Raw genomic sequence first — 144,179 nt, 5'->3', positions numbered from 1 at the left:
AAACAAGACTCTTTTTGTCAACACATTTATGTACTCTTTATCTAAAGAATTTTGAGCATAGTGAGAAGGGGTCATAGGAGATGTATCCCAGGAGGGGTGAACTCCTTTATCAATGGCTGGTGTATTATTGTTTGATGCATGCTTCCATTTAGTGTTTTGGTTTCATGTTTTAAGTTTTTCTTCATGAAACTATTTTTTAGAAAAAACACATAAAATTCATGCTTTTACTTACTATTTTGGAGTACAACCTCAAGCACATTTTTATATTCTAATTAGGGGAATTAGCATAGCATAACTAATCTTCCCCAATTCATATAACTAGAGAGGGCATAAATCCTTCTTGGCGATTTTCAGATGAAGTTCAAAAGTTTATGACCAGATATGCATTCATGGCCTGTAGCTTCCATGTTTACTATATGTTTCATGAAATGTCTATATTTTAGTAGGTATGTATTGGTCAAGATATTGCTCAAGTTTAGATTTTTTATCATTTTTATCATCATTTTCATGATTATGCAAAGTTACAGGTAGTTCTAGGTAATGGTTTGGAGGCTAGCCTGAAAAAGTGGCATAGATCTCGTGACTACATGCACAAAACAAGGATTTTGGGTCATAACCACATGGAAACATGTTTGTGGGTGCAGTTATAGCCTCCCAAGTACATGCATGCAATATTATGGGTGCGATTGTGGAGTAAACCTTGTGAAAATAGTTCTAGCTCAGGGATTGATCACCAGGGGTGGCTGGTAGGATCCTGAGTGATCTGTAGTCTCTGAGGGATGTCAAATTGCTTTTATTTTGTAGGTCTCACTTCCATAAATAGAACTTGGACTTCGAGCCATATCATAGTGACACTCAACTTGTGTTTACTCGAGAGAGCTTGTAAAAGGGGGTAAATGTGGGAGGAGGTGTTACAGGGTGGTATCATAGTAGGTTTTGTTATCTTTGGGTGTTATATGATACCACAGGGTGGTATCAGAGCTTCCAGGTCCATACACTTAGACTAGATGGGCTAGATGTGATTGTTATGCATGCATGTGTTGTGTAGGAATTTCTTTCTAAAGACATAAATTATCCCTCTAGTCCTATGGGATAATTTAGTAATGAACTAAACAAATGTGTGAAAAAAATTCCTAGTTTATATCAAAAAAAAAAAAAAATGTAAGATAGATGACCTACATCACTCTGATGCTAACAACCATTGATATCGTTCTCAATCTTATTGCTTCCAAGTTAAATCTTCTCTACGCCGTCATGGATAAATACCTGCAAGGAAGATCAAACAGAGATGATGAAATCATACATAGCATAATTCATTCTAACATAAACTATATGACAGGTCAAGGAGTATCACACTAAATGAGTAATGATAGACACATTTATGGAAAGTAAGCACATAATGTATTATAAATATAATTGTAAAGGGAGAATTACAACCACTTAAGCCTCGATGTTGGAAGCCTTCATTGGATGATTTTCCAAGTCCTAGCCTAGATGTTCAAGCACTCCTTTCTACTTAGCAAAATGGGAAGCATTTAGGCATAGTTTCAGCATAGGAAGTTAACCAGGCAATAGCCAACTAGTTGTGGATATTAGGGATCTCATTTATAGGGAAGGAGAGGTAATTAAGGATCCATAAAAGGAGGGATAGGTTCCACAACTCAAGGGAAAGATCCATGAAAGTAGGATCAAGGACCAAGAATGGGAGATCTTATTATAATCATTATTCACTTGTAACCAACTCGTTATTCTCAAGGTTTCTAGTAGTAAATGCTTCTCCTCCATTTTTGGAAAGGCTGCATGAAGAGGTTTACCACAAGTTTTCCTTATAAATCCATGTTGCCAACACTAGGTCAGAGTAGCACAACAAGTTACTTGCACAGGTCTCCAGTGGTACAAAACGTGTTGATCTTGAAAACTAGGTTTTTAGGCAAGTTTCTTCAAAACTATTTCAAGGAAAATTAGCTTGTGTTACTCAGGGATGCTTCCGTATATGTTTCATGGTGAATACATTAACAACTTTCGAAATTTTGACACTTCAGGATACAGGACGAGAAGTGTGACAAAATACTATGTAACAGATGCCCCATAAAGCATGAAGGTGAACAAGGAGTGGTGGGTGAAATGCTTTATAATTCAAGGAAAGGACCCAGAGAAACATCGTAAGGAGACCTACAAATCAAGCATGATATAATATTTCTGACATATTTGATGTGAGTATGCCTAATAATACATCTCTAAATAGGCATCTATCAATACATGAATCCACAGCATGGACGCAACCATCCAAATAAAAAGGATCATGTGTATGAATCCATGGCATGGACACAACCATTCAAAGAAAAATGATCATATGTATGGACCCACAGTATGGACGTAGTCATACGTATAGAAGGAATCATGTGTACAATCATGAATAGCTAATAACTCCATCCAGCCCCGATTTATCAGAAAAAACCCAGAGTCTTCATCTCTGTCTCGATCCAACCAAAGTAAAAATTATACCATGTGAATAGATATGTTGGAGTTAAAAATGGTAGAAAACCACCTAATTACTGGTCAATGATGTGAACCGATGACAGGCATGAGAGAAACCACCAATAATGACAATGGCTCTCAAGGTACAACAACACGATCCACAAGTTTGAAAAAGAGTCAACCACTCGAAGAATAATTTGATCGAAGGCAAATGATGTCAGGCTATTGTCAAATGCGAAAAATCTACCATTGAAGCATACAAGCTCCAAGGTACTGAAAGGGAGTTTCTAGATCATATTCTTGGATAATGAGATGGAGCCAACAGGAAGTGATCCATCGAAGGAGAACCATAATGTTTCCCACATAATTGACACAAAACATAGGATTTAGGATGGTTGGTAAGAATGATTCAATATTCTTGCAGAAAATTAAAACAATGTATAAGTGGTTTGAACTACAAATGGGACTTCTCTTGAACATATCGATGACATGAATCTAGATTTTCGCAGCATTTGACTCAACAGAGGATTATAGGTCATGATGAAAAATGGATATAATCATATGAGAGGTAAATGGACTCCCAAAACCCAAGAAGGAAAGAGAGGAAGTGAGGATAACCCAAACCTGACACGAGCAACAGATAAGTGTCATGTTCAAGAGCGACATGTTGCCTTTATACAAAATACATGACATGTTTATTTCCATTTTTCCCCACTATCTCTAGTGAGTACCTCATTGTTTTTTATCTCAAGCTTGAAGAGGATAGCATATGTTTGTTTTATAAGTTCATCCTTCAGATGAATCCATTCTAGTATTTTTAACGAGCCTTAGGAAGGAGTAGCTCGGTCTCGTCATTGTGACAAGTCATTCATCGTTTCAATTTTACAAGTCCAATGAAGGGGTAACTCGACATCTTTTTAATGTTTAGAGGGTTTGAAAAGGAGGCAAAAAGGAAAATCTAGAGGTCCTTTTTTTCAGATAGTCTCTCGAATCCAAAAAGGTAGAAAACAATATTCAAGAGAACCTCTTAGCCACGTGTGACTAAGGTATTCCTTTTTCATTCATTAGTCTATCTCAGTCTAGAAAAGGGTGAAACTTATACTGAGTAGACATCATTTCATTTACTTTAACGAGTTCGAAATGACAAGTAGTTGACAATATTTTCATATATTGTTAGAAAAGAGCTGGAAGATGACTCTAGGGGGTTTCCTTTTTCATTTATTTTTTATGGGTCCGAAAAAGAGATGAAAGAAAACTTGATATTTAAGTCAAAATCGATTACCGTCACCAATAAGCTATGACCTACTGTTGCACATGTGAGCAAATGTTACTTGGTTGGATAAAAATATTAAAATATAGGTAAAATATGCCCTAAATGATAAAAAATACTTTAAAAATCTTATATAAACTCAAAAAGTAAAAACAAATTTACCATTTACCATTTTGTAATTTGGAGAGAAAAGTTTACCCTATTTTCCCCTAATCTTCAGACGAGGAGTGTGATCAATCCAGGGTACCATTTGACAAACCATTCATTGCAGGTAAGAGATCTATCCTTCCTCTACATTTCAACAATATTTTTTTATGTCGAGGGTGATTGGTGTGGGTTTTAACCATCAAACCTACATTTCTCTCCCTGTACTCAATGGTGCCACCATGTTGGAAGCACAAAAAAAATTACAGACAAATGCGCTAGAACTGTGAGACAAAAATTTTCAGGAGATCTTTAAAATTACTGATTGTTTTGAAATTTTTCTTCCTTAGCAGCTAATAAAAACTTTGTTTATTGATGTTTCACAGGTTATTTAGTGGAGAAAATGGCTATTGAGTGGAAGGAAAGAGGTGATGAAGTAGAATACCATCAAGAAACATAAGATATGAATTGCATAAGGGCTCTTCGGGCATGTGGATTGCTCAAATTCTTCCATATCCCTGGGATCATAACCCAGATGGAATTACTACAACACTTGGTAGAATTGTGGAACATATACCACCATATGTTCATCATAGGAGACCAAGAACTCGAAATAGAAATTTCAGACATATATTTCATTACAGGTTTGTCCAGGAGGGGACAATCAGTTAAGTTGTCTGGGTATCGTACTGGAGGAGAGAGTATGGACATGATGATAGATAGACATTTCCCAGGTTCCCGTAAGAAAAAGAGTGGGAAGATTGATATCAAAACCATCACAAACCTCACATTAAGAACAATTCTACTTACTATAGTTTGAGAAGTTGGGGCCTGGGCTATGCACGAAGAAAGCAAGTATAAATTCTAGTATGCAGTAGATTGTCTTAGTAATATAGTGTTCAATTGGTTCGAGGGATTACTGGCCAACATGAAGGACCAGTGCAACAAATGCGGGACATGGAGACTTGATCAGTTTGGCTATGGACCGATCTTGGTGAAATTATTCCTAGAGTGTGTCCCATTGTTCAGGTATCAGTGGATAGAGGTGGAAGATCTTAGACCCAGGGATCCATGACTAATGAGGTGGGGTGATTTGATGCCATGTCATGGAGGTGGTCAACAGATGTCCTTCCCCCCAACGTTCTTTTGATGGTTGTGACAAAAAATCATTATGGTAGAATATTGGGCCTATGCCAATACAGATTTCCAGGGAGATCCCGATCTGCCACTACCACCTAGAGCATAGTGGACTGACTCGGGTAAAGAAATATTTTTGAAGTTTTTCAATTTTTTTGATGTTTTTTTTATTATGTGAACTAAGATTGAAAATTATGATACTTATAGATGTTGGACTAAAGAGACCTCCAGGGGTTTCTCCAGTAGTGAGTAACGTGGCCCGATAGATTGAGGACACACCCTATCCAGAGGGAACCAATACCACGGTAGAGGTGGAACAAGTCTTGAAGGCCTTGACAAGAGCCATTCCAGAGTATGTGACTACTGATGAGGTTCCACTCTAGTATCAACCTGCATAATATGGGAGTGTCAGCAAGACTACAGCGAACGTTAGGTAGAGTTATTAGGGTTGTTTCATGCTATCAAGAGCATAATGTTGGTGGATAGCCATGTCTCCAGTTTTAGTTTTTTCACTTATGTAGGCTCGAGAAGCCATGTGTCTCAGAACACAGGTTTTTATTTTTTATGTAATAAACATTTTGCAACCCCTATATATATATATAGATATATATACATACATACATACACATATACATATACATCTATATATATATATATATATATATATATATATATATATATATATATATATATATATATATATATATATATATATATATATATATATATATATATATATATATATATATATATACATACATGTTTTACCCTATGTACTTGATGTTCCTATTAATGCCATGGTTTTCGTTTTTACATATGTTGCAAATGTTGATCTAAAACATAGTTAGCTAATGCATCTATCAATGTATTTAGATGTCTTGGAATGTGTTGATATGTGATGTAATCAAAATTTCTTTCCAAGAGACGAACACACAAATACATCCTTAAAATGTTAGGGTTTCTGATGGAATAATGCATGTTTAATTGTAGAACAATGAGTTGTGAATCAAGTTTAACAACTAACACCCTAATACCAAGAGCAATAGCTTCTGACAATAGTTTGATAACCGCACTATATTCAACTATGTTATTAGTTGTATGACCTAAACAGATACCCTGTAAACTCACTAACTCATCATTGCAATCAAAGAGTGCCCATGTAGCAGAAGAAAGATTTTGTGTGCTATGGCAAGCACCATCAGTGAAACTGACATAAGGAAGAGGGTTCGTCGACATCTGGAAACCAAGTGGAACACACGGTAAGCAAGGGAAAACATGTTTCCAAAAACGTAAACAATCACACCAAAAGACTACACACTAATGAAACACACACTAATGTACAAAGTATCCACACAAAATCAAGCATAATAATTTTTAAGGTAGAGTCCATTGTGGGGCTCAGACAACTGATTTCCATCATAGTCAACTAAATCATATGTAACCTTTTGTAATACTCATTCAACAATATATGGTCCATGCAAGATAGGTTTGAACTTTCCAACACCTAATTTTCCTTTAGATTTATTTCTGAGTAAGACCAAGTCACCTTCTACATATGTATGAGGGGTCATGGTTTTATCATAATCATGAGATTTGACTCATCTCTTTTCAGTCTCAGTTACCAATTAAGAAATTCGGCGAGTCTCGTCAATAAGTTCTAGGTAAAGAAACCATTCTTCCTTAGGTTAAGTATGAGGAAGTAGCTCAACAACTAGATTTAATTATGGTATTTCACATTGATAGGCAGGGTGGCTTCCAGACCATAGAACAATTGAAAGGTGTAAATCCAGTTGTCATTTTAGTAGCAGTTCGATAAGCCCATAAGGCCAAACAAATCATGAGATGCTAGTTCTTTTTGTGCATCCCAATCGTTCGTTGAAGAATAGTGACCAAAACTTTGTTGATAGCTTCAGCTTGGCCATTGGCCTATGGGTAATACGAGGTTGAGCTATCATGATGTAAGCCCAACTTAGCAGTGCATTATGTTATCATGTGACTTTGGAAATGGGAGCCATGGTCAGTGACTATGGCTTGCGGTACACCGAACTGAGCTATACCATGGTTGAATAGAAACAGAGCCACAGTTTCACCATCTACATTGTAGGTAGGCATTGCCTTGGCCCATTTTGTGAAATAATTAATAGCAGCAATGATGTATCCATGTCCCCTAGCTAAGTGAGGGTTACAAGTCATAAAATCAATGCCCCATTGGAAAAATGGTCCAATGGTGGTAACTGGGTGTAAGGGAGTGGATGGGGTTCATTGCTTCCCATTCTAAATTTGGTAAGCATGACATTTATGGAAAGCAAGAATGCAATATTTGAAAATAGAGGTCCAAAAATAACTGACGTGAAGGATATTTTGAACGGTAGCATATCCTGACATATGATGGCCACAAGCTAAAGAGTGGCAATAATTTAAATCTTTCTAAGCTTCCTCATGCATTAGACACCGTTGAAGGACTTAATCCACACCAAGGCAGTATAAGCTATCCCAAATAATGTGATAGGGTTTGGATTAGTGCTGGATTCAGCATTGTTCAGAGCTAGATAGCTCTAATCTAAAGGTTTGAGTTTGGAGATATATGATGATAATAAGGAAGAGAGATTCATCAAGAATCAGCTCATCAGATGCAATAGTCACTGTTGGTATAGGGAGGGTTGTTAGAAAATTATATATTACAAAGAAATGAAACACATAAAATATTGCAGAAATATAAACACAGAAAACACATAAAACAAGAGAGACACAGATATACATGGTTCACCCAGTTTGGGCTACGTCCACGGAGAAACAACCAGTCCTTCCTTTTATATTATCCAGCAAAATAAAGAGATACAATCTATAGCAGATCCGCTGTAACACCCTCTTTGCTCTCAATCTCCTCTCTCTTTCTCACTCAGAATACAGATCTACATAGACGCAATACAATTCCCTCATGTATAGTGAGGGGTTGCCTTCTAGGGCAAAAAACCATAAATTAAACATAACTTCTACCGTCAGATCTCTGCCTAATGAATGGCCCAGATTGACTAGAAATTACTATAATTTTACAAGGCAATTTTACATCTATTCTTAGCTTCGAGGGCACTACCCCCGAAACCCCCCGCTAGGGGAGGGCTCCCCAAAGGTCGCAGCCACCCCCCCCTAAACCCCCTTTGCAGCAAATATTTTTCAGGCGGCGTTGCCGCCCCAATTCGAACTAATGTCCAATGTGGCGATACCTTTGAATAAAAAACATAATCATGCTCCACACCCTATAATCTCCCACTTGGAGACTGATTATAATAACTCCGCTACTGCTTCATTTGTTGGACAATGACTCTTGTTTGGACCTAGTTGTTTCTCATCTTATTCATCATACTTGAAGACCAATTGAAACCAATCATATTCTCAGTTTCTCCTTGGTTACAACTTTTGTTAGCATATCTGCTAGATTCTGGCTAGTGTGTATCTTTTCCAACTTCAACTCTCCATCTTCCAACACTAATCGTATGAAATGGTACTTGATCTATATGTGTTTAATCCTAGAATGAAATGCTAAGTTCTTTGCAAGATGAATGGAACTTTGGCTATCATCGTATAATGTGCCCATATCATGCTCCTTACCCAATTCACCCATAAACCTTTGTAACCAAATCATTTCTTTACTAGCCTCTATAGCAGCAACATACTCTGCTTCTATTGTCGAAAGTGCAACAACAATTTGGATTTTTGAAACCCAACTGACAGCTGTTCCACCTACAGTAAATACATATCCTATAGTTCTCCTCCTGTTATCTCTGTCACCTGCCATATTTTCATCAACATATCCCTGTAGAGAAATGTTTGAACCACCAAAGCATAATTCTTGATTTGTGGTACCTTTCAAATATCTGACAATCCATTTCGTTGCCATCCAATGTTCCTTTCCTGGATTTCTCATGCACCTTCTTACAACTCCCACTGCATGTGCAATATCAGGCCTTGTGCAAACCATTGCATACATTAAGCTTCCAACTACTGATGCATATGGAACTTTAGACATATAATCCATGTCTTCTTGGGTCTTTGGGCACATTTCCTTACTAAGTTTAAAATGGCTAGCAAGAGGTGTACTAACTGGTTTTGCATTGTGCATATTAAATCTTTTTAACACCTTTTGTATGTACTCATTTTGAGACAATGTTAGTTTGTGATTTTTCCTGTCTCTAGTTATTCTCATACCAAGGATTTGTTTTGCAGCTCCCAAATCCTTCATTGCAAATGAATTTGCCAATTTTCTTCTGAGCACATTTATTTCCTGCATGTTAGACCATGCAATAAGCATGTCATCTACATATAATAACAATATAATACAGCTACCATATTTTTTCTTTTTCAGATAAACACAATGATCAGAGTGACATCTATTATAACCTTGTTCAGTCATGAAATTGTCAAATTTTAGATACCACTGCCTTAGATCCTGTTTTAAACTATACAATCTCTTCTTCAACTTGCACACTAGTTTCTCCTTCCCTTTCACTTCATATCCTTGTGACTGCTACATATATATCTCTTCCTCCAAATTGCCATGGAGAAAGGCTATCTTTACATCTAACTGCTCAAGATGCAAATCTTCAACTGCTACTATACTTAAAATAGTTCTGATTGAAGTCATTTTAACAACAGGAGAAAATATTTCATCAAAATAAATGCCTTTCTTTTGTGCAAACCCCTTCACCACAAGTCTAGCTTTGTACCTCTGTTTTCCTCCATCTTCTTCCTTCAGCCTGTAAACCCATTTATTCTGCAATGTAGTTTTAACTGCAGGAAACCTGACTAAGTCCCAAGTCTAGTTATGCATTAAGGAGTCCATCTCTTCTTCCATGGCTAGCTCCCACTTCTTCCTACTTTCAACCTACATTGCTTCTTCATAACATTCAAGTTCACCAGAATCAGTCAACAATAAATAATATAATGAATGAGAGTATCATTCAGGGGTTCCACTTATCCTACTAGATCTTCTAACACCACTTTTAGGTGTTTGGGGTTCCTGTTGCTATTGTGGTGGTTGATGTTGTTGTGGTTGTTTATTATTATTATTTTCAGGCACCTTTATTTTTTCACGAATCTCATCAAGAACTGTGTATTCTTTGTTTTCTTTTTCCTGTTTCTTTTCCTGCAACTGATTCATATACAAGACCTTTTCATTGAATATTACATCTCTGTTCCTAATGATTTTGTGATTTTCATAATCATATAAGCGATAACAAAAATCATTAACACCATATCCAATAAAGGTACATTTCTTTGATTTTGCCTCAAGCTTTGTTCTATTTTCTTTATTAATATGGACAAAGGCCTCACAACCAAAACGCTTTAAGGAACAGTAGTTTACCTTTTTACTTGTCCATGTTTCCTCTGGAACACCACTATCTAAGGAACTTGAAGGCCCTCTGTTTATTAGATAAACAACAGTATCTAAAGCATCTAACCAAAATTGTAAAGGCAATCTTGCATGCAATCTCATGCACCTTGCACGCTCCATGATTGTTCTGTTCATCCTTTCTAACACACCATTTTCTTGTGGTGTTCTTGGAATTGTCTTCTCTCTGCAAATTCCATGCTCTGAATAGTACCTAGCAAACTCATTGCTGTAATATTCACCTCCATTGTCTGATCTAAGACACTTCAATTTCTTTCCTGTCTCAATCTCAACCAAACCTTTCCATTTCTTAAAAGTATCAAATACATCAGATTTATTCTTAATATAATAAATCCAAGTTTTTCTAGTTGCATCATCAATAAAAGTAACATAATAACGAGAGCCACCGAGAGATCATACCTGAGCAGGTGCCCATACATATGTATGCACAAGCTCTAATTTTTCGCTCTTCTTTTTCTTTCCAAACTCTGAGAAATATGACTCTCTTCTATTTTCGATAAATTCAATTCTCACAGAAGTCCAAATCAACATTCTTCAAACCCGACAACAAATTCCTTGAGTGAAGGATCTTCATCCCCTTCTCACTCATGTGTCCAAGCCTATGATGCCATAATGTTGCATCTGCTCCTTTGGAAGTTAAAGCATTAACAAAGTTAGAAATACCATTGCATAAATACAATGTACCAATATTTTCACCTTTGCTATTACCAGGGCTCCTTTGGTGACCTTCCAATCTTTATCTGTGAAAGTTGTCACACAAAATTCACACCTAGCTGCCGTGTTAAAATCAGATTTTTCTTCAGATCTAGAACATGCCTTACCTCCTTTAGTAGCCATTGGTTTCCATTCTACTGTTTTACAAGAACCTTACCCATTCCAACAATTTTACAGGAATTATCATCACCCAAATGGACATGTCCAAAATATCCTTTAACATAGTCATGAAAGTATTTATTATCAAGTGTGGCATGGAATGAAGCCCCTGAATCTATCACCCAGGAATCGATAATATTTTCGAAAGAAAGAATCAAAGAATCTTGTAACACCTCACCTGTCACATTTGCTTCATGATTGTTTTCTTGCTGTGCATCTCCTTCTTTTCCCTTCAGAGATCTACAGTCTTTCTTTAGGTGTCCTTTCTTTCTGCATTTCTAGTAGACTATCCCTGATCTGGACTTGGATCTGCCTTTCCTTGATTTACTGCAATATCTTGAGCTCTTTCCTCTTTCCATTTTTCCTCCCCTAGACTTTGCACTCAAATCATTACCCGATGTCTCACTAGAGCTTTTCCGTCGCATTTCCTCTCTAAGGATAGCACCGATAACATCATCAAAATTTAAAGTACTAGATCTAGAAACAGAGTTACTAATGGCCATTACTAAACCGTTTCAACTTTCTGGCAATGAGCACAAGAATAACAGAGCTCTAACTTCATCATCAAAGTTTACCCCTACAGAACTTAACTAGCTTGTAATAGTATTAAAATAATTTAAATGGTCTGCAACAGATCCACCTTCCGACATCTTCATATTAAATAAACGCTTCATAAGAAATACCTTATTTAAGGCTGAGGGTTTTTCATATAGTTTCACCAACACCTTAATCAAACCCTCCATCGTTGTTTCCTTCGAAATGTTGAAGGAAATTGATGTTTTGAGGCACAACCGTACTATTTCAAGTGCCTTTCTATCAAGAAGGTTCCATTCTTCATCTATCATACCCGTTGGCATCTTTGTTTTTCTGCCTAATGGTAGGTACATATCTTTCTGATACAGATAATCTTCCATCTGCATCTTCCACAGTGAGAAGTTTTGGTCATTAAATTTCTCAACCCTAAACTTACCATCTTCCGCCATTGCTCCCACTCGAACCAAGAATCCTTCTCTCCTGTGAGTTTGTTAGCCAAAAAAGGCCTTTGGCTCTGACACCAGATGTTAGAAAATTATATATTATGGAGCAACGGAACACATAAAATATTGCATAAATATAAACACAGAAAACGCATAAAACAAGAGACACACAGACATATGTAGTTCACGCAATTTGGGCTACGTCCATGGAGAATCAACCAGTCCTTCCTTTTATATTATCCAGCAAACTGAAGATATACAACCTACAACAAATCCACTGTAACACCCTCTTTGATCTCAATCTCCTCTCTCTTTCTCACTCAGAATACAGATCTACATAGACGCAATACAATTACCTCATATATAGTGAGGGGTTTCCTTCTAGGGAGAAAAACCATAAATTAAACATAACTTTTACCGTCAGATCTCCACCTAATGAATGGCCCAGATTGACTAGAAATTAATATACTTTTACAAGGCAATTTTGCATCTATTCTTAGCTTCGGGGGTGCTGCCCCCGAAACCCCCCGCCAGGGGGGGGCTCCCCAAAGGTCGCAGTCGCCCCCCCTTGGACCCCCCTTGTAGTGAATATTTTTCAGGTGGCATTGCTGACCCATTTCGAACTGGAGTCCAATGTGGCAATACCTTTGAATACATAAGATAATCAGGATCCACACCCAACAAAGGTCACACATCAATTCGACAAAAACTACTGATTTCTTGGACTTAGCTTTGGTAAGTCCTAAAGTCAAACTCCTGTAGGATGACAATCCATTTGGAGTATTTCCCCCCCAAGTAACTGTCAATATAGAATATAATTCATGGGGTTAAAATCTGATATCACTATAATTTTGTGTGGGAGAATGTAGTGGTGAAAATGTTGGAAAACAAGAACTATTGCCAATGCCAACTTTTCTACATGGGCATATCAAGTATTAACATCAAAGAGATTATGACTCAAGTAGTAGATAACATGTTAATTTATGTCGTCATCTTCTTGAACCAGCACTATGCCAAAGGTACTATCATTGATGGCCAAGTATATGACATAATTGCGATGGTAATTAGGAGGATGCAACAAAGCTACGCTAATGAGTGAAATGTTTAAAGCATAAAAGGACTTATGAGCAAGGTCATCCCAAATGAATGGGACCCCTTTCTCAAAAGGTGAGTAGAACCCTTGGCAAGCTCAACGTAGTTTGGGATGAAGTGACGAAGAAATTTCCTTCCCTTGCAAACTCTGAAGTTGGTGTAAAGAAGATGGAGGTGGTAGATTAACAATGGCCTCCACCTTAAGAGGATTGATTCAGATGCCTTCTTTGGACACTACGAATCCTAAGAGATGACTAGATTCGACACAAAATACACACTTATGATAATTTAACCAGATATTGTAGTGTTTGCAGCGAAGAAAAATCACTCGTAGGTGAGCCAAATGTTCTTGACCTTTAGACGAGTTTGCAGGTAAATCATCAAGATACGACTAAATGATATGTTTTATATTGTGGAAAGCATAAGACTTGGCCTATTGGAAGGTGGCACCAAAATTTTTGAGGCCAAAAGGAAGATTTTTATAGGTGAAAGTCCCCATGGACATATAAAGGTAGTCTTATGTTGATTAGCAGGAAGGATATTAATCTCGTTATATCCAAAAAATGCATCCATAAAGGAAAATATTTCACTCCTAGCACATTCGTCGATAAAGGGGGTAGGGTAATTTTCTTGAGGACAAGATTGGTTAATATCATGATAATCAATATAGACACATATGTTTCCATACTTTTTAGTTACTGGAACAATATAAGAAACCCATTCTGTCAATGGTATGGGGTAAATAAAGTTAGCTTTGAGAATCTTTTCAACTTCAGCTTTGATGGAAGTTGCCTTCCTTGGGTGCATCGAATGAAGACATTGTCGAATAGGTTTCACATCCGGGTAGGTTGGGATCTCATGCACCACAATAATTGGATCAATTCCACGCATTTCTTCGTAATTCCAGGAAAATACATCATGAAATTATTTAAATAGGGCTATATAGATCTTAATCTCACCGAGAGAACAAGAGGCCCCTATGTGAATGTTTTTGACTATCCCTAGTTTCACAGAGATGTTGATGGGTATGGTTTATGAGACGTTTCCCAAATTTCCTTGAAACAACACCTCGTGAACTAAGACAGGAGTTTGAAAAGGAGCAGTTGTTGCATGGGAAACTAAAGTCTCTAGAAAAGTTAGAATCACACTAAGGTTGGGAAGAAAAGAGGAATGATGATGAATATCATTCCAAGGGGTTTCTTCAAGAGACATGACTTCATCGGTGCTTTCATGAGTGGGGAAAGTCTCATTCAGAGGGTCTTAAAAATCCAATGAACCAATCCAAGAAGTTTGCAAATATGATTCTAGGACCATATTCATTTTATCGTTGGTTTTAGATTTAGCCGTGGAAGCCACAAGGAGGACTTGGTAAGCTTGTTCGATGGGGCTAATTGGCATAGTGTCACCAAAATTATCAATCTGAGTAGGGCTAGGATGATCCAAGGGTCTTTACTAGATAATATCATGTTAACCGAGGAAACAATGGTGGTAGGAGGAAGGGAAAAAGTTCCCATTAAGGTATAGCCTTTGAAAAGACCCATTCTGACACTTTCATAAGCAATGTTGGTTTTCCCAACATAAGGTACATTATCGGTAGAGAAGTCAGAGGAAAATGAGGCCAATTGGCCCACTATGACAATTTTCCCTTGGTGGGGAAAATGAAGTACGCGGAAAAGAGAAGAGATCACACAAAACATTGCACAAGTCTAGCTTCAGCCAAGTGGAAGGTTATAATTGAGATTCATGTAAACAACCTCTACTTCCAGATTGACATGTTTTCCTTCCAACTGAATGGGTAAGGAATTGAGAATATCATATGGTCAAAAACCTCTACCATCGAAAGCTTCCAAAGTATTTGGGGACTGGTTGAGAGGAGGGGAACCAATAGCTTTCCAACATGATAAGGGCATAATGCATGTAGAGGCCCCTTCATCAACAACAATTTGGTGAATTTTTTTTCTCACAAGAACAACTTGTGTGAGAAAAGCAATTCAAGGTGATAAGCAAGGGACATGGTTTTCAAGATAAAAAGTCATCAAACTTGAATTCGTGGAACCAATTCCTCCAATGCTAATAGCAAAGCCTTCTACTCTGATGGACACATTTGAAGGAATTCCAAATCCGACATCTTCGAGGGTGCTTGAGTCGAATCTTCTACAATATTGTAGTGTTTGGAACCTCGTGCATTGGGATTATAAGATGATTTCCGAAGAACACCTTCAGGGGGTGGTCAGATTATGGAATTAGTGCTAGGCTTCTCAATATGGAGAGGAACAAAATTTAGTGAAGTGGAGGAAGAGGGTATATCAGTGGCATCTTTCTCCACCATGGGTATTTGAGGAGGAGGATAATATTTTGACCTGGTGGCTATAAAAACATGTTTTAAGCCACTCATGAATACTTGAGAGCTTCTAGAGGTTTGAGCATGGGGTTGGTCTACCATTTCATTTTCTAAGACGGGAAAGGTTCCTTCATCACAACTAGCGTCCTTGTGGTTCCTTTCAGAAGACGACTTACTTTGACACGTCAGGGGAAATCCTTAGTATAATGATCTTTGTCACAAATAAGGAAAGGATATTTAGGCTTTCATTTTGATGAATCATCAACTAATCCTGCTTAGCTTTTCCTTTATCCTTATTCTTTCTTTTTGAGGATTTTTCTGATGTAGTAGACTATACAACATTTACCTCTGAGGTTTTACCAGGATTCTTTGAGTTGTCTCCCGTATTGGAGTTAGTAGCGGCCTGAGTAGACTTAGGTTTCATAGAAGAAACCGGGGTACTACTATACCACTATGCTATAGATCCAATGATACGATCAATGGGTGGTGTATCTACAGGTGTGGAAGATGCAAGACCAATCGAAGGTCATTGGGCAATGGGCACCAGGTAGGAGTTCATACAACATTCTAGATTGTGAATAAAAAAGATCCAAACACTAGGCACACATGATGGCTTGTTCCTCAGTTACACAACCACCCATGGCTATGTCTTTATCGATAGGAGGGACGAATAATTTTGTAAACCATTCAGTCAAAAGTTGATCCAAAATGTCAAATTTGATGAGACAGCATATACATCTCCATTCATGGATATGATCGGAGATATGAGTGGAAGTTGTCTATCACAAATATGTTAAGAGATGGGTTCCAGTAATGTACCAGATAGGAAATTGGAAATGGGTGAGGAAGTCCATGGCCAAAGTGTTGAAATGTTGGAAGGCACCTCAAGGGAGATTGAAGTACCATTTAGTGGCAAAACCCGTTAAAGGAACACCAACCCAAGAGTTAGAGGAACACCAGAGGTGGTAATTCATAACGTGTGATTGAGGGTGTTCTCCTGATTTACCTTCAAACTTAGGACAATCACTAGGTATTTTAGTTGGAACGAAAGGACAATACGGTGTGTGCAGTATTGGGTCATTTGTGAGCCGTGACACATTCAACAATTCCAACGTTGCCAAGAATAGAAGTTGTGGATTATATGGGGTGTAAGGTATCTGATATGTACCAAAAAGAATATTCCAACCTTGCTGAGTTTTGGTTTCCCCCCACTATGGTGGATTTTGTCCATAAGGAAGTTGACCATAAGGAGGTTGACCATATGGAGGTTGACCATTGAGGTTTACCATATTGAGGTTTACCATAAGGAGGTTTACTATATGGAGGTTGACCATAAGGAGGTTAACCATACTAGGTTTGGTGACCATATTGGACGTATGGAGTCTGCGAAGAAAACTGACCATACTGTTTTTGGTAAGGTCCCTGTTGCATTTTCTGTGAATGTGGTGGCATTTGTTGGTAAGGTCCTCTTTGTGATTGCGAGGGAACCTTTAGCTGCAACTACTGTGAAGGTCCCTGTTGGGATTGGTAGGAAACCTATTGCTGCGGCTGTAGGGAAGGTCCTTGCTGGGGTTGGATAGGAACTTGTGTTTGTGGTTGTTGGTAAGGCCCTTGTTGTGATTGGTAGGAAACTTGCAATTGCGGCTACAAGTAAGAAATCTGTGAATGTTACTGTGGGTAGGGTCTCTCTTGTGGTTGGATAGGAATCTATGGCCGCAAAGGAGGATTACCAGTCCCAAAAGCATACTGCATTTGAGGACCTCTCTGTTGATAAGGAGTTTGGATCTATTGAGATCTAGTAGGAACATAAGGCTATTGGTAGGAAGGTTGAGTAAAAGGGGCTTTCTAACATTGTAAAGGGGTCCCCGTGACGTTACCCAATACAGGTAGAACTTTTGTTTCACCTGGGTTAGAAATAACACTAATGGGTTGACTTTCCCCCGATATGGGAGGAGGGGGTGCATAGTTTCCACTAGAAGCAGGAGGTACGTAGGGTAGATGTATTTTCCCCCAAGATAGTGGAGCATATGAATTTGTAGGCTGTCCACTCACATTAGGGACTGTAGTTACTATGGCTATAGTAGGAGGAGAAGAAAGATTAAGAGGAACATGTGTTCCACCTACAAAAACTATAGGTTGGGTATGGGTCTGTGTAGTTACCAACACGTTTGGAACAAACGAGATGGTAGTAGGAGTGACACTAGGTGACCAAATAAGATTATGAAACAGTGAAGTTACTCTAGAATTGTCGCAAAAAGTATCGTCAAGAGAGTTATAACCCGGTGGGATCAGGGTGCACTACAAGCAAGAGGTGTACTTGGCCCACTTGTCATGTAGGGTGCAGAAACATAAGGGAAGCCTTCTAGAGGGAGAATTAATAAAGGATCAATTTAAGTACATAGAATATGAGTTCCAAAAGTTTCCACATAAACATCCTGGGGTGCTGACCCCGCGGTGGGTTATCACTTTTAGTTTCCACGATTGGGAATAGTTCTTGGTTAGGAACCCAGGTTGCTCTAGGAGAAGGACCCAAAGGTATGTTGGGAGTATGAAAAGGACTATATAGGTGTAAAGGTGATAAATATACAATATCTGTAGGATCTAATTCAGAGAGTGGATTAGGAGGAAAAGAAAGAGCTCTGAAGTAGGTTGAGGACTAGCCGAAGGAGAGTCCTCAGATGAGCCTACCGACTCTGGAGGTGGCCGGGAAGTAAGGTGTTGGATACTTAGGACAAGATCAAGTTCAAAACCTTGGTTTTCAAGGGATTCAAGCTCAACAGTATCGAAACCTACAACTCTAGGTGAATCAGGTGCATTATTATCTCCATTGATATTTGGGGTCTCATTTTGGACTCTTTGTGATTCTGACATGATGTATTTTTAGGAAATCAATCAGTAATGTGTGTTGGTGAATGATTTAGCTCAAATATGATTTTACAATTAACCATCAATTTTGAGGAAAAAAAGAGTTTTTATTTCACGAGTAATATGTGATTCTATGGTCGATTGATTTTAAAAATTAACAAAAAGAAATAAATAAAAAAGGGGTAAACTAGGCATGAGGGTTTACCAAGCAACCATGAAATTCTATATACACCTTGGCGAACCAAGGACTTAACTTACGGAAGCCAATCTACCTGAATGTTGTGTTCGGTGTATCATGGTATAAAAGACAACAAACTCGGTTACCTATGGATGGATAACCTATTGGGGACTCCAAAAATATATGCGATGGTACGTGGGAATGCAGTCTGTAGCAGCACTATCTAATGTGTAATCATTTGATGAGAGTGTAGATAAAAATAATGAAACTTGAATTAATCAGAAGGAGTTGCAGCTCACAAGTGTGTACATCACCTGGAGACTGCACTCATACAAGGAGGAGACTCTCTCTCACGTTCACTCAATGCATTACAATGAATGATATTACATATTAAATACATGACTGAAAAATAGGTAGTTGAAACCAACCTCCTAAATTCTAGGAACAACTCCTAAAGTAAGAAGGTAACGTTACAACCACATAACCATTTCTCCATTATTTCTAACTCCCCCCCTTAATGGAGAAAGGGTTATTGTGAACACCTAACATCCCTCTAAGTAATTCAAACTTTATTCGCCCTAGAGGCTTAGTAAAGATGTCAGCTAAATTATCACAGGTATTACAATAATCCACACAAATTTCCTTAGACTGTATCTTTTCCCTTACAAAGTGAAATTGAGTATCAATATGTTTAGTATTCTTATGGAAAACTGGATTGTATGCAAGATTTATTGTGCTTTGATTGTCTATTTTGATGCTGGTTGCTGTTTTTTGTCCTTCACCTGCATCACTAAGCAATCTCCTCAACCAAATGGCTTCGCATGTAGCTGCACACAACGCCTGGTACTCTACTTCACATGACGATAACGCTACAGTACTTTGCTTTTTGCTGCACCATGAAATAACCCCGGATCCGATGCTGAATGCATAACCTGTGATGGATCTACGATCGTCCAGGTTACCTGCCCAATCAGAATCAGAATAACCTGCTAAAGTAACATCAGAACTGTCAGTGTATAAAATACCATAATTACAAGTACCACTAAGGTATCTCAACACACATTTCGCTGCATTCCAGTGACTGTCAAGTGGTCTGGACATAAACTGGCTCAACACACTAACAGAGTATGCCAGATCAGGCCTAGTTGTCGTAAGATAGATCAAACTTCCCACTAGCTGTCTATACAAAGTGGCATCCACCTGTTTTGTGCCATCATCACTGCTTAGCTTGAGATTCTGCTGCAATGGTGTTGCTGCTGTTTTACACTGTTCCATTCTGAATCTTTCCAACAGGTTTTTGGCATACTTTCCTTGAGTTAGAAAAGTTTGACCAGAATCTTTCCACACTTCCAGTCCTAGGCAATAATGAAGATCGCCAAGGTCTTTCATTTCAAATTCCTGTGACATTTGCTGCTTGATTTCTTTGATTAAACTATCTGCATTCCCTGTTATTATCATGTCATCCACATACAAAGAAATCAAAATGATCTGCCTCTGTTTATTTATTTTGCTATACAGGTTTGGATCGTTGAGGCTCCTATGAAAACCATGCTCAATAAAGATTGAATCAATTTTGTCATACCATGACCTGGGTGCTTGTTTCAATCCATAGAGTGCCTTATGCAGTTTACACACTAAATGATCTTGCCCCTTTTTCACAAATCCAGGGGGCTGTACTAAATATATTTCTTCTTTTAATTCCCCATTCAAAAATGCAGATTTAACATCTAACTGGTGTAGCTTCCATTTATGTTTTGTTGCTAAACAGATTAGCATTCTAATTGTATTAAGTTTGGCTACAGGGGCAAAGGTGTCATCGAAATCAATTCCTTCCTGTTGTGAATAACCCTTTGCTACCAGTCTTGCTTTGAATTTTTCTACAGTACCATCTGCATTTATCTTAGGTTTATACAGCCACTTACAACCTATAGGGGTTTTTCCTTCTGTCAGCTCAACTAAGTCCCAAGTATGGTTTCTATATATGGATTCCATTTCTTCATGCATTGCAGCCCTCCATTCATCTGATCTACTTGCTTCTTCATAATTTAAGGGTTCTACAATGTTCAAAATCTTGGACATTAAAGCATAGTCTCTAAATTTTGCAGGTAGTTTAGTATTTCTACCTGATCTTCTAGGTAAAGGACTCACCTCAACTCTTTCTGTTTCAATACTGTCCAGGCCTGCATCATCACTTATTATGCCATCTGCTGCTACTTCTTCCTGTTTCTGCTCCTGCTCCTGCACCTGTTCTTCTTCATCTTCACTGTTCAGTTCTATCAAGAATGGAATATGGCCATCATTGTCAGAGTCTTTCTTTCCATCTTCTATCTGTTCATGAAAGATAACATCTCTGCTTGCAAACACTTTATGAGTCACAGGATTATATAATTTGTATGCTTTATACTCTGTGCCATATCCTACAAATATGCATTTCAAGGCTTTGGGATCTAGCTTTTTCCTATCTGGTTTCGGTACACGAGCAAAAGATTTAGATCCAAATATTCTCAGATGATCAACTGCTGGTTTGAGTCCAAACAATGCTTCAAAAGGGGTTTTGAAGCCTAAACATTTGGTAGGACTTCTATTCTTTAAATAAACAGCAGTATTAATGGCTTCTGCCCAAAGACCATTAGAAATGCCCTTACCTTGAAGCATGCTCCTGGCGCACTCCACCAGAGTCCTGTTCTTGCGTTCTGCTACTCCATTCTGCTGTGGAGTGTGTGGCACTGTAAACTGTTGTATAATCCCATGTTGCTTGTAGAAGTTCATGAACTCATTTAACCTGTATTCCCCCCCTTGATCTGAGCGGAGAATTTTTATGTTCTTTGCTGTTTGGTTCTCTATCATCACTTTAAATTCTTTAAAATATCTGAAAGCTTGACTCTTGTTGCTTAAAAAATACACCCAGGAGAACCTAGTGCAATCATCTACAAACAATAGAAAATAATATGCACCTCCTAAAGACCTAGTCTGCATAGGTCCACAGATATCTGTATGCACTAGCTCTAGGATGTGTCTTTGTTTTCTGTTGACATGCACAGGGAATTCATCTCTATGCATCTTCCCTAGTGCACAACCATCACATTCCAATTTGGCATTATGTAAAGCAGGAAGTCCATCGACCATACCTTTATTTTTAAGCAGGATGAGATCTTGGAGATTGATATGTCCAAATCTCTGGTGCCAGAGATTCTCAGCTGTTGATGTTGCTGCAACCATCGCCTGTCGTGGTATGCTCCTTGCATCCAGTCTATACAAATTCCCCACGCGTACTCCTGTTGCAACTGTCTCCAATTTGCTATCCTGAATGACACATCCATTCTTGAAGAATTGTACCTGCATGTCTTGGTCTGTTATCATAGAGACAGAGATCAAATTCTTTTTGATTCCTGGAACATATAAAACATTTTTAAGATGCTTGATATCGCCACTTGGTAATTTCACAGGAATATCTCCACAACCTTTGATCTCATACCCACTGTCATCACCCAAATAAATTTTGGATCCACATGCAGATTCTTCAAGAAACTCAAAATATTCTTTCTTACCAGTCATGTGCGAGGATGCGCCTGAATCGACATACCATGTATTGTCATCATCTCCTCTTGATGCAGAAAGTGCACAGTCGACTGTAAATAGCCTAAGATCATAGTTGTGATCTTCATCTTCTTCTTCAGCAAAACAACCTTGATGTTTCTTCTGTTTGCTTCTCCTTTCATCAGCTTGCTTCTTGTAACATTCTCTGATCTGGTGACCAGCCTTTCCACAATAAAAACATATCTTAACATAAGTATCAGTCATACCTCTAGATGATTTCCCTTGAAAGGAGTTGGCCCCTTTCTGCTGCTGCTGCTGCTGCGGTTGCTGTTGCTGGTGTTGGTACTGACGCTGCTTTCCTCTGTGCTGTCTTCTTTTTGCCATCAGAGCAAGGTCATTTCTCTGGGTCTTCAGATTTTGTCTTCGCTCCTCCTCCTGGAGCAGAATCGCTGTCAGCTCATCAAAGGATGGGGCTTTCTCCCTCGCTGACAACCCTGAGATGAATGTCTGATATTCATCTGTCATTCTGTTCAGTGTAAGTGTAACCAGATCTGAATCTGATACCTTCTCTCCAATGGCTCCCAATTGGTCTTTCAGATCTTTAACTCTGGCCATGAATCCACCAACTGATTCATTTTCGGCCATCTTTAATGCAAACAATTTCCCTTTAAGTGCTAGAACCCGATTTGAGATCTGTGTCTCGTACAAACCCTTGATCGTATTCCAAATGTCTGTGGTCGACTTGCAGTTTCGAATATGAGGGATAATGTTGTCTTTGACAGACATCTTCAGTATTACTTTTGCCTTTGTTTCTCTCTTATCCCAGTCCTGTTCTTGGGTTGCATTTCCGGCTCTCTGTTCATTTCCCAAGACGATCGCCCACGCGTTTGCACTCTCCAGCAAGGTTTGCATTTTGAACTTCCAGTTGGAGAAATTCGTTCCATCGAGCTTGCCAAACTCGTGGAGGTATGATTCCAAACTATTGTTCATTTTTGCCCAACTGAACACTTAAGCTGCCACCACCGGGCAAGTCCGATCTGCTGCCACTGAACAGATCACGGACTTCACTTCGCCACCACCGGGCAGATCCGATCTGCTACCACCGAGCTGATCAAGGATCTCACTTCGCCACCACCGGGAAGATCCGATCTGATACCACCGAGCGATCAAGGATCTCGATTCGCCACCACTGGGCAAATCAAATCTGCTACCACCGAGCAGAATCTCCACGTGCCACCACCGGGCTACTCCGATCTACAAAAAAAACAAAATTGCAGATTTCCAGAGAGAAAGAGGTTGGCTCTATGGCGCTCTGAATAGCCAAAAATCCGCGCCAATTGCGGAAAATAAAAATTCACGAAGTGCACGAAAATTGGCGCGCTTAATAGCCACGGATCCGTGCCAATTTTAGTTATAATTTTTCTGGCACGCTTTTCAGCCCAAAAGTAGCGCCAATTTCTCAACTTTGGCACGCTTTTCAGCCCAAAAGTAGCGCCAATGGCCCTTCTGGCACACTTTTCAACCCAAAAGTAGCGCCAATTGCTCAACCTTTTCTCCAGCTCATAGATGATCAGTCATCTGAGACCCTTCACTCTAGGTGTTACTGCAGTTCCACCTGATCACACAGATACATTTACAAGCTCTCCTACTACTACAGATGTGCAACTAATGATACATCCCAAAAAAAAAATAAAAATAAAGGCTACCTCTACCCTAAGCTCTGATACCAAGATAAAAATAATGAAACTTGAATTAATCAGAAGGAGTTGCAGCTCACAGGTGTGTACATCACCTGGAGACTGCACTCATACAAGAAGGAGACTCTCTCTCACGTTCACTCAATGCATTACAATGAATGATATTACATATTAAATACATGACTGAAAAATAGGTAGTTGAAACCAACCTCCTAAATTCTAGGAACAACTCCTAAAGTAAGAAGGTAACGTTACAACCACATAACCATTTCTCCATTATTTCTAACTAGTGTTCCTATATACGTACCATGTGTGGAGCGACTCTGATATACCTGAAAGTACTGGAGAATGATCCTATACACTTCCGTATGTGGAATGGGATTTCACCCCCAGGATATAATGCTGGAAATCAACGTTAGCTTCCCGTTTAGTGATGTCAAAACACGTCTCTAGCCTAGACCTCTAAATGTTTTTCATTAATGAAAAATGTTCCTTAGGTTAATTGAGGTAAATTTTAAGTTTATCTTCAATTAGGTTTATGTTTTAATGCTCAAGATCTATGTCACCTGAACACCTATGATGCAACTAGTATGAAAAAATGATTCTTTTCAATTCAATGAAAGCTATCTAAAATAGGGAAGAGGTTCAAACATTGATAAAAAAATCAAGTATGCAACAAGAAAATCTTCCTAAATAGATCTTTCAATTTTACTATTCCAATGCACCCAACAAAGGTAAGAAAAACTTCAATTCACTAACATGCAACTACATGAATTGTTCACTTTTTTTTTTCAATGCACTCACCAAAAGTAAAATGAAATTCAATTCAAATGCACCTACATGAATTTTTTCACTTTTATTTTCAATGCACTCGCCAAAAGTAAAATGAAATTCAATTCAAATGCACCTACATGATTTTTTTCACTTTTATTTGCAATGCACTCACCAAAAGTAAAATGAAATTCAATTCAAATGCACCTACACAAATTTTCTTACTTTTCTTTTCAATAAATGGGAATGCACTTCTTTTCATCTTTCAAAACTAAGCAATGTAATCTATTCTCAATTATGATCCCAAATGACTTTTCCATGCAATTTAACCTAACACAACTCGAAAAGTAACTTTGAGATGAAAGCGAAGAAAATGCAATTATGATTTAAAAAGAACAAATAATGCTCAATCAATAACAAATCAATATTCCTTCCACACACGCAAGCAACAAACAATAAATCCAATTGACCTAAAGACCTAAAGGCCTAAAGACTCAACAAGAATTCACTTCCACTACTTCAAGCAATGGGATGGATTTTTGAAAACCAAAAATAAATCTAACAAAATACTGACAAATACAAAGCACAAAGAGCAAGAGGATACTTCAGAGATCAAGACACACTAGACCTTTCTAGGAGAAACCCTAAAACTTCTCAAGTTTTAAGGATCGGTGTGACTGTAATAGTCAAAACTCATGCTAACAGGTCTTTCAACGCTACTGTTAATAAAAAAAATCGCACTGACAATTCAGCTATCCCTGGATAAAACGCGCTGGATGAGAAATACTTGGCAAAATAAAATAAATTTCAAAGAAAGATCTAGAATTGACACTCTAAAGGAGAAATTACTTGGAATGCAAACCTATGATGAACCTACATTATAGATTACTAGGAGTTCGGCCAAACTAATCACAAATACCAAACATAAAAAAGAGTTTTGAAGGGCTATAAGCTCCCCAATGGAGTCACCATTTTGTTGTGCATGCAATCCTTTCTGCAGATAGAAACTATCCCTCTAGTCCTATGGGAGGATCTAGTGATGAACTAGACAAATATGTGCAAACTTTCCTAGTTTATATCAAAAAATACAAAGTAAGATAGATGACCTACCCCACTCTAATGCTAACACCCGTTGATATCATTATCGATCTTCTCGCCTCCAAGTTCAATCCTCTCTACGCCATCGTGGATGAATACCTACAAGGAAGATCAAATAGAGACGATGAAAGCATACATAACATAATTCATTCTAACATAAACTATGTGATAGGTCAAGGAGTATCACACTAAATGAGTAATGATCGACACATTTATTAAAAGTAAACACATAATGTATTATAAATATAATTGTAAAGGGAGCATTACAACCACTTAAGCCTTGATTTTGGAAACCTCCTTTGGATGAGTTTCCATTTCCTAGCCAAGACCTTCAAGCACTCCTTTCTCCTTAGCAAAATGGGAAGCATTTAGGCATAGTAAGGCAACCAAGCAATAGCCAACCAGTTGTGGATAGTAAGGATCTCATTTATAGGGAAGGAGAGGGAGTTAAGGATCCATAAAAGGAGGTATAGGTTCCACAACTCAAGGGAAAGATCCATGAAAGTAGGATCAAGGACCAAGAATGGGAGATCTCACTCTAATCCTTATTCCTTTGTAACCAGCTCATTGTTCTCATTTGGGAATTTTGAGGTCTAAAATGGGCCTCCTAAGGAAATTATAAAATAATAGTGGGAATAATAAAATAAGATTAGATTACATCATCAAATTTTAGAGGGAAACAAGTTTTTTTTTTTTTTTAACTCATATTTTGAACTTACCTCCCTACGAGTTTACTCAAATTTCAAGTGACAACACTAGTTTGATGCATAATTTGATTCCTCATCGAATGAGTACCCATGTTGCATACTTTCAATGGACCTTGCTACATGAAAAATGAGAAATACGTGAAAAAGATGAATGCAATAACGTTTTTCATGTATTTCTCATTTTTCGTGTAGTAGGGTCCATTGAAAGTATTCAACATGCGTAATCCTTGAATTAGGAATTAAATTTTGCATCCAATGAGTACTCCCACTCAAAATTTGAGTAAAACATTAGTGAGATAAGTTGAAAATACAAGTTGAAAAGGTAGTTTTATTATTTATTATTTTTTTAATTTTTACTTTTTTTACTCCAAAAATGGTGATTCATCCCCCATGGTTGACAACATCATCTTGAATCCTATTGGTTCTTATAATTTTATTTTGGTTGTACATTTTTCTTAGGAGGCCCATTTAGACCTCAAAATTCCCCTAATGTGAGGCTTCTAGTAGGAGAAGCTTCTCCTCCACTTTAGGAGAAAATGTCTAAAGAGGGTCAGTGAGGGTTTTCATTATAAAAGCCACACTGGTAGCGTTGCATCAGAATAGTACAATAATTTACCAGCACAGATCTCCAGTGGTGAAAAATGTGCTAATCCTTAAAACTAGGTTTTTAGGCAAGTTTATTTAGAACTCTTAGTAGGGAAACTTTTCTCGTGTTCTTTAGGGATGCTTCAGTATATGTTTCATAGTGAATACACCGAAATTTTTTGACATTTTTACACTTCAGGATACAAGATGGGAAGTGTGACAAAATACTGTATAATAGCATGTGTAATTGTATATGTGTCTACTATGCATGCATTGTGGTGGTTATGGTTATCTCGTATATAGTTAGGGTTATAATTTTGTGTCATTATGCATGATGTTGAGATGTTGATATATATATATATATATATATATATATATATATATATATATATATATATATATATATATATATATATATATATATATATATATATATATATATATATATATATATATATATATATATATATATATATATATTATGCTAATCTGAATTGAGTTGTGTAGATGTGATAGCCTCCCCTGAGATTCACTAAGGTATGATTTCGATTGTGTATATTTATTTATCTAACATGGCATGTTTGCAGGAAAGAGAAGATCAGAGATGAAGAGAAAAGTGGTGGACTACAATTCACATGACTCCCTTTACAAGCCTGATCATAATTTAGTGGAATGGGGCAGGTCAGTTAAGTACCTAGGAGAAGAGTATTATTTTAATATAATAGATATACTAAGAAGTTTGAAGGCATAACTCATAAGTTGTAAGGAAGATAATAATAGGTTGATTGAGACACAGAAAAGGCTTTCCATAGCTCAAGAAAAGCAAGTAGAAGTAATGTAGTTATCCTTCAAAATATTTCAGATTTGCATAAACAGGGACAACTAACGATTAGTCATGGAGATAGGCAAGAGGAGAAGACTAATGGGGATTATGGTAGAAGGTCTTGTTCATGATATAGGTTGGACACAGATGATACAATCAGAGGTGGAATGTCATTGGATACACCTGATAGGAGGGGTAGTTCCTATGGGTTCTATTCTAGTTCTGGTTCCGAGAGACATTATTGCCATCACCACCATCATCCCTACAGGAGGAGTGCGAAGTAGTATTGTCCAAAAAAGTTCAAGAAAACCATATGCATATTCCATGCATGCTAAAACTAGTGAGGAAAACATACATGCAACTCGGTACCCGCAAGAAAAACCCATTGTAGATGCTAATCTCGATGTCCTTTTGTGCTTTCCTATTCTTCCTTTTCCTTATTTCTCCAAAAATTCAAGTATGCCACACTCTCCAAGAGTGCTCCAAGAGAACTCTAAGTGGCCAAGAGTATGAGAGAGAGATAATAGAGAGAGAGCTCCAAAATTGAACTAACAAAAGTCTAAGCAAAAGCTTACACTCACCAAGCCCCAACTGATCCTCAAAATCCTTTTTATCAATGAGGCCTCTATTTTCTTCATTTTCCATTATTTTCCTTCATTTTCCTCCTCACATGCCACCTGTGAATTTTCACCTCCCTTTTCTCCTAACTTCCATTATTTTCATAAATAAATGTGCCAAAATTCCATTTTTCCTTTCCAAATCCTCTGTCATTGTCTTCGCCAATTTCCTTAGCCATAATAAACTGAATGAACACACACACTAGGATGTCTTTCCGACCATTCAACTTGGAATATCTGTGCCATGATCATGGTATTATATTTTATATCTACATGAATTTTTAACCATGGTTGTTATAGAACCCTCCCCCTTGGGGGAACACCGTCCTCGATGTTCAATGACACCTATAGCCAACAAGACTGCTGAAAATAAAACATACTGCCCATGGATGTTTATAACACATCTCATTGTAGTATAAACAATTACCACTAATAAAACATGACAATCATACTATTTACGGGAGCTTTATAACACAACTCATTATGGTATTTACAATAATAATCACATATACACACATACACATTTGCTTCACCCAAAAAATAATCATAATGTCTATGGAGCTTTATAAATCCAACTTGATATAGTATTGACAATAATACACACATATGAACATATGAAAATTTTCTTGACCAACAAATAAAAGGATACAATACCTGCATCCGCAACAAGGGAATCCGGAGGCTCACACCTCCACCCTCAAAGTAATACCAGGATTCACCTCCTTCCAAGGAAGTCCATAATCCACCGCCAAAGTCAAATCTGCATCCAGTGTCCAGCGCTATAATATTATGTCACTTGTCCTCTCATTGAAGAGTTACTAACTCATTGTTCTAGGGTACACTCCTAATGTGCATTTGATTCCATCTGGAAATGCTAATGACCAAAACAAATATATCCTCAACCTTCCCTTCTCTACTACACATCCCCTCAGGCAATCCAATCACCCCCCTTCTATGCAATCACACACCTTACAAGTTTTGCTAGAACTCCCATCCTAGGTAGTCCATCCCTTGGCAAGGCTTCCTCACATCAAAAGATACAAAAACAAAGGAATATCCATGCCTTAAAACCATCATATCGGTTATAGCATGCTCATGGAAATCAATGGACACTATTGGGTACCAATGTCCCACAATGGCCTCGTTCCTAAAGTGCTTTACCAACATACTGCTTCCTGTTCCAATTTATTTCACTAATGCTGCTAATTCTTGTAGTTAGTTTCAACCACCAAACTGGGCATTTCCATTCTTCTTGTACCAAACACAAAACTTCCATTTGATTTAAAATAAATCCACATCATACCTCATTGGTAGCTCATCAATAAGGTACACTTGAAATCCTATTTACTTCCTGTCACAACAAGTCAAACTAGCTGTTTGATCAAGTCATCATGAATAAACATATCACATCTGATTAGCCCAAAATCAATCATCATAAATCACATGTTGATCCAGGTGGATCTTCAGATATAATGGCATGGAAAACTTAGAAATTAATGTGATCATAATGAAGTCAACTCAGGACCAGAGTGAATATCTCATCGTCATGATTCCAATGGCGCAAACAGTACTTCAATCCGAGTTCAGATGATGGAGTTATTTCTAAAAGAAGGATTCTTCGATCCTTAAGAAAATGAGGATTTTCCTTTGAAAATGGGTCTTAAGCCTTTAAGGCCAAATCATAATCGGAGGTCTCCGAGAGGCGGACTTAAGCAAGGAGTAGTGGAACCCCCAATCGCCCATCTCCGATCAGATCGGACTGGTAGATTGGAGGTCTCACATATATGTATATCGGCAGTGGCAGGTTGTGATCGGTGATTAATCGGATCGACGGAACCATTATTAGATACTCGGGGTGATATATGTGTGGGATGCCAACGTGATTAGCCAATGCCAATATCGGTGATCAGCATTCGATCATTCCCAATAACCAGGACTGGACATCCCCCTCTATCCCGATTTGCAACCTCAACACAGACTCGATATGGAAAATACGCCCGATTTTATGTTTTTTGAAGTCTGGGTGAATGGTTTTGGACAAGATTTTCAATGTTTTTTGGGGTTTTGAGGTCTTATTGCCTCAACGATAAAAAGACCATTTTGAGAGGCGGTTACACCCGCCGATCCTTCCCCTCTACCAGCCTCTATAATGAACCAAGACAAGCCCCGATTTTAATTGGTTTCTGTCCAAAGAACCCATTATAAAACACGGTGACTGGAAAGAGTGGGAAGGACGCAATTTTGGGTGGCAGCACGCTGTTTTGCAGGAGGCAGAGAGCACATGTTGGTCTGTTTTGGACAATTTACATACTCCAGCCCCTTTTTTTGCTGCGGGACGCTTTAGCGTTGCTTACCTCTCCATCATCAAGCATTCATTTCATAGCCATCTTGTAGATTGGAGGTATAAGCCTCTTGTGGATAGTTTGATAAATGTAATTCTATTTGCTTTCATGCCATTTAATAAGAAAGGCGTCCCCATTGTTGAGTTGGGCCCAGAGACGTAGTCTGAATTGGACGAACTCCGTTATCAAGCCTTGGTGTCTTATTTTTGTGCCTTTTATGTGTTTATTTCTTCTTTTCTTATGTGCACCTTTTTGTGTTAAGTTGCATTTTTGCATGTAATTATTTTCTATACATATATAAGCGAAAACATCTTGGATTAAGTGGTGTCAGAGGAGGGATTTTTAAATGTGAATTGCATGTTTTCATGCTAACAAGAGGCAGACTTCAAAGAGGTGAAGGGAATCTAGTACCTTTTGATCCACAAGCAGGGTGTGCACCTCAGAGAAGAAACATGGCTTAAGAGGAATCTCATATTGAAGAGGAGTGCAATTTCAGAAAGACTTTCTATTCAATGGTCGAAAATATCAGTCAGTTGATTATAAGACTAGAAAAAGGAGAAGAGAGGAACCCAGAAGGATAAGGTTCAACACATGAGAATGGTGGAGAAGACCCCCCTCCTTCTCCTTCTGGGAGTGAAGGTTCTTCCTCTCACCACCATAATCAGAGAAATCCAAAGGATGCATCTAAGAAACCTTTTTTTAAATTAGATGTTAAATTTGATCTTCCTGTGTTTAATGGTGAAAGTAACGTAAAAGCTTAACAATTGGATCAAGCAAATTGAGGTATACTGCAGGATTCATCAAATTGTAGAGGACGAGGCAAAAATCCAGCTGGCCTCTCTATGGTTGGGTAGAATAGCTCTCTTTTGGTGGGAGAGTAAATTGCAGAGCAGTAAAAATGTGGGTAAGCTCTTTTCCTCATGGTCTGATTTTACTTCTGTGTTATTACACTAGATACACCTGAAGTTGTAAATAAGTATATTAGATCACTACATAGTTATATTTAGCATTCATTATTGTTGTTTGAACCAACCACTATTGACGCAACTAGTGTGAAAGCAATTCATATTGAGAATAGAGGCAAGAACGAAAGAGAGGACCAGTCCAGAAAGCCACCATTCAAACCTCCCAATGGCAAATCCAAAGCAAAATGGAAAGGGAAGGAGAAGAAAACAACAACAGCCAAAGAGGGAGAGCAACCTTATTTCAATAATTGCAAGAAAGAAGGACACGATGATGATCATTGTTAGAAGCAATACCCAGAAAAGAGTCCAAAGATGTATGTAGGAAAAGGGAAGCAAAAAACAATGACAACGGTACAACAAAACCTGGGATCAGATTTGAGAGATGAAGCGTTGTTCACATCAATGGGAACAAAAGATACCCTTACACTTCTTGTTGATTCTAAATCACATGGAAGCACCAGTTTTGTAGATGAGTCCATTTCAAATGATAGAAAAAGAATTGAATTATTTCATATCAGAGTTGTAGTAAATCACACCAAAGTAGAAACTTTGTTTGATACTGGGTCCCAAGCAAATTTAATTGTAGAATCCCTGGTAAAGAAGCTTGGCTTAGAAACGAAACCACACCCAAAGCCTTACCCGTTGGGATGGATACATGATAAAGCTAAATTGAATGTAACCTAGGATCCAAGGAAAATTTTAAGGATGGAAAATTTTCTTGAAGTTTAAAAAAATTGACGAATCTCACTAATCCCTAATATGCAAACTATAAAATGTTTATTGATATATTTGTAAAATTATTCAAATTTATAATGATTTTATATATAGTCTCTAAATAATGTTGGCGATTTTTAAGGTAAAATAATTTTATATTCTAAAATTTGGGCAAATCATCTTTTATAAAATTGGAAATTGGCAAATAATTTTTGTGGAAATATTATGGAAAATTAGCCCACTGGGCAAACATTAGCCCCTAAAATTTTCCATGAGTTACCCAGCAGTGCAAGGTAAAATTTGTGATTGCGTCTAAGCTAGTAGACAAAGTAGAAATGGATGTAATCCCACTTGATATCTGTGGCATGGTATTAGGGATCCCATACATGTACGACAAGAAAGCAGTCTTTCTCCGCAATGAGAATAAATATCACATCACTAAGGATGGGGTAGAATACATAGTGCGGGCTCATCAAAATAAGATTAATGCCAGCCTCGTAAGTGTTGGGTAGATGAAATGACTAGTGAATTCCAGTAAAACATGCATGGTTATGGTCGTAAGGGAGAAGGATGTCGAATTCGTTGATGCCTTCCAGGGATGCGATGGCAAGCATAAATAGGAATTAATGCAACTGATTTCTGATTATAATGAACTATTTCAGGAGCAGTGAGACTACCTTTGAAGAGGGAAATCCAACACAAAATCCACCTATTGCATGATGCCCCTTTGCCAAATATAGACATGTACAGGATGTCAGTAGTTGAAATGGAGGAGATCAAGAGGCAAGTGTAGGAATTGCTGGACCAAGGAGTAATTAGGCCGAGCTCCTCTCCAAGTAGTTTGTCGATTGTTCCAGTGCCTAAGAAGGATGGCAGCTGGAGGATGTGCGTGGACTACCGTGCTCTCAATAAAATATCAGTGAAAAATCGATATCCCCTCCCATGCATAAATGATTTATTGGATCAAATAAAAAGTGTTGTATATTTCACAAAGTTGGATTTGCATAGTGGCTGTCACCAGGTCCGAATTGCAGAGCAAGACATGTGGAAAACCACTTTCAAAACCAAGCAGAGGCTATTTGAATGGATGGTGATGCCATTCGGGCTTTGCAACTCTCCAACCACCTTTATGCGGGTTATGAATAATATATTTCAGCCTTTCATTGATGATTTTGTTCTTGTATATTTATACGAAATACTAGTTTTTAGCAAGAATTGGTTTGAACATGTGAGTCATGTAAAGAAAGTGCTTGATGTGCTGAAAAAGGAAAAACTCTTTGTAAAATTGTCAAAGTGTGAGTTCAGGAAAACCTCTTTGGGTTACCTAGGTCATATTGTTGGTCATGGTCAGTTAAAAATTGATCCCTCTAAAGTTGAAGCAATTGTAAATTGGCCTAAGCCTACTAGTGTAACTGAGGTCCATAGCTTTTTAGGTGCAGTCCAGTATTGGAGGAGATTTATTGCTAATTCCTCTATTATTGTAGCACCTTCGCACACATTGCCAAGTGTGAAACAAGTCTTCCAATGGGGAGGAAGAAAACATAAGTCCTTCGAAACATTGAAGGAAAAAATTAGCACTGTGCACCAGTCTTAGCCTTACCTGATCTCCAACAACCATTTGAGATTGAAACTGATGCTAGTGGTTATGCCATGGGAGTTGTACTAATGCAACAAAAGAAGCCAATATGTTACCATTCTGAGAATTTTTCTCAAGCTGTGATAAACTATCCCACCTATGACAAGGAGATTTATGCCTTGGTGTAGAGACTGAAAACGTGGAAACACTACCTGATCAGCAAGGATACCATCATCCATACAGATCATCAGCCCTTGCAGTACCTTCAATCACAAACCAAGTTGCAAAAAACGTGTCATTTCAAGTGGATGGGCTTTCTTCAAGAGTTTCATCTGGTAATAAAGTATAAGAAGGGCACTAGAAATAAAGTGGTTGATATGCTATCTCGCCCTCCTATTTCTACCTCTGTTATTTTGCATAATGCTTCGTTGTCTTTTGAAAGTTATGCTAAACAATATGCTAACGATGAATTTAAGGAGGTTTATGTAAAACTAACCCATGGTTCACAGGTGGAAAACTATCACTTGCAGGAGAAATTGTTGTATCACCTTGGTAAATTGTGTATTCCCATAGGAGAAAGAGTGCATGTAATTTGAGAGGTCCACACCTCTCTTGTGTCTAGACACTTTGGTGTCGAGAAGCCTTTATGTCATGTACAGAGATTTTTTTTTGGCCTCATATGAAAAACATTGTGACTCGCTATGTAAAGGGTTGTGTGATGTGTTTTATTTCAAAGCCCTCTAATCGAAAACTTGGGCTCTACACACCACTCCCTATTCCGAGTCGTCCATGGGAAAGTGTGTCAATGGACTTTGTAGGAGGTTTACCTTTGTCTAGGAAGGGTCACGACTATTTCTATGTCGTCGTTGACCGTTTCAGCAAAATGTGTATTCTTATGCCTTGTAAAAAGTATATTACTACAGAGCAGACTGCTTCTCTTTTATTTTAGCATGTTTGGGTCCACTTTGGATTACCCACATCAATTGTGTCGGATCGAGACTCTGGCTTCCTTAGGGAGTTCTAGACTAGGTTGTGGAGGATGATGGACATCAAACTAAAAAGAAGCACGACATTTCTTCCACAGACCGATAGACAGATAGAGGTGGTTAACCATACCGTGGTACACTTATTACGAGGCTATTGTGGGAAACATCCCAAGTTATGGGATGAACATTTCCCCTATATACAACATTCCTACAACTGAGCAGTGCATTCATTGATGCAGCGTTCACCATTCGAGACATGTTTTGGTTATCTGGCAAAGGACTGTTACAGGGAAAAGTGTCTATGCAAAACTGCTAATCCCACTAAGGTGTGGTAGCTACCTTAGAAACAAACAAAGTAAAACTACTTTCGTTTTCCTTTATGAAAGATAGATGAGAGAAGACTAGAGGAGACCAACCTCTGTCTTGCGCTTGGTTCCTTGCTCGATTCCTCTCTCTTCTGATAGTCCTTTGCTACTTGCTCCCTTATATACCCAACTTTACAGAGTACCTATAGAATCAAAGCAGCATAACACTATACGAGAACATGGATCTATTATCATAAACAATCTAGGATCAGGTGTAAATTAACCATACAACTGCACAAAACATAGATTACATAGGAGTATGGAGGAAAACTTGAATAGATTTATTGATAATCAAGAAAGAGCCAAGAGAGTTACAACCAGTTGTTTTGACCCAGCATCATCCTCTCAGCAAGTAAGCCCTTCTTCACCTCATGCAAAGCTTAGATCACCCAACATTATGGTGTTGCCTCAAGAAACCAACAACAATTCCTTACAAGATGCAAAATTCCAGCCTCTGGATCTCTGGGATGAGGGATCCATATATAGATATCTGTAAGGGAGATGAGTCAGCTTGTGATTTGATTAGTGTCTTCCCTCTGATAGTTCTTGCTTCCACTTGGAGATTGATGATCTCTTACTCACCCTTGGTCAAATTCAGAAAGGCAAGTGTCAGAGGAGAAGTTTCTGGAAGATTCCATGCTTCTCCACCTCGCGGATTGACACTGCCATTTGTCTCTTCTCGCCCATCGCACCCCATATAAGGGTTTTTTGAAATGCAATGCACCCACTGAGTGTACTTAGGTGAGATGCAACGCACTTTGCCTATGGAGCAGGTGAAATGATCCTGTTTTGACCAGTTCTAAGTAGTTTTTCATGGAGAACTTCTGGGAGAAGCTGTAATCAGTTGACCTTGTTCCTTTAAGGGTTGGAACAACACTTTTAGGGACTTAGGAGCCCTTGGTTTATGGACATTTTATGCTTGGCGTTGCAGTGCCCAAAAATGTCTATAATAGTTGCCCCCTAAAGCATGAGGTCGTTAATCTTTTTGATGTTGAGTGAAATGATTTATCATGAGGATCCGAAGTTCTTTCAAGTTGGAAGGAGACCTGTAATAAGATACAATACAATACATTATCTTCATAATATTTTCATGATCTAGCTGAGGCGGGCACTCGCATGCTCAGCTTTATAAATTCATTTTCATGTACATAGGACAGACAATCGTCTGAGTATAGACTGATGATTCTAGTAGAGCCATCATCCCTTTGATTGGATGATTATCTGTGCAACAATGATGTACATTTGATGTCTTTATTTTCCTGAATATATATCGCAGCCCGGATGGATGAAACTAGATCCGGGGTCTTCAATCTCTTTCGATCTTCACTCAAAGTACAAGTCGATCCATGTGAGAGATGTTTTGGAGTCAAACATGGAAAGACATCACCTGATTACCAGCCAATGATGTAAGTTGTTAAGAGGCGCGAGAGGAATCACCAATAATGATAATGACTCAAGGTACTATAGTACAATTCACGTGGTTTGAATAAAGGACTTGGCATCGAACACCATGCAAAATCTTTCGGTCAAAGGCCATTGATGTAAACCTGTCACCGGAAGTGAGAAACTTGCCATTGAGGCATGCAAGCTTCAAAGTACTGAAAGGGGTGTCCCTAGATCGGCTTCTTGGATAATGAGTTGATGTCAACAAGAAGCGATCCGTCAAACGAGGGACTTAATAAATCCCACATCGATGACACAGAACGGAGCAAATGGTTTTAATGGAGGTGAAAACGGTCTAGTGATATAAGGTTCAGGGTGGCGGTCATGAGAGAATGGAGCGTAAATGTATTACAGCGGGTGAGACACAGGTGAATTCTCTGAGTGACCTCTCTTGAACATATCAGCTACACTGACATGATGGATTGGTAGCATTAACCCCAAATGTGGATGGTGTGATGTGACCATGGTGATGTGACCGGTGGATGAAACAACCCAACCCGACTTGGATGTGGAGTGAAAGTGTCATGTTCAAGAGTGACTTGCTACCAACAAAGTTTCTTCAAGTTTTCTTCCCAATTTTTTCCCAGTCATTGCTGACCAGTACCTCTTTATTTTTGTCTAGCTTGAGGAGGATAACATATGCTTGTTCTATAATTTTCCCTTCAGGCAAACCCATCGCTATGTTTTAAATGTTGGGGGAAACATTTTCTCATTGCTTATGTTTATTTTTTAACGAGCATGAAGTCCGCGTTAAAACTGCTCGATTAATCCAGTCGTATAATAAGAATGTCTCATATATGAAAACGACAATTTTTAAAGTTTTTCCCCACATCCTTTCTTTATGCAAGTTAGGAAATGACCAATCCTACGAGTTTAAAGGGTTAGAGGACCTACAAATTTAAAAAAATAAATGGTCGCTCTTCGCTTTCACGCCAAAAGGTTTGCATGCCCCTAGGTATAAAATAGAGTTTCAAGGTCACCTCTTATTCTACCGACAAAACATTTGTTTTATCAGGAAAGGTCTACCTCTTTCAGGTTACCAAAGATTTTTTATCTGCACCGCAAACAAAACACTTCTTCGGCGATGCCTACTGAAATAGACAAAGGCGAGTGGCGCAGATGCCTCCACCCACATAACTTTGACAAGGGAATCTTATTCTATTCCAACCCCCTTTTCCAATCATGGACGGGAGTGTCAAACTAGTCATATTTCTCTCGTGGAGACCTATTCTGTACCTGAAATTTTCCTGCCAAAGCAGACCAGGGTGCATGTCCCCTGGGTTTCAGTCATGTCCCCCGAATCACTCGCGCTCATCAAGTGGACGGACTAGAGATTGATGAGACATTCCTTACGTGAAAATACCATTCAGGGATGGTATATGACTATTTGCTATGCATGAACAGGGGATTGAAAGCTGGTCTACGAGCTTGACCACTCTTCCTTCGTGCGGAAAACACATTACTCTAACGAGTGATGAGACAATGGCTCCCATGCAATAAATATAGTCTCATCCAAGGAGTAGATTATAATATAGGGGTACTTGGACTACCATTACATTCATTTGAACGGTTTTCCCTCTCAATGTTATGGGAACATTGGGAAGGATCCCTAACGGTCGACTGGTTCCTTTGTCAAAGCCTGTTAGATTTCTCATCTCAGGCAAAAACGATGGCGAACCAAGCGCTTTCCAAGCAGTCGAGGAAAGGATACTCACAGAAGCCCCTTCATCTATGATGGTACCACCCATAACCATTATATATACTTGAGCAATGATTCGGAATGGTACACTAGCCGGTAAACGGGGTCTGCCTAGCTGATTCCAGTCGAAGGAAAAAACTAGGTTGCTTGGAGGTGGGACCGAATAGATGGCCGGGTACGACTCTGAAAAAATTCCTTCCTGTAGTAAAGGAATGGGTGAATTTCCCCCATGTTCATCGGAGTTTGTGCTTACGAAAAGAATTTGGACGGTGTCATCCTTGTTCTCTTCGATGACTGTATCATCTGAAGATGGAACCTCTGAAGGCAAGACCGGGTCAACTGCCGCCTCGACCTTTTGACTTTCGTCTGGTATGGGTTCAGAAGGTTTATCTTCAATGATAGATGCTTTGGCCGACCACCTGGGTGGGTCAGCCGGATTTTCAACTAGCGACGGACTCGGAAAGAGTTTCTTATATCCAGGAGGAAGTCGTAACAGTGAAACCGGACGATCGTCCAAAACTCTTTTAGCCTCATCTAAGAAGGGACAACGATGGATGGCGTGATCGTCTTCACACAGTTTACAAGGAAATTTGCACTTTCCTTTTTGTCCAGGGACTTCACTTTCACTAGTCGACGGTGTGTTTTCAACATGATCATCAGAGGTTGATGACACCGGGTTGTGCAAACGAGGAGACCAGTCCTTTAAGATCCGAGGGATGCAGGGACAATCTCTATGGTAGTGGTCTCCTTTGCAAATGACACATGGCGATTTAGACCTGGTCGGTGCAGTGTGTGGATTTTCGTTAGACGATGCTTGGTTGCCACCTTTCGCCTTTGGCCCCTTCTTCTTTTTCTCTTTCTTCTTCTTTTCCTTCTTCTTCTCAGATACTTGATTTTTGGCTTTACCAGCCACATCAATTGAAGAGGAAGGAGGAGAGGAAGAATTGGACGAGGTAGAGGGTTGGGGGGTAACTCTGGAATTGTCTATTTGTTGACTCGATTGTTCAGGAATCGCGGTGTTCCGAACGACGGAGGTTGAGAAAAGCCATATGGGCAAGCCAATCGTCAATCGTGGAAGTGACAATGTGGCCATGTGGGGTGCACCAACATCTCCCCAAGAGGAGAAGGGACTAGGATTTCCTCCAAGGGGAACTCCTTGGTTGGTAGACTCCATTTTCTCAACCTAAGACCAATGTAGGAAAGGTGACAATTATTCCATTTAAAATAAATTTTAGACGCTTTGACACAACTTGTTTATTCAATTTTAATGAGTCGAGAAAAAACAAAATATGACTCTAGTCGCCTTCGATTTTTAATGAGCCTGAAGTGACAAGTGCTCAGATGGACCTTTTCTGTTAAGGAGTCTGAAAAGGAATGAAAGGGACTGCTCTGGAAATCTAGGCAGAGGGATTACCAAACCAATCACAAAACTGGAGAATACTTTTTACGATACGACAGTCAATCTTCCCAAATGTTGTGTTCAGTGCATTGCGATCGATAGGGCGACAGACACGGCTTCCTATGGATAAAGGATTAAGCCTATTGTGGTCTCCCAAAATGTACCTGATGGTACGTGGGAGCACAAGTCCGTACTGGCACTTATCGTCTCAAAGTGGAGGAATCACCCAACCAACAGTGAGAACAACAGTTACCAAGCTTTACGATGCCGGAATACGTCTCTAGCCTCGACTTCTAAATGTTGTGTGTTAGGTTCCAAAGCGTTGTTAGATTCATTAAATTTATTTTATAGTTGATCTTGTTTAAGAAATTTGCCTTTCAGGTTCACCGTGTGATGTAGATGTACAATTCCTAAAATGCAATCTAAGATGATAAACAGTCTTTTATCTTCTTTGTGCAATGAAAATCCTAGCTACTAAGGAAAGAAGGACAAAATTCTTTCAACAAAGAGCAAAGAGCACACACTATATGCACTGTCCTAAATCAAACCAATCAAATAGTCTAAATGCAAATGCACATGCATGTATTTGTTTTCAGCCTTCTTAATATGTGAATGATAAAAAGAAAGCTAATGCACAAATCTGAATTACTTTTCAAAGCTACAATTACTAACAAGTTTCCTTTCAAAATCAAAATGAAGACAATGACAACACATTGCGATTTGGAAATGAAGACTTGCTTTCAACATTAGAAAAACTACTAATTCGGATCAAATACAATAGTAACAGGGTAATCGACTATCAAGAGAAATCAAACTCTCTTCTATGACTGAAAACGACACTTGCAACACTTTCAAATCAAGAAACGACAGTACAATTACGTTACTTTTTTGCAAAGGAGAACTGAAAATGACTCAACAAATACACAAAAACATTTACAGTTCTTTGCACAATGGAGACGGAATATCAGCAAGGAAAGGGGTTTCAAACAGAGGTGTACTAACTACAGGCAGAAAAATTCTTGAATAGATTTGAAAAGAGTGAACAGAAACCAAAATTTAGGAACAATGAGTAGTCTGATCAGCGCACCTGTAACATAGTGAATTTGAAATGCAGTGCACTTACTACACTCAGGAAGTGGGCTGAATTTCAGATTCACAGAACAGAGTGTGCACTGGGCTAGGGACGAGACTTTGCTTGGGTTCTGGGTCACAGTTTGCAGTTCCGTTCAGGGATTTTGGCTGAGAAAGTGGTAATCAGTAAATCAACAACAGGCGTAGATCTAAGGAGGTTACTCGAGCCACCACAACGGAAATTAGAGAGTTTGTAAACTAGTTTTTTAATTTATAAACAAAACCTGGAGATTGACTGAAGTGGCATTTATCTACTTTTGATTTTCATAGCAAATGCAGTTCTAAAGCTACCTGGCTCAACTTCAGGCTCCGTCTGTAAGTTTATAAATTAAAAAAATGTAGATAAAAAAACAACCTAGTCGCTCCCCAGTGGAGTCGCCATTTTGTTACAGGGAAAAGTGTCTATGCAGAACTGCTAATCCCACTAAGGTGTGGTAGCTACCTTAGAAACAAACAAAGTAAAACCACTTTCGTTTTCCTTTATGAAAGATAGATGAGAGAAGAATAGAGGAGACCAACCTCTGTCTTGCGCTTGGTTCCTTGCTCGATTCCTCTCTCTTCTGATAGTCCTTTGCTACTTACTTCCTTATATACCCAGCTTTACAGAGTACCTGTAGAATCAAAGTAGCATAACACTATATGAGAACATGGATCTATTATCACAAACAATCTAGGATCAGATGTAAATTAACCATACAAATGCACAAAACATAGATTACACAGGAGTATGGAGGAAAACTTGAATAGCTTTATTGAAAATAAGAAAGAGCCAAGAGAGTTACAACCAGTTGTTCTCACCCAACATCATCCTCTCAGCAGGTAAGCCCTTCTTCACCTCATGCAAAGCTTAGATCACCCAACACTATGGTGTTGCCTCAAGAAACCAACAGAAATTCCTTACAAGATGCAAAATTCCAGCCTCTGGATCTCTGGGATGAGGGATCCATATATAGATATCTGTAAGGGAGATGAGTCAGCTTGTGATTTGATTAGTGTCTTCCCTCTGATAGTTCTTGCTTCCACTTGGAGATTGATTATCTCTTACTCACCCTTGGTCGAATTCAGAAAGGCAAGTGTCACAGGAGAAGTTTTTGGAAGATTCCATGCTTCTCCACCTCGCGGATTGACACTGCCATTTGTCTCTTCTCGCCCATCGCACCCCATAGAAGGGATTTTTGAAATGCAACGCACCCACTGAGTGTACTTAGGTGAGATGCAATGCACTTTGCCTATGGAGTAGGTGAAATGATCCTGTTTTGACGAGTTCTGAGTATTTTTCCATGGAGAACTTCTGGGAGAAGCTGTAATCAGTTGACCTTGTTCCTTTAAGGGTTGGAACAACACTTTTAGGAACTTAGGAGCCCTTGTTTTATGGACATTTTATGCTTGGGGTTGCAGTGCCAAAAAATGTATATAACAAGGACCCTTTTGATATGGCCTTTGGAAGGGAGGATGGCTTCAGTTGATGTAATGATAGAGACAAAGCTCAGCAATTGATTCAACGAATCCAATTGATTCACCAAGCAGTGTAAGAGCAGTTGGAAAAATGTCAAGCCCGTTATAAGGCTTGACATGATAAACACCAAGTCGACCATCAATTCCGAGTGGGTGACAAGGTGTGGTTCAACATCAGCAAAGATAGGATGAAGGGAGAAGGAAAGAAGTTGTGGCCAATCCGATATGGACCATTCACCATATTGGAGATGATTGGGAACAACGCCTTTTGTCTTGACTTGCCAATATATATGCAGATGTATTTAGTAGTGAATGTAGAGAACCTGAAGATGTATGAACCACCTTTGGTCGTGGACATTGATGAGGTGGGCACAGTTCCTATCGTCGATGATTTTGCACCAGAATATCTCGATGAGTTGCCCAAAGGCATCATCCTTGACAAAAGGACTAGGACTTCATGGCGACGAGATGAAGAGTACCTTCGAGTTGGATTCAAGGGAATGCATCCCAGTAAGGCCAAATGGATGGAGAATAAGAAAGTGAGGGAACAATTCCCTCACTTGCCAATTGACTAATGAAAAGATTTTGGTGGTCCAAAAGCTCCTCAATGGGGAGGATTGATCTAGGTGGATCTTCAAATACAATGGCATGGAAAAACTCAGAAATCAAAGTGACTATAATGAAGTCAACTCAGAACCAGAGTGGAGATCTCATCTTCCTAATTCCAATGGCGTAAATGGTACTTCAATCCAAGTTTGGATGATGGAGTTATTACTAAAAGAAGGACGAGTTATTGCTAAAAGAAGGATTCTTCGATCCTTAAGAAAATGAGGATTTTCCTTTGAAAATGGGAGTTAAGCCTTTAAGGCCAAATCGCAATCGGAGGTCGCATAGAGGTAGACTTAAGCAAGGAGCAGTGGAACCCCCAATCGCCGATCTCTAATCAGATCAGATTGACGAATCAGAGGTAACCGATCGGAGGTCTTACATATATGTATATTGGCGATGGCATGTTTCGATCGGTGATTAATTGGATCGACGGAACCATTATTAGATACTCGAGGCAATATATGTGTGGGATGCTAATGTGATCGGTCACCGCCTATATCAGAGATCGGCAGTCGATCATTCTCAATAACCAGGACTGGACATCCCTCGCTATGCCAATTTTGCGACCTCAGCACGGACCTAATATGCTATGAAACCAACTCACAAAAGATAGAAAAGATAGTTGAACACCTTAGAATTTAGCATCTTCGAGGGGGCAACCTCCTTTACATTACACAAATGAACAATTCTTGGATGATTCAAATGACAAAACCTCCTTTCTATATATAGGAGTATAAGGAGTCACCATATAACCCAGCCGACCTAACAATAATAATATAAATCCACAAAAATAACAATAGATGGATTCTATGGGGCACAGTAATAAAAATATGGGGACAATAGGGGCACAACAATATTAATAAGGGATACAACTACAATAGTAATGGGGTAATCACTAGTATTATAGGGACCTAACATGCCCTCTCCTTCAAAAAAGTGTTGTCCTCAACGCTTGAGTAGTTTTGGATGCTTCTATAAAAAATTCTCATCCTTCCATGTGGAATCTTCAACATATAAGTTCTTCCACTTGATGAGATACTCCGAAATTGATCAATTTCATAGCTGTCGATTTCTTGTTTCTGTGACTACTTCCGGTTCCAATATAACATTTCCTTCCTCGTCAAGTTCTGGAAATATTGTTTGAACTGGGAGCTTGTCACCTATAACCTTCTTTAAACATGAAACATGGAAAACTGGGTGCACTCGAGAAGCTGCAGGAAGCTCCAATTTGTATGCCATTGTACCAATCTTTTGCAACACCTTGTATGGACCATAATACTTTGGTTTTAATTTATTATCCTTCTTATCTTTCTTGAGGGACATTTGTTTATATGGTTGTAGCCGCAGGAATACCCAATCACCTACATCAAAACTTCTTTCGCTGCGATGTTGATCTGTCTGTTGTTTCATTCTATTCTGTGCCAACACGAGGTTATCCTTTAAGAGTTGGAGGACTTGTTGTTGATGTTCGATGTGATGTTCCACTGCTTGAAACTTAGAATTTTCTCTGAAATATGATGTGATGAATGGTGGTTGATATCCATAAAGTGCCATAAATGGGGTCATTTTTGTTGTTGCATGGAAGGAAGTGTTATACCACCATTCAGCCAGAGGCAACCACTTGACCCATTGTGTCTATTTATCATATACAAAGCAACGAAGATATCCTTCCAAACATTTGTTTACTATCTCAGTTTTCCCATTAGATTGAGGGTGATAAGATGAGCTATGAGCTAACTGAGTACCAAGACAAGAAAATAATTCTATCTAAAAATTTCCAGTGAAAATGGGATCTCTGTCACTTACAATAATCTTTGGATTTCCATGTAGCTTTTGAATTGTTTCCATAAATGCAATAGAAACTATATTGGCTTTAAATGGATGTGATAATGCACAAAAGTGTGCATACTTGGTAAGTCAGTCAGGTACCACCATGATGACACTCTTTCCCTTAGACTTGGGTAAACCTGTGATAAAATCCATTGAAACCTCCTCCCAATGTTGGCTTGGAATGGATAAAGGTTGTAATAGACCCGGGGTCTTAATTGTTTCCACTTTATTTTGTTGGCAAACTAAACATTCCACCACAAAATTTTGAATATCCGATTTAAGGCCATCCCAAGAAAATTCCTTCTTAACCCTGTGGTAAGTTTTTAAAAATCCTGAGTGCCCTCCTAAGGGAGAAGTGTGCAATTCCATAAGAATCTTTTGTTTGAGTTGGGAATTCTTATAGAGGTATAAGTGATCTTTGTACTATAATGAATCATTTTTCCAGCTAAATGTATCAAATGTACTGGAATCTTATTGTAACTTTCGAATAATTTCCCACACTTCTTCATCATTCTTCCATTCCTCCCTTGCTTCATTTATCCTTGATATAAGAAGAAATTCAATTCTTTTGCTATCTCACAATGAATAAAATTGTGGGTACTTCCTGAATCAATCAACACTATTACCTTTTTCTTCTTTATTTGTACTTCTATATTGATGGTTTGATGAGTGGTAATTCCAGCCAATGCATTACAAGATATGGTCGGATTCATTTCTTCTCTATCTAGGCTTTTTTCCTGGAGTATATCCTCTTCTTTTGACCTTTCTTGCTCCTTTTCTTCTTCCTCTTCACAATCTATGTAGAATAATTTCTTCTCAACACACTTATGACCTTCAGCGTATTTGCTATGAAAACTATAACAAAGCCCTTTTGCTCTTTTTTCTTCCAAATGTTGTGGTGTCAACCTTATAGGTTGTGGAAGACTAGGGGAAAGAACACTTCCATCTTTATAGTTGTGAGTGATATGCTTCCTGGTTGTCATAGTTTTGTTTTCCATTTTTCTTGGTAACTTGAATGCCTTCTCTAATGAATCAGGTTCACAAAGGCAAGCATCATGTTGGATATTATCCTTTAAAGTCCTTATGAACACATCAATCCTATGCTCCTCTAGAATATTTTTTACCCTTATGTTCAATTTTTGGAACTCCTCAATATGCTCGATTATTGAACTCTTTTGTTTGAGACTTATCAATTGGCTAAAAAAAGTGTTTCTTTTTGTATCCTCATAATGTGCTATTAATTCTTCCGTAAAAATTTCCCAAGTGATAATTTGTTTATGAGAGCAAAGCCATTGATACAATACAAACTGATTTGGATCCAAATATAAAGTTTCAATACGTACCTTTTGTGTGTTTTGCACATTATTGAGATCGAAAAATTGCTCCATCTGTAATATCCATGTTGCAGGATCCTTGCCATCAAACTTCCTCATATCGATTTTTGGAATATGGTGGGTCTTTGATCCAACATTATAGTCTATGAAATCATGATTAACATTTATTTTGTTCTCATCATGAGTTTCCTTTACTACCCTTTCACCATTAGTAAGCAGTTCTTGTAGAAACTTTGTTAAATCTGTCTTCAAATCTGTCTTGAAATCTTCCATGCCTGTCTTCAAATCTCCCATGCTTGTCTTCAAATCTATCTTCAAATCATCCATCTTAGCTTCTACACCTTTCTTTAAATAATCCATCTTAGCTTCTATGCCTTTCTTTAAACCATCGATCTTAGCTTCTACATCCTTCTTTAAACCATCCATCTTAGATTCTGTTCCTTTTTGTGCAAGTGCACTTGGTCTCATAATTTTGATATATCATGTTGCATTTCTTCCTCTTCTTCATGAGTCATGCTAGAGCTTTCAGGTTGCTTACTAGGTGTTTGAATTTTCTTTCCTTGAGGCATCAATTATTGATAATAATGCTTTACTATGCCTTTTGAATTCCTTCAAACTAATTTTTCAGACCAAGCTTATGAAAAATTTTAAAAAAATACACACCTTTTTCCACTTTGTAGGAACTTGATATTGAATCTGATGTATCTTTGTAATTTCAAATCATCCAGTTCTAAACTTACGATTTGTGGTAGCCCTCTATGTCCTCTTTCCAATGCCACTAGTCTGATCCAAATTGGATTCTCCAGGGAAGAGTTATGCCAAATCTCCCACAGTGACCTGATTATAGACTAGTTTAGTAGAGCAGACTTGTACGACATGCAACGAGTCACTATTTCAACCTTTGGCTCTAAAAAATATATACAAGAAACTATAGTCCGTCCTATTTCTTTACCTTCTTATGAAATTTCAATCTGATGCTCAGAGAGAAAGTTATGACGATTTTTCCTAGGTCACCTGTTTGGAATGTAATTTAGGAGTATGCAGAAAGACCAACTTCCTCAGATCATATCTCCATAAATAGAGTGCAAAAAGCTTTGAAATTTGGACCCAAGGTTTAGTGCGATTTTTTCTCAAATGGGTTTTGTTTTTAGCTTCTAAAACGTCGTATAAAAAAAGTTATAGCGAAAATGCCACGATGACCTATTTGGAGCAGCGAAACCCTAGAATCCAATGCTCTGATACCAAATGTTATGAAACCAGCTCACAAAAAGATAGAAAAGATAGTTGAACACCTTAGAATTCAGCCTCTTCGAGGGGAAACCTCCTTTACATTACACAAATGAACAATTCTTGGATGATTCAAATGACAAAACCTCCTTTCTATATATAGGAGTCTAAGGAGTCACCATATAACCCAACCGACCTAACAATAATAATATAAAGCCACAAAAATAACAATAGAGGGATTCTATGGGGCACAGTAATAACAATATGGGGACAATAGGGGCATAGCAATATTAATAAGGGATACAACTACAATAGTAATGGGGTAATCACTAGTATTATAGGGACCTAACACAATATGGAAAGTACGCTCGATTTTAGGTTTTTTGAAGTTCGGGTGAATGGTTTTGGACCAGATTTTCAGCGTTTCTCGGGGTTTTGAGGTCTTAACGCCTCAACGATAAAAATGCCATTTTGAGAGGTAGTTGCACCACTGATCCTTCCCCTTTACCAACCTCTATAATGAACTAAAGCAAGCCCCGATTTGAATGGGTTTCTGTCCAAAGAACCCATTATAAAACACGATGATTGGAAAGAGCAGGGAGGACGCAATTTTGGGTGGCAGCACATTGTTTCGCAGGAGGCCGAGAGCACATGTTGGTCTGTTTTGGACAATTTACATACTCCAGCCCCTTTCTTTGCTATGGGATGCTTTTGCATTGCTTACCTTTCCATCATCAGGCATTCATTTCATAGCCATCTTGCAGATTGGAGGTATAGGCCTCTTGTGGACAGTTTGATGAATTTAATTCTCTTTGCTTTCATGTCATTTAATAAGAAATGCCTTCCCATTGTTGAGTTACGCCTGGAGACATAGTCCGAATTGGATGAACTCCATTATCAAGCCTTGGTGTCTTCTTTTTTTGCCTTTTATGTGTTTACTTCTTCTTTTCTTATGTGCACCTTTTTATGTTAAGCTGCAATTTTACATGTAATTCTTTTCTACACATCTATAAGAGAAAACATCTTGGATCACATGTCACCATCATAAACCAAAATCATAGATCACATGTAATCACCATAGACCAAAATCATAAATCAAATGCATAATAAAACTGAAATAAAATATTGATACTTATCCTTTAATCAATCCTTAGCTTCTACCCTTTTTCTTATTTCGTACTCATTCTGGATCGGTTGCCACACCCAACAAACACCCAATGCCTCCTCCTCAACCATGTGCACATACACATAGTGTTCATCACACACATACAACCACGCATGACATACAATACCACACAATGCATACACCTACACCTGATATACAACACAACTCATACATCTATACCCAATGTCCAACGCCACATAATACATGTACTTACACCTAGTGTACAACACAACACAATACATCTATATTCAATGTACAACACCACACAATACATGTACCTACACTTGGTGTATAACACAACACAATACATGTACTACATAGAGTACAACACAACGAGTATACATGTCCCGATACCAGAACTACAAAATTCACATACATAGTACTAAATGCCCGCAACACAGCATGTGCGACATACACACAATATCACATGTACATCCGTACCATATTTACAACATGTACACAATACCACCTATACAAAGTACCACTGCACGATGTGTGCATAACACCACCTACACAATGTGTACACAATGCCACATGCACACTGCACCACTTGTACAACGTGTACACAATACCACATGTACACAGTACCACATGCATGATGTGTACATGACACCACATGTACACAGTACCACATGCATGATGTGTACATGACACCACATGTACACAACACCACAAACACAACATTTACACAACACCACCTACACACAATGCCACTTGTACAACATGTATACAACACCACATGCACATAGCACCACATGTATAATCATGCACACAACGCCATATGTACCTAGCACCACATTTACAACATGCATGCAACACCACATGTACATATCATTGCATATCTAACATGCACATAACATTATCTTCATAAAGCACTGCATATCCAACACACACACAACACCATATGCACACAACACTGCATATCCATTGTGTGCACAACACAATATGTACACAACACCACATATCCAACATGTACATAGCACCATCTATACCCAACACTGCATATGCAATATTCACACAACACTATATGTACCACCATGTACATGACATGGCATAAACAACCTGTACACACACTATATATACACAACACCACATGTGCACAACATCACCAATGCAACGTGTACAACATATACAACATATTTACAATAGTGGTACCACACATCTAAAACCACATTGCCTCTACCAAGAAACCTTGCTTCCAGTGTCTTAGCCATGCTTGTCCCAACATGTCACAGACCACACTCCTTTCATTTTGTTAATGCATCTCTCAGAGTTACCTATCGTAGCATAAACATAGGCATAATACAAGCATATAATATCAATTCATATCCACATGATACTGACCTCATAGATTTGTCATGACTACTCTCCCCACTTGATTCCACATAAGATGAGGAACCTCATCATGTCATTCACCTACATAAGAAATCATTCCTACATAAGAATGATCCCTAACAACCTTGTCAAATAGTGACATAGATACATGGATACATAATACATATACATAAAAATTAGCATAAAACAATCATGATCTTGTTGGACAATGACATACATATACACATAGATATGTATATAAACATCAACATAATCATGATCATAACATAATTACCAGATAGCATAAGGTCAAGGTTAAGAGAGATCCCTTTATCAGTTCACACCATGCACAAAATTGATAACAATCATTCCCAACATAGCGAAGGCATATGACACCTCAAGTCCATTTACTTTACCTTTGTTATTACCTTTCTCATGACTATACTTCCACTATCCATTTACACCAATGGACCAAACCAATCCAACCGATTGTCATATTCTTACCTTCAACTTCCCTTATACATGCACTGAGCTTCATTTGGGTATCAAATTACTTGCTAGGTTTCATTCATCTCTCTCTGAGCTCCATTAAATTTCCTCTTTCCCCAACCAATTCCCAAGAATCAAAACATAAAAGGAAAGAATCAAAAGAAACCAATAAGAAAACCATGAAAACAAATAACAATACGATACCACAAATAAAGTGGTACAACCATACTCTAGACATAAACAGAGCTACAAATCAAGCACAAATAAAACACGAAGAATTGAAATCACAAGACTCTCAATAGACACCATGAATCAATCCCCATGGTTCCCAGTGCTTCCAAAGGAAATATCAACTTGAGTCTTCTTCATAATTTCATAGCAGTCTCTTTAGCATGCAATCACCTTGCATCATATTTCCATAAATACATTACTATCAATGTATAAATAAACATAACAATACACCAGTTACCTTACATTGATGTGCCAAGCACATTCCCTTGTAACTGAACAAATTTGTGCCATGTATCAAGGGACTCTAGTCCTTTGATGGATCTAGCCATAACTAGAACCAGTTGTTATACCTGTCAAATACATCTTTATGAATATAACACATATCTTCCCAATATTGAATAATTCAAGGTTAAGAAGACTTCATGTATGTGAAGCACTCATTCGTTTGGAATTGTGGTTTCCAAACAAAGCCAAAGGAAATTTTCACCCAATTCCTTTATTTTACCTTTTCCTTGATGCAATTGAGTCTTACTATACATTGTCACATCACCCAACTATTAGTTATATAAACACATCAAATATTACCTTGTCAAGCTAATACCAAGCATGTTGTCTGGAAAATGGTCACACATTTCAGTCTCACGATCCAAAGATCAAGACATCATGCATATTAATTTGAAATCGACCTTTACAAAATATAACAACCATGTCATACTCAACAATAAATTCACAATCATTAGTCATAATACATAATGCTACAACTGTTACACTAAAATTTGTCACCATGACTATTTGCAGTTAGTATGGCTCCATCAACTGTCATACTATCCTCCTTGGCAGGTCTTATACCTCTGCTCTTCATGTCAAACTCCAAGAAAGAGAGAAAGTCTTTAAAAATCTATATAACTCTGGGTACGCAGTTTCTCTTAGCCTTACATGCGTGTACGCACCTCAAGTTCACATTCCCTGCGTACTTGTACGCTCTGTCTGTAAAGGGGTGGGTGCGTACCCCTGTAAAGGTCAAAAGGCACGAGTTTTACTTTGAAAAAGTTACTTGTGGTCGATTCTAGAGCATTCTAGAAGTTTTTTTGACATGTATTGAGCGCCTCGAGATGGTTCATGTATCCCTATGAAAGAGGAACTTATCCCATCAAGAGGGGAGCTATCCCATTCAAAGAGGGGCTTATCCCATTGATGGTGGACCTGATTAACTTCCTCTAAAGCATTATAAATACAGGCATTGGGCCAGAGGGAGGAGAGGTTGAAAGCTGAACATTCCTAAGGGTAGATGTTAGTGGAATTAGGACTCCCTTATAGAGCTTGAGAGGAGAGGTTCCCATCCTTTCTTAGCTTCATTTGGAAGTGGGTGAGCTGATCAAAGTAAAGGAGAACTCTTGCTAGACCCTGGGAGGGACCTGCACAACACCAAGCCACAGGTTGTAATGGTTTCTTTTGTTTCCACGTAATACAATTAAGCTCATTTTTCTCAATAGGTTGTTATACATGATTTGTTTCATATACTCCTTGGTCTGTATGATGAATATGTTTTATTTTATGAGTTATTCAGGTTCTATGTAATCGTTTGCTTGTTAGTGAATGCAGGTTTCGAAGAGAAGGAGGAGCTCATCCGGATCGATGAGGCTGGACTGCTACAAAGCATCGGACTAAAGGTATGTTATAAACACCTGATTACTTGTATTCTAAATGCATATTTAGGGAAAGATAGTGTTTAATTGTCTTGTTTGTCACTAGAAAGCCTTAGCTTCTAGGGAGGTCGGTTTTGTTCGCAAAATTGACTCTTTCCGCATGACAAAATGGCAACTCCACCAGGGAATCCATGGATTTGATTGATTTCTCTTTTGATTGATACTTTGATTTGAGAAAAGTCGTTTTCTTTTTTGTTTTTGACTGATTGACTGTGAATTTGGGTGGAATAGCTTAGGGTTAAGTTAGATTTTACTTTTCTTGGTTTTGCTAGAAGTATGCAGCCTCTGCGTTAAGTACAATGCGTACTTGAACGCACCGCAGCTTTGTACACAGAGCGTACATGCACCTCTGCAAACAGGCTGCCTGCGTACCCTGTCAAAAGTTGAGAAAATTTCAATTTTTTCCTTTTTGCCTGTTAGATTTTGTTTATAATTTGTTTTTTGCTGCCCAGATCCACTGGTTACCTGTCAAAAGTTTTCATATAAGCTTGTTTCATTAGCATTCCTGCTCTAAGCTTTTATCAATTGGGTGTTTTGAGTCTCTTTTTTAGAAATTCTTGATTTTTTTTCCTTTGGTCATTACTTGGAGGTTTCTCTCAGTCCTTTCACAATTTTGCATCTTTTTGCTAAATTGTGTATGAGTGTTAATCGCCTTTGAGTGTTTTTATTTTTTGATCTTTGGAACTCTCACCCAATTTTCTCAACTTGCACTTGATTGGTTCTTAGATTACATTAGAATCATCTTGTGTTTGAGAATTCTCTTGCATAGATCACATTTGCATAATTAGAATTCTCATTTTCAGAATATGAATGAAAAATGTGCATAGATTACATTTGCATACTTTTCAAGTGAATTGTGCATAGATTACAATTGCATAGTTTACATTCTGAAAAATAAATCGTAGATTTAGATCAGTTTTCTTTGATTTGAATTTACACAAAAAAAATAAATAAAAAAAAAACTATTTTGGAATTGATTTGCATTAGTTTTTCTTGATGAAATTAGTGCATTAGAGAATTTGTTATATTTTCTCTTAGTGATCAAGTTTTTGCATTGTTGGAAGTGAATGGAAACTCTCTCCTTACTTTAGTTAGGATTCATCGAATTGAAAAGATTAAATTATCATATTCGATTGCATTCAGTTGAGTCGGGTCATAACACCATTGGTTTCATTTCCATTTACCCATTTGAGTAATAACAACCAATCTAGTAATTTTTACATTTCTAGGGCTCTGATACACCAACATAGCTTAGGCTAGTGTCTTGGAGTAGGAGAGTAATTAACTCTCCAAGACAGTAAAACCAAACAAGTAGCTTATCTTGCGGTAGGATAAATCCAACTGTTACATTTATACTCTGGGAAAGCTCTTCTTAAAGGAGAAGCACGAGATCGTGTCCGAACTAGTGAGGGGATCAATCCTCCTTCATTGGGAACGACGCCAGATATGCACGTACTACAAACAGTAAACCTCGGATTGACCATTGTCGAGGAGCCTGGGGTCACTTGTCGGTAAACCTTGGATTATTGTCAAGGAGCCGGAAAGGGGATTGAGCTTGTTACTCTGCCCTTGCGTGCTATCGGATCATAGGCTGTTCCCCCCGGTATATTTGTTGCTGTTGGTGACCTTAGTGACTATAATCTTTAGGGTTCTACCCAAGGTGACGGTGGAGGGAAGATCCCACTGTACTTGGAGCAGACGTCTGCTAGACTCACTTGGATTTTCTGGGGGGTTCACTTCACCCGAGACGGTTAAAGTAGAGGAACTTGGTCCAGTCTATTCATTAAGCAGGTTGCCGGGGTAACTGTTCCACCCGCCACTTCTGTACTGAATTCTGCGATGTTGGATTTCATCACCAACTAGTGTTTTCGGTCCGGAAGGCTACTGTTTGTGTGTGGTTTGACTCCTAGATTTGATAGCACGTGTTAATTTGTTTGTTTTTACTTTTAGAGACCATAGGTGTGAATTGTGAATTGTTAATTTTAGTTTTAAATTGTTAATAAAATTCACTGAAGTTGAATATAATGGCAAATGTTCAGGAATTTATCAACCTAGGAACCCCTCCTAACGAGAATCCTAGTACTTTTCCTTACTTTGGAAATGTTGGTCCTCCTTATATGGCTACTTTTTCATTACCTGGATTTACAATAGGTTTACTGATATGGTTATTTTCAACTTCGTTGGCCCAAAATACTCCAATTGTTCCACCTCAACCGAGTGCTTCACCTCAACAGAGTTCACCATCTCAACATCACCAACCTTCAGAAAAATCTGATCAACTTTCCATTGATCCATCAACCAGTGATAGTCAGGTTCCTGGGAAATAGGGTAAAGTTAGGTTTCCTTGTAAGTTATGCAAAGGGAGTCATCAAACTCACATTTTCCCTCACATGGATGAAGCCTCAACATTGTTGGGAAACCTTACTGTTCCATAGCGAGAATTTCCAACTGGTTACCGTAAACTTTATCCCAACCTACCGTCAACTGATGGAGTGACTGATCTAATTTCAAGTCCAGTCGATCACACTCTTCCATTGGAGAGTGAAACTCATGTCACTCAGGTTGATGATCCATTAGTTGATCAAGTGGTCGATTCAATTTCACATTCGGTCGATCCCACTTTCCCTTTAGAGAGTGAACTTCATACCACTCAGGTTCTTCTTGTTACATCAGATTCTTCTATGCCGGGGGGCATTTCACCTGTTTCTACAGAACCCCCTCCAAGTACTGAGGTCTTTTCCTTTGATTGGAATAGACTGACAGAACCTCGTCTTCCTTCCTCCATCCCTTTCCAAATCATTGTCAAGGCTGGTGGTAGGGACATACGTCGTACTCAGGTGGATGAAGGTGCTTCTATTAGTATTTTATCCTCAACTGTTTGGAAAGCTTTGGGTTCCCCTCAACTTGCACCTATTACGCAGAATCTGAAAGCTTTTAACAGAACCATTAGTGAACCTTTAGGGATCCTTCCTAAGTTTTCTATTACCTTGGAAGGTAAAACTGTCTGTATTGATCTTATGGTAGTTCGAGGTCCCTTGGATTTCAATATACTCCTTGGGCGAGATTATGTTTATGCAATGAAAGCTGTCGTATCGACACTCTTTCGTGTGATGTCTTTCCCTCACAATGGCAGTATTGTGACTGTAGACCAGATTTCGTTCCCTAGTCTTGTTTCAACTACCAATAATATGACACCCCTAATTTTTCCTGATTCTAAAGTGGTATCTACCCTGCCACGGGTTAATTATGTGGCAATTGGTCCCATGTTTTTAGTTACCGATGTAAGTGAGCCTCTCACTATTTTCTCATCTTCCTTTGATTTAGATCCGGTAATTGACATGGAAAACTCTATGGGATTACTTGAACACGATGTTCTTATCCCTTTTGAGTCCCTTGACATGTGTTCCTTCCAGAGAACTCTTCTTCCTTCTGATGAAGACCTCTTGGAAGCCATGATTAAGGTGTGTCCATTGACATGTCTTTCTTCCAGTTGGAAGCCATGATCAGGTATGAGGATAGTTTTTTCCTGTATCAACCTCGTTAACAAATGAAACAGGCTAGTATGAGGATAGTTCTTTTACTGAGTCAACCTCATTAAAACATGAATCAGGTAGATTTTAGGTTATGTAGGTAGATTGTAGAGAGTAGTTATGAGCATAGTTCCTTATCTTGTGTCAAGCTCGTTTAAAAAATGAAACAAGGGTTTTGAGGATAGTTCCTGTTACTGAGTCAACCTCGTTAAAAAATGAATCAAGTATGAGGATAGTTCCTGTTACTGAGTCAACCTCGTTAAAAAATGAATCAGGTATGAGGATAGTTCTTTTCTTGTGACTACCTCTTTAAAAATGAAACAACTCCCTTTCCAAGTTAAATATTGAAAGTAAACCTTCATTCCATCCATCTGGTTGAATGCAATGAAGCCTGGGGGGCATGTACCTCGCTTTGCATCATTATACTGGGGGCATGCGAACTTTTTGAGCATAGTTCCTTGTCGTGTGTCAAGCTCGTTAAAAAATGAAACAAGGAGTCTTGAGCATAGTTCCTTGTCTTGTGTCAAGCTCGTTAAAAGATGAAACAAGGATAGGTTATTTAGGTAGATTGTAGAGAGTAGTCATGAGCATAGTTCCTTGTCTTGTGTCAAGCTCATTAAAAAATGAATCAAGGATTTATGAGCATAGTTCCTTGTCTTGTGTCAAGCTCATTAAAAAATGAAACAAGGATTTTAGAGCATAGTTTCTTGTCTTGTGTCAAGCTCATTAAAAAAAGAAACAAGGAGTCATGAGCATAGTTCCTTGTCTTGTGTCAAGCTCGTTAAAAAATGAATTAAGGTTTTTTAGAGTAAAGTTTTTGTTAGGTAGATTGTAGAGAGTAGTTATGAGCATAATTCCTTATCTTGTGTCAAGCTCGTTTAAAAAATGAAACAAGGGTTTTGAGGATAGTTATTTTCCTGTGTCAACCTCACTAAAAAATGAAACAACTCCCTTGAGTCTTTCCAAGATCTTGAAAGTAAAGCTTCATTCCATCCACCTCATTGAATGCAATGAAGCTTGGGGGGCATGTACCTTGATTTGCGTCATTATGCTGGGGGCATGTGAACTTATAACAAGCATAGTTTTTCGTTTCAAGCTTGTGTAAACATGAAACCGAATGCGAGCATAGTTCTCTTCCTGTGTCAAGCTCGTTAAAAAATGAAACAAATCCTCCTCTAATTGAGTCGAGAGTTTGACTAGATCTCGTAAATGTTAAGTTGTATATTTAGGTTAGTTATTTCAGTTTTTTGCATAATTTTCTTACAGTTTTAGGTCGAGTCTTTCAAATGATCTCGTACATGAACCTTCATTCCATCCATCTTATACTTAGTTGAATGAAATGAAGCTGGGGGGGGAGGCCCTCTAGCAGTTACGCTTAGGGGGCATCAAGCACAGTTTTCTCTCTGTTTCAAGCTTGTGTAAAAATGAAACTACTTTGAAGCATAGTTTTTCTCTGTTTCAAGCTTTTGTAAAAATGAAACTTATCTCGAGTCAATTTTAGTTATTTTCAAGACTCGTCAAACTCATGAAAATACCGAGATTATTTTGCTATCTTTTCTTGCTCGTAAATTAAATTGAAAGTCGGCCATATGAGTACATTTTTATCCCTTTTTCGAACTTGTTAAAAATTACGAAAAAGTGAAACCTCAGAGTCATCTTTTAAGACCTTTTCTGACTCCTAAAACATGAAAAGATTGTCGAGCGTTTCTTTTACACTCATTAAAATAGAATTAAAAGACGGTCCCCTTAGAGCCCTTTTCTGACCGTAAAAACAGGAAAAGATTGCCGGATTTTTGTCGTTTCAAATTCAATACTGGAAATAAAACGACGTGTCCTTGATCGATTTTTACTTTTCAGGTCAAAGACACTAACTATGAAAGTACTCCTTGGTCGTAAAAGATCAAGTGGTTCTCTCAAGTATTATTTTATACTTTTTCGGGCTTGGGAGACACAAATTTACGAAAAAGTTCAACCCTGGAGTCTTCTTAAGTTTTTCAGTCTCTCTAAAATTGAAAAACGTCGAGTTTCTCCTATACTGGACTCGTTAAAATTTCACAGTAAAGGACCTGTTCAATTACAAACAGGAACGGACCACTCCTTCTTAGGGTTCAAATCTAAACTAAGTTGGACTCATCCGAAGGATGAGCTTATAATCAAGCATATTTTATCCTCCTCAAGCTTGTAAAAAATAAAGAGGTACTTTCCAGAAATGGTGGGGGAAAAGAGAGAAAAATGAGCCTATTTGTTATCCTTTGTCTCAGAAGAAGCCTTATCACCACTCTTGAACACGACACTTTTTATTCACCTGGGTTGGGAAATCCTTTGCCTAACAGTTGATCAAACCACATTGAAAATCTTCAATCGGTTCCGGGTATTAACTTTGGGTCAAGTGTCACCAAGCCATCTGTCGTGTCGTTATGTGTTCAATAGGTCACTGCAAATAAACCATTCATCTGCAAAATACCCGTCATCCATCTCGACCATCCCTGAGTCAGTCCTTACAGCTACATTTCTTCAACTTGATCTATGATTTCGTGTTGTGGGCATGCCTGCAACGGGTCACTTTCTATCGACATCAACACATTATCTAGAAAGATGACCTAGAAATTGTCAGTACCTTGAAATCTGCTTGCATCAATGGCAGGTTTCTCGCCTTTGACGACGGTTTACGTCATTGACTTTCGATTGAAGGATTCCGTGAAATGTTCGACATCAATTCATTCATTCACATCTCATGGATTGTACTGGGTACTTTGAGAACCATTGACATCACTGGTGGTCTCTCTCACACTTGTTAACAGTTTACATCATCGACTGGTAATCAAGTGGTTTCTACCATGTTCGACATCAACTCATTTATTCGCATGGATAGAATCGTACCATTTCGGGAAGTAGAAATGAAGACCCTGGATCTAGTTTCCACCATCCAGGCTGTGAGGAGTTTTGTATTCATTGTACAGTAGACTAATCATAAACAGATGGCTGTGTCCATACTATGTCTACAAGAGTCTATGATTATGATGTACTGCGAAATCATTCCTATATCAGAGCAGTAGTTAGTTTGTTAGTTAAAGTTTTCAATCTCAGTATGGGAATGCCTACCTCAGCGATGATATGATCTTATATATGTATTTTGTGTTGAATATTTCCAGGTTCTGACTGGGCTCTCCACAAGATAATCCTTGAAATGATAAAGTACTTCACCCTTCCTAGATGATATGAAACCCTAATATAATACAGGCTTCGCACTTTAGGGGGCAATCTGTTACACTAAAATTTGTCACCATGACTATTTGCAGTTAGTATGGCTCCATCAACTGTCATACTATCCTCCTTGGCAAGTCTTATACCTCTGCTCTTCATGTCAAACTCCAAGAAAGAGAAAAAGTCTTTAAAAATCTATATAACTATGGGTACGCAGTTTCTCTTAGCCTTACCTGCGTGTACGCACCTCAAGTTCACATTCCCTTCGTACTTGTACGCTCTATCTGTAAAGGGGTGGGTGCGTACCCCTGTAAAGGTCAAAAGGCACGAGTTTTACTTCAAAAAAGTTACTTGTGGTCGATTCTAGAGCATTCTAGAAGTTTGTTTGACGTGTATTGAGCGCCTCCAGATGGTTCATGTATCCCTATGAAAGAGGAACTTATCCCATCAAGAGGGGAGATATCCCATTCAAAGAGGGGCTTATCCCATTGATGGTGGACCTGATTAACTTCCTCTAAAGCATTATAAATATAGGCATTGGGCCAGAGGGAGGAGAGGTTGAAAGCTGAACATTCCTAAGGGTAGATGCTGCTAAAATTAGGACTCCCTTATAGAGCTTGAGAGGAGAGATTCCCATCCTTTCTTAGCTTCATTTGGAAGTGGGTGAGCTGATCAAAGTAAAGGAGAACTCTTGCTGGACCCTGGGAGGGACCTGCACAACACCAAGGCACAAGTTGTAATGGTTTCTTTTGTTTCTACTTAATACAATTAAGCTCATTTTTCTCAACAGGTTGTTATACATGATTTATTTCATATACTCCTTGGTCTGTATGATGAATATGTTTTATTTTATGAGTTATTCAGGTGCTATGTAATCGTTTGCTTGTTAGTGAATGCAGGTTTCGAAGAGAAGTAGGAGCTCATCCAGATCGGCGAGGCTGGACTGCTACAAAGCGTCGGACTAAAGGTATGTTATAAACACCTGATTACTTGTATTCTAAATGCATATTTAGGGAAAGATAGTGTTTAATTGTCTTGTTTGTCACTAGAAAGCCTTAACTTCTAGGGAGGTCGGTTTTTTCCGCAAAATTGACTCTTTCCGCATGACAAAAAATGAAACAAGGGTTTTGAGGATAGTTCTTTTCCTGTGTCAACCTCACTAAAAAATGAAACAACTCCCTCGAGTCTTTCCAAGATCTTGAAAGTAAAGCTTCATTCCATCCACCTCATTGAATGCAATGAAGCTTGGGGGGCATGTACCTTGATTTGCGTCATTATGCTGGGGGCATGTGAACTTATAACAAGCATAGTTTTTCGTTTCAAGCTTGTGTAAACATGAAACCGAATGCGAGCATAGTTCTTTTCCTGTGTCAAGCTCATTAAAAAATGAAACAAATCCTCCTCTAATTGAGTCGAGAGTTTGACTAGATCTCGTAAATGTTAAGTTGTATATTTAGGTTAGTTATTTCAGTTTTTTGCATAATTTTCTTACAGTTTTAGGTCAAGTCTTTCAAATGATCTCGTACATGAACCTTCATTCCATCCAGCTTATACTTAGTTGAATGAAATGAAGTTGGGGGTCATGCTCTCTACCAGTTATGCTTAGGGGGCATCAAGCACAGTTTTCTCTCTGTTTCAAGCTTGTGTAAAAATGAAACTACTTTGAAGCATAGTTTTTCTCTGTTTCAAGCTTTTGTAAAAATGAAACTTATCTCGAGTCAATTTTAGTTATTTTCAAGACTCGTCAAACTCATGAAAATACCGAGATTATTTTGCTATCTTTCATTCTCGTAAAACAAATGAAAATACCGAGTTCTTTCCATCTTTTCCTGCTCGTAAAATAAATTGAAAGTCGGCAATATGAGTACATTTTTATCCCTTTTTCGAACTCGTTAAAACTTATGAAAAAGTGAAACCTCAGAGTCATCTTTTAAGCCCTTTTCTGACTCCTAAAACATGAAAAGATTGCCGAGCGTTTCTTTTACACTCGTTAAAATGGAATTAAAAGACAGTCCCCTTATAACCCTTTTCTGACCGTAAAAACAGGAAAAGATTGCCAGATTTTTGTCGTTTCAAATTCGATACTGGAAATAAAACTACGTGTCCTTGATCGATTTTTACTTTTCAGGTCAAAGACACTAACTATGAAAGTAATCCTTGGTCGTAAAAGATCAAGCGGTTCTCTCAAGTATTATTTTATACTTTTTCGGGCTTGGGAGACACAAATTTACGAAAAAGTTCAACCCTGGAGTCTTCTTAAGTTTTTCAAACTCTCTAAAATTGAAAAATGCCGAGTTTCTCCTATACTGGACTCGTTAAAATTTCACAGTAAAGGACCTGTTCGATTACAAACAGGAACGGCCCACTCCTTCTTAGGGTTCGAATCTAAACTAAGTTGGACTCATCCGAAGGATGAGCTTATAATCAAGCATATGTTATCCTCCTCAAGCTTGTAAAAAATAAAGAGGTACTTGCCAGAAATGGTGGGGGAAAAGAGAGAAAAATGAGCCTATTTGTTATCCTTTGTCTCAGAAGAAGCCTTATCACCACTCTTGAACACGACACTTTTTATTCACCTGGGTTGGGAAATCCTTTGCCTAATAGTTGATCAAACCACATTGAAAATCTTCAACCGGTTCCGGGTATTAACTTTGGGTCAATTGTCACCAAGCCATCTGTCGTGTCGTTATGTGTTCAAGAGGTCACTGCAAATAAACAATTCATCTGCAAAATACCCGTCATCCATCTCGACCATCCCTGAGTCAGTCCTTACAACTACATTTCTTCAACTTGATCTATGATTTCGTGTTGTGGGCATGCCTGCAACGGGTCGCTTTCTATCGACATCAGCACATTATCTAGAAAGATGACCTAGAAATTGTCAGTACCTTGAAATCTGCATGCATCAATGGCAGGTTTCTCGCCTTTGACGACAGTTTACATCATCGACTGGTAATCAAGTGGTTTCTACTATGTTCGACATCAACTCATTTATTCGCATGGATAGAATCGTACCATTTCGGGAAGTAGAAATGAAGACCCTGGATCTAGTTTCCACCATCCAGGCTACGAGGAGTTTTGTATTCATTGTACAGTAGACTAATCATAAACAGATGGCTGCGTCCATACTGTGTCTACAAGAGTCTATGATTATGATGTACTGCGAAATCATTCCTATATCAGAGCAGTAGTTAGTTTGTTAGTTAAAGTTTTCAATCTGAGTATGGGAATGCCTACCTCAGCGATGATATGATCTTATATATGTATTTTGTGTTGAATATTTGCAAGTTCTGACTGGGCTCTCCACAAGATAATCCTTGAAATGATAAAGTACTTCACCCTTCCTAGATGATATGAAACCCTAATATACTACAGGCTTCGCACTTTAGGGGGCAATCTGTTACACTAAAATTTGTCACCATGACTATTTGCAGTTAGTATGGCTCCATCAACTGTCATACTATCCTCCTTGGCAAGTCTTATACCTCTGCTCTTCATGTCAAACTCCAAGAAAGAGAGAAAGTATTTTAAAATCTATATAAATCTGGGTACGCAGTTTCTCTTAGCCTTACCTACGTGTACGCACCTCAAGTTCACATTCCCTGCGTACTTGTATGCTCTGTCTGTAAAGGGGTGGGTGCGTACCCCTGTAAAGGTCAAAAGGCATGAGTTTTACTTCAAAAAAGTTACTTGTGGTCGATTCTAGAGCATTCTAGAAGTTTGTTTGACGTGTATTGAGCGCCTCCAGATGGTTCATGTATCCCTATGAAAGAGGAACTTATCCCATCAAGAGGGGAGCTATCCCATTCAAAGAGGGGCTTATCCCATTGATGGTGGACCTGATTAACTTCCTCTAAAGCATTATAAATACAGGCATTGGGCCAGAGGGAGGAGAGGTTGAAAGTTGAACATTCCTAAGGGTAGATGCTGCTGGAATTAGGACTCCCTTATAGAGCTTGAGAGGAGAGATTCCTATCCTTTCTTAGCTTCATTTGGAAGTGGGTGAGCTGATCAAAGTAAAGGAGAACTCTTGCTAGAACCTGGGAGGGACCTGCACAACACCAAGGCACAGGTTGTAATGGTTTCTTTTGTTTCCACTTAATACAATTAAGCTCATTTTTCTCAACAGGTTGTTATACATGATTTGTTTCATATAATCCTTGGTCTGTATGATGAATATGTTTTATTTTATGAGTTAGTCAGGTGCTATGTAATCGTTTGCTTGTTAGTGAATGCAGGTTTCGAAGAGAAGGAGGAGCTCATCCGGATCGGCAAGGTTGGACTGCTACAAAGCGTCAGACTAAAGGTATGTTATAAACACCTGATTACTTGTATTCTAAATGCATATTTAGGGAAAGATAGTGTTTAATTGTCTTATTTGTCACTAGAAAGCCTTAGCTTCTAGGGAGGTCGGTTTTGTCCGCAAAATTGACTCTTTCCGCATGACAACAACTATCACCTACTTACACTCAAGTACATATCAACTATCTCAACCCATATATATTAGTACAACCATCTTAAAACAACATCATGTCAGCAAGAAATATTATAGACACATACTCATATAATTTAAGTAATCAAACATTCGGACAACATATAGATGACATAATAGACACCAAACACTCAAACACCAAATAAACGACATAGTCAAACATTCAAACACCAAATAGACAACATAAGAAAACTCATACCTTAATGTATCTTAGGGGAGGCTATCTTGTCTGCACAATCAATCTATATTAGCACAATATAACTTAAAAACATATCAACTCAAACATAAATAAGTTCATGATATCCATAATAGTCACTAACTAACATGTTCACATCATAAACTCATAAACAATTATCATTCATACATAATAATCACATATGCACAGTCAGTGTAGATTGGTATGACATAATGTCACAACATATTAACTCACACCTGAATGTCGTAACCCTAACCATCTACATAGGCCAATCCAATTTAGCATGATACATATAGCATCAAGATCTTAGTGTAATAACCCTGATCATCAAGTTACTAGCATATAACAACAACAAGTTATATATCATGCCCCTTAACAACATGTAAACTAATCATCAAGTTATCTAACCTTAAACAACAATAGAAATGCATACAACCACAGGTTACTATCATTCATGACTATCCAACACATGTGCATATGACTATACTGATCAACTAACATCTATCATGTATGTAACCATAACATCAATAGAATGAAAGGAAAACACATAACTATAATGCATATAATAATCATTAACCTACATACTTGCATGCCCAACATACAAACTTATATGATGACATGCGCTTGCCTCGAGGTCCAATGTTGCAACTTCACTTTTATGGTCTACATCTCCTGCTCTTTCTTAGCCAACACATGAACATCATATCATAACAACAACATCATGATGAAGAAAATTATGTACAATGACCTCATGCACAACAACCTTTACCATGATAATGCATGCATATCAACATATAGACACTGACATGCATAACAAATGCATATACAACCATACACTCATGAAGACACATTCCACAATGACACCATCAACCCTCACATGGTGACATCACTACAAGAATGATTAACACCATGCAAATGCAACAAGCACATGGACTACAAGCATAAAGAACACATATGCAACCAACATGAATTCATGACCAACACACTAGTCATCCAGTATGAGGGGTGAACCATGTTTTGATACCACTCCATACTATCAAATAACACCCAAAGATAACATAAACCATACACCACCCAAAGAGAATGAAACTAGAAATCCCCCAAAGAGAACAGAACCAGCTCTGCTACCACCCTGTAACACCCTCCTCACACATCTACCCAAGTAACCGACCAACTGGGGTCCGTTAGTGTTAGTGTTTGCATACTGCCATCAGTGATCATAATTCCTTTTTAGTATCATATTAGTGTCCCATTTTAAATTTTTTATCATTCCACCTAGGTCATCAAGCAAAAGTTTATTCACTAGTGGTATTCCAAAATTAAAAATTACACTCCTCTCTCAAAAATTTGTATTTGTTGGCCCACCTTCATGTGTCTTGTTGAGAATCCATTGACTATAAAGGCTCAATTCATCATGTTTTATATCAGTCAAAACAAAATGAAGTTCAGTCATTCAAGGTTGCATTAGGTCACCTAGGTTTTATTTTCCCAAGGTCCAAATAAATCACCATCTCACTGCATAAGGTAAAAAAAGTATGACAGTGAAGCAAATAATATATTTTTAAGCTAAATAAAGATTTACTAGCTTGTAACCATGGTTACTGAAACTCCCAAATGTGATTTCAACAGGGGAATTTATTCCAGTTTGTAAATTTTTATTTCAAAATAGATGTGATAATTTTGATTTCATTTTTGTAATTTTATGTCTATTATATGTAATAAGTCACCATTTCAATTGCCTACTCAATTCCATTGACAATATTATCCAAACAAAGCTCAAAATCAAGAATGCCAAAGCATCATCCACTTGTCAAAGAAAAAAAGGTTAGAAAGTCAAAAGAGCATTAGTATGAAAGTTTGAAAAGTGACATGAAACATTAGATAATGGATTTGCAAATCATAAATCAAACTCATTCAAGAATAAAATCCCTCAAAGACATCAATTCAACCTTCATTTGCACTCCTTCACTCTCAAGCCTCCTCAACAAAAGAGAATTTTTGGATTTCAGGTGAAATTGGGCAAAACAGGGCCATAGGGTGCATTTAGACAAGGAAGGGCGCGCTTGACCTGAGCGCTGTGCATTTGCCAGAAAACCTAGTGAATTTTATAAGGCTGCTACGCCCCTGTAGGTGGAGGGCACATTTGAGCAAGGTGCTACGCGTTTGCCTAGAAAGTCTAGAAATTTCCCAAAATGTGATCCATTTTCTCCAACCATCACAATTTTCCATCAAATGCTCCAATAATGAGGTAGGTGGGAAATACATTAACTCTTCCCCTCTAGTGTTGATCCACATAGGGTTTCATAGTCATTTGCTGCTTTACTTAACTAAAAACCCTATTAACATATTTTCATTCTTAAATCACATTTCTTAGCATTCCATTACCACTCCCACCACTTAAATACTACCTCCTATCACCTCCCTCATACCACATATCCCCATTCCCACTTCATCAATCTCCTCACACCATTCCATACTTCCCACACCCATAGTCCATTTTATCATCTCCCTAGGGTTTTGACAGCAACAACTCATGACAGAAGAAGAGCACAAAGGTCAGGGTGAGGAAGAAATACAAGAGATGAGGCAATATAAGGAAGGAGGGAGAATCATCAGACATGAGCCAAACAACACCAAAGAACTCATGGCATCTCCCATCACTGTGACAAGTTTTAAGCATGTGGGTTGTTTTGAGTTTTGTAAGAAAGTGGACAGGATTCAACATCATCCCGTGTTGACCAGATTGTTCATCACCAACCTCCATGACAGCCAGGTAACCCTTACTGGTGTCACATTTACTATATCTCCTGTTATCATAGCAGATGCCTCTAGGATCCCAAACGTGGGGGAAAAATGGTTTAAACAAGGAGAATTGGATCATTTCTATTATGAGCCATATCTTAAACCAAGATAAAATAATGAGACAAAAAGGATCTTTTGTTTCTCTTACCTCCTAGACAGATATATTCCCATGATGAAAATCATCATGAAGTACTTCACATGTGAGGGTAGGTTTTCTAAGCTCTATTCCTATCATATTTGGCTACTCATGCATTTCACAAGAGTGAAAATGATCAATATGCCCTATTATCTTTACTAGGACATTGAAAAGATGTCATTTATTTCCCAAAGTAAGGATTATGATCAACAAATGCAAACCATCTTTCACCACTCCCTCATCAAAATGCTAGTCCTACACTAGCTTGATCAGCTTAACATTGGATGGGACGCTTTCATATCTAATGAGATTTTCATAGTCCCAACTATTCATCATGGCCAAGAAGCACCTTCATCCTCTCATCTATAAACCTCCATTCCTCCACCTCAACCCATACATCATCCATCTTCCATTGATGACTCAACCACACCATCACCTTCATCTTCACCATCTCATGAGCCTATTCATTCACCTAGCAGAGATGAAAGCAATGACCAAGAACACATTGAGCATGGTGAGAGCAGCAAGCCTAAAGGGGCTGGTTTGGGTACCTTGACAAATACTTACGAGAGAGGGCATAGGCAATTGCTTACCCCATAGATTTTGGGAGGGGCCTTGCGTTCTTCATCAGTAAAACATGTACAAAAGGGTAAGGAAAAGGTTTTAGAGGCAGAGATCCAGCAGCAGGCGGAAGACCTCCATGAGACAGAGCATGATTTTCAATTAGTTGACTCAGCTGAACATGATGACAGTGAGAACACAACCATTTTCATCAAGGAGAATAATGCACTCATAAGAGAGCTCCAGGTCAACTTGTAAAGGGCCAAATAAATTATCTCATACTATGAGCAAGAGAACAGGAAATTTGAGGTCAAAAAAGAGCCCATGGGGATTCAGCTTATCAAAGCAAAGAGAGAGGCTAAAAAGGCTAATCCCTTACTTGATGAGGCATATGGACAATATGGTGAACATCTTGATGAATAGATGCCAAGAAAAAGTCCAAGGACAAGAGGCCTAAAGAGAGCTTTGGAGCTAGAAAAACAAAGGGAGGATGAATTAACCAATAAGCTCATCCTAAAAGAGAAATTTGCAAAAATGGTGAATGAAAACCGAGAAAATTGGCTTGAGAGGGTGAACACTCATCTTGAGGGTCTCTTAGACAAGGCCAAATGGGATATTGATATTCATAGAAGGATGGCTAAGTACTATGCCATGACAAATAAAATTGCAAGAGCCAAGCTCAAAAGAGCTCATGCAAAAATTGAAGCCTTAACCAAGCAAGAGGAGAAAAGAAGGCTAGATATTCTCGCCGAGGCATCACTCCATGCCTCAAACATATGATCAGCCATCAGCATTCCAATTTTGACAATTTTTTAACAAATTTTGCAAGTTTTGATTTTCTGTCTTTTTTAAAGCATTTTCAACACAGTCAATATGTCAAACGTGCAACACCTAGGGTGTTGCGGTCTTTTTTGAGGCATCTGATGGAAAAAAGGCCAGTATTTTTGGATTCATGATGATGAGGACATGCACCCTATGCATTTTCTAAGAATTTGGAGGAAAGCTAGTCAGCCAAAAGGGTAAAAAACCATATAAAAAAAAACAACCTTTCTGCCTCATTTTTCGCCTAGTCGCTGCGCCTTTACCAGTCTTGGGATATTGAAATTTTGATAGGGAAAATTACCTCCAAATGGAAAAATGAAGGCATCTCTAGAAATTAGACTCAAATGGATTTCTAACAAGCTATCTTGGAGAAAATTTGGACACCAGGAATGCACCCAAAAGCAACGCTGAATTTGGAAGGCAAGTTTGACACTAAGAGGGTGTGTTTGACAAAGGAAGGGCGCGTTTGATAGTATTCTCCAATTTTCACTGTTTCTCTCCAAATTAACTTTCACCTTTGGGAAATTAATGCTTTAATAATGTAATTGATCAATGTGATGTAATTATTATGTTTTTTATTGTTATCTAGGGTAAATACATGAGCCAAATGGCCTACATGCCATGTAATGAATGAGTTTGCTAGAGTTAGGGATGAGTCACTTTGACCACCCTACACTCTAGCTATCAGTTCAGTTTTTCTGGCCACTGCTCCTCCTCTCATAGATTTGACCCCTAAGGCTAGGATGAGTTGATTTGAGGCCTATATTATGTATTTCCTTAGTCATTTTACAGGTTGGAATTAGTTGGATGTTTGGCTATTGATCAGAGACACTAGTGTAACCAGTATTTGGTAGCATTCAATGAATGAGTTGTAGCTATTTTGGTGAAATACCTATGGTATGGAATTTTGACTTAGTTTATTCTTATGTTGCATATGTTTGAATTTTTTTTACTCCCATATTTCACTTCACTTCTATGATATATTGATTTTCAAGTTGATGAGCATAATACATTTTATATGCTTTGTTTTGGGGAAATCTACATAGTTTGTCCAGTCTCTTCAGTTTAGAAAGAATACATGCTTGTATTTATCTTTCTAGCACCTCACTAGTATTATCCATCTCACTTCATAACCTTAAAGTGTTTGAGTGCCTACCTACCTTGCTCCATCAGATGTCTGCAATCATACCCTCATTTGCCATGAACTAGTATTTTTGACCTAATCCTCTTCTAACAAACCCCACCAAATCAAATCAAACACCCTCTGCACTTTACATCTAGCCTAAAACCCTAATCTATACAACCCTCCTAGCTATGATACTTTGGAGAGAGCCCTGTCCAGCTTGGTAGGGATAGCTACCAAGCTAAAAGATTGGTCTATGGTTACCTCATTTGGACTCTTCCTTAGCCTTGGAGATCCAGAGGAGTGATAATAGGGTTGATATGTGACGAGAAGTTACTATGATATGGTTTGACCTCATAAGTCACCTTAAGAAAGTGGAACCAGCTGAAACACACCATAAAGACCTTCCACATTAGCAACAAGTCTCTCGGGAGCCATCCTAACCTCTAAGGTAACCGGCCCTGAGTCCCAATGAGTTTCTAGACCAATTAACCCCTGGAAACTCCCATGATATGGGCATGCCAACATCCATAAGGCTCTGGATGCTCCCACAACATGGTATTCCAACTTCTAATGACTATTTTGTTGAGTTATATGCCAGTATCCCCGGGATTCAAGCCACTTTTTCAGGCCCAGAGCCCGGGTCGCTACCTAAAATTCAATAATACCTTCAGAACATGAATATAAAAATGGAATAATGATACAAATGAAAATACTTAAACAATCCCTTAAATGGACCCCTACTAGCCATGGCAGAAATTTCATCAAACATATCACAAGTATGTAATCTACATGTGTAAACAATAGATCTAAGATTAGGGGTCTCATACTTATTTGAGAATCACTAAGAATCTTTTTTCCCTTATATCATTAGCTGCATTATCATGTATTAGGCCATAAATACATTTTTCATTCATTTACAAACCAAAACATGATGGGAGCCATACATTGCCACTTACATAATAAATATTCATAACCAACATAATAACCACAAAAATATCAAGGAAACAACAACCATATAATCCACATATAAACCAGTAAAATAATCATGAGATAACAAGGATAAATAACCTCATATTAGTGATGTAAAATCTAACCCGATATGGGAATACCATGTTCCACCCGACCGTATACATGTTTGAGACAAATCTCTCTTCAACTAGTCACCCTCATGCCATTTTCTAAGCATGAATGTGGGATCTCATAAAACACATCAATCAAAACCATCCCGTGTTTCCAAAGGAAAAACCACCTCAACCCATAAAATAGTGATTCCACCTCACATTCAAAAATCACAAACCATCACTAGATTGGTCTCTACCCAAGCCTTCCAGGGTTTCAGATTGTTTGTTCCAACTAAGGCTTCCAGGAATAGGAACTCAACCCACAACTGTTGTTGGGCTTCCAGAGCATTTGTCCAACCAGGGCTTCCAAGCCTAGTAACTGAATTCACCAAGGGTTTCCAAAGTGTTTTTCCAACCAAGGCTTCCATGACTAGTAACTCAACCCAAGATGTTACAGAGCTTCTACAACGTTTGTCCAACCAGCACTTCTAGGAACTAGTAACTCAACCCAAGCTAAGGAAACATGAGAACCAATTAGAAAAACAAAGAAATAAACTCACAACACCAAGGCTATCTAGGAAATGGAAAGGCTAGGAAAGTCCTCTATCAATCCAGACAATCCTCCATGCCAGTGAAAGATCATGACCAATAAACCACATGCATATTCCATGCATGCTAAAACTAGTGAGGAAAACATACATGCAACTCGGTACTTGCAAGAAAAACCCATTGTAGCTACTAATCTCGATCTCCTCTTGTGCTTTCCTATTCTTCCTTTTCCTTATTTCTCCAAAAATTCAAGTATGTCACACTCTCCAAGAGTGCTCCATGAAAACTCTAAGTGTCCAAGAGTATGAGAGAGAGAGAATATAAAGAGAGCTCCAAAATTGAACCAACAAAAGTCTGAGGAAAATCTTACACTCACCAAGCCCCAACTGATCCTCAAAATCCTTTTTATCAACACGGCCTCTATTTCCTTCCATTATTTTCCATCATTTTCCTTGTCACATGCAACCTTTTACCTTTCACCTCCCTTTCCTCCTAATTTCCATTATTTTCATAAATAAATGTGTCAAAACACCATTTTTCCTTTCCAAAGCCTTGTCATTTCCTTTGCCAAATTCCTTAGCCATAATCAACCAAATGAACACCCACACTAGGATGTATTTCCCACCATTCATCTGAATACGTGTCCCATGACCATGGTCTTATATTTTATATTTACATGAATTTTTAACCAGGGTTGTTACAATATGTGCAAGTATTCAGTTGTAAGGCAACGTGCTAGGTACAACATGGAAAGGTAATTAATGGTATATTTTTGTATTTATTTATGCACTAAAATTTATGTGCTTATGGCACTTGATGCATGGAATTGCATGGAAAAGGTGACTACCGTGAAATATTAAAGAAGGCTCAAGCTGAGCTTTCCTTTCGAAGCACTGGGAACCATGAGGTTTAAGTCATGGTGTATGTTGGAAGTTTTGTACTTTCAGTGTTTTGTGATTTGTTTATTCTTGATTTTCAATTTTGTTTGTGTCTATTTCATGGCCCTGCCACTTTGTTTATGGTATTGCGTTGTTGATCCATTTTCCTTGTTTTCTTTTTCTTTTCTCTTGTTCTTTCCTTTTATGCTTGAGGGTCTTGGGAATTGGTTGGGAAAGAGAAAAGTTAATGGATCTTGGAGAGAGTTAAGTAAAACCAAATAGGTAATGTAAGAATTGGATGAAGCTTGATGCATGAATAAAGGGAAGTTGAAGGAAAGAATATGAAAACCCATTGTGCTAGCTGGGTCCATTGAAGTAAATGAACATTGGCAGGATAATCACAAGAAAGGTAAAAGGAAAGGTAAAGTACATGGATTTGAGGTATCATATGACATGGCTAAAGTTGGGAATCATTTTTCTCAATGTTGTCCATGTGTTGCACGTATAAAGGAAATTATCTTAACCTTGACCTTAAGAACACTAGTAGTTGTGTTGTGATCATGATTATATATGATATGTGTGTGTGTGTGTGTGTGTGTGTGTGAAATCCATTGTATGACAGGGTTGTCAGGGATCATTCTTGTGTAAGAATGATTGTTTTATGCAGGTGAATGGCATGAAAATGTTCCAGTTTTGATGAGGAATCAAGTGGGCAAAGTAGCCCTAGAATATCTATGAGGTTAGTATCATGTGGATATGATTTTGATATTTTTTCTTATAACTAGTCTATGTTTATGTTATGGTAGGTAATGTTGAAGGATACATCAACAAAATGAAAGTAGTGTGATCTGTGGCATGTTGGACAAGCATAGATACTGGAAAGAGCCATAGACTCGAGACTTGGGTTGTGGATGTGCAATACTATTGTTGTGTACATGTTGTACATGTGGTTTTGTGTACATGGGTACATGTTTTTCGTGTACATGTTGTACATGTTATGTTGTGTACATGTGGTACTGTGTCATGTGTATTATGTAGTCATTGTATTGTGACTTGTATTTATTATGTTTTATTGTGTTTATTTATATGTGTTGTGTCTTACAATGTGTGTATGTGTATGTGTATGTGTTGGGGATCAGTTCTATGGATCCCCAAAGGCTGTGGGACAGATCCCTATAACAACTTGGGTTCCCTAGAAGTCATGGGTTTGAACCCTATAACAACTCGGGTTCCTTGAACATTGTGGGTTGGAGCACTGTAACAAATTGGATCATCTAGAGGCTATAGGTGGAGCCCTATAATAGCTTGGGATTCCCTAGAGGCTATGGGTGAGATAATAGTCTCGGGAGCCCTAAACAAATTGGGAAGAGACGAATCTTGAGTTGATAATATTAAGGGTTGAGATGATATAGTCTCTGGATACCCTTGTTGTTGATATGAAGGGTTGAGGTGCTATATTCTTTGGGTGCCCTTGTTGTTGATATTAAGGGAAGAGTCCATATAGTCTCTGAGTTCCCATGCTGCATTGGATGAGAAGAGAAGAGAAGGAACTATGTGTTTTCTAGATTGGAAACCAATCCAGTGTGTGCACGTGGTCAAAGAGAAGAAACAACACTAGGTGCTTGTTGAGTTTAGAAACCAATTATTTGTGTGCATGGAAAGGACAAAGAACAAAGGTAGAAGTAGAGAACCATTTGAAAGATAAGTATCAATATTTTATTTTACTTTTTAACTATGCGCATAGTATATGATTTTGATTTATGATGGTTGAGTTTTGAGCTAACCAACTGTGATATGTTTATATATGATGATTTTATCAAAGATATAATTTGACTTGTTGTGACAGGAAGTAAATAGAATTGCAAGTGTACATAATTGATAAGCTACCAATGAGGTATGATTTGAGTTTATTACGATTTATTTTTAGTCTAATGGGAATTATGTGCTGGGTACAGGAAAGCATGGAAATGCACGTTTTGGGTGGTTGGAATTGGCTGCAAGAATCTTAGAAAAAATAGAAAAATGAATTGGAATATGCAATAGTATGTTGGTAAAGCACTTCAAGAGTAGGGCCATTGTGGGACACTGGTACCCAATCGTGTCCATTTATTTCCGTGAGCATGTTATGACTAGTATGATGGTTTTAAGGTAGCGATATGCCAAGGTTTTTGGACCTTCGAATGTGACGAAATCTTTCCAATGGATGGATTGCCCGAGGGACTAAAAGGTAGAGAAGGGGATGATGGGGAACTTGGAAGGTGAGTGAATGCACGGAAGGGGGTGACTGGATTGTCTGAGGGTTTGGAAAGATGAGAAGGGAAGGCCAAGGAATAATTCTTTTTGTTCATTAGAATTTCTGGATGGAATCAAAATCACATTAGGAGAGTGCCCTAGAACGATGAGCCGATAATTGTTCACTGGGAGAAAAAGTAGCGCAAGGATTGTAGCACAAAACATTGTAGGTAGGATTTGATCTTAGCAGTGTATTCTAGACTTCCTGGGAAGGAGGTGAATCCTCGTTATACTTTTGAGGGTGAAGGTTTGAGCCTCTGGATTCCCTTGTCGTTAATGTGAGTATCATATCCTTTTATTTGTTGGTTAAAGAAACTACGCATATGTATATATGTGTATATTATTGTAAATACTATATCAACCTGTGTTTATAAAGCGCCATAAAAAATATGTTTATTTTCTATTTGAAGAAAATGTGCATAAGTGTACGTGTATATCATAGTAAATACCAAATTGAGTTAGGTTTATAAAGCTCCATAAGCAATATGTTTTTCATGTTTTCAGTAGTTGGTCATTGTAAATACTGCAACGATTTGTGTTATAAAGCTCCATAAGAGGTATGTTTTGTAGGTCATAAGCATCATAGAACACCAAAGGTGATTTTCCCCTAAAGGGGAGGGTTTTGTAACAACCCTTGATTGATTTTCCATGTAAATAAAATAAGACCAAGGTCATGGGACACGTATTCCAAGCTGAAAGGTGGGAAAAAATTATTGTGGGCATCACTTATGGCTATTAATGGCTATGGGAATTGGCAAAGGCATTGACAAGGAAAAGAGGAAATAAATGACATTTAATTATTCAAATAAAGGAAAATAGGAGAAAAGGAAGGTGGAGAGACACAAATATGCATGCAAGGGAAATTGGAGTAAAAATGAAGGAAATGAAGGAAATGAAGAAAAAAAGAGACATCAATGATACAAAGACATCAGAGAAATAGTTGCTAGTATTTTGCCATTTTTAGCTTTTCTCTCTTACACTCTTTCACACACAAAATTCTTGGAGCATTCTAGAATTCACTTGGACTTAGAGGAAACAAGCAAGGGACAAGCAAGGAATTGGTGGGCAGCATAAAAGAAGGTTGGATTAAAAACTACAACAAGTGATACTTGCAGGTAACAGGTTGCATATGTGATTTCCTTGATATTTTTTGGATTCATGATTCATGCACGTGGTTCTACGGTTATGTGCTATCATTGGCTTGGAAATTTCCCTAGATTGACAGTGGTTTGAGCCTTGCTAAGCCATTTTCTAGATAGCCATGGTGTAGTGGTTTCCCCATTTGATTTTCTAATTGGTTCTCAAGTTCCCTATGGTTGTGGGTTGGGAAAAATTCTATGGAGCCCTAAGAAACCTTGGGTTTCTTGGAGGCTGTGGGTTGAGATGGGAGATCTCTGGAGACCTGTAACATCTAGGGTTCCTTGGATGTCATGGGTTGAGTTACTAGTTCCTAAAGCCTTGGAAAACTTGGCTAGATACCAATGTGGTTGATTTTAGTGATTTGTAGACCATATAGGTGAGATCATTGTGGTCGAGGGTTGAGGTGGTTTGGCCTATAAAAGCCCTGATTGGTTAAAAAAAATTTTTAACCCTTATGATGCCACATTCATGCCTGGAATATGGCGTGTTAGAATAATGTATAAATGGAAGTGTCTAGTAATGTGATAGGTTTATTGAGTTATCTTCTTAGATTTATGTGAGTTATGCAATGTTCTAGAATCCATTGTTTTCATGTAAGTTAGTTGTAGCTGAGTCAATCTCTATATTCTACATTGTTATGTGCATTGAGTCTAGTGATCCCATAGTGATATAATGGGACACATTGTTATGTATTTGCAGTGAGAAAGTGTGAAAGATTAGGCTTGAATGAATAAATTATTCCACTATGTTAAACTCTGTGATTTCTAATATGGTATTAGAGCTTATGGTGTGGATTTGAGAACTAGTTGAGGGAGTCATTTGCTACAGTGTAAAGATTGTATTTGTTATCATGAGGAGGCACAAGGCACTATTGCATGTGTGGCTGGCGAGAATTATTGTGATTTGAATTCATTGAAGAAATTGGAGGGGTCCGAGATCTCAGTGTTTGAAGGAACTCAATTGCTGCATGAGGAGTCTGAAAGCTTGGAACGATATTATTGCAAGAAAGCCATTGATTGGGATCAATGAAGAGTTTGGCTGCCATTTCTATTTGTGTTCCGATTGCACCTAGTGTTATTTATTTGATTGGTGTGGCTTGAAGACATAACTGAAGTGCAGATTTATTTACTGAGGAATGAGATCTATGAGTACAAAGATCTTATATTTTTTTGTGAGCTCACAAAAGAGTTAAATTAATGTATGTACTTGGGATTTGGTCCTGTTAGTTTCTAGAGGTTAAAAAAACAAGCCATTGTTCCATGGAATTCTCTTATATGACCGATCTGATGTGATCCGATCTAGATGATATCGGTTGTGAAGTTTCTTGTTGTGTTGAGGATAATAGTGATCAAGTTGTGGGTGATTGTCTATCCTTTCAAGTTATGGTGTGCCACCTCTGTTGTAGATATGCAGACTAAGAAATAGAAAGAGTGAAAAAGTTGTTGAGTTGTCCAAATTGTCGTGAGATCTAAGTTGACATAAATGTTGTGCCATTGTGCTCAATGTATTGAATTTGTTGAACGTGATAATAAAACTATTTATTTTCTAAAGAAGAGGAGCTAGATCATTTTCTGGGGGTGGAGCCCCATCAAATTATTGAATTTGCATCATCATCGTCAGAAACCACTGTGAACAATTAATTTGAAGGGTGTGCATTTCTTTGAAAATTGAATCTATTACTGAGCTAGATTTGTAGTATTGGTTGGATCCATATTTCTGCATGCTAGTCGAAGCACTGCATAGAGCTATATGCAAAATTATTGGTAAATCATAGCGCAACATTGATAGATTTTTGAGCTTTTCGAGGCACATGTGGTTTCAGTGGCATTGTGAAACAATCCTCATCCTAATGTGTGATACGTTGTTGAAGGGGGTTGTCCATGTGTATGCGTAGTGGCCAAGGAAGCTTGAGAAGCCATTGGAAAGTAAAAGGTGCAACCTTTGTGTGGAGCATTAAATGCATGAGTTAAGCAAGTGTGCATGATTAGGCCTAAATTAATAAAGTATTATGTTTTGTTAGCTATGATTTGGGCCCTCTTGCTCTCAGATCTGAAGCCTCACTAGATCTTCCTCTCTGCCTCCAATACCAAATATCTTCAGCATGTGGCCCAAGATTGATGAAAAAGGAACAAATTGAAAAAGAGGGTTTGTTGGTTTGAAAAAAGAAAATATTTCTATGTTACCAAAAGGGGTTTGGTGTTTTTTAATTAATAAAGGAAAGTGTAGCCTACCAAAAGTGTTGGAAGGGTGGTATGAATTTATTTGAGGAATTTGTTGGTATCTGTCTTTTATTTGAAGTATTGGATAAATTTGATTCAGATCTAGTGCATTGATGAAGGAATTTACTAAGGGAATTTGTTGTCATTATTGGTTGGCATGAATTGTTAGTTGATATTGGTCAAATGAATTGAAAAAAATCTAGGAGAAAGCACAACATTGATGGGTCAACAAAGCAATTGAGGTAAAAGAATCAAAGGGAAGAAGGTGAATCCTTAGTAGCAGATCTACAACTAGGTGCAAATATTGCAGAGGAAAAAATTGTGGTTGACTCAGCAACAACTGATGAATTTATGAAAGATGAATTTGTAGAAAAAGTTTATGATGGATATTTGTGTTATGAAAATTAATTTCAAAAGAAATTAGTAGATAAATTGTTGTTTGCTTCTGATGATCAAGTGGAAGAACATGAACAGGAAATTGTAGTAGTAATTAGGGAAGCAAACAAGTTTGAAGATGTCAAACTTGATTATGATGCAAAGATAAAGCTTATTGAAGAATAACTTCAAAATTCCTTTGAACAGATTGATGAAGGTCTAAAAGATGCAACTGATGTTACATGCTTAAAGGTGAAGGCTCTTGAAAATGAGAAAAAAGGTAGATCAATGAATGATTCAGATGATATGGAAATGGAAATAGTGGTGAATACATCTGAAGATGCTAATAAAATTTTGATGCATTGGAGCCTAGAGGAAATAAGATATTATTATGAACTAATGAGGCAACAATCAAGTAAACAGGAAACTATTGATGATGAAAATGAATTTGTTAAGAAAGGAGTTGAAATGGATTGGAATAATCCTAGCTGAAATAAGAAGCAATATCCAGAGTTTATGATTGTAGGTTTTAACCCCATACAGAAATTACCTGCATACAAATTCTAAAACACAGAATATAAACAATGCGAGAGCATATCACATAAAACACATATACACAGAGATTTTCCCCTGGATCCTAAAACTGGCACTACCATCTTGATTTTTCATTATGTCCCTTTCAATTTTATAATACATATTTATACATGCGGAAGCATCCAATACCACAGACCAAAAGCCATCGCATCCAAAACCATGGATTGAAAACCATCGCGTCCAAAAACATGTGCGAAAAGCATGCACAAAACCATAGGTGGGTCCGCCCAACCTAACATAGGTTCCAAAACCAAAATTTTCTAGGGCGTTGCCTAGGAGCCCATAGAGTGGGGTTACCTACGCCCCTCAAACCCCCTGTGACCCCCCTCCCCCCTATGCAATCAATGCACTTGTTGTTCTCTTTCCACAGGGGGCCACAAGAGAGCTTAATCATTTATCTAGCCTTGCAATGCCCATTGTTTATCTACACTGTGAGAACTTCTCAGAGCTCACAAATTTTGTCAATGCATCTGCAGTATTCTTCAAAGTGTCCACCTTTAACAGCAACACCCTTTTGTCTTCTATCATATCCCTCACAAAGTGATACTGAACATCAATGTGCTTTGTTTTTGAATGATATGCAAGGTTCTTTGCCAAGAAAATTGCACTTTGGGTGTCACAGTCCATCCATCTAGCTCCATGTACTAACCCCATACTTGACCACAATCTCTGCAACTAAATTGCTTCCTTGCTTGCATGAGTGGCTGCCATGTATTCTGCCTCTGTAGTTGATAGTGCCACTACAGATTGTTTCTTACTCATCTAACTGACTGCACCTCCAATTAGGTTAAACACATACACACTTGTAGATATTCTCTAATCCAGATCTCCAACCCAGTCTGCATCAGCAAAGCCACGAATATCCAACACTCTATCCAATCCTCGTCTTCCTTGGTAGCATAAACCATAAACACTAGTGCCACACAAATACCTGAAAATCCACTTCACTGTTGTCCAATGCTCCTTTCCTGGTTTTGACATAAACCTGTTCAATACTCCCATTGCATGTGCACTGTCTGGTCTAGTAAAGACCATTGCATACATCAGGCTACCAACTGCACTTGCATATGGAACACGGGACATGTCCTCTTCCTCTTCTTGTGCCTTTGGACACTGTTCAACAGATAAATTTACACCTATAAGAATAGGAACCTTCAATAGTTTACTATCCTGCATATTAAATCTCTGGAATATTGTCTCGACATACTTCCTTTGGTTTAACCAGAGCTTCCTCTTTGCCCAATCTCTTTTAATTTCCATGCCAAAAATATAGTTTGAAGCACCAAAATATTTCATGTCGAATTTGGAGGACAATTGGGTCTTCAAATTCTGGATAATTTCATTGTCATTTCCAACCAAGAACATATCATCCACATACAAGACCAAATAAATAACATGCTCACCAATTAATTTAAAATACACACAATGATCTGCTTTGCTTCTGGTGAAGCCAAGTCCCCATATAAATGTATCAAATTTCTGATATGACATCCTTGGTGACTGTTTTAACCCATACAAAGACTTCTTTAACTTGCATACCGGGTCTTTCTTACCCTTCACCGCAAAGCCTTCAGGTTGCTTCATATAGATTTCCTCTTCTAGATCCCCATGAAGAAATGATACCTTCACATCCATCTCTTCTACCTCAAAATAAAAAGCAGCAGCAACAGATAAAAGTAATCTAATAGAAGTTACCTTGGAAACAGGAGAAAAAATATCACCAAAATCAATTCCCGATGCCTGGGAATAACCTTTTGCTACAAACCGAGCTTTTTATTTCTCCACCTTTCCTTCTACATTTTTCTTCTTCTTGAACACCCATTTGCTACCAATGTTTTTCCTTCTAGCCTGCAACTACACTAGATCCCAAGCCTCATTTTTGTGCAAAGATGCCATTTCATCAACCATGGCCTCTTTCTAGATTTTTCCATCCTCTGAATCTACTGCTTCCTTCACAGTTCTGGGATCATCATCAGTAATAGATAAAGAAAAATTTGAATAGAAAGCAAATGGACTATACCTTTTTGGCTGCCTTCTTGCTCGAACTAATCTTCTCACACTCGAAGTTTGTGGCTCTTCATCTTCTAATTCCTCCTCTGCTATAGAGTCTGATTCTTCCTCCTTTAGCTCAAACTTTATCTTCTCGGGTTCCTTTGGTTGGACTTCATGTTTAATAACATTTTTCACCTCTCTGAACACCACATCTCGGTTGTACACAACCTTCCTTGTTACTGGGTTCCAAAGCTTATAACCCTTTAAACCATCCTTATACCCAATAAAGATGAACTTTTCAGATTTACTATCCAACTTGGCTCATTTCTCCTTTGGAACATGTACATATGCATCACATCCAAATACCCTCATATGTGAAAGAGAGGGTTTCTTACTAGTCCATACCTCTTGTGGATTTTTATCCTCCAACGCTGATGAAGTTGATCTGTTGACCAGGTAACATGCTGTCTCCACCGCCTCTACCTAGAATTCCTATCCTAACCCGGCACCACTGAGCATGCTTCTTGCCCTTTCCATCAATGTCTTGTTCATTCTTTCTGAAACTCCATTTTGCTAAGGTGTATATGGAGTAGTCTTCTGCCATGCTATACCACACTTCTTACATATTTCTTCAAATTCCTTATTGCAAAACTCTCCACTGTTATCTGTCCTTAGCACCTTTATCTTCTTCTCTGTCTGGTTTTCCACCAGAGCCTTGAATTCTTTAAACCTATCAAAGACTTCAAATTTCTTCTTAAGGAAATATATCCATGTATTCCTTGAGAAGACATCTATAAATGATGCATAATACACAGAATTACCTAGTGATGGAAAATTCATAGATCTAAACACATCACTGTGCACAAGTTCTAATATATGTTTCACCCTCTTACCACCAGAGGGGAACCTCACCCGATTCTGCTTTCCATATACACAATTTTCACATAAATAAAAATCCAGAGAGCTATTACTCATACCTTTACCATGAAGTATTTGAAGGCCCTTCTCTCCAATATGTCCAAGCCTTTGATGCCACAACATGGTCTCCTCTCCACAGACCACTAGATTTTTTTCTCCACTTTCAGGAACCACGAAATTGTTGCACACATCAACAACAGTGCTACCTTTCAACTTGTATAGAGTTCCAATCCAAACTCCCCGCATCAATACTAATGCTCCCAAACCATCTTGGAAGTATCCTTCTCAAACATTGTTTTTACACCTGCATCATCCATATTGCTTACAGAAATCAGATTTCTGGCCAATGCAGGAATATGCGGAACACCAAGAAATGTTCTAACCCTTCCACCTTGCAACTTCAACTTTACTTTTCTGTGACCAATGATTCTAGCCTTCCTATCATCCCCTAAGAATACATCACCACCATCGTATTTCTCATACTCGCAGAATCGCTCTCTATGGGGAGTGAAGTGAAAGGATGCACCTGAGTCAATCAACCATGCCTCATGATCTACATGTGTACTTGAAGAAGCCAAGTACACATCCCCACCATCATCTAAGGTGGTTTTTGCCTCTGCAGAAGGAGCATCATCATATCCCTTTCCTTTTTCGAGAGCTTTAGATTTACACTCCCTTTTGTAGTGCCCTTCCTTTCCGCATTTCCAGCACACCAACTTATAGGTTTTCCTAGAGATTTAGATCTCCATCTAGATTTAGATCTCCCACTCAATGACTTATTTTTGTTTATGTTCTAGGACCGTCCTTGTACAGAGAATGCATTACCATTTTAGCTCTCCATATTTTTTCATCTCATCTCCTCTGTCAGCAAGGATGAGACTATTTCATCAAACTACAAGGCAGTTGCATTGCTACCTATTGCAATAACTAGACTATCCCACGAATCTGGTAGAGAACACAACAAACTCAAGCACTTATCTTCATCTGAAATTTTAATATCAACAGATGCTAACTGAATTACCACAGTATTAAATGCATTCAGATGCTCTTTCACTGAGTCTTCATCTTTCATCCTTGGGTTATACAGCTTTTTCCACAGAAAAAGTTTATTCACCAAAGACTTAGATTGGTACAAATTCCCTAACTTGTCCCACAAAGTCTTCTCCATAGCTTCCCCTGATACATTCAGCAATACTAAATCTGAGACACATAATCATATTGTGCTCTTTGCCTTCTTTATCCAACTTCTTCCACTCTTCATTGGACACTCACGTTGGTTTAGTACCTGAATCTACCACGATCCACTGATCTTTATCCACCAACTGATCCTCCATATTGAGTTTCCACAACTCAAAACTCTAACCATTAAATTTCTCGATCTCTATCTTTCCACTGCTCGCCATCTTCTTTCACCACCAGAATCGATCTCATAGATCTCACACTGAACAAGGTTTACCACAGGCCTGAGCGAAACCCCTCAGTAACAAAGGCATCCCCTTGAAGCCAAAACAACTCAAATACCAAATGTAGGTTTTAACCCCATACAGAAGTTATCTGCATACAAATTCTAAAACACAAAAAATAAACAATGTGATATCATAACACATAAAACACATATAGATAGAGATTTTCCCCTGGATCCCAAAACCAGGACTACCAGCTTGATTTTTCATTATGTTCCTTTCAATGTTATAATACATATTATACATGCCAAAGCATACAATACCATGGACCGAAAACCATCACGTCCAAAACCATGGACCAAAAACCATCGCATCCAAAAACATGTGTGAAAATCATGCACAAAACCATAGGTGGGTCCACCCAATCTAACATAGGTTCTAAAACCAAAAAAAATTGGGGTGCTACCCCATACCCCATAAAGTGGGTTTTCCTGCACCCCTCAAACCCCCTATGACCCCCCCCCCCCCTCTCCACTACGAAATCGACACAACGAAGGGGGGCTCCACCTCCCCTCTAACCCCCCGGTTAACTACATGGGCTAGTCGTGGAAATAATATAACACAACCCAACAATGATCTGGAGTAAGAAGAAGACTAAAAAAGATGAAAGTGTCATAGTTTGGAGCAAGAAGTCCAAAACGAAATTTCATCAACATGATGATGCAAAGAAATTCAAATTAAATGTTTAAGTCATATTTTTAAGCCTAGCTTAGACTTATACCAGGGGGCATTGTTATTTATGTTATAACAAATCCATTTCTCCATTAAGGGGGGGTGTTAGAATAATGTAAAAATGGAAGTGTCTAGTAATGTGATAGGTTTGTTGAGTTGTCTTCTTAGATTTATGTGAGTTACACAGTGTTATAGAAGTCATTGCTTTCATGTAAGTTAGTTGTAGCTGAGTCAGTCTCTATCTTCTACATTGTTATGTCCATCGAGTCTAGTGATTCCATAGTTATATAATGGGACACATTGTGATGTATTTCTAGTAAGAAAGTGTGAAAGCTTAGGTCTGAATGAATAAAGTATGTTTTTGTGTTAAAATATATGATTTCTAATATGGCAAGGGGTTGATTGGTTGAAAGATATTGTTTGGTTCAGTCAATTTATGGCCGGGTGGTATATGGAGGTCCCTAACTTGGTTGGAATTTTCATATGTTAATATGATATATTTTCCTACTATTATTAACGAGCACATCTACTGGTTATTATGTTGATATTATGGCTAGTTTGCCATGGTTTCTATTTTGGTTATATCCTGGTTATATGATGGTTTTATGATGTGCTCTAGCTATGGCTCTTTTTCATGATTTGATAAGTTACTAGATGGTTGATGAATGCATGGGATAACAAGTGTTATTGTAGCTAGCTAGAGAGGGCAGAAATCCTTCTTGGTGATTCTTAGATGAAGTTCGAAATTTTTTTGACTAGATATGCATTCATGACCTGTAGCTTCCATGTTTACTATATGTTTAACAAAATGTATATCTAGTAGTAGGCAAGTATTGTTCATGATCTTGGTCATGTTTATATTTTTTTCCATTTTTATCATCATTGTCATGATTCTGGAAAGTTATAGGTAGTGATTTAGAGGCTAGCCTAAAAAGTGGCATAGATCTCACAACCACATGCATAGAACAAGGGTTTTGGGTCATAATCGCATGGATAAAGACTTGTGGGTGTGATTATAGACTCCCAACTGCATGCATGCAATGTTATGGGTGCGGTTGGATAGTAAACCTTGTGAAAAAGAGTTCTATCTCAAGGATTGATCACCTGGGGTGGTTGGTAGGCTCCTGAGTGATTTGTAGTCTCTAAGGGATGCCATTTTTCTTCTGCTTTGTAGGCCCCACTTCCATAACTGCAACTTGGAGGTCAAGTCACATAATAGTGGCATGCAACTCATGTTTACCTTGGAGATCTTATAAAAGTGGGTAAATGTGGGAGGAGTGGTTACACCCAGGATTTATGTTGCACTCAATAACAAGTAGGTTGAACACTAGGTGCAAATTTGAAATTGAGGGTAAGTTGCATAATCAACTTATTATTATTTTGATTGATTCATGAGTTATTCATAGCTATATTGACCAAGAATAGGTAGGAAAATTTATTTTGTAAAATATTAAGCATTGAAAACCATGGTTAGTTCAATTAGATACAAGAGAAAAGAGAAGACTTACAGAATTATTCAAATAATTCTTGAGTTATTAGAATGGAGTGAGTACTAAGGCTAATCCTAATACATTTTTCTTAGGATCATATGACTTTTGATCTATGATGAAGGTCAATAAAGGAAAGTCTAGGGAGTCCCTAAACTAATATATATTAGATAGATATCAACTCTATAGTCGAGAAAGAGTTCTAGAAAAGGTTCCCAAGTTTTGGCAGTTCATTTGAAGGAACCCATTAGGGATCAAAAAACCATCTTGGAAGATTATCCAATGTTGAAAGAGTATGTCGATGTATTTTTTGAAATCCCATGACTACCTTCAAGGAGGGATATAAATTTATCAATTCATTTGGTGTCTGGAGCTGCTCTGGTATCTAAGACACTTTACAAGATGAGTCCTCCATAGCTCAGAGAATTGTAGATGCAGTTGGAGGAGTTATTAAATAAGGGGTACATATGACCCAATGTATTTCCATGGGGTGCTCCAATTAAATTTGTTAAGAAAATGGATGGAACCTTGTACTTGTATGTGGCCTTTTGACAGTTAAATAAGATGATTATCAAGAATAAATATCCATTTCCAATGATAAATGATTTGTTCAATCAAATTCTAGGAACTAAGGTGCTTTCCAATATTAATTTGAGGTCAATATATCACTAGTTGTGAATTAAGGAAGACGATATTAGTAAGCAAACTTTCCAAACTTGTTACGAACATTATGAGTTTGTGGTTATGCCTTTTGGATTAACCAATGCACCATGTTTTTTATGTGTTTGATGAACGGAGTCTTTCGAGAATATTTGGATAAGTTAATGATTGTTTTCTTGGATGACATATTAGTGTACTATAAATTGGAGGAGTACCATGCGTATAATTTGAGGTTGGTCCTATAGGTGCTCCAAGAACACCACTTGTATGCTAAGATCAATAAGTTATCTTTCTACTAAAAGCAAATTCATTATTTGGGCCATATTATTTCAGAGGATGGGATAACTATAGATCCAAAAAAATGTTAAGACCATCAAGGAATGGCCAACACCAAAGAATGTTAAGGAGGTAAGGTATTTTATGGGCCTAGATGGTTATTACAAAAGAGTTATTGAAGGATTTTCTAAGATTTCCCATCCCATCACTTATTGTAGAGAAAGGGAACTAAATTTAAATGGACCTTTGCTTGGGAGGAAACCTTTCAGCATGTGAAGGCTCAGTTAAAAAGTGATCCAGTATTGAAGATTTCATATCTAAACGAGGATTTTATGGTATGAATTGATGCATTCTGAGAAGGTTTGGAGGATTACTTATGTATAACATATATGCGATATACCAGTCTCGAAAGTTGAAGGACCATGAGAAAAATTATGTTGCAAATGAATTAGAGTTGAAAACTATCATTCATGCTCTTAATATGTGGAAACATTATCTTATGGGCCAGAAATTTTAATTGTAGATATATCACTATGTTTTACAACATTTTTTTAAACAATCAAATCTAAATGCTTGAATGATCATGTGGCTAGAATTTCTCATAAAATATGATTTTGAAATTAAATACATTAAACGAAAGGAGAGTAATGACATATGATCTTATCCAAAGAGTGCATTTGATGCATGCTTCAATAGTGAGTATATGTAAGGAGTATATAATAGACAGAGTTAAAGAAGTTGTAGAGTCATATCAACAATATTTGGCCATCAAGAAAAGTTTACAAAAGAGGAAAATCAACCAATATATTTAGATTATGAGCTTGGAGAAGATGAAGTTCTTATGTATAAAGGCTATATATATTTTCCAAATGTGCAAGAGGTGAAAGATTTAATTACAAAGGAGAAGCATAGGGTGCATTAATGAGGACACCTCAAATACCAAAAGACTATTACAATGATAAAGAAGTAGTATTTATGGGATGGATTAAAGAAGGATGTCGCAAATTACATAGCCAAATGTTTGGAGCGTCAGAAAGTTAAGATTGAGCACAAGCACCCAATAGGCTTGTTACAACCCATACCTGTTCCTGAGTGGAAGCGGGACGTGGTGTATAAAGGGAGTGATGCGATGATGGTAGTGATTGATATGCTTACCAAGGCTTCTCATTTTATACTAGTGAAACCAACTCATAAAGTAGCTAACATAGCTAATACTTTTATGAGAGAAGTTTCTAGGCTATATAGTGTGCCTAAGGATATTATTTTGAATAGTGATCCAAAGTTCCACTAATACAAAATGGCTAATTAATTACTAAAAAAATGACTGAAATTTGCATATAAACGACCATTTTTCAGTCAATAACCAATAGTGGCTAATTTACAGTATCTTATAACACGACCAACTTTTAGTCGTATTTAGCTTAATCATTAATTGGTTATCTCAATTTTATCATCTAGTAGTATATTTATTCATTAATTAGGTAATTAATTTAATTATTTATTTAGTCATTAATTTCCACAATTAATAACCAAATACACAACAAATTATATTACTACATGATCACTTGAGAAAACCAATTAATGACTAAAGAATATGACTAAAATGTTGGTTGCATTATAATATACTATAAATTAGCTACTAATAGTCATATATATGCAAATTTTAGTCGTCATTTGAAACCAATAAATTACCAAAGAAATATGACTAAATTTTGGTCATGTTATAATATATTGTAAATTAGCTACTAATAGTCGTATATATGCAAAATTTAGTCGTCATTTGTAATCAGAAATTTATCATTTACAATAGTCATTTATCTTTTTTTGGTAGTTTCATATTCATTTAATTTAATTTCATTAATAATCATTGTAAACGACTAATTTAGTCTATTCATTTTATTTGTATTTATCATTAATCAATATAAATTACTAATTTAGTAGTTTTAGATTGATTTTATATGTTCATTATTAATCAACATAAATTAATTAGTATGATTTTACGAATAAATTAAAAAAAAATGTCATACAATGTGCATGTTCATCTAATATGAAAACGCAAAGTTATATATGTTAATTACAATACCAAATAACATCAGGTACAACTATAAATAATTTCAACCACATAAATTGTATTATATGAAATGTCAATTACTACAGTATGAGTTTCCAACTTAATATTGGTTGAACTACAATTTACACATGAAAACACATCTTAGGAGTAATCTTCTCTAAGCATTCTTCATTGTAGACATGCCCACAAACTAGTACCATGGTAACAAAAAGATCATTACTAGCTACCATTTTCTAAGCACTTCATGGTGACCTTTGTATTAAAATCTTTGAACATATGCCACATGTTTATAGATCCACATGAGATGACAGGGATGCAGTTTCAAAGCTACTGGACCTTATCCCTTCATCTTCCACCATAAATATATCCATGCTTTCTTTATTAGAAGCCCATCGAAAATATGAATTGTTGTTAGCATCCATTCATTGCAGTGGTGCTCTCCTAGAGGAAGCCACTAGATCCACTTAATGATCCACATCACTAACCTCTTTCAATGAAAGTTGTGTTACAGATGAATTCAAAATAAAATATTCAAAAATGAAAAAAGAAAGTTAGTAATATTATGGACTCTTATTCTCATGCTCATTGGTTGATTAAATCATGCATTAGATCATTACAACTTAACGATCCATATCACTAACCTATTTTGATGACAATTGTGTTACAAATGGATTCAAAATCAAATCTACACAAATGAAAAAAGAAAGTCATTAATATTATGGACTCTTATTCTCTCACTCATTGATTGATTAAATCATGCTTTATATCGTTACAACTTAACGATCCAGATAACTAACCTTTTTCAATGACAATTGTGTTACAAATGGATTCAAAATCAAATCTACACAAATCAAAAAATAAAGTCAATAATCTTATGAAATCTTAATTTAATGCTCGTTGGTTGATTAGTTGAAAGCAATATTTATAATTAGAAAAAAATAGTTTCTACTCTATTTATAGACAAATTAAGATGCTTACTTTCATATCTGAAATAACGATGAAGATACCAAGTGTGAATAAATAAACACATATAAGATAACACTAAGTATTGATTCTACAAGGTACATAAAATAATACAACAAATGCATCCTTAAATGATAGGGGCAACAAGAATTCATAAATTCAAATCATATACCATCATACCTTAGAAACACACAAGTATGCACAAAAGATATTGAAAGAACAAAAATGTTAATTTTAATTGGCAAATTTTAACATTGTAATCTCACCATACACCCAGTAAATGTTCCATTTTTTCATAGCCCTCTTGGTAGGACCATCAACATTATTAGAGCCTTTTAGTTTTATTTAAGTGTAGAAAATAAATGTGGGAAATTTTAGGCCAATAGATTAATATGATCAAGAAAAAGAAAAAAATCACTTCATTGGGGTCATAAATATGCAAGAAATACCATTATGCCAAGAAGAAATATTGGATTTATCTCTCAACTTCTTCGGCTTAATTTCTCTCTCATAAACCATTTAGAAGTTTAGTCATCCAAATTGTGAATTTTATGTGAGGGGTATAAATTAGAACTTTTCCTCTTTCAACTAAAGTTGACGATTGGAGCCCTTTTATCCAAATAGTTGAAACATTTGGACGATTAGTCATCCAAAAATTTAAATTCAACAACATGGATCAAAAAGTTGAAGTCGTCCTTATTGTATCTTGTTTAACTTAATTTATTTACTTTTAATGGCCCAATGGTAGTTTCGTTAAGGCTGAGCATGGAGGATGGGCAACATAGATGTCTCTCTTTATATCATGGGTATAATCATTAATGATTTCCTCTCTATCAAATGGATAGTGTTCCTACAACATGCCACTTCTCCTTGTCAATGGGTGTCCTCTAGATTATTTGGTGTCTATTTAGTTTCAGCAATTTCAGCTTGTTAAGAAGGTTTTGCACAATAATTTATCACGGGATCAAGCCAACCTTGAGATGGATCAAGAAGACATATTGCTGGACAACATCAAAGGGAACTTAATGATCCATAAACAGTTTACCTAAGGCCTATCCATTTTGTCAACATGGATCCTCTGTGGAATTATATTTTGATCGTTGTGCTTGAATGTGTACACCTATTTAGATTTTGGCTCAAGGATTCTATTCAAAATCTTGTTGCAATACCAAATTCACAGTGCATTGTGTTTCATTTGAATGTCGCTAAAACATGCACTCTGTGGTTTTATGGCTACACATACAACTCCTTATTCATAAAACTAGTGAAATACATATCTATCCTATTTATATGCATGTTCCAGAAATTAGAGAACCATTTACAATTACGCTTAGTGTTTTCAATATGCAAAAAACAATTCACAAAGAATCAATTTTTTTTGTTGTTTCAATGTTGCCACACAACGCTTTTCACCTCTGATATTTCCCCCACACGATGTATGATTTAATCATTTGTAGATATATCAACCCAATTAATTAGTCATATTAATGCATGGTGTAGGTAAGCATCCATGCACTCAGGTTTGGAGTACCTTGGAGAATGGTGCCAGAAGAACTCAATGCCAAAATTTTAGGAAAAAAATGAAATTTTAATACATTTTCTTGAGATCCAGGGAGAAGATATTCTACAAACTCTCATTGCAACAACACACTTTACAGGTTTAGGCTTATCAGCTTCAATATTTATTTTTTACATAAGAGATTAAATTATGGAAATACAAGGTACATAGAACTAGAGGCCATACTTCATTATAAAATGGTGACAATATGCATCAAAACTATGGTTTTCTCTGACTTCTTTTATTCAGGTTTACGCTGCTAAATTTAATAATATTTGTTGAATAATATCTTTTGTCGCATACCGAATCACCAGGTAGTCTATAATTACATGTAAATTTGCCATTAAGAAGATAAAAAAAAATGAGAAAGAAAATATATTATTGTCCACAAATAACCAAAATAGATCCATGGGATTTGAAAGTACAACCATACTGGAAATGTGATAATGTTTTAGCCATCTCCTAATCCAAAAAAGAATAAAGGATCAATTTTTTTTGTATGGACCTATATATTAAAAAGTGATATCAGAGCTTTTTTTCCTGTGGTAGTATGTTACAGTCTTGTATTTGCATTTATGCATTTATTTTAATGCTAACAACCTAATGAGTACTTTTTGACTACAAATTTTGTAGGTATCGGTGAGTAGATATTACAACAAACTTTTTGAAAAGTCATTTAAGACTATCATCTTAGCTCGTGGGAATCTTCTAGTCAATTTTGGGTACCAAAATGATAAGATATTGTCAAATTTGATTTTACGGCCCTGCAAAGAACAATATATAAAAAATAAGATGGTAAAAATGACAACCTTGATATTAGGAAAGAAGTATTATATATTTTAGTACATAAAAAATAAGGGATCACTTATTCTACGTGAAAGAATACATGTGCATTTATAATAAAGTGGGCCTATGGAGGATAGGTTTCATCCATACACACATAAGTCAAACTTCACATGTACAGTCATGAGTCAACCGACATGTACATTAATATGTTAGCTTGCTTATAATTCGTACCGGCTGCCCTTCTACATGCTATGTCAACTTTGAATATAGTGCACAAAAGCTAGTATTTATACCATTCTACACCGTCCCATTTCCCATGACTCTCAACACATTCTAACATGGAAAACCAATGTAGTATTTTAGTATTGCGGAAGAATACCAAGTTGAATTTCTCCTCCTAAATCAACCACCCTTCTTATCCTACTAAACTTACTTGGTATGGAATTACACTATATCAATTTATTTACAAACATTCAAATTGAGACACAAAAGCAATCATCTCTATTACATAGGTGTTATACAGTAATTTCTTCTTAATAAAGATGTTTCTATGGTCGCTACTAATGATTTTTTCGGGTTCATTATAGAAATTTTGAATAATTTAACACATATTCAAGAGAGATTATCCTGATCATACAATTATAAGCGGAACATGTATAATACATAATCTCCTATACGTTGATCATCAATTTACAAAAGAAAAAACATTCACAGGCACACATAGAAGCATCAATCAAACTCATTAACACAATATTTTCCCCGGGAAAGAATCTCGCTAAAAACCCCACACTATCTGTATATTATATTGATTGAATCATGTAACATTACAAAGTACAATGCTTATCACAAGCAATCCAGTACTAGCTCCACCTGTTACACACAATACAGCTCAGATCTGATCTCCAAATCTATTCCACTGCTTGCCTGCCTCTCCAGCAAAATACCTGCACAAGGACTGATGAGAATGGCTTACCAAACTCGTATTTGACCTGCAAATAATCACTCACACTCTGTTGGACGTGAGAACAGGCTACAATTCTTGATATTGGCCAATTCATTGGCATACTCAATTCCTCTGATTGTGCAAATCATCATGCACAACTATAGTCACAATTGATAGCAATCTGATCCTCTAACACCTGTCCCTGTTGAACTGAAGATGCACTGACATGCAACTGAGTTAACTGATGTATTGTATAGTTGCATTATGAGTTAATAACTTGTGAATTAATTAATAACTAATTCACCCAACTCATCTCTAGTCTATTGATCAGTTAGACTAAATACAACTAGTTTAACAAAGTTAAACTGAACACAACTCCATCAACTGCACCTCCAGTCCACTAAACTCAACTCACTTGAGTTCTAACTGAAGTCCTGCATGCAAATATTAGTCATCCCATAGGTAACCACGTATTTCCCTCTTGGATCTGCATGTACCACATCCGTAGCTCATCCTGAAGTGCTCCAAGAGAATAAGATCAAGTTTATAGTCCAAATATTATTATGAGACAATAATATTTGACTTTTCTATTTTTGACAGCCAGTCTAAAAATAGACTTTGATCACTCACACTGTGGTCACCCACACTGTGGTCACTCATACTGTGATCACCCACATTGTGATCATCCACACTGTGATCATCCACGCTGTGATCAAAAATAGAACTTGCGCCATAATTTGCCTGCGGGCCCACTTAGTGAAGGCGACTCCTTTCACTAAGCTCCATCATCTTGTTGCATTCTCAACAAGCATTTCTTGTTGCACACTTTTCAACACTCCCTCTCAAAAAGAAAGGCTTCCTCTCAAACCCGATCCTATAACTCTGGAATGTTCTCCATGCAACACATCTGGCTGGTCCACTTGCTCTGTCATCAAAGTCTTTGACTGCTATTGCCTCTGTCCATTGAAAACTCTGCATCTCTGTGCTCTTCAGTATCTGACTGTTGTAGCCTCTGTCACTTTGATCTCTGACTGCATCTGCGCTGCTGCTAGTTCTATCTCCTAGCATTGCATCCGCACTGCACCTCCCAACTGACCACCCTGTTGGGATAGAAACACCCTCTGATGTTGAAGCTCTACCTGCTGCTGACAAGTGCTCCCTCTCTGACATCTGCGCTATTGCAACATCTCCATGCATCTCACACCATTGCACACCTCTCTGTGCCACCTAGCACTGTGCAAAACACTTGTGCCTCTCGCATTGCTGCAACTTGCTAGCTATGCGCTATCCTGGGATTCCCTGCACTGTCACTCTCTCTGCCACTCCATCCGCATCTGTCTCTACCCAATCAGTCAGTTCCTGCTACTACACATCTGGGGATCCCGTAGCAAGGTCTCATCCAAGAGGTTGGGTACCTCAAGGATCTTGCCCCTCCTCCATGGGACAATCAATCCACATCACCCCACCTCCTACCTGGAGGTATGGCTGCATGCGATCCCTCAGCCCACCTGGCTCGAAGTTTCCCCCTACTAGAGGTCTCTGGATGAGTAGATGTCTCTACTCGATCTCCTCTCAGCTTCCCCTATTGTGGCTCCTCCACAACCTCTTGAAGCTGTTGCACCAATCGTAGCTCCTCCACAATCGTCTGAGACTTCTTCTGGCTCTGCATGTTGAGAGGTAATATACACTCCCTCTCAACCACCAAGTCTCCATCATGACAACGAAAGCATCGCACTTTCGATTTTTCAACCTTCTTCCCATCATTGGAAGAACAAGATTCGGAAAGAGAAACCTTCTCCTTCCCCTTCTTCACCTTACTCGCTAAGGCGCAGTTCTCCTCATCCTGCATGGATGAAGAACCGTCTCTAGTGCTCTGTCTAATCTCCTCCTGCATCAAATCTGACCATAGTCATTCCCAATTTGGCAGTTTCTCCCTTCCATTCACCAAGTCCTGGTAGCTATGCCAACTCTTAGGAAGGTCAAGGAGTGCTACACTCACCATCCTCATCCGACATTTACCCCCACACTTCCCAACTCATCCTGGCATTGGGTGAACTTCGAGAGATACTGGGGCATACTGTCTCCATTCTCACACTTAATGTTTCTGAGTTTTATCTCTTGCTTTGGAATTAAATTCGAATTCCACCAGCACAAAACTAAACCACTTCCAATCTAGAATTCGTGAGAACAAAGCATTTCTTGTACAGAGATCGACTGTATGGGCATTCACCAGATATCTCACCTTCCAAAGGAAGGATGAATCCAGAGGCTACCTAGCCCGATTACAGACTCTTCCTGAAGAAATAAAATTTAAACACTTTCTGAATAGTAGATCTGATGATCAATCCTCGCTTGATATCCTGTAAAAATCTCTTATACAAATCAAGCAGCTCCGATACCATGTAGAAAAATTTTCTACAAATCATCTAGCTCTGATACCATCTAGAAATTTTGAATAATTTAACACATATTCAACAGAGATTATCCTGATCATACAATTATAAGCGGAACATGTTTAATACATAATCTCCTCTATGTTGATCATCAATTTACAGAAGCAAAAACATTCATAGGCACACATAGAAGCATCAATCAAACTCATTAACACAGTATTTTCCCGGGGAAAGCATCTCGCTAAAAACCCCACACTATCTGTATATTATATTGATTGAATAATGTAACATTACAAAGTACAATTCTTATCACAAGTAATCCAGTACTAGCTCCACCTGTTACACACAATACAGCTCAGATCTGATCTCCAAATCTATTCCACTGCTTTCCTGCCTCTCTAGCTCAATACCTGCTCAAGAACTGATGATAATGGCTTACCAAACTCGTACTTGACCTGCAAATAATCAGTCACACTCTGTTGGACGTGAGCACAGGCTATAATTCTTGATATTGGCCAATTCATTGGCATACTCAATCCCTCTGATTGCGCAAATCATCATGCACAGCTATAGTCACAACTGATAGCAATCTGATCCTCTAACACCTGTCCCTGTTGAACTAAACATGCACCGACATGCAACTGAGTTAACTGATGTATTCTATAGTTGCATTATGAGTTAATAACTTGTGAATTAATTAATAACTAATTCACCCAACTCATCTCTAATCTATTGATCAGTTAGACTAAATACAACTAGTTTAACAAAGTTAAACTAAACACAACTCCATGAACTGCACCTCCAGTCCACTAAACTCAACTCACTTGAGTTCTAACTGAAGTCTTGCATGCAAATATTAGTCATCCCATAGGTAACCACGTATTTCCCTCTGGGATCTGCATGTACCACATCCTTAGCTCATCCTAAAGTGCTCCAAGAGAATAAGATCAAGTTTATAGTCCAAATATTATTATGAGACAATAATATTTGACTTTTCTATTTTTGACAGCCAGTCTAAAAATAGACTTTGATCACTCACACTGTGATCACTCACACTGTGGTCACCCACACTGTGGTCACTCACACTGTGATCACTCATACTGTGATCACCCACACTGTGATCATCAACACTGTGATCATCCACACTGTGATCAAAAATAGAACTTGCGCCACAATTTTCCTGCGGGCCCACTTAGTGAAGGTGACTCTTTTCACTAAGCTCCATCATCTTGTTGCATTCTCAACAAGCATTTCTTGTTGCACACTTTTCAGAATTCATGAGGATCCATATTCGCAACTTAGCTCCTATCCCTAGGGATAACTACATTGTAGTTTCCTCCTGCATCTTCTCATTGAACCATTCACAATAATTCAATTGGGGATTTTTCCCAGGATTTGAATGTAGGAATCATTCAATGTTGAATCATGTGCATGAGCTTCCTCTTGGGTGATTTCCAAAACCCTAACCAGAGCCTGACAAGTTTCTCTCCATGATCAGTCTAAGAACATGCTTTGTATTAAGGAGATAGACCCAAATTCAATGGGTCCTTCTCCGACGTTATCGTTATGAACATAAATATATAAAATAATATAAATGAATAACTCACAATTAAATAATAAATAGTAAAATGAAATGACATGTCTCAAATGATTGTTAGTGAAAGACCACTCCACCTAGGTATATATGTGGGCCCCATTGTATCAAATCATATCAATTATCATACATTATTTAATATAATATTACTCCTTAATGGATTTCTTTATTATATTCCAAGTATTTTGGATAAATAAGTTATGAGCCAAATTTGGTTATCATAGTTTTAGGGCCTCTTACAAGTTATGGTAGGCACCTTTTTCACCTTGGAAAATCACAATAGCTTTTGATCCTAAAAACAACCTCCCTTGTTTCCCATATCTAGCCACTTCACATGCCTTTCCAATGGCAAGTATAGAAGACAAACATCAAACAAACTTCTATAGAGAAACAACACGCAGTTTTTCTTTATAGTAGCAGTAGATCTGTAGGACACCATAATGAGGACACAAAAGTAGTTATATAAGACTATCATACAAGTCTATATTTAGAGCATATGCATATAACTCTAAATTTTAAGTTCATGTGTGTAGATCCAAAACCACAAATTTCTATGTTATCTAAAAAACAAACTGACATCTCTATAAAAATTTATAATAGCATCAAATATTGAAGATAGTATTCTATCCTACCACTGTGCCATCCTTTGTTGGGTAATCATTACCATATATGTTCAACATTGGTTTCCTACCCACAACCACTTGTTGGATGAAAGGCATGAGGTTATTTGGAATTCCCTTTAGATATTCACTAATTTGGCTACTTGGGTGAGCTCCAACTACGTTAAGGTACCTCAACAAAATTATTCTCCAATTTGGATCTTCATCTCTTCAAGAAATATTTGAAGAAACAGATGGAAAATGCATTAATTTATGTAGCTACATGGTCCATCTAACCACTAATAACGAAATTATTTTAAGTGAAAAAGATGTAAGAATCTACTCAGAAAATATTAATAGTTATTAAAATAGCAACGGTAGCAACTGAAAAACACAATATGGAGATATAACTATTGGTGCACACATCAAGTTGAACAACAAACCTTAGTGCATCCATAGGGATTCATTGCAGAAAGTTGGAAGTCTTCTACACAAGGAATCACCTTGGGTTGTCCATAAACTATAGCTGATGATGAAAAAACCATTTGATGAACATATTTGAGTAAAATATGATTACACTTCAAGTTAAATTACTAAAAATAATTTATGAAATTAACATCTAGTAGTGTCATAATTGAGCAACAAATCTAGTGTCTGGAACAATTCCCTATGGATGTGCTTAAACCTGAATCAACCTATTGGAAGACTAATCTGTGTGGTGTGCCAAGGTTGAAGCGATTGAATTCTTAGCTCAACTATGAATAGTTATGTATATTAATGTTATATTAATATATTCATATTTAGGTTGTATTATTATGGTATATATTTATGTTCCATTATTATGTTAATTTGTATTGTCCAAACTTTTATGCCTTGATTATGATTTATAGGTGAAACCACAGTGTTGAAGAGATAATAGGTGTAAGGTAAATAACTTATTTTGCACCAACTTTACTAAACCTTGAATACATTTAGGTAAAGGCCATTGCATCCATGGGTGGTCATGCCTCTACAGTCTCAGTAGGAAGGCAGAGCTTACCTACCCCCATAAATCCACCCATCATTAAGGAACCTCGAGGCTCAAATACAATCAGGCCAAGGCCATTGCATTTGTGGTTTCCATGCCTCTATATTTTCAATAGCGAGGGAAAGTTTTCCCTTCACCAAGAATTCTATTGAAGGAGCCATGAAATTAGATGTGTGTTCAACCAAACATAATTTCACCAAAACTTATATCATTATGGAATTATTTGAACCACGTCATAAACCACTATGATAGTTTAGGTGTTTTGAGGGAAAATATTGCAATTGGGAGTCATTCCTTGTAATATAAATTGGAAAAGGGATTATTGCATTTATATCTCTTTGTTTAATGAATGTCAAGAAAGACTTAATTGAGGTATAGCATGATAAATATTCATAGGCTTGAATTTTGAAACCTCTCATGTCTCTTCAATTGAGGGTAACTATACAAAGCTACATTTTCATTCTTACTCATGTGCACATTTAAAACATCATTGATGGTATAATTAGTACTCAAAATAATTTTCTAAGTATGACATGCAAAAAATATTTGGGAATACAAAGACTGTCATTTCATGACAACAATGAAGTTAGATAACACACTTTTTCTCCTATAATTTTTTTAGCATATTAGAAACCCTGATATCCTTATGAAGATTCAAAAGAACTGTTGTAAAAAGAGACTAAATCACCACACTCTTTTCAAAGAGATCCACCAATTCACAAATCTAGCTTCTAGTCTATGAAACCTTCAAGAAATTTTATTAAACAGTTCATATACAATAATACATCCCATCCAGAAATGTTATCAAACAGTTGACATGCATCCTATTCATAGAGTTTATTGAACAATTCCCATGCATCCTAGGTTTTCCAAACAGTTTCATTAAATTGAACCTGGGCGAGTATCCTGATACTATAACTTAACAAACCTATCCACCAAGGAAGAATGTTGGATAGATGTTATAGAGAAATTGAAACCAACCAAGAAAAAAAAATGAATGCCAAATGCCAACAATTAATTGAAAATGCATGTGACATGCAATTGACAAGCTGAGCTAAATTTTAGCACAAAATGAAATTGCATACCAGAGAAAAGTGAAGATTTTGGTGGAATCACTGATCATCTAAATCCCTCACATTGTTCACTGCTTCTTCACTAGGGTTTTCTAGATTTCCTAAATTATCTAAATTGTATGTGCCTAAATTATCTGAATTTTCTTCATGTTGTCTTTGTTGCTTGCATGCATCTTCCACTCGCGCAACAGTCGAAATCGATCACAAGTTTGGTTAGTAATTGAAGTTACTAAACAGGGAACCAAATACAATGATGAGAGAATAATACCTCAACCAATCACGTTAAAGTTAAAAAAATAATAATAGATAAATTTTCTCTAGTACATACTCCAACACAAGGTTGAGAGAGAGCTCATCCTTATTGGTGGTTGAAAAGGAAATGCTTTAAAGAGACAATATTTGGATGGTCCCAAAGGTGTATTGTTAGCAAGTCATGATTCTTATATCGTTTGACTTGCAGAACCTTTTTAATTGCTACAGCCTCCCATGCCTCTAAACATTTAGCTTAGGTAAGGGAGTACAAGTATAAGAAATTTATAATATGCTTATTAAATCATGTAAAATGCACTATCTATGACTTCTCATTCCTAGCATGAAAAAAATAAGACACTGCCATAGGCTAATTTTCTAGAGTTGGGCAAAAGCCTTACCTGAAAGACAATTCCAAAAGATCTAGTTCCTACCACACATTCTACCATGTAACTTAGGTATGGAATTATGAATCTATGGGATAAAAGTTTGTACAAACATTACTAGAATTATATATATATATATCTATATATATATATATATATATCTATATATATATATATATATATATATATATATATATATATATATATATATATATATATATCAGAAATGCGGCCCCCATTTCTAATCTAGGTGAGGTTCAAGTCTGGATGAATCCCACTGGGTTACCAGCTGCTATTATGGCTAGTAGTTGAGCCACCCTCCATCCAAATATTCTAGGGAAGAGGGTGGATCTTGCGAGGTTTTCCATGGAAAAAATATATTACAATGCTATGCACAATTTAATATTTCCCAACATTTCATTTCATAATTTTGACATTGACACACTATATAACAAGAAACAAGTAACAATGTTTGGAAATATAAAAGATTTATGAATAGGAATCTAAGCAAGTGCCAAGACCCAATATATTTTAATTTTATGTTTAACTTCATGTTACAAAATATAATGTAAGTAGAAAATGTAAAATTTCAAATATTCTCTTCACGAAATATCTATTTAGGACCTAAGGCCTGGGCTACTAAAGCCTAGGTGTTATGAAACCAACTCACTAAAATATAGAACAGATAGATCAACACCTTAGAAATAAGCCTCTTCAAGGGGGAAACATTCTTTACATTACACAAATGAACAATTCATGGATGATACAAATAACAAGACCTCCTTTCTATATATAGGAGTCTAAGGGGTCATAATATAATCAGATCCAACATAACAATAATAATGTAAGGGCACAATAATAACAATAGTGGGATTCTATGGGGCACAATAATAACAATATGGGGACTACATGGGCATAACAATATAATAAGGGGGTTGTACTAATAATAATAAGGGGTTACACTATAGGATAGGGACCTAACATGCCCCTCTCCTTCAAAAAGTGTTGTTCTCAACGCTTGAGTAGTTCTTGATGCTTTTGTATAAAATTATTGTCCTCCCATGTGGAATATTCAGTGGGTAAGTTCTTCCAATTGATGATATACTCTGAAATTGATCAATTTCATAGCTGTTGAGTTCTTGTTTCAGTGACTGCTTTGGGTTCCAATATCATTTTTCCTTTATCGTCAAGTTTTGGCAATATTGTTTGAACTAGGATCTTCTACAACTTTTGAATTAGTGGCCACATTTCTTCGTCCTTCTTCCATTCATCCCTTGCTTCGTTTATCCAATTTGGTTGGATAATATAAATAGCAGAAAACAATGCTTCCACATCCTCATCCTTTCTTGAGAGTGCATCGACAACAACATTTTGCTTCCCTTTTTTGTAGATGATTTCAAAGTCATAAACTAACATATTTGTGACCCATTTTTTCTGTTCTTCTAAAGATAATATTTTTTCTAAAAATTATTTAAGACTATCATGATCTATTTTTCCCTTGAAGTGTCTTCCCATTAGGTAAGGTCGCCATTTCTTAAGTGTATGTAGTATTGCCAACATTTCCTTCTCATAAATAGCTTTCTTGAGATGTAGCTGTAAAAATAACCAATCGCTTACATCAAAACTTCTTTCACTGCGATGTTGATCTGCCTGTTGTTTTATTTGATTCTACACCAAAGTGGCGTTATCCTTTAAAAGTTGAAGAACTTGTTGTTGATGCTCGATGTGATATTTCACTACTTGAATCTTTTTCTTCTTGATATGTCCTTCTATTTTGAGAGTTTGAGGAGTGGTAATTTCTTCCAATGCATTAAAAGATATAGTCCGATTCATTTCTTGATACTCGATGTGATCTTTCACTTCTTGAACATTTTTCTTCTTGATATATCCTTCTATCTTGATAGTTTGAGCAGTGGTAATTTCTGCCAATGCATTACAAGATATGGTCGGATTCATTTCTTCTTTTTCGATGTGATCTTTCACTTCTTGAACCTTTTTCTTCTTGATGTGTCCTTTCTCTTGAGAGTTTGAGGAGTGGTAATTCTTTCCAATGCTTTACAAGATATGCTCAGATTCATTTCTTGGTGTCAATGTGATCTTTCACTTCTTGAACATTTTTCTTCTAGATATGTCCTTCTATCTTGATAGTTTGAGAAGTGGTAATTCTTGTCAATGCTTTACAAGATATGGTTAGATTCATTTCTTCTTTCACTAGGGTTGGTTCCCGGTGTATATCCTCTTCTTTTGATGTTTCTTGATCCTTTTCATCATTAGGAGGCCTTTCTTGTAGCAGCTTTGTCCCACCTTCCTTCAAACCTTCCATGTCTTTCTTCAAATCTTCCATGCCTTTCTTCCAATATGCTTTCATACCATCGATATCAACTTCCATGGAATAGATAAAACTATTTATATTTTGCTTCTCTAGAATATCATTTACCCTTATATTCAATTTTTGAAAGTCCTCAATGTGTTCTACCATTGAACCCTTTTGTTTGATATTTATCAATTGGCTAAAGAAGGTGTTTCTCTTTGTATCCTCATAATGTGCTATCATTTCCTCTGTGAAAATTGACCACATAACAAGTGGTTTACAAGAACAAAGTCCTTTATACCATAAAAATTGATCTAGTTCTAAATATGAAGATGCAATACATACCTTTTGTAACAATTTCCCCTCATGTAGATCAAAATATTTCTCCATCTGTAGTATCCAATATATTGGATCCTTGCCATCAAACTTCCTCATATTGCCTTTTCTTGATTTTAGGAGCTCAATCTTGAAATCATTTTAGCATTGTAATTTCAGATCTCCAAGTTCTAAAATTGTGTCCTGTAGTAACCCTCTGAGTCCTCTTTCTAACCCCACAAGTCTGATTGTAATTGGATTCCTGAAGAAAGCGTTATGTACAATCTCCCGCGATGACCTAATTATAGACTAGTTCAGTAAAGCGAATTTGTACATGCCACGTGTCACTTTTTCGACCTTAGGTTCTAAAACTAATACTCAAGAAAATAGAGTCCATCTTCTTTCTTTCACTTTTTACAAACTTTGAATCAGATGCTTCGATCAAGAGTTATGACGATTTTCCCAGGTCACTTGTTTGGGATGTAATTCAGGAGCCTATAGAAACCCTAAATGTATTGAACTGTATCTCCAAAAATATAGCGAAACAAGATCTGAAATTGTGGTCTGAGAAGCACCACAATTGCGGCTCAAATGGGTTTTAATTTTGGAGTCTGAACCTTCGTAGAAAACAAATTATAGCGAAAATTCCATGACGACCTGTCTGAGATTGAATTTTGGAGCTTGGAAAAACCCTAACTTCCTCAGATTATATCTACGAAAATGTAGCGATACAAGATCTGAAATTTGGACCCAAAGTTCAGAATGATTTTAGCTCAAATGGGTCTTTTTTAAGCTTTTGAAACATCACAGAAGAAAATTTATTGCGAAAATGCCACGATGACCTGTTTGGAGCAGTGAAACCCTAGAATCCAAAGCTTTGATACCAAATGTTATGAAACCAGCTCACAAAAAGATAGAAAAGAGAAATCAACGCCTTAGAAATAAGCCTCTTTGAGGGGGCAACCTCCTTCACATTACACAAATGAAAATTTCTTGGATGATACAAATGACAAGGCCTCCTTTCTATATATAAGAGTCTAAGGGGTCATAATATAATCAAAGTCAACATAACAATAATGTAAGGGCACAATAATAACAATAGTGGGCTTCTATGGGGCACAATAATAACAATATGGGGACTACATGGGCAAAAAAATATAATAATGGGGTTGTACTAATAACAATAAGGGGTTACACTAGTAGTATAGGGACCTAACACTAAAGCACAAAAAAGGCGCCAAGAGACCAACTTTGTAGACCAAAAATTGGATCCATTTGGATTCATTTTTACGAGGATCTATACCAACAACTAATTTAGGAAGATCTGGTACCAGTACTTTAGTGGAGGAGGATAATTAGTGTAACTATGATCTTCAAGTGGAAATATGTACAAGGAAGGAACTCTGACAACTGGAAGATTTAACGATTAGGAAAGAGAACACACCTGAAGGACTGATTCATGGAAATCTCCAAGATTAGGATTCAGTTATGCACTTTTTGAACTCCTCATCAATTCTTCCTTAAGAACCTTCATATATAAAAAAAAATTGCATTTTAAGGGAAAATAGGAAAACATGTGTATAAATAAATTACCACGAGTATGCCTTAGACATTCATATCCAACAATCCCATTGTTTCATCAAATTTTTATAACTTACAATAATAAAAGATTGAGGCACAAAAAACCTCTTTGGCTTCATCTATTAGATCATTGAACTACAGTAAAGCTTGACAAACATCTTGCTCTACCTCAATGAATGCACCTCCTAGCATAATTTTCATGTCAGATAAGAGAAAGAAAATAAGCTTATAACCTCCCCAAGTCAACTTTGAACAATTTGTATTCTAGGACCAATATGATCAGACCCTTCATGACAATCATTCTCACTCTGAACACAACCCATCTCTACCATGGATACAAAAAGGATATGTATGCACAATTGATGCCATATCAAGCAATTATGAAAAATATTCCTCAAATTTCACCCATTCTAGTTTCTCCTTCATTGCATCCTTCTCTGCCTTCACTCCTCCCCAAACCTAATCTCGGATGTTGTGCTTATATTTTACTTTCTACTGATCTCTGATTTCTAGATTTGAATTTTTTTTAGTATTTACATATCTGACACATTCTATATTTCATAATGATGTATGTTACAAGTTTAATATACTAATTTTAAATTTCCTTTTGATATAATTTTCAAATTATAAGCATGAAAAAAGTTATGGAAACATATTTGGTTTAGAAGCAGTGGAGAAAATACTACCATTCTTAGATGTTGCCAACTTGCCAAGACCTACAGATTGTTCCATACACTTGGAGGTATAATATTAATATCCTCCATTAGAGAATAGAGGCATGCATGAGCAAGAAGAGATATCACAATCCATATAAATGGTCCATCTCTCATTGAATTAGAAAATAGAGTTGGTAGTATAGCATCAATAGAACTAAAAAATGAATGCAACTGATGATGTTCAGCAAATGGTATGAATCTCAATAACAATTCCATTGCTTCCCTTATTAAGGTCATTGATGGCTCACAAGTTACTAAAGATGTTATTCTGCCCCATGTGTTCACAACCAGAGTGGAACCAAGACCACGCTGACTTAATTTCTTGATAACCATTCCCAAGCTACCATTTTCCCTCGAAATTCCTTTTATGGATAAAGTTGTAAACTTGCCAAGTTCCTTATGTTCAAAAACACTACCTAGATGTTGAAGGGAAATACCTCTTTGCTCTGGTTTAGAATTCTCAAGCATTATACAAAATAACTCAACCAAATAAGAAGATGTAAAACTTGAAAAATCTAAAGATTCCCTTTCAAACAACTTCAATAACCATTTTCTTTTCTACAAACGCCACGTAACTCTTGGTGCATGGAAGAAAACATACTTTAGTGAAGAAAATATAGAGCTCAAAATATCATCCAAACTAAATGAAGGTGGCAAGGACAAAATATAGTCAAGCATCACAACAACCACTTACCAACAATGATCTTTTTCTAAGGGAAAAATAGCCTAAGTAATACCTTCAAGTGAATGTTTCCAAACAATTGAGCTTTGCTCACTTTCAAAGAAAAATGAACAATATTCATCTCTTTTAGCCACTTTGATTGAATGAAAATATTTGTATCTGCACACGATGGATCTCGAGTAAAGAAAACAAGTTGTTGTAGTTTGATACAATTTACTAACCATTTAAGGATGAAATTTCCAGCAAACCTAAAGTGTTGGGCTTTGTGTAAAAATCAGTGCCTGCAAATATTTTTTGAACTATTCCATATTATAAATACAGGAAAATTAATTTAAGGTACTACTGATACCTTGGTTAAGTCCACATCCATAAATCCAATCTTCCTCTGCATCAACATGATCCTTGATTTGTGCATAATCTCTTAGTTGGCATTTATCTTCTTATCTATTAACATCACATGGATCCATTTTTTCTCTTCTCTCTTAGAAGTTTCCAATGGAACCATATGGTCACTCCAAATAAATGCAGTTGAATCTTTCTTAAAATATGAAGGATGTTCATTCTCCAATAAAATACCTAGCTCCCTTAAAGTGTCTTGGGCCAGACAACTATAGACCACAAAGACCTTCTAAAATGCACAAAGATAGTTGTAGTAATTTTTTGTTTCCCAGAAGCTAGTAAAATTAGCCCAACATAAGAATGATTTCATAATTTCTCTCCTCCTCATAATAGACAAGTTGGAAAGCAGATATCCAGTAAGAAAAATGAACAATGAACCTTGTGGAATGTTATTATTCTTATGCTCAGGACTTGTTTTCAACTCATTTATAACAACATCAACACATAAAGATTCAAAACTCATCATAGAGAGGTATTCCTCTAATAAATGCTCTGAAGCAGTTGATGTTCCAACAAAATGAGAAATTCGAGGCTTTAATTGCTTAATATAGAATTCAATAAAGGCACATCACACTAGGAACTTCTACCCAAAGATAACAATAACTGAATCACCCTTGGTATCTCATGAATAATAGCTTCCATATGTCCCACAACGATTACTTCTAGTATCCAAAATATTATGCGCTTAACATTAGAAGCTACAATGCCTTTCAACATGCCACAAATGGCACCATTCATTGCATTTTGATCTCTATCTAGATCTAAGATTGGGTTGGAACACAACTTTGAAATCCAACTAAGTATATCCAGAATAGAACTAGGTAGAATTTATTTTAAATGGGAGAAAAAACCCATCACTTTTGCATATGTGAAAAACTGATTTCTTAAGTTTGGAAAGATCATGTCTAGTGATGAGCATCAGTATTGCAACAAGAATATTGCAACTCCTAGAGCTACCAACTTTACTTTATCAACCCAGGGTTCATACAAACCTGGAGGTGATAGTGTTGTATACAAAAGTAAAAGTGATGGTTCTACCTTTTATGACTATTCAGCTAGCAAGAGACCACTAGGGCTTTCAAGCCACACTTCTATAGATTCCAAAGAAGCTTGATTTCTGATGAGAGAAAGAGAAATCTACTTTAGGAGAAAGCTTTTCTACTGTAATAAGTAAAATGACTGAAATCCTATGCTAAAAACACTCCATTCTCTAACTAATTGTTGAGAAACTATTGTTTACAAGAATATCAATCTAACATGTATGAAATGCTATTGTCCTAAGCATGGAAGTTCAAAACATCAAACATCACTACTGTGCATGTAAAGGACTAAAATAAATCTGTTTTTTTCTTTTTATTCTTTTTATGGAAAATCAAGAGTAAACCCTAATCTCTTTTGGTGTTGTATAAGGTGGCTTAGGGATGATAGTGGATGTTTGGGAGGTTTGGGAGACCCTCAGGTGTCCTTTTGTGGCTTCCTAGAGGTTTTCCCTCAATTCGGCCTCAAAATAGGCCACTACAAGAAAACCTACAGGATGTCCTAAAAACCTACATGATTCCTAGTATTTCTACAGGATACAGCAGAGAGAAAAATGATGGGTTTTGGAGGTGATGTAAGGATTAGGGATGGTGTTTGGTAGGTGGAATGGAGTGATAAAATGCCCAGAGTCACTCAAAACTCAAAACCAAGGTTAGGAGATGGTTGGATTTTCTCAACATGCTTGGAGGAAGTTCTATGTAAAATGATGAAATTAGTGAAGGTCTTGGTGTAAGCAATTAATGATTATGGATGGATGAAATTGGAAGGTGGTTTCTTGCTATGAGATCTCTCTCTACTTCTGTAACACTTGCACTACATCAAACATTGATATTTTCCAAAAAATCATGTAAACAAGAAGAATTCTAATAAGCTAGGAAAACAAAGTTTATTGAACTAGATGTCTACTTCATGCGTGAGGAAAATTGCATAATAAAATGGAACCATTGATGAGATCTACTGTAAGACTGAAGATGGAAGAGATGGTAATTAAATTCTACACTTGCAAACTGATCAAATGCGGGTTCAAGTATAGCAAACTCTAAATTATATGAGAAAATAGAAATTTGTCTTTTTGTGGCTGCATATGGGTCCTTTCCTCAAGTCATGATCCTTGAAGGAAGAAGTGAGGCCAAGACACCTACTAACAACATTGTGATGATTTTTTCCTTCTAACCTGCTACTAAAGTAAAGCACAAATGGAAGCAAACTAATAAACAAATTAATCAAATCTACACTACCTGCAGTGAAATGCTTCTAAGGACAATTTAATCATGAATCTATGAAACTAATATAAGCATATAGATACAAGAAGAGGAGCCTTTGCTGCTAGAGTTTGGACCTAACCCAAGAGTTTCATCCCTTTGAGTTAGCTCAATACTGGATCATGAAAAAGCTCATTCTCATTATCAAAACAAAAAATTACATAGAAATGTCTTCCACAAGTCTAGAACTCAAAAATATCAAGTGTTTTTACAACAAAAATTCAAATCCTAATGATGCTCTAGGACTCTTTATTTACACAACTGAAGTCCCCAATGACTTCCTTAAATATAGGGAGGCTCAGCTCTCAAACTCAAGATGAACTAACTCTTTGACTATCACTTTCTTGGCTGCCTTTTGATCTTCATGACTTGGTTGCTTGTACTCCGAGCTGGTGTGATTAATGGAGGAATATTCGAATGAGGGAGGAGTAAATGAGGAGGATTTACCTCCTACAATCTCTCTCCCTTGTCCCATTCAAGTTTCAAACCTTAATCTTGCCAAAATTCCTCGATTTTCTCTTTCAAACCTGCATTCAATGCATATTAGTCCACTAGGCATAATATCTCACTTTAACTCATCTCATTAAACAAAATATAATCAAAAAATGTAATAAATTGTGAGAATATTTGATTTGACTAATCTAGGAGGTGACTTAAGGTCCATATAGTTAACTAATGATGAGGCTCATCATCACCCCCTACTGAAAGTGCTACTCATCCTCTAAGCAACTCAATCAATATCCATGTCTTTCATAGCTCTAGTGGCCTCCCTGACATCCCATGCTTCTATTGTGGTTTCTTCTTCTTGTGCATAGAATCCTACCTTCCTTTCTACCTCATCCCACTGCTTCCTTTCTTCATCTTCCTTCCTTCCTTCTAACACCCCCAAGAGTAGTGGTGGACTGAGTCTCAAGCCAATCCAATTGACTTTGAGCCTTTGGATGGTTTGTTTGTACATGGGTGTCTTGTTCAGTGCTTCTCTCATCCTTTGAGGAGAATGGTACTCTCTAATTTTCAAACTATATGGTAAAGTATTCCATCTCCTTTGGCAAGATTGCATGTTGTCATCCCCTAATAGTATGAACATATCCTCAAAATGTGTAATTGCTTGCTCTTGGGTAGCAAGATACTTGGGTGCAGGTTGAGGATCATTTGTAATTAAATTATGTGTGATAATGACAACCATTGGATTAGACTGCTCAACTCTTATCATGAGAGGCTTAGTTTGTTACCTTGCCAATATATTCTTCATTTATGCAGCCCTTGCTTCCTCTTGGTTCATCCATGATGCCAAATCCATCAACTATAAATCCCCCAGCTTTGCATTAGGGTCCCATAAATTCATATTTGTCAAAACCATGTTATGCAAGTAGAACTCAGACATATTAGCCCTATCCTATAATGTACTTTGATCACAAAGATCAATGAATTGTCTATAATCTTGGAATGGAATAGTGGCTCTCTGTGCTAGGGTCTTGATTTGCAACTGTAGCCACTATTCCTTATGGTATAATGCATAGGACTTAGCTGGCATCCTACACTAGATTTCTCCCAAAGATAGAATGGCCATGGATGCCAATTGATTCTCTCTTTCTTGCAGATGTCATTTCAACCATGCATTTTTTGTCTCCAACTAAGCTTTCATTATGGCCTCTCTATCCCTTAGGCTACTTAGTTCTCTGCCCATCTCTTTGAGATTTTCCTCCATGTGACCAATGTCCTCCACTCCCTTGGACTTGAAAATCTGCATCCATCTATGTGTTCCGGCTCTTTCTTTCTCAAGATTAAAGAATAATGGAATGGAAAAATTTTGTGGAATGACCCTCCACCCTCAATAAATCTGTAGTAGGAGTCAATATTAGGTTGAGGACTAGGTTCCCTTAGCTCTGGGTCCTCTCTCTTTGTTTCTAGCTACATACTTCCTTCCTTTTCCAATTTTTGAGTTTCCTATAGGTTTAGCAGAGTTTCCTGTAGGACTGTCTCTGCTTCTTGTAGGTCCTGCTGTGTATCCTGTAGGATGTATTTTCCTTTGGATGAGGTGGATCTGGTTACAGGCCTTCTCACATAGGTGATAGGAGACTTAGGGGAGGTTTGTTCTGAGGATCCTTATTCTTGAGTTTTTGTAAGAGGAGCCATCTTCTCCTGCTGTTTAGGTGAGTCCTCAATAATAATGGGAACCTTGGTTGGAATTTGGGGTTTTCCTTGCCTTATCCTTGTAATTTTTCTTGTTCTGAAGTATAAGGGGGTTTTCCTCTCTCTTTTGTCTTTTTGTTTGATAGGGATGGTAAGGGAAATGAGGGCAACTTCTACCTCTTTCTCAGTGGGTTATGGAGACACCTTGGGTGACTCCTCCTTTTCTTCTGCCTCTTCTTTTCCATTTCCCTTTTCACCTTTGTCTTTCCCCTCTTCTTCTCCCTCTATATCCTCATCTCATTTATCAGTGTCGTTCGTGACATCTTCCTCTATTTCTTCATCACATTCTTCCTCTTTCTCTTCCTCTTCATCTTCACATATCTCCTCTTCATCCCTCTCTACTTATTTTCCATCTATTTTAGTCTCTTCTTCGTCCTTTTCACTGACAATGGGGTTAATATCATATGTGAGGGCTTTGATATCCTCATCTGTTTGCATGTCTCTGAAAATTGCCCATTGGATAGGAATTCTGAGGTTTTGGAGGGAATCTTCTATAATGATTCTAATTAACCCATGTTGGGCTAACTGTTGGTCGTTTCCTTCCTTCACCTTTATGCTTGTATCTATCAGTGATTGCAAAAGAAAGTATGGTATGTTGACCTTATGGTGAGGTGGTGTTTGTGTTCTAAACCTCAATTCTTCAAGAAGCCTAAAGTGATATACATAAACCACACTATACCTACCTTCACATGATATCTATTTTATAAGGTGGTAGATTACCTCATTCCAGGGGTATGGCAGGCTTCTTCTCCTTACTCCATTCTTGTCTTCAATGGGATCCTCTCTCTCTAAAAATAATTTCTTTTTGGCAGTTTGGCTATCCCCCTTGTCTTCCTTTCTCCAAGGCACTCCTAGGGGAAGTGTGGTAATTCGGCTTATGAGTTCAGGGGTGAGCTCTATGGAGAGTCCTCTCACAACAAAAGTGTCATGGGTTCTTGTCAGTGGAATGAGGGAGAGAGTAAAATCTCGGGCTTCTTCATCATCATACCCCTTTAATTTCTCAAAATACCCCATCCAATTATGCCTTGTGAAGATTTCTAGCACAAGAGGATGTTGGTGAATCCTCATAGTGTTGATGGGCTCCCTTCTATTAAACCCCCCTGTCATTTTGTCTAGTGAATTTTGAGGAGAAGAGATGTATGATACAAATTTTAATGAAGGAGGAAATGGGACTGAAATATGTATGAAACTATTCCCTTACACAGCTATCAAGTTTGATCAAACTAGGAGATTTTTCTGTTCTTTTCACTTGGAAAAATGGAAGGAAATGTAGAGCCTACCTCCTCATGGTGCTTTTTGTAGCCAACCACTGTGTTTCTTCCTCTAAGACTGCTCTCTGCCAATCCTCTGGACTGCCTGACTGTATCTTGCAAGATACTTGTGTGATCTTGTAGGATTTCCTGTGTGATCCTGTAGGAAGTCCTGTGTAGGAGAAAGATGATATTTTTCTCTTTTGTAGGTTGCTTGGGTATGAGAGCAACTTTTATAGAGTGAGCCTCGAGAACATGAATGCATGAGTGCATGGGGATCAACATTTATTTCCTCTTATGTTCAAGTTGAGTGAGGTGGTGTTCTGGTAGTCGAGGTGCGATTTTCTATTTTTGGACCGTTGGTCCCCACTACCACACCATCATTCCCCTCTCCTCGTACTCAACTCCCACTTCAGGCATACATAGTCTCAACTTCTTCTGACCTCATTCTCCTTTTATTTGACTTGAATGTTTCCACATGTGTGGGGACTAACTATTTTTTCCTCGTTGACTGAACAAAGGTGGCCAAGTTAACTGGCCACCTTTCACTTATAAACCAACTTGTCCACAATCTTTACATATTTTGATTACATTATGCAAATGAGAGAGTGAATTGAGATACTTACCTATGGTGATAATACCTTGTTGTAGTTTGTTGAGGACATGAGGTGCTTGCTATGTGTTGGCTGCATGTTATTTATCCCTCCTTTTTTTATATATATTGCCCTTTTATGATTTCCTTGATATGCAGGTACCTGGTGTTGAAGATGATTGTTCTGCTGCTGCTCTGGAGCTTCTTCTACCCTTGGATCTCCATGCTAGAAGCTCGCTATAACTCATGATTTTTATTCTGTGGGATAGGCTGCTACAGGATTTCCTACAAGATGTTGTGTAGCTACTTCTACCTCAGAATTTAATCATTTCCATTACTGGGACTTGAGGATGATGACATGGATAGAGAGGAGGTCTAGGAGTGTGAATAATGAGAAATACATTCAGGTTTTGTTCCCCTCTGCTCTTTGTTTCATCCTTTCTCTATGTTTTCTCTTGAAGACTGTGAATTTTTTGAAAGCTGATTTTTTTTTTTTTAATGATGAATGCAGGGGTGATCAAGGTGGAGAGAGGTATGGTAATGAAATTGTGATGTATGGTTTTTTTATTTTTTTCACATGGGCAAGTCATTTCCTTGCCCTAGGGTTACTCACTTTAGGATTCTGAAGCCACTATAATTCCTACAGGATCATCTTGTAGGTTTTTAGGGGATCCTATAGGTTTACAGGGAATCCTGTATAAAATGCAATACCCTTTCAAACTAAGGAAAATGAGTGAAAAAAATGAAAGGAATGGTGGAATGATGAAGGATAATGAATGGTGAAGTAAAAATATGAGTGAAATAGGTCCCTTTTGATTCTCCTTTGCTCGTTCATCGTCCTCCTGCTGACTTGCAAACAATTTTTCATGATTTTTCTTTTCTCTTTTAATTTTTTTTTTTTTTTTTTAAACAACTAGTCTACCTCCAAGAGGTTTTCATTCTAGCTGCTTGCCCTGGGTGCCTCAAGAGAGGTTTTCACCCAGAGATCTTTTTATTTCTCTTTTTTATTTTTATTTTTTGACACCATTGGGCTGCCCCAAGAGGTTTTCCACCCAATAGTGGGACTCAAGAGCCTCATGGAAGTTTTCACCTGAGTCTCCTAATTTTCTTTTCTTTTCTTAGTGACTTAATGAGGCATGAGCTCAGACTTGCTCCACCACCATCACTGTTTTATAGATTCCATCAATGAACTCTTGCTTTGACAATAGCCTTTTGTAAACTTTCAATTTGTGCCCACTAACGAGTAAAGGAATGGCCTCTGCATCTATGGTTCTGATCTACACTAAACCATTATCATGACATCTCTCTATAACATAAGGCCCTAACCATCTTGTCCTTAACTTTCCCTTAAAGTCTTTATATCTGGAATCATATAACAAGGCCTAATCACCTTCTTGAAATTGGTTATCTTTGATGTTCTTATCATGACAGATCTTCCTCTAAATTTGAGTTACCTCTGTGTGTAGGAGGGCCAACATTCTGAACTCATCTAAACCATTCAACTAGAGAAATCTCTCTTTTTGTGCACTTCTAATATCTAGATCTAGTGGGGCTGCCATCCTCAATGTATTATACTCAAATTAAATGGACAACATCACATTTTTCCCATAGACCAGCTCATAAGGTGTGAATCCAGTGGTGGTCTTCTAGGTGGTATTATAGGCCCAGGTGACCTCAACTAGTCTATCTGCCCAATCTTTCCTGTTGCTGCTAACCACTTTGGTCAGGATGCCCTCCAACGCTCTGTTGGTCACCTCCACTTTCCAATTATCTTGTGGGTAATAGGGAGTGGAAGTTCTATGCTTGAACTTATGCTGGCTTAACAAGTCTTCAATCATGTTGGAGGTAAACTGTCTGCCTTGATCAACGACCAGTTCTCTAGGGTACCCAAATTTATAAAATAGATTCTCCCTTAAGAACTCAACCACCTTCTCCTATGTTGTTGCCTTAATTGCCTTGGTTTCAGCCCACTTAGTCAGATAGTTAGTGCACACAATGATATATTGCTTTTGCTTGGAAGGAGGATCAGTAGGTCCAATGAAGTCCATGCCCCACTTTTCAAATGGCTCAAAAGTCACTTGAGGTTGCAGAGGCATTTCATCTCTTGGTGTAGGCTTTCCCATCCTTTGGAACCAATCACACTAACTAGTATATCTTTTCACATCCTGATGGAAAGTGGGCCAATAATACCTAGTTTGTAACACTTTAAATGTTGTCCTCTTTGCTACAAAGTGACCTCCATAAGGCCCATCATGACAGGTCAGAAGGATGTCAAAGACTTCCTCCTCCCTGACACACCTTCTAAGAACTTGATCCAGGCCTAGTTTGAAGAGGTTTCCCCCAATCCAAGTGAAGGGGGTGCTCTTCCTCACAATCTTTCTTTTCTTTTTGGTGGACAAATTTTGTGGGAACTATGCAGATACCAAATAGTTTTCTATGTCCATAAACCATGGAGAGAGAACTGAAATGGAAAATAATTTCTCATATAGTAACTGATCATCAACCATTCCCTCCTCACCTGTAGGAAAACTTAATTTGGACAAAGAATCTGCAACAACATTTTCCTTGTCAGGCTTATCGACAATAGTTAGATCAAATTGTTGTAGTAAAAGTAACCATATAATTATCCGGGAATTCACATTAGGTTTATTCATTAAATATTTGATTGTAGCATGGTTAATATGTACAAATGTTTGATATCTTGTAATATAATGCCTAAATTTGTTCAATAAATGCACAACAGCCAGGAGCTCCTTTTCAGTCACTGTGTAGTTCAGTTTTCCCTTTGACGGATTCTTACTAATAAAGAAAATGGCATAAGGCAATTTTTCATCTATCTAGCCTAGGGTTGCTCCTATGGCTTTGTGTGAGGCATCAGCATGAATATGAAAAGGAAGGTCCCAATTTGGGCCTCAGAGAATTGGTGCAGTGGTTAACTTGTCCTTCAGGGTGTCCGGGGTCTCTTGATAGCTTTTTGACCATACAAACTTAGAGTCTTTGGCCAAAAATCCAAATAAAGGAGAAGCCAACTTGCTGAATTGTTTTATAAACCTTCAGTAGTATACAACTAACCCTAGGAAAATTTTGACATCTCTCTGTTTTTGTGGAGGTGGGACCCTTTGGATGATAGCTATTTTTTTTGGGTCCACCTGGAATCCTTGTTGAGATATTGAATGACCTAGCATGGTCCATGCAGTCATCAAGAACTCACATTTTTCAAGACTGAGAGACAGGTTCATTTTAATGCATTTGTGTAGCACCTTACCTAAGTTGGACAGAGCTTCCTAGAAATCACCTCCATAAGCTGTAAAATAATCCATATAAATTTCTACCGCATCATGGACTAACTCGGCAAAGATACTCATGACTACCCTTTGAAAAGTGGCAGGGGCATTGCATAGGCCAAAAGGAAGGTCCCTATAGGTGAAAGTACCTCAAGGACAAGTGAAAGTGGTTTTATCCTAGTCTTCTGGGCTGATATAGATTTGATTGTACCTGTTGAATCCATCTAGGAAAGAGAAAAACTTTTCCCTGCCAGGCCATCTAGCACTTGATCGATGAAAGGTAGAGAGAAATGGTCCTTATTTGTGGCTTTGTTGAACACCCTTTAATCGATACAAATCCTCCACTTACCATTTTTATTTGGAACCAACACCAAAGGAGAGACCCACTCACTATATGAGATAGGGTAAATGAATCCTGCATCTAGCAGCTTTTGCAGTTCTTCTTTGACTATATCTTTAAGAGATGGATTCATCCTCCTTTGGGGTTGTCAGACTAGCTTGCAACCTTCTTTGATATAAATGTGGTGAGTACACACCGAGGGGTGCACTCCCTTCATTTATTTGTAACTCCAAGCAAAGGCATCCAGATGTTCCTTTAGCATGTTGCACAACTTTTCTTCTTGGAGAACAGAAAGAGATGGATTGATTTTCAAAGCTCTCTCAGGGCCAAATTCTATGGTTTTGACATGGAGAGGGTTTGAATTGGCTAAGATTAGATCAATTTGATGGTTTTTTGGGTTTCCTTTACTACTTCTTCTAAGGACAATGTACTGGGAGTTTGACTTTGGAGTATGTGTTCATTCAAATCATCTTCATCCTGCTCTCCCCCTCCCATGGTTGTTTCTAAGGTATATAGTTGGGTAGAATAAACTTCATCTTCCTCCTCCTCTTCCAGCCACAAAGGCAAGTCATGTTCTATAGATGGCTGAGTAGGAGGGTGTAGGACTAATTGCTTGGACATATGCCCACTCTTGATGGTCATATTTCCAGCTCTACAACTAATGTAAGCATCGGCAATGGCTAACCAGGGCCTCCCAAGGATGAAAGGGTAACTAATAAGCTCAGCCTTAGGTTGGAGAACTAGGAAATCTGCAGGGTATTCCCAAGAATCAATGGAGACCATCACATCCTCCAAAATCCCCTCAGGGGTCACTGTGGAGCAGTCTGCAAGTTGTAGAACTATTGTGGTCTTTCTCAATGAACCTTGGTGGTTGAGATTGAGCATGGTTTCCTTGGTTATCACGTTAATGGCATCCCCAATATCAATCAAAGTGTGTGGGCAATGGTGCCATTGATGTGCACATCTACTACAAGGCTTCCAGGGTCCAAAGACTTTGGATAGATTACCTGCCCTAGCATTAAGTCAGATAGCTATCCAATGACATTAATGGTAGGGGGATGTCTTCTTCGCCTCCCTAGATGCTTGAAGCACTTCTCCTTATTCAACTTGTTGTAAATAGGTACATCTTTAATAGCTTGGAGAAGTGGAATTTTGACACATAGGTTTTTCAATTCTCCCAGAAGTTCAGTCTCTTCTGGGGTAGGTTGGAGTGGTTGTGTTAATCTCTAAGGAAATGGTGGTGGATTTAATTTAAGCATGTTTTCCTCTCTTTCTTCCTCAACCTCCCAAGGTGGAGGTAGAGGTTGGTTGTCCAGAAGTACTGTCCCAGATCTCAGGTTGATTTCCTGAATTTCCATAGCATAAGTTGGATAGGATGTCTCTCCACTATATATTTTTTGTTTGTTGTTTAGGTTCGGATTTGGCTGGGTAGGTATCTAGGCTTTCTTAAGGGGAGAAAAGTGTAAAATTTGTGGTTGAGCAAGTGGTGAAGGCAATAAAGCTGGAACATTGTTGTATGGGGGCCTCCACCCCTAGGGCAGTGCATTCCACTGAGGTTGTTGCAGAGCATATGGTTGAAATGACTGACTAGCTGGATGGGAATGATACTGAGGTAAGAAGGACCAAGGAGGAGGTGTAGACCAGGAAGGATGAGTAGGTGGCCCCCAAGAAGGTATGGATGTTGTCTTGTTGGGGTTGTAATATGCATGGGATGACCCTTGCATGCCCTATTGGTATGGCCTAGGCCCATGAGGTCCCCTTTGGTTTATGTAGCAGAGCTGCTCAGTGACCCCTTCAGCTCCTTGATATACATATTTTAGTCCAGGTAGAGAAGGACACTTGTCTGTGGAGTGGTTTTCTTCATAGACTGAGAAGATTTCAATAGAATTCAATGGACATTCATTCCTAGGGTGCCTCCTAGTGCATCTAGGATATAAAATGGCCAAGGATCTCTCTACTTCCTCCTGCTTTCTCTTAATGTGCATAGTGTCCATCTGTAGGGAAAGGGTTTGCAGCATCTCACTCTTGAAATCCTCCAGCATATTTCCAATTTCACCCTTGATGGATGAATTGGAAGAGGATGGACTCACCATAGGTTGACTACCCCTACCCTTTTTCCTAACTTCCCTAGAATGGTTTCTAAAGACAATCTTGATATCCTCGTAGGGTAACTGGTAGGTATCCCCTCCTGCTAACAAGTGTAGGGTATCCACAAGATCTTCCCTTACTCCTCTAAGCAGGACCAGCTTCAATGATTCAGGGTCAAGTGTGCACCTAGCCCTTTTGTAGCTAAGCTGGAATATTTCTTCATAATCCTCTAGGAATTCATCATTGCCTAAGGTCATCCTAAAAATTTCTTCTTTAGTGTCTTTAGACCTACAGTAGTCTCGATACTTGTTTTTGAAGGCTTGCTGCATCTCAGCCCAAGTTGTGATGCTATCTCCAGGTAAACCCATGAACCAGTGCAAAGCCACATCCTTGTGAGTGGATGGAAATAGTTTCAACTTATATTCATCATTTGTATAGTCATAGGTTCGGCATATGACAACAAACTCAAATAAGAAAGTGTCTGGGTATTCTATGGTTAGGCCATGGAAATGAGGAAGTGCAGAGGGGCTTATATTTTTTATTTAGTATCCCTATTGGTTTCCCTGATGGGGAAGGCACCCTCAATTATTTCTCTATTTCCTCTGTCATTTCTGTTTTCTATTGAAAATGCAACAAGATGATGGTGCTTAGTGGAAAGGAGTCACCTTCACTAAGTGGGCCCGCAGGCTATTCTTGGCACAAAGTCTATTTTTAGACTATGTCTATTTTTAGACATATGGATCATGGTCTATGAGTTGCAATATGCTATTTGTGGATGGTTGGTCATGTTGGTAAAAATAGATGGACTTCTATTTTTAGACATATGGGCAAGTTTCTATTTTTAGACTGCAGGCTAAAAATAGAACAGTCGAATATTATTGTCTCATAATAATATTTGGACTATAAACATGATCTTATCCTCTTGGAGCACTTCAATTTGAGCTACAGATGTGGCACATGTAGCTTTCAGAAGGAAATACACTTTCTTTATGTGTTAGTTGAGCTATTGCACAGAGGACTTCAGTTAGAACTCATGCATGTGAGTTCTGTGGAGTTAGATGTGGAGTTGATGGAGTTGTGTTCAGTTTGACTTAGTTGAACTAGTTGTATTTAGTCTAACTAAAGAATACACTAGTGATGAGTTGTGTGAATTGATTGTTAATTAATTCACTAATTATTAACTCATAAAGAAACTAAAGAATACATCAGTTAACTCAGTGCATGGACAGTTCAACAGAGACAGGTGTTAGAGGTAAGTGAAAGGGTGAGTTGTGACTATCATTTGTGCATGAGATTTGCACATGCATGGATTAAGTAATTCCAATGAGGATTGCGCAGTGTGGGCGAATACCAAGGCAATTGTAGCTTGTGCTCACGTGATTTTCACTTTGGATTGTGCAGTGGAGGCAAGCAAAGTAGCGGAGGACATTTGAACCTGTGACTTGTTCGGATCTGAGCTAGTTTTGTGTGTAAAAGGTGGAGATAGTACTGAGTACTTGTAAGGAGTATTGTACTATGTATTTTTACTTGTTCTCAATCATTATAATATACAGATAGTGTGGGGTTTTCATTTGTATGCTTTCCCTGGGTTACATACTGTGTTAATTTGTAGATGCGATTGATGTTTCATTGTTTTTGATGCTGCTAAATTGATGATCAACATAGAGGAGGTTATGTTTTATGCATGTATTCTGCAATAGTGTATAATCGGGATAATCTCTGTGAATAAGTGTTTATTATTCAAAATTTCTACATTTTCAGCCATTGGTTCAGTAGGAATGGGTTCATCTTCTTCTTCTTCCCTTATAGGTTCTTCAAATATGTCTGGTTGCTCACCTAAGGGTTCCTCTAGTTCATAGCCACCGAAGAAGAGGGAAGGTTGGCTATTTGAAGCAGTGGTGGTATTTGGAAAAAATTTCCCTAAGTTATCCCTATTCCTACGAGGCATGAAAAAAATGTTTTTGTTTTGTTTTTTGTTTTTTTTTTTTTAACTTTACAAGTAATTGCATAATTGAAATTGCAGATTGAATGAAAACTACTGACTGAATGAAAAATTAAATGCTTGATTGAAATCTTATTTGCGAAATGGAAAGGAAAGCAAAGAATGTTGCATGGAAAAGGAAGCAATCTAAATTACTTTTGCAGAAATGAAACTAATAGCATAATATCATAAACAAGAAATGGAAGAAAGAAAGAAGTAATCACATATTACTCAGACACCTCCTCGGCAACGGTGCCAAAAAGTGATGAGCACTAGTATTACAGCAAGAATGCTACAACTACCAACTTTACTTTATCAACCCGAGGTTCGTACAAACTTGGAGGTGACAATGTTGTATACACAAGTAAAAGTGATGGTTCTGCCTTTTGTCATTGTTCAACTGGCGAGAGACCACTAGGGCTTTCAAGCCAGACTTCTATGGATTGAGAAGAAGCTTGATTATTGATGAGAGAAAGAGAAATCTACTCTAGGAGAAAGCTTGTCTACTTCAATAAGGAAAATGACTGAAATATTATGCTAAAAACACACCATTCTCTAACTAATTGTTGAGAAACTATGCTTTACAAGAATTCCAAGAAAACATGTATGAAATGCTACTATCCTAAGAATGGAAGTTCAAAACATCAAACATCACTATCGTGCATGTAAAGGACTGAAATAAATCTGTTTTTTTCTTTTTATGGAAAATCAAGTGTAAACCCTAATCTCTTTTGGTGATGTGGTAGGTGTCTTAGGGATGTTGATGGATGGTTAGGAGGTTTGGGAGACGCTCAGGTTTCCTTGTGTGGCTTCCTAGAGTTTTTCCCTCAATTCGGCCTCAAAACAGGCCACTATAAGAAAACCTACGGGATGTCCTAAAAACCTACATGATTCCCAGTATTTCTATAGGATACAGCCGAGAGAAAAATGATCGGTGCTTGAGGTGGTGGAAGGCTTAAGGGAGGTGGTTGGTAGGTTAAATGGAGTGAGAACAATCCTAGGGTCACTTAGAACTCAAAACCAAGGTTAGGAGATGCTTGGATTTGCTCAACATGCTTAGAGGAAGTTCTATGTAAAATGATGAAATTGGTGAAGGTCTTGGTGAAAGAAAGGAATGATTATCAATGGATGAAGTCAGAAGGTGTTTGCTTTCTATGGGATATCTATCCACTTCTAAAACACCTACTCTACATCAAACATTGATACTTGCCAAAAAATCATGTAAACAAGAAGAATTCTAATAATCTAGAAAAGCAGAGTTTAATGAGCTAGTTGTCTACTTCATGCATGAGGAAAACTGCAGAATAAAATGGAAGCATTGATGAGATCTACTATAGGAATGAAGATGGAAGAGATGGTAATTAAATGCTACACTTTCAAACTGATCAAATGTTGGTTCAAGTACAGTAAACTCTATATTCTATGAGAAAATAGAAATCTGTCCTTTTGGGGCTGCATAGGGGTCCTTTCCTCAAGTCATGATCCCTGAAGGAAGAAGTGAAGTCAAGACACCTATTGACAACTTTGTGATGTTTTTTTCCTTCTAACTTTCTCCTGAAGTAAAGCACAAAAGGAAGCAATATAATAAACAAACTAATCAAATCTACATTGCCTGCAATGAAATGCTTCTAGGGGAAGTTTAATCATGAATCTATGAAACTAATCTAAGCATGCAGATAAAATAAGAGGAGCCTTTGCTTATAGGGTTGGGCCCTAACCCAAGAGCTTCAACCCTCTGAGTTAACTCAATACTGGATCATGAAAAATCTCATTCTCATTATCAAAATAGAACATTACATAGCAATGTCTTCCACAAGTCTGGAGCTCAAAAATAACTAGTGTTTTTCAACAAAAATTCAAATCCTAATGAGGCTCTGGGCCTCTTTATTTATACAATTGAAGTCCCCAATTACTTCCTTAAATCTAGGGAGGCTCGGCTCCCAAACTCAAGATGAACTAACTCTTTGATTATCACTTTCTTGGCTACCTTTTGATGTTCATGACTTGGCTGCTTGTACTCTGAGATGGCGTGATTAATGTAGGAATATTCGAATGAGGGAGGAGTAAATGAGGAGCATTTACCTCCTACAATATATCTGCCTTGTCCCATTTGATTTTCAAACCTATATCTTGCCAAAATTCCTAGATTTTCTCTTTCAAACCCGCATTGAATGCATATTAGTCCACTAGGCATAATATCTTACTTTAACTCATTTCATTAAACAAAATATAATCAAAACATGTAATAAATTATTAGAAGAGTTGATTTGACTAAGCTAGGAGGTGACTTAAGGTACATATAGTTACCCAATGATGAGGCTTATCATCTAGCTTAGGGTAAAGAGCATGGACAAGGCCATCAGTATCCACTTGATCTAAATGATCACTTTTCTTAACAGATTTCTTAGATTTATGTTTGATGGATTCCAAAATGGAGGCCTCTTGTAATTCTTCATTCCCTTTCCCTTTATATCTTTTGATGGATGCAAGTTCATCAGATAAAGTTATTAGTAAACTTGTCATTTTTTGCATATCTTGGGCAAGGAGGAGCCCTCTCTTCTAGTGTTCCTTCACATAGCAAGCCAATGCCATCCAACCTATGTATCTAACCAAAGGAAATGAAGAGGTTAATAATTTTATTATTCTTTCCATCCATGAGGAGGCAGGAAGTAGGTTCCTATATTAGAAGCTCCCTTTCCTGCCACACTCATCATCTTACTCCATGATGCCACTACCACTGACTAAAAAAACTACTCTTTGAAATGTGTCCACAGCCGCCTAAGCCCACGTATTTTTCCAAGTTATATTAGATGACTAAACTCTTTTTGTTTTTAATGAAGAGAGAAAAGCAATGTATTGAGACACTCTATAACCTGAAAAATCACATCAACAACATTCTCTGGAGGACAAGAAAACTGAGTAGCCTAATAAAGGAAAAAGAGAAGATTGTGTAGAAGAAGTTCATACATGTTATGGTGTTCCCTTTTTAACTACCGAATTAGAAAAACACAGAGTAGACCCTGATGCTAGTGTATAAGTGTAACAACATCCACAAACTCTGCATTGTAGGGGGAAATTATAAAACCATTCGAACTTTCTTCAAAATCATAACTTACTGCTTTCTCATCATATGACCTCTCATTTAGAATACTAGAATACATTTGTTGCCCCATTCTGCTGCTTGCATAAGAATGTCAATTACAGTTTTGTCTCTAATTTCTTCAAGATTACCTATCATTTCCACTTCTGACTATCTATTACTTGAAAATAGCTCATCAACCATCATCCTACCCATGTGAGAAGATTTGGAGTTTATACTGGCACTTTTGTTCGTGTGATGGTTGTTTTCATCGGAGTTCATCATGAAATATGGATTCAGGTGGTATTATGCTACCAAAACCAGTGCATCAATTGTAGCTTCATGACTCTTCAAGTTCATTTCAAACTGTTGATGCAATTCCTCTACAAAATGGCTAACCTCCAAGTCCTGTAGTTCACAATCTTGATAATTCACAAGTTGTAAATACTTTGTTTGCAAGTCAAGGTTAATGTTAGATGTAGGTTCTACTTTCTTCTTGAGCTACTCCCTTTTTGCTTAAGCTGATTTCCATCAACCTTCACATTAATATGACCAAAGCTCTAAGTGTCAGGAAGTTTTCCCCCAAAAAATAGTTTAGAACTTGCGAAGCGTTATGTTTTTCAACTCAGGAGGAGAAAAAAGAAGACTACCATGTTCAATCACACCAGTCTTTGAATTTCCATCCAACTTTTTAAATTTTCCATCACCATCTTCCTCAACGAAAATGAATTTACCTATTATTGTTGGATGTTGATTAGATGAAACAGGTGTGAAGGATGATGCTTCATTCTCTGGACCTTTACTTATCAAACTCTTGTGAATATCAATTCCAGGAGGAAATGGCACATGAGGGGCCAAAATGGAGAGAAGCACAATGCATGATCAAAATTTGAAACCTAAGTGCTCAATTCTTAGAACATCTACAATATTCAAATTTTTGACCGAGCATAAAAATGTCATAAAAACAAAGCAAACAATCACAAAGCTTAATTCCTCCAGTTAAAAATTGATCAAAATGAGATGTTAAAACATAAACTGTCAAATCTTTCAATTGAATACCTTGGTGCTGCATTCCCTCATCTCCATTCAATCTCCAGAGCTAGAAGGACAGTGGGCCTTTGCACTACAATACAAAGAAAATCCAAGACTAGAGCACAAGCCTACTCCTTCTTCTCCAAGAAAACAACAGAGACATCTCCAAAGGAAATAGTATTCTTCACTGTTCTTATTACTGGCACTAAAAAATGTTCTAGCATTTCAATAAGAAAAAGTAGGTTGTGCTCATAGCAAGGACAAGACAAAGAATAAGTTATGGATTGACAAAGGAGAGAGATTTTATACAATGAATCTAACTAGGTGTTTGAAACTAGAATGTGTTGTTGAAATAAATAGGTGTTTTAGTTTATACCTTGATGTAGGATGTTATGTGGCTTGATAAAGTAGGATTTTGACTTGGACATGGAAAACAGTCTGTTAATTTTGAGAAAATTGGCATTTTTTTCCTACTTAGTTTAAAAATCTATAAGCCATTAAGGGTACTTTGGATAACTAAGTAAAATATCTTGGTAAGTAAAGCATCATCAACAACATTAAAGAAGCTATTGCTAATGATGTCACTCTTTATCCATGATGATGACTCCTAGTTGATAAGATATCTCTTCTTAAATGAACCAATTTGATATTTGTACCTAGGGTTTGGAAGCAAGTCTTGAGCCATTCCTAGGGTTGTGAGTGTTTAAGGTTTGTAACCCTAGCAAGGGCCTGAAGGACTTAGGGATTGAACCCTAGGACTGAGAAAGTTGTGCAAGATTGAGCATTATTAGGGTTTGGAACCCTAGAGCTGAGTGATGTAAGTCTAGGGTTTGGAATAAAAAACCTAACCAACCAATTTCAAACCCTAACCAATCTAAAGGTTTGAAGAAAATTCTAGGGTTTATACACTAAATCCTAGGATTGAGGAAGAAAGTCAATAGTGAATATTTTTAATATCTAGGGTTTATAGTCATTAGATGAACTTGAAGATACCAGGTTGAGCTTGATTTTTTATCTTTTAGATAAAAGGATCAAGGAACTATTATTGTTGGTCGAATAATATATTTGTGCTTGCTAGTAGAATGTTATATATGTGCTTATTGGTAAAATGTTATATTTGTGCTTGCAGTTGAAAATTTTCCCTTGAATGCACTCATTTCCTCACTGTTCATTTGATCTCTTACTTGTCAACACCAAATTTTCCCATGCAAATCTGGTATTAAATCCAACAACTGTTGTGATTCCTAAGGACATTCATAAAAGCATTGGGCATTTTGTTTTGTTGCAACTGTTGGGGAACATGAAGGAGAGAGTCAATAGAAAACTTCTTGCTGATTATAGAGATAATGAGGTCAGTAGTAGAGATTTTTTTTTCCAAATGATTTTCATCTTGTAGCAAATTGGGAGAGGATGAACAACAAATTTGAGTTGTTATGAGGAACTTCTCCAACCTTTGTATGATGATATTAACTATTGGTTATAGTGCTCCTTTTGAATGGACTGTGTTGGTCCTTTTGTGACTAAAATTTGCATGGAGAAGGTTCCCTAGCTTGAGGAGTATTAGCCTGTGTTCATGGTGTTATTATTGGCTAGTACTTGTAGAGGGTGTCTACTTTTGAAACCATTTCAATCTAATTTAAGCAGTAATATATAGCATGTGGATGAGCATTGTTTTCAAGAGATCAGCCTGTGGTTGAGCACTTGTTTATGGAGATATTTTTGTTGTCTTTACACCTTTTGAATTCCAATATGGTTGCTAACAACAACAAAAAAAATTGTATAGACCACTTCCAAAAGTATGGAGAATAAAACAACTAAGGTCTCACAACTTTTTGTGTGATAACTTTTAAACATCTTAAATGAAGTATAAACAGGAACTGTCCTTAGCACCAAGGGGCATATAAATTTAGTATATGCTATGTAAATGGGGAAATGGTCATGGTTTCTAAAACAAGGGTGGGTAAAAGAAATGCCACTTGAAATGCTCGAAAATAGGGAAATGACATATATTATTTTATCGATGCATCCCACATCTGTAAACTACATATCAAGACCCTGAGTCAAAAGAGCATCTCATTTTCAGATGTGTTATCACCAGAGATTGTCCTCAGAGTGAGGTGTTCCAAGGGATCAAATGGAGCTAGTGTGTGCTAGCCCTGGGGAGTATCCCTAGCTAAATCAGGTTCAAAATAGTGAAATCAACAAAAAAAAAAAATCAGCTCTAAAGTGTTACCTCACGATTTGGTGCCACAAGGTTGAGATCTTGCATAGAACTCACAAAACCAACAAAAACACTTTGTTGATCTGCCTATACAAATTGCATATATGTGATTATTATACCCTTAAAATGGTAGATTCATCTTTAAACCAAAAAGAAGTGGATATATTTTCATATAAGATTTGGTTCTCTCAATTGGTGCCTACTTGAAGGGTTGTGTAGTCAACATGTGCACACATGAGAAATAAAATGAAGGAAGAAGAAAATATTTGGCAAAAAGGAATATCCTTTAACTTTCCCCAACAATGATCAAACAAACAAATTCAATGAGCCTACATAGGCTTACAAACTATAAAATCCTTGCACAAAATTCACAAGAAACAAAGAACCAAACCACCAAACAAATATATTTATATTTCCAAAGCTAGACAAAACAAAGTTTGGAGCCTTGAACAACACATGCGCCAAAATTTTCAATAACCAAGAATCCTAAAAGATCTAGAGAAATGGCCATGGTTCATGTATGAATTCCAATTCCTAAAGATAAAATCTATAGAGAAAAATGGAAGCATGACAACTCCATATGACAATTCTCAGACAAAATATTTTAGATGTAGAAGGAAGAATGGATGGAAAGGCATAAACCACAAGGTTGTCTATTATAGATCAATCTCCCTCTTGCCTTGAGTTCTCCAAATTCAATAATTAATAATTAAAAGTTTCTTTAAATTAGGTACTCTTCTCCATCTAGAGTAAAATAATGAGTTGTGTTGATTTTTCCATCATAACAAGAAAATCACCACAAGAGATCACCCTTCATGCCATGAATGGTATCTGGGGCATATGAGAATCAGAAGTTAAGTTAAAGCTACATGGAAGTCATTATTTAACACTGATTTCAAAGAGAGATCAATTCTGGAAAACCCACCACCAATAATGTGCTCTCAAGCTACTGTTCTGAGATGGAAATAAACTGAACTACTAGAAATGGAAGCACCCTCATCATTGTTGTTATGAAGGTGAAAACATACCAAAATAGTGCATACATCGAAAATTAAATATGACGAGTAAATAAAAATCAAAACCACTGAAGATAGACCAGAAAAGTGTTCCCTTGTATTAACAATCATGCACCAAACATATCTACAATAAAATAATTCATTGATTCATCTTCCAACATGTCAGAAAGCTTAAATGGCTATGCATTCATTGTTAGTCAACTTCTGATCTCAAAGAAGAGTAAAACTAGAATCCCTTCTACCTCAGGGGCACCCGCCTATTTCTATTATAAAGACGAAAAAGGGCTGCAATATGTCAAGAACATGAGTGTCTTTCCTTTGTTGAGCATGCAGAAAACAATAAAAAATGATTCCCCACATTAATGGACCTACCTTTATTAACATTCAGATCACAAAAGTTCCCTCAAGTGATGTACCTTGTTTGAGATTTTAAACGTTGAATTCAAATAGCATAGATAGCCACAAGCATTGTGCCTTACCTTAAATAATCAATGCTAAGTTTAGATGCCAAATATATCTCAAGATGAGTCACATTGTTTTAGTGGACAAGGATAATTTGTTTGCCAAAATTAATCTTCAACTAATTCACATGACACAAAAATACAAATATCCAAACACAGGATAAGTCAACCCCAAGAAGAAGACACATGTGACACATTATACATACATACAAGTACATATATAAATAGATACAAAACTGAAATATAGACCCAATTTTTTTAGAAACAACATGCAGATTATGCCACCAAAATTTTGTTTGCATGATGATACATTATTATATTCGTAGCAATTGGAAATTCATTTAGAAAATTCATCTCAAATATTTACAAACAACTAAGGAAAGGAATATTATTGCTATGATACAAGTAGTGCCCATCTAGATTTAGGGAAGAGAACATACTACTTTCTACTTTAAGCTTTAAACTCATAAAACACACTTGAACAAAGATGATTAACTAGGAGAATAGTGAACACCCCTTTTAAATGTGAGGTGTTCCATGAGGATTGGAATTTAGCCAGATCTTGTCCAAACATAAAAGAGATATGCTTCAAGAAGTGCTAGAAAACATTAAGGTAAAAAAAGAGATACAAGAAAAGAGACAAAATGACTAAAAAATATAAACAATTAGAACAAGGTAGGATATTTCCTTCTAAGTCTTAAAACATTTGTAATTTGGTCTAAAACAAAACACAAGAAACAATATTACGTGATCAAAGCCCCAAATTTAGAAGAGAAGCCCTATATGAAGTCTCAATTTGCCATTGAGTAACAAGCTTGGTTCACTTATATGCACTAATGATTAATTATACCTAATGGTGAAGATGTTATCACTAGACATTGCATGTGATGTTGATATTTGTTAGCTTGGGAGATACTCCAAGCCCTAGGGTTCAGGGTTTAGAGGTTGGAGCACCACAAAAGTGATTTGTGGGCTTGGAACCCTAGGTGTAGGATTTCCACCCAACCTGGTGGGTATGAAACCATAAGGAATTTGAGTTATTTGACACATGGGGGTGTTAGAGGAAACCTATAGGAGAAAGGGGCACTGAAAATCACTCAAATTCGAGCTCTAGAAGTGGAGAAATTATTTTTTCTATGTTTTTGGTGGGTTTTGTGGCATACAAGTCAGTCGGCTTGGGGTTTGAGGGTACCACAAGACATGTTTGTTGACACCACATGAAAGTGTATAAATAGAAGTGAAGTGTGAGGTATTTGAGCACATCCAAGGCAATCCAACATCAAAGACTAGCTCTGAAATTGGAAGCGGATCTGAGGCAAAGACGTAGGAGGCAAGGAGCACAAGTTTTGAGAGGGTTTCTTTATTTTTAGGGTGAATATTACTTGAGGATTTGAGCCACAAGTTTGAGACAACTAGAAGAAGATTAGATGAGAGTCTTAGACAAATTTTGAGGGTGGATTCTCTTACCAGCCTAAACCGCAAATCAAAGGTAAGTGAGAGGTTTGTTATGTGCTATATTTAGTGTTTCTTGTCTCTGTTTACAGGGTCGTGGGGTGTGTTGTAGAAAAAAAATTGTTTGGAGGATGTTTGGAGGGACATGATGCCTTGTGGAGGCGGGTTTCACTGAGCCATAGTGTCTAGAATAGCTAACATAGGTGGACAGAGGGTGTAATGCTTGCTCAAACGTAGTTTTGTGTTGTTGTTATGACAAGAGTGTTGTAGGGCGTGGTGAGGAGATTCCTCAAGCCCTAATACAATGTTTGGAGGCCTAGGAAGGGTAGAAAAGGAGGCATATTGTTTGGGAAGGGTTACACAGTGATGAGGAGCAGTGTTTAGGTGCTAGAGAAGTGTGACTTCAACCCTAACCAGAGGTCAAGGAAGCACAAATCCCAAGGCAAGAAGGTAGCAACAATGAGTTGCATATGACTTCTTGTTGATGGTTGGATGCTAGTAGATGCGTAGTCCTAGGAGAGGACTTAGTATTGGACACTTGTGATCTATTGGAGGGCAGCGTGAGATTGGACCAAGTGTAGCCTAGAGAAGCACCTTGATGGACTAAGCTAGATGCTAGGAGAGGTAGAGAAGAAGAGCCCAAAATTTGGCTAGCCAGGATCATTTTGGATAGCCTGTGTTCATTGTTGGAGAAGCGACATTTGACAATGTTAGGTGGCATATATCCTACCCTATGTTAGTATTCATTAGAGTAGTGCAAGAAGAATATAGTGGGAAGAAATCCCTGAGTAGCTGAGGAGCAGCAATGGGAAAGAAGTCTCAAAGTGTTGTGGCCTTGATGGACAAAAGAGTAACTAGTGAGCACAAATACCATATACATTGGTTGTAGATGGACTTTTAATTAACTAGAGGGAAGTTTAGATAGTCAAATGATATGAGCATTACTGCATGTGGACTAAAGCAAGTAGACCTACTGCATAAACTAAAGCTGCTAGTACTTCTTATAGGGCTAGTTAATGGCCTAAAGGAGTTGGTTCATTGATAGAGGTAGGTGCTACAGAACATAAGCAAAGGACCTACAATGTACATGATACAACAAAGCAGTTGTGATTGCATGCTACATTAGATAAATTTTCAATGTATCTTGTATTCTTATACTAGTGGATGTATGAGGGCCATTATACCTGGTATGAGAGCCCTATATTGTTTTATTATCAGTTTGATTAATATAACGGAATTGGTTTTTTGATTAAATTTGTAAAATGTTGTGTATATTTTATGCACTAGTAGATTTACTATTGTATAATATTCAACTATTCAAAGTAGTCTTGTTGTGATATTCCACTATGAAAAGTAGTATTTTGTTTTATTGTTAATACAAAAGAATCTATGTTCTATTATACATGGAAGAATCTATTAAGTTCATTGTTAGTAGTCTTCTAATGACCAAAATGTAGTGGTTGATGTGTTTGTTGTCTCTTGGATAAAATTAGTTGAGATATTTTAGGATTTATTCTTAATTATTTTTTGAGTGATGATTCTCACCCATGGAGCTTCTTTGAGGGTGCTTCACCAGAAAATCCAAGTAAATATGGTGCATGGGATTGTTTTTATTTTAGTTCCTCTCATTATATCTCTTTTTCATTAGATCTTGGATAAGGGACCAATAACTAGGCCAATATATCATCCCTAGTAGTCTTCTTGGATTAACCATTAACAAGGATGTAAGTAGTGTCTAGGTCTATCGGAACTGAAAATTTTTAGTGGATTCTCTCAATGTTAAAATCAACATACAAAATTTAGGTCTTCAAGCAATGATGAGTCATATATCAACTATGAGAATCATCTTTGACTATTTTTCTCACGTTTTCCGTAAACATAACTCCAAGGTTGATTCTTAACTAAAGTTGGTGTTCATTGCAGACTAGAATGATGAAATTTATGGAGGAAAATGAGGGTGTTATCTCAAAACATCCACTCTTCTACCTTCTCTGACCTTTCTCTATCTTCTCATCCACTGATTCCTCTCATGGAATAGTTTGATGATGTTCATAGTCTACTAGTTCTTAATATTCTGTTTTATTCTTTCTTTTACTATGGGGTATGGATTGTAATGGCATCATGCATATGGTATATAATAACTATCATTTATATGGATCTGGTTGGTGCTTTCTAATAATAATGTTGGTATATTCCAATGTGGCCAATATTTTTTGTGAACTAGAGTATCGTGTTGCACAGAGGTAGAAAATTAGAAATGTAATGTGTTTGTTTTACCTTTTAATATATTCATTTTTTGTGGTGAAAACATGCACATGTACACACACACACCCACATGTGTGTGTTGTGAGAGAGAATTGATGGGCTAACTTGACTGGTTGGGTATTTTAAGTTATGAAAAACTCCTTGAGGTAAATTCTCGGGGGTGATTGCATCTATTGCATACCTTTCTCGATGTCCCTATCAGTTCAGGAGTTGTAATTAACACTGACAAGTTTACACTGTGCACCATCCATGAAACATAAGGAAGTGCCCATGGGTTTTCCTGCATGGTTTCTTCATAATGAATTATATAATACACACACATACATATTGTGTGTGTGTGAGAGAGATGGTGTGTGAGAGAGAAAGCACAAACTTCTCCAACTCACCACTTGACCAAAATAGACATCCAATGCCAAGGCAAAATAGGTAATAAAATATATTTTAAACCATGATTTTTTTAACCCGAAGTTTATTTTTTGGAGGTTGTATAATTGTCTTGGGTTATAATCTGCTTTCAATGGATATTCAAGGGAAAGAAGATTCCTTTCATTCATACATCAAAGAAACACAAGGTTGTTTGGAAATGATAATCCATTAATTTAGATGGAAATACAAACTAAATGCATTTACATATTGACTCGATATTATCTGCAATTTATCACTATATAAAATTTGGCTGTTGAGATAATGAATTACTTAATTGTTGAAGAAAACTAAATACACGCCATCCACTAACATACAAAATTACTATGAAAGCATGTACCCAACACACAAAATTTCTACAAAAGTGTGTACCTATCCTATGAGAATGTGGATGTTTAATAAGCATCGAGTTTTAGTTAAGCCCTCGGCTTCACTGGTGTAGAAAATAATAATTTAAATGAACAAAAAAACACATCATGACAGAAAATCGAATATAAACTGATGTCTCTAAATGCTACTCGACACTTAGACAATCCTAGATCTTTTTATTATTTTTGGCTATTGAACATAGATAGAATTGGAAACAAAAGAGAAGATTATTCTATGACTCATCTTCTTTTTAACCATTTCATCTGTTTTAAACTTGAGACCATGTAAGTGATGTCAAAGCAAGTTGAGCACATAAACATCAGTGAAAGAAAAATATGAAATCATGTCAATATTTACTAATGAGGATTTATTCATTAAAGATTTAGATTATTGCATTGGCAATAGATGGGGAATGCATCCAACATTGTCTTATTTGGAATTTCCTCCAGAAAAATCAAGTGTAAGCTCTATTGTGTTGTATCCTATTAGCATGCAACCAAAAGCCCATTACAGGGCTTCATATCATAAAACAAATAAATAAGAGGTGAAGGGAAACTGAAAACTAACACGCTGGCATCTTCCTGACCAAGAAGTTTGACAGGAGTTCCAGATCGAGGAGACATCATATGAGAGACAGAGAGTTCGTTCTTACCCAGAATTCTTTCGGGCCACCATGACCCATTTCTCCTCATTGCACAAAGTATGGTTCCAATGTTGTAATCACCTATTCCTTCTCCATCTACCCCTTTCCCACCCTCTAATGCTATCTCTCCTCTCACTGCTACCAAACCCCAATAGATAATATTAGTTTTTCTACAAAAATCTCTTATAGATGGACTAAAAAACCCCTTTACCGCCTTGTTTCAATCCTCTCACGATATCTACTCACTAGGCTCGTTGCTAACCTCCATCAAAAGTGCCTAGAAACATGTAATATCTCCACATAATCCAAGCCTCAACAACTAGTAATACCACATGACCACAATCTACACTGAACTAAGCTCTGCGAAGACGGGCTCAGTTGGAACATCGTCCTGACAATTGTAAAATTCCAAACTTGTGAAATTACATTCGATGTCTAAATCATTTTTTCTACTTTTCTTGTTACAAACAAATCAACTTCAAATTCAACAACTGCGTTGTTGCCATAGTTCAGGTAAGGTTCCCTAAATTTTGTTAATAAAAATAGGAAAAATAGAAAAAGGAATTATTTTAGAGATGAACATGAAAAATGAATAAAAGTTATTATCTAAACGTTGGACTTTATAAACATTAATATCAATAGAACAAATCATGGGGTTGTAAAAACATTAAGATCAGTAGAACAAATCGCGGGGTTTTAAAAACATTAAGATCGATAGAACAAATCATGGGGTTTTAAAATAAAATGTTTGGATCACTTTTTGGTCTAATATTTAGTCATGAATGATAAAGGGAAAGTTTATTTTTATACCATTTTCTCTACACCCTTGGATCATAAACCTATTAACTAAATTTTAAAGGTAAATTGATAAAATGTTTGGATCACTTTTTGGTCTAATCTTCAGTCATGAATGATAAGGGGAAAATGTATTTTTATACCATTTTCTTTGCACTCTTGGATCACAAACCTATTATCTTAATTTTAAAGTTAAATTGAGATACAAGACCCTTTCCCTTCACATGTAATCCCTTTTAGTTCTAAAAAAATCTAGAGGACTTGATTATGTTTGAAAGAAGTAGTTAGCTCACTCTTTTTTGTTTAGGAGCAATCATTGGAACATGTAAAATTTACCTTAAGGAGCTAGGTTAAGCAAACTTTCGTGCCTCCAACAATAGAGAGAGGGAAAAAGATGTTAGTAGAAATATATGGATAGAATGAAAAATAAAAAGTAACCCTCTCCATGATAATACAAGGCCAATCTAGAATAGCCCTTGAATCCCTTATCACTTGTAAGTTTAGATTGTTGAAGTGAACCAATTAAAATGACTAACATAAACGATTGATTCGTATTATTTTAGTACTTATCATATAGCATTTTTTTGTTACTAGACTAAATTACTCATTAATGTTAGTCATTTTTAGTTGTATAACTAATTAGCTATTCATATATTTTAACCCGTGACTAAATTACTCGTGTATGTTAGTCATTTTTAGTTGGGTCACTTAAAATTTCTCATTTTTGGTAGCATTTCACTTGGAACAATTGCGGTGACTAACATTTTTAGTCACCTAGTCACTAATTTATCATTTTCTACTTATGTTCACATCTAATTTTTGGATGGTATTATTTAAATGGCTAGGTACTAATATAAATTTTAGTACTAAGTATCACCTAGAGTCTAGCAGACAAACGGGAATGTTAACCAGGTGATTTAAGATATGTTGTGAATGTATGTAATGAATAAACCATCCTAATGGAAGGACTACCTACATTAGGTAGATCTTGCGTATAATAAAAAATATAAGGCTTTGTTACAAATGAGTTCCTTTGAAGCATTATATGGAAAAATATAGCATAGTCCTGTGAGTCATAGCAATTCGGTAGATAGAGTCATGGTTGGTCTAGAATTGCTCAAAGATATGCAAGAGTAGGTTGTGAGAATTAAGCAAAATCTTAAATCTATCCAAGATATACAAAAAATTTATGTAGATAAACACAGAGTTCATGGAAAATTTAATGTTGGAGACCATGTGTTTTTGAATGTTAGACCATAGAAGAGCTCATTAAAGCTGGGCAATTGTGCCAAATTAGCAACACATTATTGTGGAGGAGTCAAGATCCTATAGAAGATTGATTTAGTTTCATATAGACTTGATTTTCCTACATATATGCATGTTCATGATGTATTTCATGTTTATTTTTCTAAAAGGTATGTTCCTACTAGTAATCATGTGATTATTGGCATACTATCTAGGTGAATCCATAGGGAAATTTCCAAGTAAAACTTGTACATATTTTGGACAGGATGGTCAAGGTACTTTGAAATTGAGTTGTCGACATGGTAAAGGTACAATGGATCCCGATCAGTTCTAATGAGGACACATCGGAAAAGGAAGATGTAATGAGGGACGAGTACCCTCATCTTTTTCAATGTTGTATTGTATATACATGTATATATGTAGCACTAAGGACAATGTGTAAAATAATGGGGAATGAATGTAATACCCCTGCTAGTTTATGATGTAAATATATATGTACCTTGATATTAGGTTGGTGTGATATACATATTTTGCAAGCCAACATGCCTATGTATTTATGTTATATATTTTGAGGCCAACATGCCTAGGAATATATGTTGGTTTTGGTTAAATGACCAGAGGACCAAGTTTGTAAATCTGATGTAACTGATGTACATATTTTTTTATAATAATATATTAAAATTATGTTGGCTATGGATTTCACTCCAAAATAAAGAGTATGGATGGAAGTAAACCCCACGATAATAGGAAACATTGTGTTGATCATGGGTGTTGGTGATGAGGACACCTGTGGCATACATAACTTTAGGGTGTGCCACACGGTGGAGAAAATCCATGTAGTGATATAAAGTATATATTGGATGGATTACCATCATTATTATCATTTTGATTATTACTTTGAGGAGGATTATGGTTCTGTACGTCAGCCCTAAGAAACTAGCCGATGAACCTTGAGCTCGAGCTTTGATACTAGTTGGGAGTTATTTTGGTTTGTGGCCTAGAGGGTGCCTGAAAACCATAGAGAAACATGGGCTCCTGAAAACCTAGAGATGATACATTCTTGGCAGGTTGTAAGGTGCCACTTGGGTTTATTGTTTCTCATGGAGTTTCAACCCCAACTCGAGAGTGACTTGTGGTTGAACTTCATGAACCACATAGTCTATGGTAGGGCAGAAAGTGAAGAGTTGATAGCCATCATATTTCCTTGGAAAAATAAGTGTTTAATGTTATGTGTCATGTTGTTTAATATCATGTGTTTGTGTGCCTCTTTCATGTATTCACGAATTTATGGTTGAAACCCTAATTTATAGTTTTATGTACAAATACTTAAAATTGTTTACATTCCTCTAAGTGTGCTAGTTAATGAGATGTTCAATCACCATTAATTTCCATTTCCATTTTGCATGTTGTAATTATGATATATATGTGTTAAAATTGGCATTACAAACATTCCATAATTGCATACAAGTGTAGAGACAACCATGATATTGTTATGGTTTTTATTCCATAGAGAAATCATGTGTTTTTAAGTGTCTTGCTTGTGGTAGCATTTCCCATCAAGAGTTTGAGGACATTACAATTTTAAAATAAAATTTCATTATTACATTTTTCATTAATATCCATATTACACACAAAAATTCACGTGCCTATTGTCTTCCCATATTTTAACCATATTGACAAGAGGAATTCACATGGAGACATTAGACAAGATTAAAAAGTAAATGCATGGGTTATTGTAATGTTCACCTCAAGAAAAGTGCATACCATGATGATAACCATCATGGGATAAAGTATTATTAGTAATATTCCTTTTGTAGTCTTATATCCTAATTACTAAGATGAACTTGATGTTGAGTTCTAGTATATGGGAATTCGGTTTCCATTATAAAGTAATGGCAGTGCATCTACCAAACTTGGCCACTTTAATTTTCAAGCTTAGCCAATTACTCAAATTTCCCTCACCTCCTAAGTAGAAACCAAAGGTCAATTTATAAATTTCCATCCATAGATATATGAATAAAAAGTTTTAAATGTTGTGTAATGTTATATGTTATATAATTTGTTTTAAATGTATTATTTAGGTGTTTATCATTGGCTAGCTTGACAACTTGTATCTATGGAATGGAACTAGAGAATTCTATGCATTGTTTGGATGCTAGATAGGACACAAATGGATTTGGTATATTTTGGTCATCCTAAGATTGTATATTATCCATGTTTCTTGGTGCAATGACCTTTTTCATTTCAACCTCCATTATGTTATTAGTGTTTGGTTTTAGAATAGCCAAGCCTTCCAAAGCAAACACTAATACAAAATGGCTAATTAGTTACTGAAAATTGACTAAAATTTGCATATAAACAACCATTTTTCGGTCGGTGACCAATAGTGGCTAATTTACAGTATCTTATAACGAGACCAACTTTAGTCGTATTTAACTTAATCATTACTTGATTGTCTCAATTGTATCGTCTAGTAGTATATTTAGTCATAAATTTGGTCATTAATTTAGCCATTGATTTAGAAATTAATTGCCATAATTAATGACAAAATATGCAACAAAATATACTACTACATGATCACTTGAGAAAAATGACCAAAATGTTGGTCAGTTATAAGACACTGTAAATTAGCTACTAATTGTCACATATATGCAAATTTTAGTGATCATTTGAACCAATTAATGAATAGAAAAATATTACTAAATTCCATTCATGTTATAAGATAGTGTAAATTAACTACTAATAGTTGTATATATGCAAAATTTAGTTTTCATTTGTAATCACAAATTTATTATTTACAGTAGTCATTTATCTTTTTTTGGTAATTTCATATTCATTATATAAATGACTGATTTAGTGGTTTATATTCATTTAATTTACTTTCATTAATAATCATTATAAACGACTAAATTAGTCGTATATTCATTTTATTTGTGTTCATAATTAATCAATTTAAACTATTAATTTAGTAATTTTAGATTTATTTTGTGTTCATTATTAATCAACAAAAATTAAATAGTATGATTTTATGACTAAAGTAAAAAAAATGTCAGACAATGTGCATGTTCATCTAATATGAAAATGCAAAGTTACATATACCAATCAAAATACTAAATAATATCAAGTACAACTATAAATAATTTCAACCACATAAATTACATTATATGAAATGTCAAGAATTATAATATGAGTTTCCAACTTAATATTGGCTGGACTGCAATTTACACATGAAATTTTGTTTCATCACTTCAAAAAATTATCATTGTGTTTCCAAGGCATTGTAGGTGAATTCATCAACTCTAAAGACTTGAACATCAATCTAATATATATGTGCGTTTCATGTAGGATATTATATTTAAGGGTATCACTAGACTGGTTCTTTTCTCTCTCTTTCTGCATTTGTCACTCCAGTGTTAGTGTTCTCCTTTCTCTTCAATTCTTGCTTCTTACTATCAATATTGAGTTCCACTTCTAAAAATGAAAGATGATACAATGCAAAGTATAAGACATGAAATGCAATGAACACTGGAATATAAAATAAATAAGACCATAAAGGATGTACATGACATATACCTCAATGTTAGCAATGTCAATGTCATTTTCCCCTAGAAAGGAAATAAACTCAAACAATTTTTCTCCAGTTGAGTGATAGTGGCCACTATGTGCCGAGATAGACTGGTATGAACAAAGAAAATAAAACGTCACCATAGAAAAGAACACCTTAGGAACTTAGAAAAATTAATAAACAAATAAATCTTATGATGAAATTTTTTTATTGGTTTGTTGTTTAAAATGAAGGACATATGTAATTTGTTTCATGTTCACCATGGAGTAAACACTTGTTATATATATATATATATATATATATATATATATATATATATATATATATATTGGTAGTAAATGCGACTAAAGTATCTACTTTCTTAGAATTTTACATTCTAAAAGAGGATTGTACTTCAATATATTTTATTGCCTTGGATACTTTAGATCTAAATTAGGAGGGATCTATGTGGTTAAAACATTTGATGCTCAAAATGAAAGAGATGTGTAGTTGCTTTAATAATGAATATACTATTGATGTATTATGTATGTAGCATAAATCCATCTTAAGCCTCAATTTATTAAGGATAAGGATCAAATTTTCATCTTAAGCCTATTTATATTAAATAAGGAGGACGACAAAATTTCTTGAAATATAAAAAAATTTCCAAGTTTTTCACTTTAATATAATTTGAGGTTTACACCTCTAAAGACTTCATTTCTCTCAAAACTTAATAGATCCAAAGTTAAGATGGATATACCCTAAATACAACTTCATATATAGCAAGCTTATAGATAATAAGCATACAAAGTATCATTAAAAGTTTTACAACTATTAAAATTATAAAAAAAACCTTTACAATATAAAAATTATAGTAATCCCTCCCTTACAACCATAAAATTTATAACAAGTTCTCCCACCCAAGAGATTTTTTTATTGTACTACATCTATGCATCCAATCGCTTCTACATCCAACCTTCATAGTTATTTCACATAATTAGCTTGCATAACAATAAAGAAAAAAAGTTTAAAATATTTTGTACATAGGAAAGGTTATTGCATCATTGTGAATTGATTGTATTCACAAGTATCTATTATTAGAGTCGAGCTACCCATCTTCCTTTGTATATTTCAACAATTGTCTTAGGATCAACGACTATTTTTGCATATCCTTCAATATTATGTAATTCATGTATTTAGGGTAGAATACTATCAAGCATTTTCATCACATAAGCACAAAATTTATTATAAAAAGTGAAAACCATTCATTTTTACACCACTGAAAATAGGAAGTAATGCAAATAAAAGAGATGTTTAACTTGCATGAATCCATTTCAATAGTTTTGGCCTACCAGTTGTGATAGCATAATTATTTAATGCAGGAAACACAACTTGAAATATTTCAACGAAAGGACCATATATAAAGTCAACCTATAGTAATGATAAACAAAATATAATATAATACCAAAATTTCTAAATTGTTAATTGGGATCATAATATAAGGTCAAATGGAAAACAAGTTATTAAGATGGCTTACCACACTAAATTGAACCAAAAGGAAATGCCCATCAACAAAATTTCCCAAAGCATTTTCCAAATAATCAAGAGCAGGCCTTGTGGTGATGGGAAATGCATTTATATTAATCTGGATTCTTCATAATCTATTGAAGATAAGAAATCTTGTTAAAACGTAAGAGATGGCTTCTTGATAATTTGTTCTTACTAGCTTCTTATGTGACCTTAGGCTTTGGCTTGGTCAAGGCAATGAATACGTTTTGTGCAAAAGTATTTGTATACTTTAGTAACTTGGTTGTAGCCTCTTTCTTCACAGGATCCTATTTAATGGAAAGCAAGTTTCATAGCATAAAATCTGGAGGTAAAACTAGAAAAATACTCCTTAGGGTATTACAGCTAAGGTTCCAACCCCACCATGCTACCCTGAAAAGGTCTCTAACGACTTCAACGTTATAAACAAAAGTTGATAAATACCAAGTCCCTAACTATTGATATACTTTGATTTAGTTAATGACCTAAATTAACAATATTTAGGTAGGCTAGCACATACCATGGGAAAAATTTTAGGTCCTTCAAAATTGTTTTTGAGATACTCAAGTAAATCCATACTCTATCTTGTGAACTTTCCTTTGTTCTCAAGAGAAGGAACCTGAAAAAATGAAAATAATCAGTTGTTGCGAGTTCCACTCTATATCTTGCAGACATCTGGCCCTTTTGTAACATTTTACATTTGGCACTTATATTTTCCTTGCTTGAAAGTTTAACACCAATCTAAACATTATCACACCTCAACGCACACAAGAACAAGGTCATCCTAGTTGGTTAGGAATGCTAAAATCAATCTCCAATCTGTGTTGGTTTTTCTCAGTCCATGCAAAAATAGTAAAAGGCTAAAACAGTGATGATCAAAAACTCATTGTAGCCTCTCAAGGCACACTGAGAGGGTGCTTCTTAAATTTGGGAGTAGCATTTGAACCCTCAACTTCAAACCTATCAAGCCACAATAAGAAATGTGTGCATCTTAAGCTTGGAGTTTCAATTGAACCCTAAGCAACAATACATTATCTCATATATCACTTATTAGATTCAAGATGCAACTGAACTAAAAAAAAATCCACCCTTGTCATGTTTTTCACTAAAATAATAAAAATTATAAGTATAAAAGAACAAAATTTCCAATTTGTATCCAGCACAAGGCACAAGAAATTCTAATTTTTGGGTTTGTGGCAAAGATAGACTGCAAATTTGGCAACATATAACCATATCCTCATGCAATAACCATATGATCCCCACCCGAATTTACTTGGTCACATATCAAAACCAAACTAAATACTCCTTTATCAATGACCAAAATATTGCTAGATGGTTTGTTCATGTGCAAGCATGTTCCCTGTTACCTGAGATAAGGCAAAATGAGGGCCAATACATCTATTTTATCTTTGGCATCTGCTCAGATCAACATAAGAAATTAATAATAGAGTATTCACACTATAGGCCCTAATTACACAGCAATTAAACCATGACCCAAATTGTAGATCCAATTTCCCTTGAATGAGGAACTAAAAGAAAATAAAATTAGATAAATATAGAAACATAAAACTACCTTATTGGGAGGATAAACTTTCTCCTTGTACCATGTTGCTTTGTCTTGCAAGTCAATTTGAACTATATGAATCTCACTAAGACAAAAACATCTCCAAAAATATTGCACATAGTCAAAATTACGTAGATAGTTAAAATATCAAAATAAAAAAGTTTTGATTGACATACTCCAGATACCATTCAATCAAATTTCGAGTGCCTTGAAAGAATCGACAGAACACTGCTTGCAATAACAGGAGGAGACTCATTTAAAGGGTCAACTGTACTGACAAAAATGTCAATAACATCCAACTGCAATGGTTCACCTTCTCATTCATATATGTAATCCAAAATATAATAAATTAAAAGTTTCAAAAAAGCTTCACTTCAAGCACAAGGACTGGTCAACAACCCCTTGTTGAGCACCAACTACAATTGGATAGCTAAAAAGTCAAGATTTACAGTTGTGATACCAAACTTATCATCTTGAAAATGATAACCTTACCTCAAAGAAAACCTATCAAGGTATGTCTCCCTATTGATAGGTACCTACTTAAGAAACTAATCCAGGATCCATGATATGGTGAACCAAACCTCACATATGACAGAGGTAAATCATAGTCCATATGGAATTTTAACAGGATGCATAATCCGATAGTAGAACAAAACACATAGGAAAAAAATCCAAATAACAATCACCATTCTATATCGATTGATTTTAGAAGATGGAATTGACACCTTTGTAGAGAGATCAGGTTGATGAGCTTTATCATTCCTACAACATCAAAAAACATAAGAATATTAAGTTATAAAACAATTAACAATGATTTATGCAATGAATCCTAATCAACATAATGGCATGAAACCTAAATAGAATATTCCTAAAGAAATATAAGTATAAATAGGTCATCAATCATCCATTTTGAGGCATTACTATGAATAATGGATAAGAGATCAAATATCCATTGTAAAAGCTTCAAAGTTATTACAATGTATAAGACATTTTATTAAAGAGTTGTGTTGTGTTCTTTGCTCATCTATGTATGTTAATTTGTGTGTAAAATCTTGGCTAGTACATAGCAAATTTAAAATCACAAGGGCTTAAAATATGAAATAAATAGCTTTAATACCAAAATTCTCCTTATTAACTAGTAAGAAATCAATACCAACCAACAAAAACATGGTTGTTTATCACCAAGTCCTTTTGAAGGCTATTACAACTCCATATAATAATAAAAAAGAAACAATACCATTGAATATATTTCAAACTTATTAAAGTTTAAACCTAACTTAGAATTATTATTCAAAATTCCTTTGAGACAAGCCACAAAGGGTAAGGAAGGTTTAGTAGTCCATCACATAAGCATTCCAGTAATGGAAAGATTAAACCCCAAAGTGAAACCTAACAGAGAATCAAAGGAAAAATTTTCAATATGAGAGAGTGGTACCATTATCACTTTATTACAAAATAATGAATGATGAAATATCGAAGATACACAGAACAAGAGGCACAAGGGAAATCACTTTTCATCATTATCCAATTAAATATAAGGCATACATTTGCATGTCTTCATATTCACTAGCCCCAAAATCCATGTCTCCTTCTTTTCATTCAAAAGCATAGTCACCACTATTCGTCACCTGCAACATATGTTTCTCCTGTTTGTTCTCCTAGTTTTCTACACTCTCCTTCCAAGCAATATTTCTAACATGGGAGTTAAAGTCTCTCGAATGATCCATAATTCTAACTAGAGCTGAAAATGCATTGAAACATCCACAATAAGAACATTTCATTAATGTCCATAAAACCAAAATCTTCTCTAGAGATATTAAGGACTATGATAAATAGAACAAAACTAGTGCACAGTTCATATTTAACACAAGAAACCCAATCTGAAAGAAAAAAGGAAATGAAATTATTGCAAGTAGACTTATGAAAATACCTATACAACTAGCATAAGTGTGGGATGAACACACTTGCTTCCACCACCACTAGAAGGTAGAGTGTCAACAAAATGTTCAGGAGATAATGCAGACAATTCCCCATAAATTTGCAATCAATCAGAGAAAGTTTGAGCAACATCTCAAGGGATGTGTTAAAACTCAAGAATCAATTCCAACATGATGTGTCTAGCTTTTAAAAAATAAAAAAATCATACATTAGCACATAAGGAAATACAAAAAACACACTGATTGACCATTGGTGAGACGAGGAATTTGTTATTCAGAAACCTCCTGCCTTGTGGAGGTTGGGGCACCAACATCCTCCCCTCGCTTATAGGACACTTTCTAGTGCAACATTGCCTCTGCAATATTTTCTTCTCATTTCTTCTACTAGATGGTGGGTAGTGATACTCATTCCCTACATCATTAGCACCATCTTTTCATTCATCACCTTCCACTCTACGACTAATTATATAGAAATATTGAGAAGAATGCTTAGCTAATTATTTATTGATATAAGCTAGATCGAGGGAATTGGATATAACTAAAATGATTCCACACACCCATTTATATTGGATGCCTAAGAATCAACATACAAGATCTAACATTTTACAATAGGTAATTCATTTCTTTAGAATTTTATACCTCAAAGGCCTGTGATTCAGAATAAATGGAGAGGTTTAGTTAACCTTTTTGCAACTTGTATGGAATCTTGCATTGAGGACATGATTGATTTCCATCTTTGTGCACATAATCATAGCAATGCCTACACACAGGAAAGGCACAAACATTGCATGCCACAAAGAGATCTCCATACTTCATTAGCCCAACAATATCATTGTATATGTGCCAAACTTCGTTACTTAAGTGGTTCAAAGGTTTGGCCTGCATTTTC

The 144,179-nt window shown here is 36.9% G+C and overlaps 1 pseudogene; it reads right to left on the bottom strand.

Moving 5' to 3' along the window:
• Window positions 1–23,310: 23,310 nt before the first annotated feature.
• LOC149259608 (glutathione S-transferase L3-like) lies at window positions 23,311–141,609 on the bottom strand (annotated as a pseudogene).
• Window positions 141,610–144,179: the final 2,570 nt, after the last annotated feature.

The sequence above is a fragment of the Pinus tabuliformis genome, chromosome 6 (assembly GCF_031772625.1).
Source record: "Pinus tabuliformis cultivar Carrire ecotype Pingquan chromosome 6, CPIR1, whole genome shotgun sequence".
NCBI classification, from domain to species: Eukaryota; Viridiplantae; Streptophyta; class Pinopsida; order Pinales; family Pinaceae; genus Pinus; species Pinus tabuliformis.
This window is presented reverse-complemented; position numbering and strand designations above follow the sequence as displayed.